The sequence below is a fragment of the Gymnoscopelus braueri genome (genome assembly GCF_963280865.1).
Source record: "Gymnoscopelus braueri genome assembly, chromosome: 1".
Lineage (NCBI taxonomy): Eukaryota > Metazoa > Chordata > Actinopteri > Myctophiformes > Myctophidae > Gymnoscopelus > Gymnoscopelus braueri.
Genome location: NC_137603.1, coordinates 28,019,996 through 28,164,174, shown reverse-complemented (window position 1 = coordinate 28,164,174; position 144,179 = coordinate 28,019,996). Strand labels below are relative to the sequence as shown.

The 144,179-nt window shown below is 41.6% G+C and overlaps 2 protein-coding genes across 3 annotated transcripts; one reads left to right on the top strand and one right to left on the bottom strand.

Moving 5' to 3' along the window:
* Nucleotides 1-26,799: 26,799 nt before the first annotated feature.
* Nucleotides 26,800-28,960, bottom strand: LOC308086391 (nuclear factor 7, ovary-like). The gene has a single exon (XM_080429911.1). It carries the CDS (start codon nt 28,753-28,755, stop codon nt 27,370-27,372), a length of 1,386 nt encoding a protein of 461 aa, XP_080286037.1. The 5' UTR covers nt 28,756-28,960; the 3' UTR covers nt 26,800-27,369.
* Nucleotides 28,961-48,534: 19,574 nt separating this feature from the next.
* Nucleotides 48,535-134,454, top strand: galnt18b (UDP-N-acetyl-alpha-D-galactosamine:polypeptide N-acetylgalactosaminyltransferase 18b). 2 transcript variants are annotated; one of them, XM_080429542.1, is made up of 11 exons: nt 48,535-49,023; nt 89,735-89,930; nt 90,784-90,950; nt 100,272-100,455; nt 102,349-102,546; nt 102,801-102,915; nt 119,486-119,671; nt 121,159-121,296; nt 125,755-125,850; nt 129,267-129,431; nt 133,531-134,454. In XM_080429542.1, the coding sequence occupies exons 1-11, from the start codon at nt 48,786-48,788 to the stop codon at nt 133,675-133,677; spliced, it is 1,830 nt and encodes a 609-aa protein (XP_080285668.1). In that variant the 5' UTR covers nt 48,535-48,785; the 3' UTR covers nt 133,678-134,454. The 2 variants fall into 2 exon arrangements, with proteins under 2 accessions (XP_080285668.1, XP_080285669.1); XM_080429543.1 differs by lacking the exon at nt 48,535-49,023 and adding an exon at nt 50,807-51,138.
* Nucleotides 134,455-144,179: the final 9,725 nt, after the last annotated feature.

Here is a 144,179-nt window from a genome sequence, read left to right as displayed (position 1 = left end):
AATCTGTCGTGAAGGCTCGTCGTAACATGTACGCACTGGGCTACAAGTGGGCGTGCCTTCAGATCAGGAAGCAGGCCGCGCTTTACCCAATCAAATGTAGTGGGCGGGATTCACCTGTCCGTCGATCTTTCCCCCTCGAAACAAACCCAAACTAATTTAACAATAGCGTCCGCGGAGCAGACAAAACCACGGAAAGATATTCACATTTTAACTTACTCTTTCATCATAGAAACAAGTGGGCTTATAACCAAAACGATCCATGTTCTCTGGGAGAAGTGGTGTTAGTGTTCCGTGTAGAAATATTGTTAGTGGGAATGAAAACATAGTGGCACCACCGGAAGTGAAAGCTGAAGGCAGACCAAAACCCCGGTTTCCTTTGCGCACGGGTGCTATGTCGCCATTGTCCCAGAGCCAGTGAGAGATAGTACAAACAGCAGAGGGCGCTGTTTTTCATTCCCACTGGCTCTGGGTTCCCAGATTGCTATCATTTAGACCAGGGTTCTTCAATGTTTTTCAGGCCAAGGACCCCTTGAGAGAGAGATAAAGCAACCCCCACTACATATTGTATAAAATTGTGTTGCAGAGTAAACTTTTTCATAGATTGCTATGCTGCTATGCTGATGCTAAAGCGGCACTATGCAACTTCTTTTTTAATGAATAAAATGTAATTTTGTCCAATCTGATGTTAATACAATATAACGTATACAATTGGGGTGGTTGTATTTTGTCTCCCTGCTCTTCTATTGTTCTTCTTAACTGATGTAATATTATAAAAATGTATTTGCTCTGATACTGTATTCAGTTCTCCCAATTCAAATTCATTTGGCTGTTTTGTAAAATGTTTGGTAGTAATTTTAACCCAATTAAAAATGTTGTTTGTTAAAGGAGGAGTTCACCCAAAAAATGACTTATTTTCTATCAATTGCACACCCTATGAAGCCTTGAATCCATGGATTCTTTTTTGTTTTTGTCGCATTCCTAAGCTAATAATTTGATTCCCGTCTCCTACCGGCTAATGTATCCGGTAGGAGACACAAAGTAGATTATTTGTGTCTCCTACCGGAAATACACACGGTCATCAAATTATTGTCTTAGGAATGCCACAAAAACTGAAATAAATCCATGAAATCAAGGCTTCATGGGGTGTGTAATTGATAGAAAATAAGTATTTTTTGGGGTGAACTCCTCCTTTAACTTCATAGTTTTATTGATAGGCCTATTTAATCTAAGTTTAAAACTGTCATCATTCTTGTAGTAGCTGGTTATGACAAAATTGTAAAAATAAATAAATAAAAATAACTCTATTCTACTCTAAAACTATTTGACAAAGAAATTGCATGGAGTCCTCAGACCTAACTGTTATGTATTACCTATAACTGACATTGCAGTATTGTGCAGTATATTACACTTAATATGAGTAATTATTCTTGCCAGTAGTTATTCCTGTTCAGGTGTGAGGTACTGTCTACATATCTACAGGGCGGTGCTACCAGCAGCTCTTTAATTAATGGGAAACGTTCGTATCAATCTGACTCACTGACTTTTCATCATAAATGCTGCTGTGGTTGTAGACATAAAACTGACCCCAATGAAAATTATGAAATGAAATATATTAATCTGCGTTTCCCATTACGCAGAGATTCTGTGTTTATATACTGTGTCTCCATGACGTCGCTTTGCAAGATGTCTGCAAAAAAAGCTAATTTGTACCATTTATTGAGTTATAAATATTGTTAATGTGCCGTGTCTGTGGAGCCAGAGTAGGACAGGAAGGAAAAAGGAGAGAGAAACTGCTGATAAAATGGAACACGCAGCCCAACAATAGATGCCTTGAATGCAATTAAGCAAAAATAATTTGAACTCTCTGTTATAGAAAAGAATGTCCTGCCTCAGAGGAGCCTTTCATTCATGCAGGGAGAAAGTACTTCAGTTGGGTGATAACAAAGCCTTTCTTTTCTTTTGCTGTCAGCTCCTAGCATCCAGCATTGCTCATAAACAAGAGAAATAACATATTGTATTTGCAATACAGTTTGTCAAAACAGCACAGTTATATAAACATTTTCCCTTTGGTCATAGCCTGCCATATTTCAGGATCGTGAAGCTGTCCACCTCAGTCTAAGCATCTTGCTCCTTCATGGCACAATTTTTGACCATTCAAATGCATTCACAAGAACACATTACACAATATTGCAAAACTTGGTGAGATTAAGTACTTGCAAATGTCAGCACTAATAGCTGTCAATAAATGAGGAATGAAAAGAAAAGAGAAGGAGGAGAAAACCCTTCATTTGGTAGATTTAGCTCTCAAGGAAAACTAGTAATATTTCACGAGAAATGGTCAATTACTGTAAGAAGCAATTGGCTCAGCCAGAATTTTATTTATTTTCACGGATGATAATTTGCTGAGTGATTGCTTTACCTTTGTCGGTAGCCTACTCTGAAGTCGCTCCATCGCATCTGTTGCCAAGCACAATTCACAACAATATCCCCTAGAATCTCCTCCATCAAGGTGGTGTTTTTCCACCCCTGGCCTGCCAAAGGCTGGAGAGATGGTGAGCTGCTGGACCATTATTTATACACATGGGAAACTGATGTTGAGTGTGAAAGAAAACTGGAAGACAATTTGTCACATAATAAAATTATTGCACTCGTCTCTACTGCTATACATACACATCTGAAGGGATTTAAATCCTTTGTATTGTCCATTCATCCTGTGAGAGGAAGACAAATCATAACATAATTGTCTCGTGGCTTAGAAATCCTTCTTTAACCCGCTTCTTCCTCTTCATGTACTGTACAGTATTGGTTGAATTTAACAGTGAAATTCCATAAAGGGTAATAGTTCTCAGCCATTTCTATATCTACTGGAAGGAGCAGGGGTCATTCGCAGAGAATACTCTAAATTGTGCACAAATAATTGCCAAAATAGATAGAATAAACATCTGTAACAATGAATCATGTGAGATATGCTAGTAAATAATGATGTAATACTTCATCTGGAAATTCTCTTTAAGCGTACTATTCTCAGAGTTCACGGTCAAATATGGAACAGCATGTTAGCCTTGCAATCATTGGGGATTCATGCCACAAGGATACTTCAGCAGGGCTGAAGCTTGCTGGCATAAGGGCTGGAATCCATTTTGATTGAAGGGGGCTATGCCTACTCATTACTTCGCCCACGCAGTAACTGGCAGTCCACAACCTTTCAGGCAGTTTTCCGTTTAAAAAGAATAACAGGTCCTTCACAAAGCAAAGGTAAATGCGTATCGTTTAACAGATGGTATGCAAATATTTTCCCAAGTCACAAGTAGGACTAATGTTTTATCCCAGTCCTGGGAAGCATCTCTGGGCCTGTTTACAATTTGTGCCGCAACCAAACATAAGACAGCTATAACCTCTACAAATGAATTGCTAATTACCCTGACTCCAACAGAAATGCCTCAATCTAATTATCAGCATAGCCCATTAGTTTCTTATACTTTCAGCTCATCTAGCTGATGTTTCTTCATGATCAAACTGCTGGAACATAAGATTTATATTCATGTTCAATGGAAATGGTAAATGCCGTTTTCATTGTCTAAATGTGTTCATGAGTCTTCTTCCTCTTCTTCCCATCGGGGTCCCCACGGCGGATCATCATTTTCCATCTGGTTCTGTTCTCTGCATCTTCCTCGATGACTCCTGCCACCTGCATGTCCTCTCTCACCGCATCCATAAACCTCCCCTTTGGCCTTCCTCTTCTCTTACTTGGTAGTTCCATCGTCAGCATCCTTCTCCCAATATACCCCTCCTCCCTCCTTTTTACATGCGTCCAAACTGTCTCAACCTCGCCTCTCAACACACACACACACATGCACACACACACACACACACACACCAACGCACGCACGCACGCATGCACGGCGCACACACACATTCAAAATATTTATTTATGTCCACATAAACAGAAGTACAAGAATGCCTTGTACAAAGGACATAAACACTGCCAGTGCAGCATAGACGGCAGAACATTGTTACATACAATATAGTTGACATACTTGCCAGACACAGCAGACATAAATCATGGATAAAGAAAACAACGCCTCCTCCAAATTGAGCGGCTTCTTATAATAGCTGATTCTGAGCAGTGCTTGGCCCTCCTTTTGGAGAGGCCGGCCATTTGTAAGTCCCTCACAACTAACTTTGCACATGCCCGAGGCTACCAAAGATAAACACACACACACACACACACACACACACACACACACACACACACACACACACACACACACACACACACACACACACACACACACACACACACACACACACACACACACACACACACACACACACACACACACACACACACACACACACACACACACACACACACACACACAAGCTCATTGGTTATATATAGAGCACATTTAACATTTATACACCGATATCTCGTCTCTCTCTGATTCAAGACCGCAGGTCTTGAGTGCAAGTATTCTCTGTTTAAATCAAACTTTACAGCTTTACCTGTACTTGTGGCACCCTCCAACTTCATTTTGCCCCCCAACTGGAATGCCTGGAGCTGCCATCAATTAATAGTTCTTGTTAGCCTCCCTACTGTGTGTAGCCTCAGGGTTTGTATCGATGTCTGCAGTCAGACCGACTGTGACTATTTTTGTAACCTACTCAACTGTGGATTCAGACAGCTCATTTTCTACATAATACAAGCATTCAAGTTACATTCACTACCACCCATCAAGAATTGCTTATTTACTGTAACATGATGTTTTATGATGAACCTAGGATTTTTCAGATGTGCCATAAAAATACCCTCACAATGAATGCAGGTATTTAACCACTTAAACCCTCCTATATCCTATGACCGGGGTCCCCCTATAGGGCTCTATACTCGGTGCACTACTTTTTTTCTCTCAACACCAAATCTCTATCTCAAACTATTTTCACCAAATGTTCTTCCCAAAATAGGGACACTAGGGTTCATGTTGTTAAAATGTTGTCAATGCCACATGAATCCTACAGAGGAGTTTCATATATGAGCATTACCTATACGCCAATGTGTAAAATGGAAACTAAAGCATTGATCCATAAGACCCCGTCCAAACCACTTTAATCTACCACAGTATGACATTCTGGTCATGTTTTAGTCATTAAATTAGAGGCAGCATTTCTTGAGCCCTAGCCATTGACACACTTCACTGTATCCTACGGGTCCACCTATTTCCAGGTCTCTGTGAGTGGGGGTGTGCAGGTGTGTTGGTGCATGAGGGCAGCAAGGTGTGAGTGCAGTCCAATAACCTTAGGATGGGCTTGTAGTGTGTATTCAAATCCACAACACATGCAGACATTCACTGCAAAGTTCAAAGGACCTCTTCTGCTTGGCTGGTCTTTAACCTATTCAATCCGGGAATGCCTCTGTGTCATTTCAAGATTTCTTTGGCTATTCAAAAATAGAAGATCTACAAGCTCATATGAGCTTGTAGATCTGCTATTTTTGAAAAATCGTGACAATTTTTGCAAATCTTTGAATATATATGTTTTTAAAGCGAACATTTGTAACTCAAATCTTTGTTTTTGGGGGGTCCCTGGAACAAAACATTTTGAGATGGGGGTCCGTGGCCAAATACATAATCTAAAAATATTTTCTAAATCCTAACTGTATGTTGCTATATCAGTGGTGGTGCTCCAACCTTTCCATGTGAAAAATCATATGTATTTGGCCGCGGACCCCCATCTCAAAATATGTTGTTCCAGGGACACCCAGAAGCACAGATCGGTGTAAAACATATATATAAATTCAAGAAAAAAAAATAGATCTACAAGCTCATAGCGCGGAAAATAAATTTTAAAATGCACAGATGCGTTCCCGGTCTTAATGGATTAATACTCCAGACTCTGGGGACTGAAGAGGAGGGGGTGTGGGGTGAGGGAGTAGCCAGGTAAATGAGACCGTGAAGGTCATGGAAGTTCAGGGCTGAACAAAACACTGCTCAGTCAAGACACTGGGTCCTGGCAGGCAGTACACAGACGGAACAGTCCTAGAGGAGTATCGGTGTGCACCGGAGTCCTGGTAATGTAAGACCGCGTAAGATGTAAGGTAATGAAAGATAGCAAAGTCAGTTTTGTTAGAGGAACAGCAGCAATGTGAGTTTTTGATAGCCTATGGATCGTGTCATTTGAGAGTAAAATGGCTTTCAATTTGAAACAATATTTATTCATTATCAGTGATGTAAATGTATGTTCACTCTCAAGTCTGAAACAGATCAAAACAGATAAATAATTCAATAGAAGTAAAGAAAAAAAAAAGAAAAAAAAACAAGAACAATAATACATGCTAAGATAATACAACGGTAACAGATAAAAGAAACAAAGAAAAATAAAAGCCAGAGCAGGCTAACTGAAAGCATGTTTGAATACGTGTAAGATTTGTAAAGGTACTGAGAGTTTCTGCCTCTCTGATATTGCCTGATAGGGCTTTCAAAAGCCGTAGGGCATGGAATATAAAAGCTGCCTCACTACTTCTCTTGATCAAATACACAGTGTCGTTCCCAAATATAATGACAAAATTATGCTGAACAGAAATCCAATATTTGACCTCACTGAGAGGAATATAACAAAAAATAAGGTTACAGTATATTCCTCTTAATGGAGTTGAACAATCAATTTACTTAGTGATATACTATGGGCTAAACATCACTATGGGAAATGCTGAGATGTACCTGAGGCAGGCGGCAGGAGATCATATTAAATATTCAGACCATTTAAAAAGCTTCCACGCTTTCTCTGCAGCTGCTTCTAGCTGTGGCTTGCATGACAGGATTACCATGTGACGACCCAGAATCTCAGCCACCACACACTTGTGTTTCTGATTGTTGAGGACATTTACATTTCTGCCTGATACATATCCTAGGAAAATCACAGTGCCTGCACATGCCCATGACTGTGTGCATAGATCAAGTGTGTTCATAGATGGCAGAGCAAAGAAGGTGATGAACTGTTGTCAATTGATAAAACTAGAAGTTCGGGCCGCTGCGCGGCCCTCACATCTAGCGTGACGCGTCGTACACTTCGCATCGCAGATCCACCTTACAGCCACCTCACAGTGTGAGCGAGAGTATTGCGTGAAAGTAGGGCAAAGTCGTTTATAATTGTGGGACATGGCAACACTGTGGTGAAAAGTAAGGCAAATTCGCTTATAATCAGAGGACATGGCAACACTGAGTGTCCTGTGCTCCTCTGTCTCTGTCCCTGTGTGTTTGTCCCCCTGTCTGTCCAATAAGGTTCGGTCCCACATAAAATTGCCTAGTTGGGTTCCACCTAGGGCCCAGGTAGAACCCACCTAAAGCCCACATGGGCAACCCAGTTGGGACCCACCTCGGTCCCACATATAATTTCCTAGGTGGGGCCCACCTAAGGCCCAGGTAGAACCCACGTATAGCCCACACGGGAAAGCCCAAGTGGGCCCATATAGTTCAGCCCACCTTGAAACCATATGGGTCCCATGTCAGCCCCACAGAAATTGCCAAATTGGGGCCCACCTAGGGCCCAGGTAGTACCCACTTAAAGCCCACATGGGCAAACCCAGTTAGGACCCACCTCAGTCCCACATAGAGTTGCCTAGTTGGGGCCCACCTAGTGCCCAGGTAGGACCCACCTATAGCCCACATGGGCAACCCAGTTAGGACCCACCTTGGTCCCACATAGAATTGCCTAGGTGGGACCCACCTAAGGCCCAGATAGAACCCACTTATATCCCACATGGGCATCCCAGTTGGGACCCAAGTGGATCCCGCTGACATTGCCGACATGGGGCCCATATGGTTTAGCCCACCTTGAAACCATATGGGACGCAATGGGCGTGCTGGCTGGGTAGGCTGGCGTGAAAGTGTATAATATTTAGAGAAATGGAAAGTTTCAAATAGGGAAGTAGTAGTAGAAGTAGTGAATTAGCAAACTGGAGATTTAGTGATTTAGACAGAATGTTTCCTTTAGCCTCATTGTGTGCTAATGCACGCAACTGTTAAGGCAGGTTTAATTTTTGTTGTCTCATAACATCCTTTGTCCGTAAACAACATAGGCGACCCGTCTGTGCCTTGACTTCACCCGGCCCCCCGCCCCTTTGCCTGCAGTGTGTGTGTCTCTCTCTCACACACACACACACACACACACACACACACACACACACAACACGGAGAAGTTCTACAGAGTTCGAATGAATTAATAAGATAATATAACAGCGTATCCGCGCGCCTGGTGTATCATTGATAATCACTTGGATCTAAACAAACGCGCTGTGCGCACCACGCATACGCTCGCTATGAAAAGTCTGGTGTAGATCGATCGGCCGTGTTGTGCCCCCCCCCCCACCCCCCGAGTATTTTTTTCTCTCCGTGTCTGTGTCTCTCTCTTTTGTAAATCGAATGCTAAAATTGCCATTTGAATGTAGTTTTAAAAAAAAGATATATATTTTTTAATGTAATTTTAATTTTATTATAGTATTATAAATTTTTTCCTGACCTACCAATGCGAAAACAAATGCTTTCATCATGTTTCCCCCTATAAACGTCACTTGAAAGTTACATTTTAGAAACTTTAATAGTTATCACAACAGCGAACGCTGAAAATCAGCTGTGCAGCCTGTGCTTCTCCTGTCTGTCTGTCTGTGCAGTCATTGCGCACAGCTGTGTGTTGTTCCTTCATCATCTCTCTCTCCCCCTCCCTCCCTCCCTCTCTCCCTCCCTCTCTCTCTCTCTCCCTCTTTCGCGCGCTCACACACACACACACACACACACACACACACACACACACACACACACACACACACACACACACACACACACACACACATACACACACACACACACACACACACACTCACACACACACACACACATGCTCTCCTTGTCTCTCTCTCTCCCCCTCTCTCTCTCTCCCTCCCTCCCTCCCTCTCTCTCTCCCTCCCTCTCTCTCCCTCCCTCTCTCTCTCTCTCTCTCTCTCCCTCTCTGTCTGTGCAGTCATAGCGCGCCTCTCTGTCTGTGCAGTCATTGCGCACAGCTGTGTGTCGTTCCTTCATCATCTCTCTCTCCCCCTCCCTCCCTCTCCCCCTCCCTCCCTCTCTCTCTCCCTCTTTCTCTCGCGCTCTCTCTCACACACACACACACACACATGCTCTCCTTGTCTCTCTCTCTCCCCCTCCCCCTCTCTCTCACCCCTCTCTCTCTCTCTCTCCCTCTCTGTCTGTGTCGCTGTCTTGCACGTCCCTCTTTCTCTCGCGCTCTCTCTCTCACCCCTCTCTCTCTCTCTCTCTCTCTCCCTCTCCGTGCTCACTATCTCGCAGATGATTGGCTGTTCAAAACGGAACACCCGGAAGTAAATTGCGAGCTGAAATATAGAGCACTTTATGATTATTATAAAAGGAGACACATGTGAAGGTGGAAAATAAAATAGAAGTCTTTATATACTTTTGCATGAGCGATTTTTGTAGCAAGTTGGGAGAGAAGTGGAGCAGTGCTTTGGCCGTGAGTAGTACCTAAGAGGTTGAGGTTCCAAAAGGGACACCTCTCTATTTGTGTTGTGAGATGTTGGCCACATAGTTTAATCTTCATGGGTGATTTTCCCTTTTCCAGAGAATTGCACTGTTAGATCTGTTAGAGGAATACAACATGCGCAGACCTAGAAAAAAAATACTTTTATTAAACATTTTGTTAATCGAGATACTTTGGATTTCACATCAGCTTTTTGAAAATCCCATCAAAGTTAAACCTTGATGTTATGAAAAAAAATTGTATTATTTGGCTGTGTCTGTTGAAATTCTGATTCACATCAATCTGGTTTGTTTAATGTTTTTCCCACTGACTGCACCATCCCCAAACCAGAAATTGGCGCATTATTGTGTCGTAGGGCTGGAAGATATAAGGAAAACATGTGATATACGATAACATTGTTGAATATTGCAATGATGATATGACTCGCAATGACAAATATTGAAGTGTACAGTTTAAATGTCTTTCTGCCTTGGGTTTGCTGCTAACATAGAACCCAGACAATGAAAAGCCTACTGCACACATTGAAAAGAATAAGAATAAATAATGGATTACTGTATATATCCATTCCAACAACATGGTTTTTACTCAAATCATTTGATTGGCAAATGGTTCAGCACCACCGCTGATGGACAGCGGTAGGTCACGCACTAGCACCTTTTTTTTTTTTTACAAAAGTGATGAAAGACCTGTTCTTATGGCCTATAGCTCAATGGAAATATCCAAGAGAGAAAAGTAGCATACAAAGCCGCCGCCTGAATCAGTCAATGTCATAACTTTACCAACCAACATTAGGTACAAAGTACCTTCATTATAGCAAACTACTTATACAAAGTAACTTGTAGTGTAGCTAGCTACTTATTTGAAAGAGACCTTTTAATGCAGCTCAGTTACTTTTTTATGAAGTGTAACTAGTTGCTTCTTGCTACATTGTAAAGTAGACAAGGTAATCCAACACTGCTAGTTAGACAACCCTTAGTACAAAAAGAGCAGCTATATTCATAAATTGAAGTCCCTAAACCAGGTCTTAACCACATGCACCCAAGCGTCCCTATTCTGGGGGGAACATTTGTTGAAAATAGCTGATCTGGCAGCTTGTAGATTATCTATTTTCTGCAAAGAGATTTGGTGTAGCGGGGAAAAGGAGGGTAACAGTATAGACCCTGTGGGGGACACCGGTCAGCTTACTGTTTAAGTAGTTGAGGTATCAAAGGCTATGACAGAACAAACTAGCAGGTCTGCAAAGCCACTGAAAGAAACTGTTGAAGAGGAAAGAGCCAAGCAGGAAAAACTGTGCAAACTAAGCATCCATGGGGAAGGGTCAAGACTAAAACTGCCAAATTTTGCTGTCAAGCCTTCTGAACAGTGCCAGACAATTTCATAGTCAACGAGACAGCTACCATTGACTGTGCCAACTGGCCACGGCTGCCATATTACAGAAGGGCAAATTGGTCATGGTTCCAAAGAGTGATAAAGCTTCATTCACCTACAGCAGCAGCATCCCTCCTCACTACCTCCTCACTAACCTACACAGGATCACTTATAGGTCAGCGGAATAAGTGACTCATCTGTAAAGAAACGCAATTCAGGCTATAAATATAAACAAGACTGACCTGAAATGTCATTTACAGCTTGGCTACCAATATAAAGGAAACAAGTGCATCTGTGTCTGTCTGCGTCCTTTTTGTGTGTGTGTGTGTGTGTGTGTGTGTGTGTGTGTGTGTGTGTGTGTGTGTGTGTGTGTGTGTGTGTGTGTGTGTGTGTGTGTGTGTGTGTGTGTGTGTGTGTGTGTGTGTGTGTGAGAGAGAAAGTAACAAGAAAGTGACGGCTAGTTGCAGCATCTGTTGTGGTTGTAAGAAATGTAAAATATATGTTGTATTTGTTTGTATTATAAGTGAGTGAGTGAGTGAGGATCAACATTATTGATCCTCACAGGGAAATTCTGGTGTCATAGCAGCAATAGAGAGAAACACAAGAGAGGTACAGATAAGAGTAGTAAGTAGTAAAAACCAAACCAAGTCAATACAAAATAAAATAGTTAAACTTCCAGTCTAAGTCCAGGTGTGCTGTAGGATTTTGAGACAACCACAGATTATTGCAATAGTACTGTACAACTATAAGCAAGGAAATATCCCTTTTTTGTTTCGTACATTGAATTTGCTCAAATAAAAAATGAAAATTAAATTCCATAAATAAATGTAAAGAATCATCTATAAGCTCTCAACGCATCACAGTGCAACGTATTGTGAGCTTGTAGATCGTCTATTTTCACTAGTTTGGGTCCCGAGCAGATGCCAAATTTCTCTTTTGGGTCTCGAGCAAAAAGGTTTGGGAACCACTGCTGATCCTGTATCAGTCAATCACTTTTTCATTTCATCTTTCAACATGTACTTTAAATCAAGGTATGATGAAATAATATGAATGATAGCAGCTGAAATTCATCCACGGCAGGTTTATGGTTTTCTGCTTTGTTTAGTTTTTTTTATCCGCAATTTAATATGGATATAATAAATGGTTCACTGTTTTCTGCTACCCTGCTGGAAGTGACAAGTTGATTTATGGGACATGGAGAAACGATAATGGATTAATTAGGTTCTGAAGATGTACGGTTCAAGGTCACTGTCCAGTGTTTCCAACTAACTGTAGTACACGGTCCTCCCGTAGAGTGGAACTATCCACGTAGTGTAATGCTATTACAACAACTGAGGAGAAGCAATCAGTGGGAACTAGGGCTGCACAATTCATCAAAATGAATAGAAAATCATGATTTTTATGCAATGCAATTATGTAGTCATGAAACTTTGACATTAATTCAAACAATGTATTTGGTCAGCTGTTGCTCCTTGCCTTCATCGCCTCATTATTACACAAGATGTAATATAACCAGAACAAAGTACAAACCTCTTACAAACCTCTCCCCAACCATCAGGCTCACAGAGGAACAATAAAATCGCTATATTGGCTATACACTATATTAAAATCACTATATTGGCTATGTAGTCATTACATAGCCTACAATTACACCACAGATATGGTACAATGACATTTTTAAATAAAAGTAGCATTTCTACTGCAACTTTCTCAGAAGCACTTTACAATGTGCATTTACTTCTGTGTGGAGTTTGCATGTTGTCCTAGGGTAGGTACCCTCACAAAAAACATGCAGTAATCCTGGTCTCTATACTGCCTCCTCCTGGTCAGCCGGGGCTCCTGATAGAGGGGAAAGGAACTGGTTGGAATAGCGTGTTCTGGTTGGAATAGGGGGGAAACTCCCCCCTGTCAGGTGATAAGCGGCCTGCTCACTCCTCATGTGTTGAAGGAAGCATGAGCGCAATTCGGGGCAGGGGGAGAGCAGCGCCCAGGATTCCAAAAATCGTAGGATGAAAATTTAGAATTACATTCACCCATTCACGCAGGCACACACACACACACACACACACACACACACACACACACACACACACACACACACACACACACACACACACACACACACCGATGGCGGAAGCAACTATGCAAGGCAACAACCTGCTCATCATCAGTTAGGGGTCAAGTGGATCTGCTCGGACCCTTCAACACAAAGCCAGAAGCTGGGGATCAAGAACCTTCCAATTTCAAGACAAGCTATATAATGCCAAAGACAATTATATATATATTATGACAACCAAAAATCCTCATTATCAATAATTAATAATTGTGATCATATTAAATGTATAATAAGATTATCAATCGATCAATCAATCAATCAAGCAAGCATGCAAGCCATATTTGCTCAGCCACAGTGGCATGCAGGAACAGATTAAGACTCATCTCACCCTGGGCCAAGTATCTTTTAGTCCGTCCATCTGCCATCCTTAGTGGGGCTTAAAACATAAGCTTTGGACTGATGACTTCAAACAAATCAAATGTAGCTCATCGTTAATGTATTCCTGAAAGAAGATTTTATTAGATATTATTTTAATACATTGAGGCCTCTTAGTGTTGAAAATGTATACATATCTTTTTGCTATCAGCTTCCTCTTCGTTGCAGTTATTTGCAGCAAACCCGTTGCCCCCCCTACATTAATTTGACAGCTATGCCGTTGGGAAATGAGAAATAAGGGCTGTTCAGCTCTGTTGCTCTTTCATTCTCTTTTCCCACTGGTGATCCTTCCACTCCCACCCGTTACCTCTCCAGGAGAACGGGCTAAGGAACCTGTCACCTGTTGTAATCAGCCACTGCCACAGTTAAAGAAGAATCTGGTGGCTGTGGAAATCCCAGTGACAATTTAGGACCTAGGAATACAGACTTCAGTGCGATGCTTCATCCCTCTCAACGAGCCATGATATCCCTCCTGCAGAGGCAATTAGCACCATGATCTTACGCAGCATGGATAGGAAAGTCTTCAGGGGGGCTGAGAGAGAGATGAGTGGGGTTTTAAATACATGTGACCTGTGCTGTCCAGTGTTTGTGCTACTGGAGATGCTCAGACTTTGTGCAACACGTCTGAGTGACCCAGCAGGGAGCTTTAAGGGAGAAGCTATTTAGCTGGCTCAGCATGTCTACCAAACAGCCACCATTACATCCCATTTGCAAACACAGGCACTTGGAATTGATGTTGTTGTGTCAGGGAGCCAATTTAGCTCGGCTGCAAAGTATGCCTCAAGGACAATACCATTTAGTTTGTCGACATGGATGTCTTTGCTATGGCTTTTCCGCAGCTGCATTTCTGTGATGTTTTTCTTTTTTTTCTCTCCATCAACTGTTCCGTGTGAATAATGAGCTATCAATTGCCCCGAGGACAAGCAGCTAAGAGAGGGGTGAATATTCATCAGAGGAAAGAGACAGAGTTGAAAATTACACTCTGCCATCTGTAACAGTGGGAGATGTTTATCAGAAGTGCCGTCCTTGATGAAAGGCGATCGTGTCAGCGTAAAACAGCCCTAATCAACAATGTTTCCAGGGTGTGATCCAGGATGTGGCCTCTACAAGACAGGTCTCTGCACAGGGAAACAAACTCATGTAGAGGACACCGCAGTGGAAAGGAGCCCCAGTAGCTGACAGGATAATTGAGAGTCCCTCTGTGGGCTGAAATGTGAACAAAATTACATTTCTGTTGTGATTTAGAATCCTCTGTTGTGATCCTGATCGCTCTCCGCTAGTCGGAGGTGCTGACTGCATGGTCATTCGATTGAATTACCCTTCTGCACGCAAGTGCGAGCTTGAGGAACAAGGTGACAGCAACACGGCAGTGTCATGACATGTTATAATGTTTATTAAGCACACAGAGCATAATTTTACTTTTGCAGAAGCTGCATTATTTTTTAAATATGATATATGATATGACTGATACACACTGTAGGCGAGATATGAACAGGAATAGATAGGATACATGATGTTCTAACAAGCAGATAACAGTTGTACTTTAACAGTTACATTTACGGTATCGATCACATGGCATCAGATACACATCTACAGTATATGCTTACACAACGTAACCACTAAAGCCCTACATACGTCATTATACGACAATAGCTAAAATAGACGATCTACAAGCTGTGTCTACAAGATGTGTCGCATCTGCTATTTTTTTTACAATTTTTCCAACATTTTGAGATAAAGAAAATGTTGCGAAAAGACTATGTACAGATACTGGGATGAGGGTCAAGCCTTGTACATATTACAACTATTTCTACCTGCATTTCTCAAGAAATGGGCAGACATGCTATCTCTCGCCTTGTGTGAGGAGGGGAGGTATATTTGTTATCTCAGCTGGTGTTTTACCTGCATAAAACAACTCAAAATCAAGGGGTCTTCCTGCAAACCAAATCTGATGTCCCATGTACTGTAGGAACAGTATTATTTTACCTTATACAGTAATATCTTGGATTGTCAAACCTTAGACCTTCACCTTCCAGTCCAGGCTTGAGTTGTCACTTGGATATGAAAGGACCTCTTTACTCTAATCATCCCAAGAATATATCTCTCCTCGGATCATTCCTACTTGAATCACTGATAGATACCCTATTCATTATTCAAATCACACTGTTACTGCCTTTAATTTACAACCCCCCTATGGCCTTCTATCACTACCTCTGATCCCACTCTAAAAACTCTATTCAACCCAATTACCTTTAAGAACAGAAACTAGAAAAAGTGCTCCTCTGAGTACAGGTCAGCAATGTTTGAAATTCACCAATCAGGATGGAATATGAAAAATCGGACTGATCACATAACTAGAGACCGTGTACCAATTTATGTGATGTTTAGACAAAATCTGTAGGAGCAAAATAAAATAAAAATTGTTGCAAAAATCAGCCTCCTGGTGGCACTATAAAAGGCCAATGTGAAAAATGCAGGGCAGAGGGTTTTCCTTGGCCTCTAGGGAGTGTGCGTGCAAAGTTTCACTTCGATCAGTCCAGTTATGGGTAAACAACCTGAATCTGCCAGCTGAAGTGCCACCATGAGGTTGATTTAAAAAAATGTAGGGTGGTATTTCTTCCTTGGCCTAGTGCCGGAGATTTGCTGATCACAGGCTGATCACAGACGGACACACAGATGGATGGACACACAGATGGACGGACACACAGATGGACGGACGGATGGACGGACGGACGGACGGACGGACGGACGGACGGACGGACGGACGGGATGCAAAACATAGTCAGCCGAGACAACAATAATTCACTTAAATGTCAAAAGCTTACTTCAGAAAACAGATTATGTAAATATATGTATTATTTTATCATCAAACTAGCAAAGAAAGGAAATCTCAAAGAATGCAAGAACTCGAGAGGCATAACCCTATACTCTCTGTAGTGGAAAGATACTTGGCAGGATTGATCGCATAAGAAATGGAATCGATTGCAGGCTGAGAAAGGAACAAGCAGGTTACAGAAAGGGTAGGGGAACAACAGAGCTAGTCTTCATACTGCGAAACATCATTGAACAGGTTAATGAGTGGCAAGCAACACTATAACTGAACTTTGTAGACTTCGAAAAGGCTTTCGACTCTGTCCATCACGAAAGCCTGTTGATGATTATGAAGAAGTACAGAGTCCCAGAGAAAATTGTGAGAATGGTTAAAACGTTTTATGGAGACTTCCAGTGTGCAGTAGAAAATCAAGGAGAAATATTTAAGTGTTTCAACATTAAAACCGGCATCAAACAAGGATGCAATATGTCAGGATTCTTGTTCTTGATTGTGATGGATTGGGTAACGAGAAGAACATTTAGACAGGGAGAGAATGCAATTAGATGGAAGCTGACGTCAAAACTCGACGACCTGGACTTTGCAGACGACATAGCGTTACTCTCCTCTACAAAACACCAATCATTATCAAGGATGATGAAAGGAACAGAGCCTGGTGACTTGCCAGACACTGGGGATCCATCTCATTTGGCATCATTTAGACAACTTAGAAATAAATTTATATATAATTTAGATTGTATTTAAATTGTTGTATTTTATTATTTTATGTTGATTTTTATCTTGTCACGTTTAGTGTGTTGGTGTTAAGACGTGGTCTGCGGCTAGCTACTGCTCCATCCTGTAGTACTGCCCAGTGAGACGTTCATCCCATTGACAGACAGACAGAAATGTAAGATACTCCACCCTGCCTTCAGCCATGCGTATATATTTATGTCATTTTAGGTATCAATTTAGGTGACATAATTATATTAAATAGGTTGGGGTTAAAAAGGATTGGAAAATCTTGAAGGTAAACATGCTCAATGGATTCACCTCAGAAGGACTAAATTTGAGAATTACAATGATACTCCAGCAGCTTAAGACATTATACTGTGGGGATGTCGTGTCAGAGGAAGCACTATGTTTACTTTTATTCTGGACGGTGAGAAGCTTACAGTCACAGCAGCATTCTCTGACTTTTCAACAATTAAGCCCCACAGCAACAGAAATGGCAGAGCAGCAGCTATAGATGTTAATGTATGCAAGCTGGTCTCTGTACCCTGATGAGGTCAGTGAGAGAATTCTTTCACCTACTCACCTACAGTAGCTCACAAGATAATTCAGGTCAAAGTAATAATTAAAAAGGTTCTCAGACTTGACATTTTTGGGCTGGAAGAGGAGCTGCCTGTGCATGTGTAATTGAGCTGCATGTGCAATTAAATGTTTTAAAGTTTCTTATTTTTACAGTGTATCCAACCATAATTGCTGTGTGAATAACTCTTAACTAGGCACTATTCATAAGACAATGACACAAAATTACAACATTCCCAGCTAAATTATTATCTTGTTTCAGAGCCTTTCAACAGCATTCAAGTTTGTATGTCAATTGCAGTATTATACTGTAGTAAGCGGTTACCTGTGATGTGACAATAAAACTGATTCTGATTCTTCTGATTCTAATGAATTGAAGATGTGTCATATTTTTATTAATCCTGATTTGAGGATGGAATCTAAATACAGTTTAAGCCTACACATCCCACATCTTACTGTCATGTCTTCTAAAGTAGGATTTTGCATGATTACAGTCAAAATGGGATGTAATGTACTGTACCAATGATGCTATAGTATATTCTTTAATAATAATAATAATAATAATAATAATAATAATAATAATAATAATAATAATAATAATAATAATAATAATTCCTCTGTAGACTCTCACCAGTGTGCTAAAGGTCTCTGACCTGAGCCACAAATAATATTTGGGTCTGGATTTTTTTATGTGTATATCTGGGGGTTGAGTCCACTGCCTTCCATTTACAGTGCAACAGAGAATATAAACATTAAGGAGGACAGTAAGAGCCAATAGCCATGAAATAGGTACAAGCCTATAACCCCAGTTTAAACTTAAACCCTTAATACTTTGTGGACCCGGGTCTCCCAAGGGGTCTAAACTTTACAATGGGAGTTCCACAGCTCTTCATGCCAAGTTCAGGCTGGTCCGGTCTCCGCATCTCATGGGGTGCAGGACTCGTAGGCATGAAGAAAGAAGGCACTGTAGCAAACTCGGATAATTGATTCCAATATGCACAGGGTTTAGGCAAATAAAACGTGACAATATTTCGATGTCACCCATATTTGCCTGCACCCTGTGAATAAAAGACTTCAATTGTCCAAGTTTGCTCAGGTGCCTTCTTTCTTTGGGTCTAAACTGTTCTTGGTACCCACCTTTTTTCCCTCTACAGCAAATCTCTTCATCGAAAATGGCCACTCCACAAGCTCACAACACGTTGCGACACTTTGTGACATGTTGCAAGCTTGTAGAGCTATTTTTGCGTTGTAGATCAGCCATTTTCCAGAATGTTCACCTATGACGTGCCCATAATAGAGACGCTAGGGTTCATAAATGGTTAAAAGATTAAACTACAGTAAGTAAGTCCAAACATGCCTGACTAGTTCCAGTAGTGTCATAAAGTATTTATAGTGTGACTTTAGCAGATGATAACACTTTTTTCACTGATACACCTACTCTAGTAAATGAGACAAATGATATACTGCAACAGCAAGGACTATTTAATGTTCTGTCAGTTACTTTAACACCTTTGTTAATGGATGATATGTTAGAACCTGACTAATGAAACAAAGACAGTTTAAGTTTGTGCAAATTGGCTTTAAAGACAGATAGCTGAGAATTGTTTTTGACATGGCTAGTGTTGAAGATGGTTGGTACATGTTTTCCTTTCAGTCAGTCTGTAGTGTGGGGTACTTGTCGTCGATGAAGTTTTCTTTCTTTGCTTCTCCAAACTGAGCCCTGTACAAAACAAAGTTCCCCAGGATGATCAATCTCTTTCATGTTTGATGTCCCTCTGAACATCTGGCCATGATTGTATACCGTGAAAAATCAGAACACCAGGTGGTCCCAAATTATGTGTCAGACACTGAATAAAAAGAATGGACAGCGTTACGCCCCTAGACTCTACAGACCGTAAATGAAGCCAATTGTTCAGCAATTTCAAATCCGCCATCTTTCAATAGCGCGTCATATCGCGTCATATCCTGCAGAATGAAATGGGAGAATGAATGCTATTGGTTGTGTAGCTTCTCAATCAAATCATCCCGCCCCTCCTAGAGCATAACCTTTATAGTCATAAATGGGACCATAGTTTACCAAAACGCATATCATGATGATTGAAAAGAGAATTTAAACTAGCGACCGGAAGCATATAGTATTTATGACCATTTTTATTAAGGTAAGAAAATCTAGTCTAAAGTTTGTAAAAAAAACTATCCTCTTGCGTTAAGATAAATTATTTCTGACACCAGCAGGGGTAAAACAGCGAAACTACAGGCCATTCATATGAACTGTCTCTTCCGTATTTGCCTCAATGTAAAACTTTCAAGCTGGGCCCTTGGTCAGACAAGGTTTATGCTGGAGACAGCCTCAGACAGGTAGTGGTTTGCAAACAAAAAAGGACACAGTACCCACAAAGCCTTACTGTGGTTTATGGGCTCAAGCTTATTTTCTTGTTTGAGAAGAAATTTGACCGTTTCATACTTTCATCATGATATATGGTTGACCAATGTAAAATGAAAAACCTGCTTAAATGCCTGGCATTTGGTGGTAGTTTGTCATCTTTTACTCAATATTGTAGTAACGTTAGGCACATTTTAATGAGGCATGGTTACATTCTGATCAAGCTGGTCACCAGTTTATTGTTATAGAACCTGGGGGAAAAAATGCATTATGCATGTGAGTTTCTCTAGACAGCAGAGACAGCTCTGCCAGTGGTGGTAGAGGTGAGTTGCTTACATTCCTTGAAGCAAACACAGCATTGTGACGAAAAGTTCAGAATCAGTTCACACTCACAATCTACACACTGATAGCACATGTCATATTGATGCAATACTAGATGGCCATGATAGATTACTGAAAAGTAACAATAGTATCTACAAAAACAAGCAAACAATCCAAAAGTAAATAAGCATGGCATAGTAGTGTGCCAGTGCTACAAATAAAAAGATATATACCGGTCCACCTTTTTTAAATTAATTAGAAGAATGCATTTCGACATGTTGTCTTTGTCAAAGGCTTGAATAATGAAACCCATCTCTCAAGATAGTTGTTCCCTTTGCATGGCAATATGTAAAAAGCCCTCATGTCAGAGATAAAACTTAATTTCACATCCTGTCACTTACACGAAAACATGAAAACAAGTGACAGTGACAAATTAGAGAGAGAGAGAGAGAGATGAGAGATCAGCAAATGCTGCACTACTGCTGCTAAAAGCCTTGTCTTTTTAACGGCTAAATCCATTCAGCAAATGATGCTCCTAGTAGAGGTGGGTGAATGAATGGCACAAAAATAAGCTTGCACACTTGTAATGCTGTTTGATGTGGCAATAAGGACTTGAATTATTCTCAGGGATTCTCAGGGCTTTAGCATATCCATGTCCACTTAATCTTTACAGACTGTACACAATAACAGCATAGAAAGTATATTCCCACTAGGCTGTTGTGTTATTATTCAGTCTCCATTTCCATACCAACACACCTGTCCCTTGTGGAATAATGGCTGAGATAGCAACAGCAGTCAGAAAATAGTGCAAATAGCGATGTGCTGGGCATTTTGCTGTTCTTTTACTATTATGATCTATTTCCTATAGTTTATGTAGTACAGTATCGAGATCTGTACATCTAACCACTTTCAAACTGGCATCCCTATTTTGGGACTCAGAACTCACATTTTAATCTCTCTATTCCGAGTATCTCACCCTATCTCTAAGGGAGATGCCAGCCACCCGTCTGAGAAAACTCATTTCGGCCGCTTGTACCCGCCAGGGACGCTGGAAGTGGGGTGCTCTCTTCCCCACCACCAGGGGTGCTGCAGCACCCCTGGTGGTGGGGAAGAGAAAGAAAAAAATTGGGGATTTTTTAAATTTTATTTTTTATTTTGTAAATTAAACAAATATATATAATTTTTAAAGTCTATATACACACTTATATATTAAAACAATGATGTATTTAACTTTGGGGAATAAAATATTTGTTGAAAAAGGTGAAAAAGAGTCCCCCGCCAAGCCCAGCCCCCCTTGGAATAAATGACTTCCAGCGCCCCTGGTACCCGCGACCTTATTCTTTCGGTCATGACCCACACTTCATGACCATCGGTGAGAGTAGGAACGAAGATTGCTCGGTAGACCAAGAGCTTTGCCTTCTAGCTCAGCTCTCTTTTCGTCACCACAGTGCAATACCGCTCCGTCCTCCCCTCATTTGTGAACAAGACCCCGAGATACTTAGAGCCGTGAAACATTGGCGGGTCTCCATCGCGCATTTCAGGTGCGCGAGCAGCGCATATAGTATATCTTGTGGGTATCTTGTGGAGTTTCAGCTACTATGCATCCCAGAAATATATAGCTTATAAGGCTTTGTAATTTGAAATTTGTAAGTAAATATGGTAACTCATTTAGATGTAGGCCTACGTAGGTTTATAGTTTCCCAAGGACTATAGCCGTTTCACTCATGATGCAATTTCTCTTTCATAACAGATACATACATGTGCCAGATAATCCCCACACCAAGAGAGTCAAAAAAGAAAAGACGTTGGATTGATGTACTTTATTTAGACATGAGAAACAGTACATGGAAGTACAATTCACAATACAAGGTTTCAGTCATTCAGTCGGACTTCACTGTATAGGCTACTATAGTTGCCTTTTCATAAATGATATATTTTTGTACTTAAGCTGTCGTGAAAGTTTATAATATTTAGAGAAATTTAAAGTTTCAAATACAAAAGTATTAGTAGTTCTGAAGGTTAGCAAACTGAACATTTAGACTGAATGTTTCCTGTATCCTCATCTTGCGCTAATGCACACAAGTGTTTCACCAGGTTTTATTTGTGTTGTTTCTCATAAGCGTACATCCGTTGTCCGTCAACAACACAGAAGTCTGTGGCTTGACTTCTGTGCGCTCACTGTGTTGAGCGCTCAGTGCGTTCTCCCCGCTTCGGGGCGAGGCTCCCCAAAGACCGTGCACTTACATAGATCGCCTCCCCTCCCCAGCATAGCTCTCCAGCCACAACCCTATATTTCTGCGCGACTAGCACAAACATTGTCGCATAGTTGATGACGTCTGTGTCCACAGGGGAAACACTATGTGCATGCCGCCACCTGTAGGATCGGGGGTATATATGCATGTGTTCTCTGGCGCGATTGGATCCTGGCCAATGTGAATGCAGGCCAGCATTCGAACTGGGAAACGTTTTCAATGAAAACGGATCCAGTGTGAAACCGCTCTTAAACTCCTTCACCTGAGGCAAAGCCTCATTCCCTACACGGACTGAACATGTATTCAAATGTATTTATTTCAGTTATCCTCCTTACGTGAAACTCTATTTAGTCCCCATTCCTACAACACTATATACTCAGGTTTACTTTTCTGTTCCTTTGATCAGTAAGGAAATTGGTAAACATGCCTTTATTTTCAAAGCTCCTTCAGACTGGAATAATTTACCGGCTAACATCAGATCCCAGTAACATTCCCAGTTTTTAGACATGCACTGTCTTGTTATTACTTATAAGTTGTATGTTTTTGTTATCGTTAAACCTGCCATCATACCAGCATGCCATCATCATACTATATGATTTAATTATTTTATTTTTGCACTGTATTGAACAGCGTTTTAAAATGTGTTCTATTACTGGATTTTATGTCATCCTAAGGCTGTGATATCTTTCTGTGATATTTTTCAAGATTCGACGGTTATTGTGTGTGTTTTTTGTTTTTGTTTTGTCCATGTAGGTATATACAGTATATATGATTTATTTTTGTCTACTCTGTATACATGTAACATGTATTGACATGTATTTATGTTGGGACCCCCTCGAAAACCAGATGGCACATCTCAAGGGCTTTATCCTAATAATGAAAACACACACACACACACACACACACACACACACACACACACACACACACACACACACACACACACACACACACACACACACACACACATTAAAGGCAAAACTTTAAAATATATATATATATATATATATATATATATATATATATATATATATATATTTACAGTTATTATGCTCGGGTTATGAATTATACTCATGGGATAAAATATAATATTTTATGCCATGAGCATAACTCTTTTTCTCATCTCTTACTATGACATAACTATGACTGTGAACTATGACATAGCGATGGCGAATGTTCCTTCTGTGTGTTATTATTGAATATGTCAGACGTGCATGTGTCAGTGAGCAGAATGCTGTTGTCCAGAGTGTGACCAATGGCCATAGAGCTGTAAAGGAATCACTGAACCGTACCAGTGGTCTGGCAGTTTTAGACCTTTGACTCAAGATTTACTTGACATTACTGCCAACTATTTGTTTGATTTTCACAGAAACCCATAGATTCTGTTTATTTCAGTACAGGATGAAAATCTACTTGCAGAAACTTGAAACTTGCTTGAAATGAGTAATCCAACTGTAAAAAGTTGGTCTGCATTTTTCTTTTCAAAGTTACTGTATGTTAGCATTGACTTTTAATGCATTTGAAAGCGATTAAAGTAGTTGAAAACAGCGGTAGTCTCTGGAGATAATATTGATTTACAAACAACATTATAATGTGTAAGGTTTTTAAGGCAGGTTTATCACCTGAAAGTTTTAATTAAAAAATCAAGGTTGGTATAGTTATGGTAATGGTATAAACATCACACAACAGTTGTGGTCCCTTAACCACATGAACCCCTACTTTCCCTACTCTGGGCATGTCAGATTGTCAACAATGACGAGTCTACCTTTAGAGATGAGATAAACTCACTGGCACTATGGTGCCAGCAGAACAACCTCGCCCTCAACGTCGACAAGACCAAGGAGCTGATCGTGGACTTCAGGAGGCCGTGGAGAGATCATGTGCCCATCCTCATCGATGGAGCTGCAGTGGAAAGGGTCAGTGAGTTCATTTTGAGTACATATCGAGGAGGAGCTCAAATGGGAGACAGCAGCGACTGTAGCCTACTGGCTTTGCCACCTGAAGAGTAGGACCCTGCATCCTCAGGCTGTACTACAACAGCTCAGATGAAGGCGTTCTATCAGGCTGTGTTACGGCCTGGTACGGAAACTGTACTGCCAGAGAAAAGAAAAACCTATACAGCGAGTGGTGCGGTCGGCAGAGCATATAATGAGCTCCGCTTGTACCCGTTCTCCAGGAACTGTACAAGAAGTGGTATGTGGTCAAAGCCCAGCTGCATCAGAATCAGAATCAGTATCAGGTTTATTGTCACATTACAGGTTTACAAGGTAAAAAAGTGGGTGAAATTCGTTTTAGTACATCGTTCCCATCGCAACGTTATTTCCATAGAAAGAAGAGGGGGAGGAAGAAGGGGGGGCAAGTGGGGAGGGAGATCAAACAAGAGAAGTTATCTACATATTTACACTAGTACCTGAGATAAGAAATATGACGAAGGTGCCTGAGCATAGCAGCAATGTATACATGATATACTTATGGACGTTAAGGTGCTTATGAACCAGATGTGCAAGCTCTCACGACATGTCGTGTTTCGGTGCGTGGTGAGCATGTAGATCAGCTATTTTCACTATTGACGTACAGCAAAGTATATCGTGTTTTAGTGGTTGAGAGAACAAAATTCTGAGCAGTTTAGTACCCTACTATTATGATGATTCTGTATCTTACAGTATTTTTAACAGCATGTCTGCATGGGGTTGGATATATAAACCTTGCAACCACAAGAAAAACAATTTAAAATTGTGTTAAAACTAAATTATTCAAAGCTACTCAATATATTAAAAGAGATTCGTTCCACAGCATTTGCTCAACTATTTGTCCTGTTTTACAGGGAGCATATTATTCTATTTGCCTTGGTGGGGAAAGGATGGCTGACAAGGAAATAAATAAATAAAACATTACTGTCACAAAATATATTTTTACAATTTAGGATGAAGTCAAATTAATTGGGTATACCATAGGAATGTTTTCTCGTAGAACACATAATTTCCTTTCAAAAGTAATTTAATCAAAATGGCACTTGCAGGATACTGCATGGTAACTACACTAACCCAGAGTATTTATAGGCAAATCTTCTGTCAAAGGCTGGTCTTATCAAGTCCTTCCTCTCTCCCTCTCTGTAAGCTCACCCCACACCCACCCTCTCTCCTTTTCCATCTATCTATGTGTTGTGGAGTGGTCTTCTGGAATAAAACAAATAGAAGACAGCTTAAGGACTTACTAGTGCACTTTTGTGCAACAGAGATAGCATTATTTGAATCTTTGCTGCCTGCAAAGAAAATGCCTGTTGTCTTTAGTTCCAGACTGCAAATGTATCATTATCATTATCATTATCATTATCATTATCATTATCATTATTATTATTATTATTATTATTACCCTTATTATTATTATTATTATTATTATTATTATTATTATTATTATTATTATTATTATTATTATTATTATTATTATTATTATTGTTGTTGTTGTAGAATCAGAATCAGAATCAGAATCATCTTTATTGTCGCATCACAGGTTTACAGGTGTAAAACAGTGAGTGAAATTCGTTTTTGTGCAAGCTCTTAGCTCTACAAAGAAAGAAGGGGGGGGTGCAAGGGAAGTATTAAAAAAAAGAAGGAACCAAAAAAGAGACAACATGAGCATGTACATGAGCATAGCAGGTACTGTTCATGACATATACAGTACATTAGTGCAAGAAGAGTATCAGTGCTTAGTACATGAGATGCAAGGTGCACTTGCAGAGTATCAGCAAGTGTCAATTTCAACCACATAGTCCACAAAAGGTTGCATTATTGGTATAATCCACAGGTAGGTGACGAAGGTCCATGAGAAAAGCAAAAGTCTAAAGTCCAAGGCGGTGGTCATGCCTTGGTCAACACTCTGAAGGAAGCTGTTCATAAGCAATTGAAGGATGATCTAACCAAATCGTTTCCAGCATGTTGCACTGTGAGAAAATAGAAGCAAGCCCTTTCCTTGATGGCCTATAGTGACCATGTTTAAAATAAATGTAGGAATATATTATATTAATCTGTCTATTATTGTAACTAGCAAAATGTTTAGAAGCATTTTCCGTAAAACCCTAATGGTCTCGGATATGTCATAAAAGCAAAGGTTAAAGCCTCAATCTGTGATTTTTTCACCTGGTTGGCAGTATGTCGAACAGCAGCAACAATATTACTAAAACATAATCAAGATTTATTTTACATATTGTGTTCATTGTTTAGGAAACAATGCTAGTGTGGGGAGGGCTCCTTTCACACTGTTTCATAAATCACATAATAAGACTTGGTCATACACATTCTTTCAGTGCGAGATTTTATTTTGCTTTAATCCATGCAGTGTCAACTGAACACTATAAACAATTGAGTTAAAACACAAAAAAGTATTTTGTCAAGTGACATTTCAAAAGGGCAATATGACATATAGAACCATAATTCCTCCAAGTAAGCTGTTCTAATATTTTATTATGGTGTTATCATTTTATTATCAGTGATTCAAGTGACTGCAGGGTTCATAGTCTACCTCAGCCCTTGTGGTTTCATAAAACTAATGTAATATTTAACATACTGACCTCTGCTAACCATCATATAACTATATAATATACTTTATAATGTCCTAAAGACATTTATCCAACGTGGTGATTCTATGTTAGGAAAGAGTAAAAAGTACAGTACAGTTAAGTACAAGAGTAAAAGTATTATAATAATAGTCTGATACATTTTATAGTGAAGTATCTTGATTCCTCAACATGATTACTACTGAGATAATTAAATTTCTACATGAATCCCCTAATATTAATTACCAGTACCTTTACAATCATTCAAATAATCTTGTTATTGTTGGCAGAGTTAGTACTTTTACTGACATTATTAATACATCATCATCATCATCATATTTAACTACGTGGTTCCAGAGTTACACTGATCTTCCATGGTAACATCCTCAGAGGGAGAGTATGCCTTGTGTTAATGAATGGAAAGAGTGTGTAAGTGAAAGTGTGTGTGAAGATGTGTATGTGTGTGTTAGTATCAGGATCAGAGAAGGACAGCGTTCCTTTGTTCCAGTCCAGCTGGACTCTGATCTTCTTGGGGTTCTGCTTCACTGAGAGAACAGTGGCTGACCCTGGGGTGTATGCTGTGTATTTACCTTCATATAAATATATAGTCCAGTATTGACCCCCACTCTTTCCCTTCCTCTGATAAGACTCTGCTAACACACCTACAAACCAGTGAGTACTGTCTCCAACCTCAACATCCCAGCTGTGAGTCCCAGAGTTAAATCCCTCAGAACCCAGGACACGGGGCTCTGGGTTGTCAGGAAGCTGCTGCTTTCCATATCTCACACTGGTCAGATCATCAGACAGGATGAGTCTTGGATGGGCAGTGTTGGGGTCCAGAATTACAGGAGTGTAGGAGACAATGTCCTTCATCTTCTCCCAGGCTCTGAAGGTCAGGTTCTTCAGGTGTTTGGCCTCGTCTATCAGTGCTCCTGAGACCGGCTGTGGGTCCTGCTGTGTGAACTGGACTCTTTCCACTGTGGTCTTGTAGTTCTGCAGGAATGAGATGTCTTCAGCTCTCAGATCCTCCTCTATGGCTCTGATTGTGTTTGAAAGACTTGATATCTCTCTGTTCAGATCCTCAAGCTTCTCCTTCATCACCTGACTCTTCTGCTGCTCTTCCTCCCCCAGTGCAGTGATCCTGGCCTCCTCTTCCTTTTGTAGAAACTGATGAAGCTTCTTAAACTGTTCCTTCATCTGCATCTCTGTGTGCCGGGCCCGGACCTTAATGTGTTCTGCTGTTTGGTCACAGTTTGTTTTAACTTTATTAAAGACCTCCAGTTTCTCCTGTAAAGGCTTCAGTAATTTCTGGACTTCCTCCTTGTGATCCAGTGCGGCTTCATCGATGGGTCTGAAACAGTGGTTGATGTGTTTTTTTGAATCTCGACACACAAAACACGCTGGCTGTTGACATTCCAGACAGAACAGTTTGAGTTTCTCATCAGCATGCAAACTGCAGAGAACCTCAGACCCTGTTGAAGCTCTCTGATGCCTCTGCTGTATGAAGGCCTCACACAGGTTCTTCAGGGCCAGGTTTCTGGGTGGATCCATTGAATGTCTGTCCTTACAAACTGGACATTCCTTTATTACCTTCTCTCTCCACCATTCCTGCAGACAGGCTTTACAGAAGCTGTGGCTACAGGACAGGAGAACAGGATCTTTAAATATGTCATGACACACCGGACAGGAAAAATCCTCTTCTGAGAAAGACAACTTTGATGCCATTTTGTCCCTGAATGAAACAGTCAGTGGTGGTAACACTCCCTCCTCTAGAATGTTCCCTGTAGTTTACTTTCACTTTGAATCGTGGTCAAAAAGTCTATTGAGCTGACAGAGTCAGCATCAGGTTCCAGTGGTCTGGGTCAGTATTCCCTCCTGTAGCTGTGGAAAGACAGTCTGTCTTCCTCACTGGAAGTTGTGTGTTTGAAGGGAAATCGTCTGTCTCTCTGTGTGTGTCGACAGTGAGGAGTGTGCTGCAAGTTTCTGTTTCCTGCTTTCTGTGTGCTGAGTCTGATAGGGGCGGAGCTTTGACACACTGCAGAAGTGTTGCAAAGTTCACACACACACACACACACACACACACACACACACACACACACACACACACACACACACACACACACACACACACACACACACACACACACACACACACACACATTGAATTGTTTGAATGAGATGTGTCAAAGTCTTTTATTTATTATATTTAGTGTAGACAGGGAACAATAGAGAGAATGGGATAAAAGGTTTTTCCTTTGTTTTTGTTTTTTTTCATAGCAGCCATGTCACTGCATGCCATAAACAGCTGTCTACTGTTGGAAAACCGTTTTCAAACTTGGTGGCCAAGCCACACCAATGGGCAATCTCATTCTCTACAACAGTGGTTCTCAAACCTTTTCATGTCATGGACCCCCAAATTGATATGTATTTGGTTGTGGACCCCCATCTGAAAAGCTTTTGTGCCAGGGACCCCCAGAAGAGAAGATTTTTTTTAAAATTAAAAATGATTCAAACATTTAAAAAAATAGCAGATATGCAAGCTTGCGTGTGAGCTGAAAACCAACATATAAATGGATAAAGTGGTTGAGATTGTTGTGATGCTATGCTAACTATTTAGCTGGGGACCCCCTGGAACCCCCCTAAGGACCCCAGGGGGTCCCCGGATCCCACTTTGAGAACCAATGCTCTACACACACCTGTTTCCTATCCTATAATACAATTGTCTACTGGGCCGACCACAGCCATGTCACTCTGACTCAGACATAACCATAAGCCCCAACCTCTTGTTCAGTAAAACAACGGCACGTTAAAAGTGGTAAAAATGTATGTGTATTTATATGGCAGTGGTTCTCAAAGTGGGGTCCAGGGACCCCCAGTGGTCCTTGAAGGGGTTCCATGGGGTCCCCAGCAAAAATGTTTTAACCACTTTAACCCCATACTGTACATCAGCTATTTGAAATCAACACAATGTGTCACAGATCTGTTATAAAAAATAAAATAAAAAAGCTTGAAATGTTTATTTTTATTTTGAATATTTGTTTAACATTTTAATAACACAGATCTTCTATGGGGTTCCTGGCACAAAATGCATTGTCAGATGGGGTCTGTGGACAAAAAAATAATTAATTTGGGGGTTCTCGAAGTTTGAGAACACTGTTTTGGGGTATAGAATTTGCCTATTGGGAAATGAGTGGACAGATATAATAAACTTTTTGCATAGTTAAATATGTTGATATATTAATGTGTGGTTGTCACACCTGGACTTGTCTCATGGTACCCCAGTGTGCCTCGACACCATTTGAGAACCACTGCTGTAGACAACACTAAAGTGACATTTTGAATACCCAAATAACTTAAATACCTTATAAGGCCAATTCACACCGCCAGTGCATCACAGCAACTGGAAGCGTTGCACTGCCACGTGCTGAAGGGAGAACACACATTGAAAAGATAGAACGCCCCTGTCTGTCCGTCCGTCCGTGGGTCTGTCTGTCCGTCTGTCTGTGACCAGCTAATCTCCAGCACCCTGGTCTTGCCCTGACGAAGGCGTCTGCATTTTCTTTTCTTTCTTTCTTCTCCCCCAACTGAGAGTCAAAATTTTCAGATCCCATTAAAATTGGCAAAGACTGCCTTCCAAAGGGTTAGGCCCTGGGTAGTCGACCCGACCTGGCGTAGACCTGTGCTCCGAGGAGCACACTTTTCTAGGCTAGCTGTATCTCGTTTTTTCTGGTCATTACTCCAACATTTCACACACAAACATGTATGACCGTGACAAATATATCTGAATCAATGATCTGGGTTGAATGTGACACATCAGAAACAATAACAAACATATACTACTATACATTTTAACAACCTATATGTTTACTGGCAGTTGGAAAGGATTCAATCCCCTATTTTTGGGCTGTTAAACCGCCCCTATAAGTGAGATTTGGAAAAATGTACATTTTCCTGCGCTGTGATCTGGGCCCAGGAAATATGTACAATTATCCTGCGCTGTGATTGGCCAATCACAGTCTATTCAGGACTGTGATTGGCCAGTGTCACATGACACATGTGCATAGCCCTATATAAGCAACCATAACTTGAAAAAAAACAAATATAGTTTTTTTTCAAGTTATGGTTTCGTCCATCATAAAGAGTGTTTCAATAAATGTATTTATCTTTTGTACATGATTGGTTGACTCCATTCAGTATTGTGATTAGCTAGCAAGACACCGCCCACTTCACACAGGGTGTGATTTTTAGTTTTATTTTGTCTTTGGGGGGCTTTCCCATGTTTAAAAAAAACCCTGCATATATGTGCTAATTTGGGTGGAAACCTTTTATAACATGATTTATTCACAAATTCATGTTACTAGAAGCGGGGCCGAGCGTCTAGCCCGCGCCCACGCCCACTTGGCAGCGCATATAAGTGGCGTAGCGTCATGAGGGCCAGTGGGGCCGCGGCTCGGTCAGTGAAGACCCTGTAGCGCGGATGATATGTGGCATAGAGGGGCAGATTTGAAATCTCCAGAGGAAACATCCGTGGGCTACCATTGGTTCAGCGATGTGTGCGGTCGCCCTGCGGCCCCTCCTCCTCCACCAATGTGCAGTATTGAGAGCCCTGACGTCACAACATTTGGAGCGATGGGCACTGCACTCTGGTTGGTTAGGGTACACCTAGGGCCCAGCCCAGGTAGAACCCACTTAAAGCCTGCATGGGCAAACCCAGTTAGGACCCGCCTCGGTCCCACATAAACGTGGCTAGTTGGGGCCCACCTAAGGGCCAGGTAGAAGCTACTTATAGCCCGCATGGGCATCTCAGTTAAGACCCACCTCGGCCCCACATAGAATTGCCTCGGTGGGGCCCACCTAAGGCCCAGGTAGAACACACGTATGTCCCACAAGGGCATCCCAATTGGGACTGAAGTGGATCCCGCTGACATTGCCGACATGGGGTCCATATGGTTTAGCCCACCTTGAAACCATATGGGAACTACGCTGGCGTGCTGGCTGGAATGCAAACGCTGCATCATACCTGTAGTGTGTAGTTTGATGTTGTGTGTGTAACAGACATACCTGCAGTGTGTATATCAATGTCCATATGAAAGTCAATGCCCAGCAGTGTCTTTTGTTTCTCCAGCAGAGTTTCAAGTGTCTCTATCTCTCTCTGGAAGAGGTTGCACATGAACTCTGCAGCCGCACTGAGGCGCTCCAACACAAACACTCTGACATTAAGCTGCTTCACACAACAAACATCAGCACCACGCTGCTGTTTGTCCAAAAGACACAATATCTCCTCTCCCACCGACGTCATGTGTTCATTTATCGACAGCCGTACAGACTCCATTTGACACATTTTACCTCGTTTATCCAGCTCTCACTGACTCTCCCCTAATACAGTGGTTCTCAACCTGTCGGTGGGGACCCCCCACAGGCCAATGTTAAAATAGTAGCACTTGTTCCTCAACATAGTGTGAATGTGCGTCCAAAGTTGACCGCAATCGGACGCTGCATTCATGATTTGCGGCATTTTGTTCTAAACGGGCCACTCCTGCAAACTTTAGATGTGAATCTTAGCCAATCGGGATGGAATATGAAAAACTAAACAGATCCGTCTTGATCACATGACTATAGAGATCATGTGTACCGATTTGCGTGAAATTTAGATAAAATCAGAAGGAGTAATGTAAAGAAATATGTTTTACATAAGTCGGCCTCCTGGTGGCGCTATAAAAGGTAGATGTGAAAAATGCAGGGCAAAGGTTTTTCCTTGACCTCTAGAGAGTGCACATACAAAGTTTTACACAGATTGGTGCAGTTATAGGTAAAAACACAAATCGGGCTGTTATAGCGCCACCATGAGGCTGATTAGAAAAATCTCAAGTGGAATTTCTTCCTCGGCATAGTGGGAATGTGGGTGCAAAGTTGCACGGAAAGTGCATGCTGTGTTCATAATTTGAGGCATTTTGGTCAAAACGTCCTGCAAACTTTGGAAGCCATTTTTAGCCAATCAGGATGGAATATGAAAAATCTGAAAGACCCGTTTTGTTTAATGACTGAGATACTGTGTACCGATTTGCGTGATGTTTGGACAAAATATCTAGGAGTTCTGTGAAAAAAAAGCGGCCTCCTGGTGGCGCTATAACAGGGCCATGTGAAAAAAATGGGGCAGAGGTTCTGAATTGGCATCCAGGGAGTGTGCAAGTTTCGCTGCGATCAAGCCAACGATGCGGGAGATTAGCTATCCACAGACGGACGGACGGACAGGGGGTAAAACATACTCTCGCGCCATGCCTTTCGGCCTGGCGGTGTCATGGTCCCTGCCTGTGTCCTGTGTGTGTCTATGTGTTTGTCTGTCTGTCTGTGTTTGGGCATGTGTGGGCGTAGGCTTCCTGGCTTCCCAGATTGACGCACCTGGCTCTGGTCATCTCATCTCACGCACCTGCCTGCCATCTGCTCATCAACCTCCACTCTATAAGAACCCTGGTCTTCTGCCGGCGCGCTGCCAGATCGTTTTCTCAGTCTCCGTGCGGTAACGCTTCTAGCCAGTTATTTCTGTGTATTATGAGTGCATTCTAGCTTCCTAGCATTCTAGCATTCTAGCACTCTAGCTCTACTGAGTCCTTGTTTTTGCTCCCAGTGTTTTTGGTTTTTGACTCACTCCTGTTTTCCTCTTCTTCAGTTGCCAGCCTGCTTGCCTGCCTACCTGCTCACCTGTTGCCTTCACCTCAGCCTGCCTACCACCTTCACTCCAGACGACAACACCTTCCTCTTTGTTCAATAAAAACCCTTGGACTATCTTTAAGTGTCGTGTCTGCATTTGGGTCTGCCAGTTTTGTAAATCGTGACAGAACGATCTGGCCAGAATGGACCCAGCAGACTTCGACAAAATTAAGGATGCTGTAGGCATCCAGGGACAGCGTCTGGGAAATCACCAACAACTTCTTCAGACTCTGCTGGACGAGGTGACTAAGATTACCACTCAACTGGCTATCATCAGCGCTGCACCTCCGCAGCCTCCACAACCAGAGCCACCTCAACCACTTGGAGTTGCCCCTCCCACAGCACTGGTTGTCCGAGCAGCTGAGCCTCGTATTCCCCCTCCTGCGAAGTATTCCGGCAACGCGAACACCTGCCGTGAGTTCCTAACCCAAGTTCAGCTCACCTTCAATGCTCAGCCCTCCCAGTTTGGCGAAGAGGCGGCCAAAATAGCCTTTATTGCCAATCTTCTGGAGGGCCCCCCCCTCGGTTACTTCAACGCACTGCATGAGCAGGGTTCCCCCGCGGTTCAGTCTTTCGCCCTTTTTGCCGCCGAGCTCAAGCGGATCTACGACCATCCCATTCGTGGACCTCAGGCCGGTCAGCAGCTTTTGAGACTCCGACAAGGCAGACGTTCTGTGAGAGAGTTCGCCAGCGAGTTCCGTTCCCTCGCCGTCGAGTCCGGTTGGAATGACCAGGCGCTGCTCGCCGCTTTCCAGAGTGGGCTCAACCGGGTCATTGGCAGAGAGATCGCACTGAGGAAGGAGCACCTTTCCCTAGACGAGGCTATTATCACCGCCATCAAGATCTCTGACCAGATGGCCCAGTGGCAAGCGGAACCCTTTCCCCCCAGGTCCACAGCTTCCTCAGTTGGGGGTGACAGAGGATTTCTGCCAGAGGAACCCAGACGGCCCGTACTTCAAGCCTTGTCCCCCGGTCCCCCAGGTGATGAGCCCATGCAACTTGGTCGCCTCTCCTCTGACGAGCGCCTTCGGCGGATTCAGTCGAGGTTGTGCATCTACTGCGGGCAACAGGGCCATTTCCGTGTCTCCTGCCCCTTGCGACCAAAAGAGGAGGCTCACCAGTAGCAGTGGGGGTTCTGGTGAGTCCAGCAGTCTCTTCCCCTGATTCCCGGTGTCGTATGCAGTTTTCTGCCACTCTTCGGTGGCACTCTCAGTCCTTGTCGTTGCTTGCCCTGGTTGATTCGGGGGCGGATGAAAACTTTATTGACTCAACTGTTGCCTCCCAGGCAGGCATATCTCTCGAGCCTCTACCCTCGCCCCTGCGAGCCAATGCCCTCACTGGTCGCCTTCTTGCTCAAGTATCCCATCGCACTGTGCTTGTTCATCTCATTGTTTCTGGTAACCACCATGAACACATCCAGTTCCATGTCATATCCTCACCTCTTGCGCCCATTGTCCTTGGCCAACCCTGGTTAAGGCTCCACAACCCCCATATTGACTGGGCTGCAGGTAAGGTAGTGGGCTGGAGCTCCTACTGCCTCTCTACTTGTCTGCGCTCTGCCCGCTCTCCATCTGAGGGCACCAGCTCCCCAGCCATCTATGAGCCTCCCGATCTGTCAAGAGTTCCTACTGTTTACCATGACCTCGGAGAGGTATTCAGCAAACAGCGTGCTCTGTCACTCCCACCTCACCGGCCCTATGACTGTGCCATCCACCTGATGTCTGGAGCCCCACTCCCTTCTAGTCGACTGTACAACGTGTCTCGTCCTGAGAGAGAGAGCATGGAGAGGTACATTCATGAATCCCTGGCAGCTGGCCTCATCCGCCCTTCATCCTCCCCGGTGGGGGCCGGGTTCTTCTTTGTGGGTAAGAAGGATGGATCTCTCTGTCCCTGCATTGATTATCGTGGATTAAATGATGTCACTATTCACAACAAGTATCCATTACCGCTAATTTCCTCTGCTTTTGAGCCCCTTCAGGGAGCTACTATTTTCTCCAAGCTAGATCTACGTAATGCTTATCATTTAATTCGCATCAAGGCTGGAGATGAATGGAAAACTGCTTTTAAGACCCCCCTTGGACATTTTGAATATTTTGTCATGCCCTTTGGGTTAACTAATGCACCAGCCGTGTTCCAAGCCCTTGTTAATGATGTCCTCCGTGATCTGCTAAATCGCTGTGTGTTTGTTTACCTAGACGACATCCTGATCTTTTCCCGCAACAAAGAGGAGCACGTTGAGCATGTCAGGCAGGTGCTTCAGCGTCTCCTGGAGAACAGACTCTACTGCAAGGCTGAGAAGTGTGAGTTCCATGTCACCTCCACTACATTCCTTGGGTTCATCATTGAGAGTGGCCGGATGAAAGCAGACCCTGCGAAGGTGCGAGCAGTGGAGGAATGGCCTCAACCCACTACATTGAAGGATCTTCAGCGTTTTTTGGGTTTCGCCAACTTCTACCGCCGTTTTATCAGAAACTACAGCCGTGTAGCCGCACCCCTTACCAAGCTGACGTCTACGTCCATTCGCTTTGCATGGACTGCAGAGGCTGAAGCTGCCTTCAAGGAGTTGAAGAGGCGTTTCACCGAGGCCCCTATCCTCATTCAACCCGATGCTTTGCGTCAGTTCACTGTGGAGGTTGACGCCTCAGACTCCGGGGTGGGGGCCGTCCTGTCCCAGCGTTCAGCCGATGACCAAAGACTCCATCCCTGTGCGTTCTTCTCCTACCGCCTGGACCCTGCTGAGCGCAACTACGACGTGGGGAATCGGGAACTGCTCACAGTCAAGATGGCTTTGGAGGAGTGGAGACATTGGCTAGAGGGGGCAGAACACCCATTCATTGTATGGACAGATCACAAGAACCTCGCCTACATTCAGTCTGCCAAGCGACTCAACTCCCGCCAAGCCCGTTGGGCGCTGTTCTTTGGCCGGTTCCGGTTCACCTTAACCTACCGTCCAGGCTCCCGCAATGTCAAACCTGATTCCCTGTCACGGCAATACTCCCCTGAGGTTTCCTCCAGTCCCGAGCCCATCCTTCCCTCGTCCTGTGTGGTGGCAGCAGTGACGTGGGAGATTGAGTCGCTGGTTCGTAGGGCTCAGCAGGATCAACCAGACCCAGGTATTGGACCTGCTAACCGACTTTTTGTGCCTGATTCTGTCCGCTCTGAGGTCCTCCTCTGGGCTCACACGTCTCGCTTTGCATGCCACCCGGGAATCAGCCGCACCCTGTCCCTCCTCAAGCGGCACTTCTGGTGGCCTACCATGACCGCCGATACACGTACCTTTGTTTCTGCCTGCACTGCTTGTGCTCGAGGAAAGTCATCTAACCAGCCGCCTGCTGGTCTGCTCCGTCCCTTGCCAGTCCCTAGTCGCCCCTGGTCCCACTTGGCCCTGGACTTTGTTACTGGGCTCCCTCTGTCCCAAGGTAATACAGTAATACTCACCATTGTGGACAGATTTTCAAAAGCAGTTCATTTCGTGGCTCTCCCCAAGCTACCCACAGCCCTTGAGACAGCTGACCTAATGGTGCACCATGTGTTCCGGCTCCATGGTATACCCGTGGACATCGTCTCCGACAGAGGACCCCAGTTCATCTCCCAGGTGTGGAAGGCCTTCTGTCGTGCCCTTGGGGCCTCTGTAAGCTTGTCGTCTGGTTACCATCCTCAGACAAACGGGCAAACAGAACGGGCCAACCAGGATCTGGAGGTGGCCCTCCGGTGTGTCGCTGCCAAGAATCCCTCTTCCTGGAGCACCCACCTGGTGTGGATTGAATATGCCCACAATTCCCTGCCTTGCACTGCCACAGGTGTATCACCGTTTGAGGGTTCCCTGGGTTACCAACCGCCACTGTTTCCTGCTGAAGAGGCCGACATTGCTGTTCCTTCAGTCCAGAATCACCTGCGGCGTTGTCGAAAGGTGTGGAAGGATGTGCGGGCCGCCCTGCTCGGCTCAGTGGACCGTAATCGGCGCTTTGCTGACCGCCATCGAACTCCAGCACCTCTGTACCAGCCAGGCCAACGTGTGTGGCTGTCCTCCAAGGACCTCCCCTTGAAGACTGACTCCAGGAAGCTCTCGCCCCGTTTTGTTGGTCCTTATGAGATCCTCTCCATCGTCAACCCTACTGCGGTCAAGCTCAAGTTACCCCCTCACCTGAAGATCCATCCCACCTTCCACGTCTCCCGGCTGAAGCCAGTTGTGACCAGCCCACTTTCTCCTCCAGATGTGGCCCCCCCGCCCCCCCGCGTCATTGATGACCACCCAGCCTACACCGTCCGGCGGCTGCTGGACGTACGTCGCCGGGGTAAGGGGTTCTAGTACCTTGTGGATTGGGCAGGTTACGGTCCTGAGGAGCGATGCTGGGTGCCGCGTCGCTTCATACTGGATCCGTCCCTCATCTCGGATTTCCGCCGTGGACACCCTGACAAGCCTGGTGGATCGCCTGGGGGCGTTCCTTAAGGGGGGGGCACTGTCATGGTCCCTGCCTGTGTCCTGTGTGTGTCTATGTGTTTGTCTGTCTGTCTGTGTTTGGGCATGTGTGGGCGTAGGCTTCCTGGCTTCCCAGATTGACGCACCTGGCTCTGGTCATCTCATCTCACGCACCTGCCTGCCATCTGCTCATCAACCTCCACTCTATAAGAACCCTGGTCTTCTGCCGGCGCGCTGCCAGATCGTTTTCTCAGTCTCCGTGCGGTAACGCTTCTAGCCAGTTATTTCTGTGTATTATGAGTGCATTCTAGCTTCCTAGCATTCTAGCATTCTAGCACTCTAGCTCTACTGAGTCCTTGTTTTTGCTCCCAGTGTTTTTGGTTTTTGACTCACTCCTGTTTTCCTCTTCTTCAGTTGCCAGCCTGCTTGCCTGCCTACCTGCTCACCTGTTGCCTTCACCTCAGCCTGCCTACCACCTTCACTCCAGACGACAACACCTTCCTCTTTGTTCAATAAAAACCCTTGGACTATCTTTAAGTGTCGTGTCTGCATTTGGGTCTGCCAGTTTTGTAAATCGTGACAGGCGGAGACAATAAAAAAACGAAAGTAAAGGAAAAGACCATTACTGCAACAAAAGTAGTCAACAAACTAAACTATACTATAAAACATATTGTCAAATAATAATATAAGAAAGAGGCAACATGTTGAAAATAGCCGATCTACAAGCTTACAACGACAACGCCTCTCAACGTGAGGCGTTGTGAGCTTGTAGATCTGCTATTTTCACAATATTGACTTGTGGAACGGAGTCAAACAAAATGGGGGGGGTCCCCAGTTCAAATATGATAATTTTGGGGGTGAGCGGCCTGAAAAGGTTGAGAACCACTGCCCTAATCGGACCGAAATTATCTGAAATTACTACATTACCATAATGCAGCCTAAACGTGCGTTGCACGGGGCGGTCCTGCCATTACATTAGTTACTGGAGTTGCTGTGGAGCTACACAGTTCTCCACAAGACACACAAGCCCACAACATACACCATCTACAATGGACTAACTGAGCAGCAATAATAACATTCACCACACGAACGTGCATTGTTGACAAAGTGATTGCACAGCCGCTGCAGGCATGACAACCACGTTAGCGTTAGCTACATGCCAACTATCACAGCGCCCTGTCCGTCGTTGCTGCGACTGACTGTGATGGCTACAGCAAGCTCTCTGCGATCCCACTGTCTGGAAACTGCTCTTAGCATGACACGACCAATGAGAGTGAGCGCTTTCGTTGTTGCTAAGATACGGTGTATGGCACATGGCGTCTCTGCCCCATAGCTTGTAGATCTCTCACACATGATTGGCGTAGCCTGCGTTGCCAGGTCTGCCTTTTGTATAAGCGATTTTGGGCTTATTTGGGGCTTATTTGGGGCTCGTTTGCATAGACCACAGCAGCGCTTGTTTCTTGCCCGTTTCACGGATGTGGCAACGAAGGTGCTGAGTTTTTGTCGCAGATGATGATGATTGGCTGTTAAAAGAACCCTCCGGAAGTAAATTGCGAGCTGGCGAAGTGATTTGCATAAGTATTGGGGCATAATACGTTTGGTATTAATTGTACATCCTGCAAGTACAGTAACGGTATGGGAGGCAGGTATGCTGGGAGGCAGAATATTGAGGATTTTTTGTGAAAAGTTTGGAGTTAGTTGGGCCATGGGTCTGCTTGGATACCCTCCACATGCAATCATGTGGACTCCATGAGTTTGCTTGTCAATTATTGTGGGAGGATAGCTTAGTATTGAATGCACAATAACATGGTATGTTTATACATATTTTGTAGAGAAAGGTCCCAAGGAATCTGGAATACTGGCAGGGATTTGAAATTTAATATCTTTGTTCCGCGCTAATATTATCACATCTCTGGCCACCCATCTAACAGGTCAGCAGAATGTGGTATAGACCAAAATACCGTAAAAAAAAAAAAAAAAAAAAAACATTGCATGCTTCTTTCCTTTATTCGTTTCCAATGGAAAATATAAATCATGTTGTGTTAGGAACACAGAAATATTTATTTTTTTGTAAAAGTCCGCCACACAGCCAAACTGTTTTCAATAGTCCCATAGCACCAGCAGTAACTTCACCCATGAATATATTTAGGTCTTCTGATTTCAGAGAGGAGGAGATAGCTCTCAACCGCCTGTGATTGGGTACAGCCCAAAAAATATATAAAAAAACTTAGGATACTATAAATTATGTACTATACCAGATATAAGGCAGCTGTCCACAAAAGTAATTACATCTCTTCTGGGAACCTGGGAACCCCACTGCCCAGAAGAGATAAATAACTTTCCCACAAAGTTTTACGAAAATCCGCCCATCCATTTCTAAGTCATTTTGTTCACATTCACACAGACCTGAGCTTTAGGCCATTGTCTAAATTATTTAGATCATTATCTGTCTTGAGTGAGTTTCAGCATGGTTTTCTTATTCCTATTTAACCACTTCCCACAGCACTTGATAAAACTGTAAATCCCCCAAATATCTTGAATTGGGATTGGTGTCACATGTTTTTCACTGGCATAAGGATAATCGTATCTTTCAAACTGATCGATTGATCGATTGATTGATTGATTGATCGATCGATTGATTGATTGATTGATCGATTGGTCGATTGGTCGATCGATCGATCGATTGATTGATTGATTGATTGATTGATTGATTGATTGATTGATTGATTGATTGATTGATTGATTGATTGATTGATTGATTGATTGATTGATTGATTGATTGATTGATTGATTGATTGATTGATTGATTGATTGATTGATTGATCGATTGATCGATCGATTGATCGATTGATCGATCGTCAATCGATTGATTGAGATCCTGCTTCAAGGACTTGACAGTAACAGTAAAATTCTTCTTTATTCTTCTGCCTCTGCAGTAAGGTCAGCCTGGTCAAAGTACAGCAACCAGGGATGCTGTTATTCACTGTCTTGTTCAAGGACTCTAGGCAGACATTTGAGCTCAAGGGGGTTGAATGTAGGGTTTTTAATTTATTCAATAAGAATCTCTCTCATGGTAGTTCCCATGGTTTTTATTAATACCATGGGAAGTGTAGCTCTAAGCGCAAAGTCAATAAGGAAGATCGCTCATGCTTTCATGTTAGCAGCACTTGGCCATTAGTCTGCGTCACTTCCGTTTTCCCACGCTGTCAAAATCCTTTCATTCACAATTCTAAGCATGAGCACCACCTACCAATCGAACTCTACAACCAATCTACAGCCAGCCAATCAGCGATTGGGCTCCGTTCTATCAAATATCACTGCATGTAAACCTGTCCGTCCGTCCGTCCGTCCGCGCGCGCGTGCGTGCGCGTGCTTAGATTATTATTACGTGCCTAGATTATCCATAATCTAGGCACGTTAAATGCTAATGGAGTCTAATCGCCAAAATCTGCACCTTTTCTAAATAAACATTTTGCTTGTATCAATTTGGTGTGATCTCTCCTTTAATTGAAATTCCGTTTCAGCTTCATCCAGCTGATGGCTTACTGCATAGGTACTAAGGGGTGGAGCTCTTAGGGGTTAAGTGTCTCGCTTGGTGGGCTGGGAGGTGATCCAGTGACCTTCTGATTAAGGCTTCTCTACCTACTAAGCTCCTCCAGCACAGTCTCCCTTCCTGGCAAAGTGATTAGAATATTGTGATAGTGATTTAAGAGACCATACAGTACAATGGAAAATATTTTAACAGTATTTTGGGTGTGGAATTTCATCAAAATCTTCCATTCAAATGTCCATGAACTGAAAACAACAGCAAAGTTCTAGGAAAGGGTTTGCACAATAGATCCAAAACTTCTTTCAAACATTCACTTTGTGCATTCATTTCAACAGTATCAAAGCCGACCTATAAATACAGCTGCCCTTCAGGTGTAATAGATACAGCCCTGGGGAGTGTGCGGTTGGTTGATTAATGGTTCCTGTCTATATCACTAGGGAACTTAGCAATGTCTCTGTCTTCCAGACATCACAAGTGATGATTGCACGATAACCCCTCCTACGTTGTAATTAATCAGTGTAGAAAAGGAAGATTCGATGGCAACCAACCGTGACATCTGATTGGCTGGGTGGGTCATTCAATGAATGATGTGCTCCTTGTAATGTTTGATTTATACTTGTGCTGATGTTGCGATGAGACGTGCTGTGAACTTGTAGATCTGCTATTTTTGGTGCGGGATACAAAGTGCAACCAAGTATTAATCAGGCTTAAGAACCAGAAAAGAAAAATCTGCAATTCCCTTTTCACCTTTCATATATTGTTGTAGGAGGCCTCTATAGAAGAAATGTAAGTGTTTAATTTACAAGTTTTTATTTACGTTATTAATATTCTAATATTTTGATAAATTCTCCACATTCAATGGCATTGCAAAGGTAAACAATAAGAATCATTAACTATGTAAATGTGAACTTGAAAAAGAAAATTTTATATTTATTTATTTAAAAATAGCAAAATTGTATAAATTATTGTATATGTGTTGTATATTATTATTATCATTAGTATTATTATTATTGCTGCTACAAGAACCAGAACAAAATATTTTGTACTCTTGTGTACCGGTACACAAGAGATGTTGTAATAGGCTTATTACAACCGGCATTTTGAAATGCATATTTCCATAAGGGGATCTTCGGATAATCTACTGTATCTATGATTGAGGACAAGCCAAATTTCTCCTGTCATTTTCTCTTTGCATGAAATGAAAAAAGAAAAGAAAGAAAAGAAACCTTTATGAGCAAGTTTACTACAGCCGAAAAGGAAAACCTGTAATAGATTGTGTTTGCATTATTCTTGACAAGGTTGACAGGAAACCATTACAATCATTTGAAGGATTTGCACCGCTGGACATAATCATCCGGGGAACCACAGATTGGTCAAAGCCTATAGAGAATTCTATCTGTTCAATATTTTCTATCAGAGAAAATAATAATACAACGAAGAGTGCTTGCTGCTTGAAAGGCATACAGTAGGTCAACTCTATTAAAAGAAAAACAAATGTTTTTGTTTGTTTGTTTTTTAAGCAGCAGCGACCAAACCTACACCACTACATCAGAAGGATCTATAAAATTGTTTTAAAAAAAAAAGAAAAACACGATGAAAGATATGTGTGACAAATTAAAGGAAATTGGAAAAGAGGGTTCGTTATTTGGGCATGGGTGGCAGGGGCTTCAGTCACAAAGACTACTCAACTGGCTAGTGATTCAATAAGAACCGTTACCAAAGTGACATCTGCATTTTGATCTGTGGGAAAGGCATCAGTAAATAGGATGAAATTGTGGTTGAATGCACACAATTTGATTGTGATGCTCATGTATTACTGCAATGTCTAAGGAAAAACAGAAGAACAACTCATTCTCAGGTGACTGAGAATGCCATTGCTCAATGTGATCAGATTGTGTCAGCAAGAACAAACTATCGACAACTACAACATAGAGAGAGGGGATGTTATTGTATCCCTCCCTGCACATTTGAGAGTAAAAAGGCATAAAAAGCATAGGCACTGGTCTACAAAGATGTGGAAACAGGTTAAATGTTCAGATGAGTCATCCTTCACCATATTCTCCACAAGTGGGAAAATGCATGTGTAGTGTAGACCATTGGTTCTCAAAGTGGGGTCCGGGGACCCCCAGGGGTCCTTTGGGAGGTTCCAGGGGGTCCCCAGCAAAATGTGTTAATATAGCATCACAATCATTTTGACCACTTTAACCTTTTATACTTCGGCTATTCCAAAATAGCAGATATACAAGCTCACAGCGCGGCACCGAGTGCCACGCTGTGAGCTTGTAGATTTTTGTAGAATCTTAATGAATTTTTTTTTTATTATTATTTTTTTTTTAAGCATGCATTTTAACACAAATCTTTGCTTCTGGGGGTCCCTGGCACAACATATTTTCAGATGGGGGTCCGCGGCCAAATATATATCAATTTGGGGGTCCCTGGCATGACAAAGTTTGAGAAGCACTGGTGTAGACCAAGGGAAAGGTACAGGCCTGAATGTTTGACCCTTACAGTGAGGGTGTGTGGTGGCTCTGTTATACTCATGGGGGGGCATTTTCCTGGTATGGTTTGTGCCCACTTGTCCCTTATAGAGGAAATATCACACACACACACACACACACACACACACACACACACACACACACACACACACACACACACACACACACACACACACACACACACACACACACACACTCACACTCACACACACACTGTGTATATCTAATTTAGATATTAGATATTTTGATCATAGTGATTGTTGAATCAATACTCTAACATCCTACAGTACAAACCCTGTGTACTGCCATTCAGTGGAATCTCAAGGAATAGCTGACAGCATAATGTTACAGGAGTCATCGAGCAATATTGATTTTCACTGACTAAATGAAATATGCATTTTCTAGACATCCAAGTAACCTTACACTAAAAGCATTCTCTCCCTGTAAATCATAAAGACAACCTGCACACTATGCATGTCTGTTAGCCAAGACGAATGGTGCAGGACGCTCTTTCATTGATCATTTGAGGAACCAGCCTCATTCTCCCATGAATGACTTCTGCTGAGGACATACTGTAGGGCAGAGGACAAGACCAGAGGTTGTTTGTTAGTAACTCTAGATTATGAGGAAATTGATTAATTCAGTAAAAGTCACACATCCTTCCTGACAAAAGTAATGTGAACTAATTATTGATGCCCTAACATTGGTTTAATGTAGTTAGATAGGTTTGCATCTATTGCATAATAGACAATCTCATGTTGTCAATTCCGTTTACAGATTTTGTCTTTGCTAATCAAGCTCACAACTGGCTGGCCGGAAAAAGAAGGGAGATTCGACAGCTTTTTTTCTCTGAAGAGGCAGTCGGATACTGTTGATATACAGAGACTGTGTGTGTGTGTGTGTGTGTGTGTGTGTGTGTGTGTGTGTGTCTGTGTGTGTGTGTGTGTGTGTGTGTGTGTGTGTGTGTGTGTGTGTGTGTGTGTGTGTGTGTGTGTGTGTGTGTGTGTGTGTGTGTGTGTGTGTGTGTGTGTGTGTGTGTGTGTGTGTGTGTGTGTGTGTGACAGAGAGAGAGAGAGAGAGAGAGTGTGTGTGTTGTTTTTCCCATACTAAAATAGACTTGCTGTATTTAATAGTATGGAGAAAGGTTCTGTCATAATCCCATTGATTTATGATTTCCTTTGTCATTGGATATAATAGAATTGTAACACCATCAACCTTTCATCTCACGCAGGGAAATTTAATGACCAAGGCTATTAGAGCAATCGCCTAACGCAGATGACATTGAAAAATGACCCTACATTGAAAATTGGTTGCATTACCTTTTTGTTGTTTCAGATTGTTCTAACAGATGGAACCATACCGCATAATGAACTACGGTAACAAATTGCAAACACATTATGAAATGACTTCTATAGAGATTTGAACACGGAATACTGTACCATTCCCATATAGGTACAATCAAAAGCTGATCAGATGCAACTTAAGATATTGAGAGCAGATGTTCAATCAGCTACAAATAGAAAATTAAGTATTGTGAGCACAGCTACAAAAACAGACAAAATTCAGAGACTTTTCAACACCAAGACTTTATTTTCAGCAGATAGGAAAATTAGCTGTTTTATGCCATATAATTGAGTCTTCACTCTGCCTCGTATTTAGAGGGCTAGGGAATAACATGAATTGGGACCAAAGACATTCATAAAAGGCCTTTGCTCTGTTGATGCAGATACTAATTTACCAAATTAAATAAGATTATACAACTTGAAACTCAATAGCCATCTCATAAAAGCAAAGGGGATCTACAGGGGCAATTAATATGAAGTGACCTTGTGCCTCAAAACTGAGTGTAAGTATGAAAGAGCATTCTGAGCAGTACAAATTGGATTAAATTAACATCTGGTCTCCAATGGTATTATAAACCTGAAAAATCTACTACTTAAAGAAAGACAGAAAGAAAGAAAGAAAGAAAGAAAGAAAGAAAGAAAGAAAGAAAGAAAGAAAGAAAGGCAGATCCACACAATAATAGGCCTACATGCATTTGTGCTACATCCCTTAGGATGCAACTCAAAAGATTGAGGGCCCTATTTTCGCCGGTGCCTTACCCGTTGGCATTACCCGCTACCCGTGAATTATGCACAAGGGAGCTGGCACTGTCCCTAAACGGTATCTTGCGGCCGCTGTACCTGCTATTCATTATGCCGACTCCGTTATTTGCGCCTGGAGGTGTGCCCGTGAGCGTGTTGTTGCGCTAAAATTGCTATCTTGCCCACACGCGTTTGGGAAAGCGCACAGCGAATTCTAAAACCACCCGCTGTGCCAAATTTGTTTGGTAGAGCGTGTCTGCAATGGACATGTCTGTAGTTGGCAGGGCACACAACAGTCGAGGTCTCCCTCTCTCCTAATTCTCAAAGAATCTCCGTGATTCTAATTTTCCTATAATCAGCAGAAGTGAGAGTGTCAATTCCTAAATTCCTTGTGTCAATTGTGTTTATGATAGTATATTCAAAGAAGACAATTTGTGCTGCACGCGATGCCATGCTCTCCGAATTACACACTTCAGTTGTATTCATCCATTGCGCAGGAAATAATGAATGGATTACAATAATATAACATTCTTTATAATCAGTAACATGTAGGTGATACTCATGTCTATCAAATATGGTTTTATTGAAAGGCAATCAAAGGCTAGAGCGTATGAAGCAAACGTCGGGTGTATGTTGTCCAACATTATCGGCGCCCCAGTGCAGCAGCAGAGTTCATGTCGGAATTGAAAGTGATTGTGAATGTGATGTTATTGTGTCTCTGCAAAGTTAAAGGCCGAGAACATATATTGTGACCTATTAGGTCGTGTAGGTAATGGCATATACAGTAACATGACATGAGATAAGCCTTTCTAACACATCTTCTAAAATGAATCTGTTCAGTAGCCAATAGGACTGTCAGCGTCTCTGGTATCCATGGTGAGAAGGATAACATTTTGTCCCACGAGCATCTTCTGTTTCACAAAATGACTAGATCTTATGGATTGTATAGCTACCCACCACACCTTGCAATGAAGTCCCATTGTCTCTATCTTGTGGCTTACTTAAGTATTACATCATCATCAGGTAGCATAGTCCTATAGTCTTGTACTCTTTCCATTAGTTCCACAACCCAAAGCTTATCAACGTTATACAAAATGTAATTGGCCTATTTTTGGATGAAAACAAACTAAAATAAACAAAGAAACAAAACAACAATAAAAGCAATCAGATTTGGTGAACAGATTTCTTTTCAAAGACAAATGTATAATTTTAAGCCAGGGTATAAGTAACATTATTAATCATTTTTATTCATTATAGTATTAGTTGGTATTTTAATCACCTGAGGATATGGGACTCTTAGTAGAACCACCCACCTTGTCAGTGAATCAATGCGCAAGTGAATGCATACAGTTACAAGCTCCAGCAGAGCAGAAGAATACTAAAACGCTCGCCCCAAAACACAGTCTCCCCGGGGCAAATCCGGCAACCTCGGAACGGTTGCCACCTGGTATTCCTAAACGTAACTTCAGTAAACTATGCCTAAATCTAGCCCTGGTCCAGAGCGTTAGTGAGCTCTCTCTAACGCCCTGCCAGGCGCGCTGCTCTGGTCGTAGACCGAAAATTCCACTACCGTGCAAGGTCAACGTCTTAAGTAAAAATAAACAAAACTACTTACTTGGGAAGCCTCTCAGGAGACAGGACCCCACACACTTTTTGGGGCAGAAAATAAAATATGTCCGCCAGACGGAAATATAAGTAGGCCTACTCCACTGCACCCTCGACAGATCTGGTCAATATAAATGACCATTGACCAGATCTGTAGAGGGCAACACAAAACAGCCTTTGTTTCGGTGAGTAGCGAAGTAGTTTTGTTTATTTTGACTAAAGACGGAGACCTCGTGTAACCTCAGTGTAATTTTCGGTCTATGAGCAGAGCAGCGTGCCTGGCAGGGCAATAGAGAGAACTCACTGACAATCTGGACCAGGGCCTAAACCCTAAACCTAACCTTATCCTATAAACGTATAATTTGGTAAACTATGCCTAAACCTAACCATATTCCTAAAAGTAACCTCAGTAAAACGGTGCCAAAGCGAAACCTTATTCTTAAACGTAACATCAATAAAACTATGCCTAACCTTATTTCTAACCTCTTATCCTCAGTAAAAAAAAATACTATATAAGAACCGCTGGGGGCCGCGAAAGAAATGGGGGCGAGCGTGTTTTGGGGCGAGACTTCCGGCTACCGAGCCGAATGCATAGCGCTTGGCGTGTTTCCTTCATCCTCACATTGAGCTGGAGCAGGACAGCGGCTCATTGCAATGGAGCGAAACAGGCAGCGCGACTTACCTGTAGATATTTGACACATTCGCAAACAGTCAAACCGACACCATTTGACATCGATCGAAGACTGGGGACTGCAGAGCTGTGTGATCGCAGGAATTATCGACTCTCCTACAGTAACTACATTCCAGTTTTTTTTTGTGGGTGATTCATTGTCGCCTTGTCCTCTGGTTAAACGGAATATTGCTGTACTGTATGGAGGGATGAGATCGGCATGGCTTGCACCAGAAGAACTAAAACTTTGGTGTCCACATGCGTGATCCTGAGTGGCATGACTAATATCGTGTGTCTGCTGTACGTAGGATGGGTCACTAATTACATCGCGAATGTGTACATCAAAGTCCCTTTGCCGATGCCTGAGAAAAAGTTAGAGAGTGACAAGAAGGGCGACACGCTCCGGATCATTGAGAGGCTGGACCGACTGGAGAATGTGGTCAACCAGCACATACAAGGTAAGGTCATCATTTTAGCACTGTTTAGCTGCCATAAGGATACAATACATATACACACCTTGTCGTGACCTGGTCACAGTTGATCCTTTCAGGCACTTGCACTTTTTGGCTGCGAATTTTTCAATTGCAAGAAGTGGTACTATAGGGGTGTAGTGTAGGCTATTGTTTGGCCAGTGACCAAAGTGACCATTTAAGGACTTTTAAGACCTTTTTAAATAGCTAAAAAACGAAAAGATAAAGAAAAAAGACTGCAAAAAGACATTACTGAATCAAAAGTAATCAACACAATATACTATAAAAAAAACTGGTCAAACATTGGCGTTGTGAGCTTGTAGATCTGCTATTTTCACAATGTTTATCTGTGGAACAGAGTCAAACTAAATTGAATGCCTCAACTCCTACAATTCCAAGTGCTTGTCTGGGTGGGGGTCCCCAGTTCAAATATGATTATATTGGGGGGGTTGTGACCTGAAAAGGTTGAGAGTCACTGCTGTAGGCTACTGTACTGTACTGTAGTAACTGTGTACTGTACTCTGTCTGTAGTTACTGTACTGTAGTAACTGTATTGTGCTGTCTGTAGTTAATGTTCTGTACTGTACTGTACTGTACTGTACTGTACTGTACTGTACTGTACTGTACTGTACTGTACTGTAAGGTGCGTTGAGTGGCTCGATTTAGAAAGTCCTGGAACTGCTTTGACTCTCTGAGGGGGTGCTTGCTTAGCTTGTCTAGGGGATATGTTTAGAGGACAATGAAAACAGAACATATCCATCCATCTCTAGCCAGCATCCTGGCACATTATCCCACTAACCAGTGTTGCTCTTTTGGAATTTCTAGCCTTGGATCAAGACTATCATAGATGTATTTTATCGATTTTGACATTTGAATATGATACGAAAGTAAAAGTCAGACTTGATAAAAATACATCTATGATAGTCTTGATCCAGGGCTATTGTCTCTCTAACTTTGTTATAGTGGTTATACAGAAATCAGAATACCCGTTTCTGAAATATGCGCTGCAAAGCTTTGTAGTTCACTCGAGGCTGTCTCTCTACTGCACTCTGACTCTAAATACATAAATCTGAATATTTTTGGGCTACTACGGTACAAATATTCTTTGTGCTGGCAGTGAAGCTCTTAAAGGTTAGAACATCTCATTGCATATTTCTTTATTTCTTTTCAGACACTTTCAATACCAGGACAGCTTGAAAAGATACACTAAGGCAGCTCTTTTGGTTGCAAACACCTCACTGGTGGTACATTAAAATTTAAAACCCATCATGTTTCGTCCAGCACTGGCCTGTGACAGGTTTTAGGGCTTCATATGTCATATTACAATGTCAGCTGTTTGAGAATGGTGTAATTAATGGAACTATATGTACTGTCTGGTTATTCCCTTTGTTCTTTTACTCCTCTGCGAATAGTCTCCTTTCACTTTGATCGGTACCTTGCTCTTGAGGATGTCTGGAATTCTCTTCCCTCAGGCCTTTCCATCACCTATAGCATACAGTTACTTGGTAACACGAGCGCTCACAGCTTTATTTATTTTTTATTTTTTGCCATTATCAGAGCTGTTCTTGTCATCACAAGGGTTCTCATTGTGTGAGTGTTCCAATCTGAAATGGCACTGGGCACCTACAGAAGTTACATGCAGACAGAAACATACTCATGCTGTTTTGAGCAACAAGGCTGTGTGCTAAGCCTGAGTAAACATTCCAGCTGGAGCCAGCTCTGAATTTCACTGTTTGGCATCAAGAGGCTTCTAGTGTGGACGGAACTCTGTCAAGGTGCCACCGCCATTGCTGCTTCACCTTCAAAAGACATGTTTGAACTGTATTTGTTTGAAAATGTGGGATTAGATCTCCTTTAAAGCTTAGGATGAAAAGTACACAACGGTAATATATGTAACTGGAACAGATAAAGTAGTATTTCACACATGAATTATTCTTAAAGAACACATTCTTCTGACTTGGCAGATTAATTTTTTAGGGTGAGGTTTTCTTTATTTTGAAAGGATAGCTGAAAAAGGAAAGGATACACAACATAGGTCTCCTGCAGGAACGAAACAAGGAACCTTGTAAACACGGTTGGCTATTGAGTCAGCTACAAATAGTGGTAGGAGAGGTATTTGTAGTATCAGTTTAACTTTACAAAATGTAATATTTGTTGTAACCCTACATAACAGAATGAATCACCTTCAAGGAATTTTAAGGAGTGCTGTTGGTGATTAGTACGTCAGGAGAATCTAACTGGCAAACTTTCTTCTAAAGTATATTGTGTGCGTCTTGACTTAGTGGGTACAATTGTTCTTTGGGTGTATAATGCTCTTTAATCACACTAGACTGTCAAAATGGAGCAGTTTGATATGAGTCTGCCTTCATTAGAGTCTATACTGTAAGTGAGGATAAATGACATTGAGAATTGGTGTCAACAGCTGACTTGGATGTCTCTAAAAATAACATCCCCTCCTTTTTCATCTTGTTGCTACAGTAGCATTACAAGAAAGTCTTGTGGTCAAGGGGAAATGTTATCATTTTGTCCATGAGAAATCAATGCAGGAAAAGGAAAATATTTTGCTTGCTCTTTTGCTCTTCAGTTAATCGACGTAATCCATTTAATTGATTAAAAAAAAACTATTTTAATAAAATAATCTATTTATAAAAATAGCAGATCTACAAGCATTCAACACGTTACATCATAACATATAATATAATGCTTAAGAGGTTAATATATTAAGAAAATAATAATTAGAAAAAAAAGCTCCAAGATTATTAAATTAATCAAAAAAGTAATCAATAGAAGGATTGCTAAGAAAATAATTGATCCTTGCAGCCCTACTCTTCACTAATGTACTGTATTCTGGCTTCCAGGGTTTCCATAGACAGCGCAGTAATGCATGTAGCCACATACTGTATATGCACTGCCAACAGAGTTATTGGACTTGATGCCTCATGTACATGAATTACCAGTGGGCATTACTGTACAGTGTGGAATGAAACATTTACTGCAGCTGGCTCACCATGGACAGTCAGAGAAATGTCTCTGGTGTCAACTAGGTACTTAAGGGATAAGACAAAAATATTCTTTCTTTTAACTATTTCATGAAGCTCTGGCTTATCCTTAATTTATAGTACTTCGTTGTACGGCGGATCGCAATGGTGAGCTTGTAGATCTGCTATTAGTATTTTCCTACGAGCGGCACCATCATGACAAAGTACAAAATCAAATCAGGCGTTTACAGATTTCTGTCTTTCAGAGTGGAAAGCTGATCTAGCAGCAGCTCAAACGCCTGATGAACAGTTTCTTGTATCAGGTGTAGGCCTAGTCAATGAATGAAAATCTGTTGGAAAGCAGACAAGTTCACACACGCCCACCGTGAGGGCTGTTTCTGCACTCTCTGGTTTGCCAAAGACTGTGCTGAAAACAACTAGCTCAGAGTAAAGTTTATAAAAGAGATACATACAGTACACCAATCATACCTCACTCGACAACAGCCTGAAATTGTCTGGACTATATATTTTCTACATTTTCTATTTAATGTATATTCTGTATCCTCCAAAGTATACATTCTTGATAGTATTTTCATGATAATATTTTGAGTTGATGTGTGTTAGGAAATCGTTCAGAGATCATCTTCGAGTTGAAAATGAAAGGTGCTGCTGGTACCTTGACTTGGTCTGATGTTCTCTAAGGCTAGAATAATATGACTCAATGGCCAAGACGCCAGTTGTTCATTACAACAGCTAATTTAGCAGATTGTAATGACAAGTCACAAGATGGCCTCAAGCATATTGAACTACCAAATCAATGGAAACGCTTGCTAAATCATTAGTGAGTGTTTGCCTTTGAAGCTGAGGTCCTGTCAGCTTCGAGAGCAATCACTCAAAATTATTTTGTGATTTCAAGTTTTTGTCATTCAGCCGATGCTGTTATCCAGTAAAACTTACAGAGGAGTTGAGGAGTAAGACAGTAACGGGAAGTGACTTACGGAAGTTATACTCATGCTCCTATAGTTTGTTTAAAATATGTAGTGCAATGGAAAGTAAAGCAAAGGCTTCCTTTGATCCAGTTTTAAATGGAGTCAATATGGCTGTTGTTTATTAAAGGATTTAAATTACTTCCTTTCCAACTGTTCCAACATGTCCCTTCAATAAGATTTTGAAGGCTGTAATATTGTCTTTGCAATATCAGTCATATTATGGCAGAAATTGAAATATTTTGCATTGAATAGCTGCACTCTTAATAGAAATAATTGGCGAATCAAAGAGAGAAATCTGTATTCAGGGCTGATTCATTACATTACACAGGCACCACTTTCTGTCTAAAGGTGATTGCGCAGTTTCGATCTGTCTTGTACCACCTTTGCCATAAAATATCTGGTTGGAGTTAATTACTTCAGCAGATTGGAGATCGGCTGAAGGACCCACAGAAATGATGTTATTGTAATAAGGTAGAAACCATGTAGAAGTGTATCTGTATCTGTAAAACACAGATACGCACACACGCACACGCACACACACACACACACACACACACACACACACACACACACACACACACACACACACACACACACACACACACACACACACACACACACACACACACACACACAGACACAGCAGACACGCATGCACGCACGCACGCACACACAGACACACACAGACACAGCAGACACACACGCACACACTCACGCACGCATGCACGCATGCACGCATGCTCGCACACGCATGCTCGCACACACACACACACACACACACACACACACACACACACACACACACACACACACACACACACACACAGACACACACAGTGTTAATGTAAGCCTGGGTGTGTAACTGTTGTATATTCATCATGAACCACCCTCAATAGAATTACTCTAAGCATGAACCATGTCAGCACTTGCAATTTGCAGCTTGTATAACATTTAAAAAGTATGAAATGTAAGAAAAAATAATAGCCAAAGCATTTATTAACTCGGAACAAATCAAATAATCATTGAATGGCTGGCACACAAATGCACTGGAGAATATTTGGTAATGAAAACAATTAATTACTCTCACTCCAGAGGGCAAAAACATGTTGAGGATCTGAATAAATTAGGCTACATGTTTAATATTTAATAAATAAGTGTTTCTCTATTCAAAGGTTGTCTGCGATCATTTTGAATAAACAGTACATGTCTAGTAAAATGTGTTATTTTTGCGGAAACTGCTCTGTATTCACATGAAATATAGACCAATATACCCCTATAGATTACCCATTTTCATCTGTTCCTAAATCCGACTGTGACTGCGCTAGGTATGAGACGATATGAAAATTACATGTCACAATTATTGTGGCCAAAAATAATTGCGATTAACAATATTATCATGATAATCAAAATATGCTTAAAACTCTGAAAATGGCACTTTTGTTAACCACTTGCACCCCAGCATCCATATTCTAGGGGGGAAATCTGCCAAAAATAGCTGACGCGTTGTCAAGTGAAAAAAGAGCGTACCAAGTGTGCTCTTTACATATCCGTTTGAGTGTTAAGTGGTACCAAATATGCAACTCGGCAAAAGCGAATTGATCCCTGTATATGATGGAGGACAATTTCACGATCAATAAAAATCTCCTCGATATGATTATTGTGAGCGATTTCATCACGATGAACGATGAGCTTTTATCGTCACATCTTCAGATTGTATGCTTTTCACAGTACAGATATACTAAATTATTTCCATACTCTAGAGAAATTCTAGGAGCTCAAAGATATTTAGAAAAATATTTTGTATAAAATACATTTTGAATTTCAGACTGCTTAACTCTTAAAGTCTTTAAACAGATTCTGCCAGTGTTTCTTCACATTTGGTTCCACCACAGATGTAAATGTATCTTTGTCAAAGCGAGGATAAGGAAAAAAGAGGGAAAAAATACACAGCAAAAAGGCAAATTACATGGAGGAAATATGCAGTGGGAGACTAGTCTGACGACAAGTATGTCTAATGCTATTCAGGGGTCATAACGAAACTCCCCATGGTTAAAAAAGAAACTGCAGTACAAATTGAGGTCACCCTACTGTCAATGTCTGTATTCCCAAATGCATGTGGAAATATAGCCCCGACAAAAGATCTACAGTGGTCGAAACATATATGCTCTTTTAAAGATCTAGGCTTTATAATAAATGCTTTTCATTTCTCTTTATCCTGCATGTGGAGAATGTTTCGAGCGTATGCATTTAGTTAAGAAACCTGTGTTGGCAGCTGGTAGCTGGCATTGGCCAGCCTAATTATCGATCCACGTCACCAGTCGCACACACTTAGCCAGTGGGGCAGCTTATTTAACACAGAGGCAAACTTATCAGGACCGTGCCGCTCACTCTGTGTTAGTACTGCAGTGGAATGCACTACTGCCTGCATTGAATGCAGTTTTTTCACCCAGCTGCCAGCCTGCCACCTGCTTGGAGCCGCTCTTATGCATGGGAGGTGTGGCGTGTTCGCTTCACACAGCAGATTTATAGGACACAAAGCTACTGTATATGTGGAGGAAGAACATGAAAGCAGATGCAAAAAGAAAGCACTGTCATGGTATTCTTCTAATTCAATGACGTATTTAATTAAGTGAATAGCATTTTGACTGAAACAAGGCAGAAAATGAAAAATATTGATTTCGAAAAAGGAAAGCTTTTGAAGTCCTAAGCAGAACTGTCTGTCTAAAAGATAAATGGCTCTGGCTTAGAGTATCTCTCTTGATTGAATCATCTGTTACCACATACGTCTTGATTTATATTAATCCAGGGATTTGATCCTGCTGTAGATGTCAGGGACTTGCTCTGTTGGAGACTGACTTTGAGACAGAAAGGAACTAACACGGCGGCCTTATGATATTCATCATCATTAACCCTAATTAAGATGTTCCATCATAATGTATGGTTTCTTCTCACATTCTGCTCCCAGTGGTTATTTATTATTTATCCATTGCTGCGTATAAATTATCACTCAGGCATTCGTTTGTTGCCCGAGGTAGGCCAACTAGGCTGAGCCGCAGCTGCCGACCGATTTAGCCGGGTCCAAGGTTGGTTGCCGAGGGCAAAAACGAATGCCCGGGCGATCATTTGTTTATCAAATATCCATAGCCTTATTTTAGTAACAGTTATTAACAGTTATCAGCCCATGGGATGATTATAGATAATAATATATATTACATAATAGTTACCACCCTCTGTGTCCTCTGTTCCCCTCACCCAGGAAATATAAAAGGCTGGGTACTGTCATAAAATCACAGAGAAGTGAACTGCTTAAGGATTAGATATAGAAGTTATACTTCACGTAAATCCCATTCAGGTGCAGTACAGTATGTGGATTGACTTAATAATGCTGTGGCCCTCAGACATTCATGGTAAAATAAAAAATTGTAAAATGTCACAGTTTAAGTGTTCTTGAACTATATAAGTGATTTATCAGTATCTCGCTCACTTAATCTCTTCCTCCCTTGCTCATCTCATAGTAATACCCCTCTCTCTCTCTCTGTCACGCGCACGCGCACGCGCACGCACACACACACACACACACACACACACACACACACACACACACACACACACACACACACACACACACACACACACACACACACACACACACACACACACACACACACAGACCCACACACGCACGCATACACACTTATGTAAGCCATAGCTGTATTGAGCTGTTAATTACAGACAAGCCACTTTTAAGTTTCTCCTATACTTTGAGCTTGACATACTACTAATTAGACACAATAGGACATAATTGCTTATTAATCAAAAGGAGTGGAGAGTGAATCTGTAAGGAGTTATGAGTAAACTCAGGCAAAGTCCTGGAACTTGACAATGTAGCACTGTACTGCAGTCTCCCATGCATGCTGGTGAGCAGGGAACTGTGTAGGTTATTATTTTACACCCGCTGGATGGTAAAATACTAACTTCACTTATCACCCTGTCTATTTTAATTATTCTTCCGGAAACTTAAGTCCATTATGGTCGCAAAGTAAGACTCCTGCTGTTAGTTGTTGTTGCACAGCTCCATACACCTGTAGGCAAGGAGATCCTTCAGACAACCAGCTAACTCAGTTGTATGTTATATTTACCGTAATTTTCGCACTATAAGCCGCACCTGAATATAAGCCGCAGCAGCTAAATTGAATGATTTGTACATATATAAGCCGCACTGGACTATAAGCCGCGGGTGTAAAATCCATAGATTTAGGAGGTCCCCTAGTGGCCGTTAGCTGTAAAAATCCATAGATAAGCCGCACCGTTATATAAGCCGCAGGGTCGAAAAATGGGAAAAAAGTCGCGGCTTATAGTCCGAAATTTACAGTACATATTTTCATTTCTTACCATAACTTTGTAAATTAAAAGAAACATCATCATTTTTACATTGCATATGATGATAGTTATCTGATAGTTGTCTGTGGATAGGCACCTTAGATAATAAGTAGAAAATAGAAGCTACTCACAGTCTTCTGTGTTCATTTATTTATTTATTTGCTTTTCTCCCCAATTTAGGTGGTATGCCAATTAATTCCTCCCCACACCTATTTGTGTGTTGTCACTGCTGTTGTATCCTACTGGCTCACCTGCCAGTAATGAGGAGCCCCCACTGGGAGAGGATGTAGAAGAGCCATAGAGATCCCAACACTCCCTCCTAACAGGTGCCGCCCCAGCCCGTAGGACTACGTGCAATGACAAATATCACCCTCCCTGCCCGGCTTCCCTCCCCCCCAAACACGGGCCGATTGTGTTCGTCTAGACGATCGACAAAGCCGGATGCACCACTGAGCCTCCGCAGTGGTGGGTGGGCACTTTATCACTGAGCCACCCGAGCACTACAGTGTTCAGTGTTGATTTAACTCAGACAGGCATTTGATCAAGACTCACAGGGCCCTTCTTTTAGCGTGAGTAACATGATTTACAGTCTATAGATCAGATTTAGATCAGATCTGTTTTAAAGAGGTATTACTGAGGAGAAAAAGCTTACAGTATTTTAAATACAAACAAAGAATCTTAAAAATGCATTGACCCTGTTCATAATCCATCCAAAGCATACATGGGCAACTGGCGGCCCGGGGGCCACATGCGGCCCCCACCTTCACTTGATGCGGCCCGCAGGTTAATATTGGAATACTGATTTCAGATGTTTCAATTCCAAACAATCAAACATGACACGCTTTAATTACTTCAGTCTATATTGACTAGTATTAAAATTATATTGTCTTTTTTATGGCCAAGTTATTTGTATTTAAGTTCATAAAGTTAACATAAGTCCAATAAATGCATTTGAAATGAAATAAAAATGATACTTTTCAGGATTCTAATAAAAGAATAGCAACAAAAAAATAGCAGATCTACAAGTTCAAAACTTATCGCTATGTTTGCTACTTTTGTGACATAGAATGGCGAAGTACGCCATTCATTTACGAAAAAACTTAAAATACGGAGATAAGAGGTTTCTGTTCAGTATATGCAATGTGGCCCTCTGGAGTGAGTGTGGACATATAGTGGCTCTCTCCATCATCAAAGTTGCCCACCCCTGATCCAAAGTGTATAAATGTAACCAAAAGAGGCCCGTAAGGGTCTTGGTTACATTTGTAGTACACTATCAGAGTTACAAATTAATTCAGAATGACACATTTGAATGGATGGATGATTTTACTGATTGTTGGGCTGGCATTTCTAAAGGATTATATGATGCTTGCATGAATATATGGTTTTACATGGGAATATTCTTTGAATTTGCAGAACATCTTTTGGGAAATAACATTCTGGGAGGGTTTTATGTGCACAGGCAACATAAACTCATTTCATGAGTAAATTGTGGTCATCTATCTTTTTTTCACTCAGGTCATGGACAGATAAAAAAAATTGCTCTGCTGTGTCTCCCACTGCCTCATAGACTAATTGAAAATACAGGTCTATGTTGTAGAGATATCCACAATTACGACACACACTATGAAGGTGGGATAGTTTATAGATATTTGGAAAAATATGTTTATATTTTTGAGACAAGTATGTACAGTACAGTCTAATATTATGACTCACCCATGTTTTTCCACACATCATGTGAAGTCAATAAATAATTGTGTTAAATATGTAACATTTATAAGGCGCACGCACGCACACACACACACACACACACACACACACACACACACACACACACACACACACACACACACACACACACACACACACACACACACACACACACACACACACACACACACACACACACACACACACACACACACATACATAGGTACAGTATAGGTTCATTTACCCAAGTTCTATGAAATAATGTACAAGTTTCTACTGAGTCTATTATTCCACATTCAATTACTTCAAAGCATTTTCCACATTTTGATTACATTGCATCTGCATCACACACTCGTATTTTGGTCATACTATAGAAGAAAGTACGGTAAGCCTAAACCACTCTACCAGCCCCTCTGGTCTCTCTCTCTCTCTCTCTCTCTCTCTCTCTCTCTCTCTCTCTCTCTCTCTCTCTCTCAACTACCCCATCCTCGTTGCAAGTGAAAGCCATCAAATATTCACAGCTGCCTTTAGAATGCAAATGCTAAGCATAAAAATAGATCTGATCGGTTTTAAAGAGGTAATGCTGTTGTTACACATTCTCCCAAATGGTGATACTCAAAATTCTGTTTGTATTTGCACTGCAATGCCTCCAATGGGCTGTGCAGAAAGCAGAACAATAGCAGCATGGTTCCAATGCTTTATCTGTTATCCACTGGAGCCTGCTAAAGGTGCTTAACGTTTATTTGCTGCAGTGGAAGATGGTAAGCACAATTTCTGACTGTATGTGTGGGCATTACTCTGACCCCAATTCTTCTAGATACAAGCTCGCACTGTTCTGTACACATTATTTCTCCGGTCAGTGCATTATTTCCCTATAATCACACCTTGAAAAAACTTCATGAGTAACAGAAAGTTATCTTAGTGTTTTTTGTTGTAGTTCGAGTTTTTACAAAAATTTGAAGGTTGTAAATTAGAGCATACAAAAGGATAGATTTGAGTAACAAGTGATAGATTTGAGTAACAATACACAGTATTTTCAATTTAATTAACTTTTAAAGTGAAAAGAAAACTTGATTATTAGAGAAAAGTCCAAGTATTATCATAGTGTGACTCTTAAGAATGGCTTTTTTGTTCATTCTTAAACGATTTTTACCCTGTACAACCATATGCTTTGCTACATGTATGCTACAACCAGTTTTCGAGGAACAGAACAAAGACTGATGTCTCTTACTGAAAAGGTCTGAAACTGTGTTTCCCAGGTCCATTTTCACAATAGTTTAATGCATTTGGAAAGCTCTTGCATGCTCTGACAAAACACGATAGGGGGATATTGCCAGCTTGGTACAGAGGGCAGTGGCTGCCATCAGCAACCAACCAGCGCCCATTCTCTGCCTGGCCTTAGGTGCTAACAAACCGACTCAGATGAAAAACTCCCCGTCATACGCTTTGCTGGGGCATCTGCAGAGTGATGATAAGGACCGGGCTTTCATTTTCTCCCCACTCAGCAGATGGTTTTAAGCTAATTATAACTGTCATTGTAGTCTAAATTTCGGAACTATATAACAATTTGGTTCAGAGACTATGGATTTCTCAACAGAAGTTGTAGCTTGTGATACCAGTGCTGTAACTCATAACGTAAAACAAAAGGTATTTTGTCTTTGTAAAATGTAAAAAGTAAGATCAACTTCTAGCTTACTCAAAAGTACTGAGAACCAGACCAGCCCTACATTGTAAATGCATACATGGTGTAAATCTAGCAAGCCCTACCTGTTCTTATGAATCATTCACAGGTTAAAATCATGTGAAAAACACCTCATCATAGGCGCATTGGACTTCGGTGGATGGTGTTGTTTTCTGTGTTGAAAACTTTCTTGCTGCCTTCTGGGCAGAACATTTGCAATTGGTTGTTTGGTTGATTTGTGGTGGGTTTATAGAGGCAGCTAGCCAAATGTCCACGTGCTTATACCAAGCCGGAAGCTTTTTCTTTTTCTTTTTTTCATCATTTTTCAACACGTTCTCTGATGGCTGACTGAACAGTGCCCTACAGTATGTGGTTTTCAAGAAATGTGAAGTGTTGAATACATTCATCTCAATTTGAATAACAGAATACACGAATGTAAGAGATAAACTGTAACATAATTATCTGAAAAACTGTGTGTTATTCCTGGCCTTACCCACGTGATTTATTTGCTGGCAGGCTTTTTCCACCATGTCCCATCAGCCTTATTATCCAAGTCTTATTGGTCTCTAGAGCTTGCGTTTTCACCCTTAGTGAGGAGTTTGGAGGTGAAATAACAGCCACCTGGTCTTGCATTCAGAGGCTCTTAGTATTCATGTCTCTACGTACAGTATAATGAGTATATACTGTAGCAGGCCAGTTCATACTGGCATCTGGCCTGATAAACCAATTTGTATACTGTATATATATATATACTATATATATGTGTGTGTGTGTGTGTGTGTGTGTGTGTGTGTGTGTGTGTGTGTGTGTGTGTGTGTGTGTGTGTGTGTGTGTGTGTGTGTGTGTGTGTGTGTGTGTGTGTGTGTGTGTGTGTGTGTAGATACTGTAGATAGATAGATAGATACTTTATTTGTCCTTGCGGAAATTCATTTTGTGCCAAGCAGCCATCAGGATACAAAAAAACACAAACACATAAGTTAACATACTTACAAAATACATACAACTAGACAAGGCCACCAGTCATGGTTCAAGAGGCATCACGCGTGTGTGTGTGTGTGTGTGTGTGTGTGTGTGTGTGTGTGTGTGTGTGTGTGTGTGTGTGTGTGTGTGTGTGTGTGTGTGTGTGTGTGTGTGTGTGTGTGTGTATGTGTGTGTGTGTGTGTGTGTGTGTGTGTGTGTGTGTGTGTGTGTGTGTGCGTGAGGGGGTGTGTGCGTGTGTGTGTGTGTGTGTGTGTGTGTGTGTGTGTGTGTGTGTGTGTGTGTGTGTGTGTGTGTGTGTGTGTGTGTGTGTGGGTGGGTGGGTGGATGGGTACATAATGTGGGGATGGAGTTGGCTGAGAACCCAAATAATCTCAAATGTTCACGATGCATGGAGCTTCTTATATTCTGAACTCACTCGAATTATCGACAAGCATGCTCCCTTCAAAACCATTAAGGTAAAGGGTAACCACCTTCCATGGATCACAACTGAGCTAACAAGTACTTTCAGGCAGAGGGACAAGGCATGGGCTTTATACCGTAAGACAAAGGATCCTGCAAACTGGGAAAAATACAGACAGTTAAGAAATAAAAGTAAAATAATGACTATGAATGCAAAATCGAACTATTATACAGAATATCTTAATCATGATTTCAAAAATCCTAAACAATTCTGGAAAAAAATAAAAACAATAACTAATTCATCTGATAAAAATGCTCACTGCAATCAATTAAAAGTTAATAACACCTTAATACATAATCCTCTTTTAGTAGCGCAAGCTTTTAACAATCACTTCTCTTCAGTCTGTACTCCCACAATGCACGATCCTTATGTTATCTTTAATAGTGCACCACCTTGCCATAGCTCCTTCTCCTTCATGAAAATCTCACCTGTTGATGTTCTTAAAGCCATTAATGATCTCAAAGTGTGTAGTGGCCCTGGCTTAGATGGTATAGAAAGCACATTTCTTAAACTAGCTCCACACATCCTTATGTACCCTCTCTGTGATCTTTTTAATCTGTCTCTATCAACTCATGAAATACCATCGATCTGGAAGTGTTCACGAATTACTCCTCTGCACAAAGCGGGCAATGCACTTGATCCCAATAATTACATACAGACCAATCTCAATTATCTGTTCCATAGCAAAAAAAATCGAAAAACTAATTTACAACCAATTGTCTAAATATCTTAGCAACAATAATATTTTATCACCTTTTCAATCTGGTTTTCGCTCCAATCATTCTACAACTACTGCTCTATTAAAATTAACAAACGATATTTTTTCTGCATCTGGTAATAATAATCTGACAGGCTCAATTTTTATTGATTTAACAAAAGCATTTGATCTGGTCGACCACTACCTTCTATTAGACAAACTGTACTCTATTGGTCTCTCACGCAATGCCCTACTTTGGTTCAATTCCTATCTTCACAACAGAAAACAGTGTGTTGTTATACAGGACAATAAATCTGGTTTAGCAGTGCAGGAACGAGGTGTACCGCAAGGTTCAACCTTAGGCCCACTCTTGTTTTCTATTTTTATCAATGATCTCCCCTCAATTTTTTTGGGTTGTAATGTGCAACTCTATGCAGATGACACAGTAATATATACATCACAAACTACCATATCACAAATCCAGTCAACATTACAATCAAATTTCAATCATCTAGAATTATGGCTCTCGGCAAATAAATTACTCATCAACAAAACAAAAACAAACACTATGCTTTTTGGAACTAAACAGAATCTTATAAAAACCATAAATCAATCGTATAATATCACTTGTCTTGACGGTACGCAACTGCATAGAGTTGATCACATTAAATATCTGGGCCTATGGCTTGATTCTGAACTTACATTCAAATGTCACATTGACAACATTGTTAGAAAAATAGATTTTAGTACTGGTGTTCTCTACCGGAACAGAAAATGTTTTACACTTACAGTTAGAAAAAAACTTGCACTTCAACTCATACTTCCTATTATGGATTATGCTGATGTAGTCTATCAGACTGCATCTAAAAATAACCTTCTTCCACTTAATACAATATACAACCGTTTATGTAGATTTGTTCTTGGCTGTCCTTATATGACTCATCATTGTACCATGTATGAAAACCTTAACTTACCATCTCCCACAGTAAGACGACAGCAGCACTGGTTACAGTTCGTTTTTAAATGTATCTACTTTAATTACCCACAGTATCTCAAACAGTATATGAATAATTTTACCTCTAGACACCAACTGAGACATTGTGCACAAGTTTACTTTGATGTTCCACGTGTATTTAATTCGGTTTCCAAAAAATCCTTTAGGTTTAAAGCTCCTTCTGACTGGAACAACCTACCTGTTCATATTCGGTCAATATCATCTCCTCAATTGTTTAAAACTGCGCTGTCCTCTCACCTTGAGACTACCTGCTCATGTTTTCACTAATTATCAGTAACAGATCTATGACACAATAATTCATTCATGTACTGTATGTGCTTTGTGTATTGTTGTTGTGTTATTGTTGTATGTTTTGTCTTGTTTTCCCCCCTTGATTGATGTTGTTTTGTCCTGTTTATTTATGTTTTGTTTTGTTCTGTTTCCTAAATGTATTAGTATGTACTCTGTAACTGCGGAGCCCCTTGAAAACGAGATGGTTCATCTCAAGGGGTTAGTCCGAATAAAGAATTTCAATATATATAGAACAAGAAAGGACCGAGCTACTGGTGAGACTTGAATTTGATGGTATGCAGCCACACTGTGAACCATTGAGGTTCACTATTTTCTGTTGTGATTCCTCTTGCACCTGGATAAACTCCAATGTGTCCTTAGCCGTAAGTGGATCCTTTTAACAGCAGCTATTTGACAGGAAACCACTGGTGAAGGTAATAACATGAATTGTGTGTGTTTCATTTAGGTGTTTCTATGTTTCAGCATGCAGCACAGTGAGGGCTCGGCCACATGTAAGCATCTGAAGGGAAGTAGCCAGCGCATGCCGAGTAAAAGGTGTAAAAGGCGGCAATTATCAATGTTGTCTTGCGGATTGTGGGCAGTGGCAGTTTTCTGGTGTATAGTTTGTTTGACTTATGTTGGAGTGGTTGGACTGCTGAAAGAAAACTACAGGCAAAAGTCCTGCAAAGTGGGGGTCAACAACTTGCTTCTTCTTTCCTATTGGTTGATGTCTGGTCAAAGTTCACCAATGTTGAGCTCCTTGCTTCAGAGGCGTTGAATGTGACGTGTCAACTTGCCGCAACCAGACGTTGGTTCCACCCCTTTGCTCGCATGGGTCTATCTTTATGTTGTATTCATTTTTATCTTGATCTTATAAGTCTTAATATTTCATGTTTATGGATATTTTCACAAAGTTTTACAGCAGGAGATATGAAATAAACATAAGCCTATGCTATTACGCAGTCATCCATTGTTTCCGATCTGACTGGCGTACTGTATGTATCTCCTCACTGCTCTCTGGCAGTCAAGCGTCTGAAAAGGCATGGCTGCTTTGACTAGGAGGAAGGATCTGTTTTAGATTTAGCTGCAATATTTCCACTACAGCAGATGATCAAAGGCATCTTGATACACGTTCAATGGCAGTCCTAAAATTACGAAAGTGTAAGTGTAATATTAACGGTATAGCTATAATATAATGGTATAATTTGGTGTAGAGTGAAAAAAGTGATCCAAGTACAGAGCCAACTCCGGTTAATTTCATTAATACCAGGTGTTCTTTTAAATACATAATTAATTATGTGCTCATTTGCATTTTGAATGTCAGTATACGGTCATGACTCATGGCTTGCATCAGTCGCGAAGAGTGTCGCCCACCCTTGCATCTCTTACTGTACTCTAACTCTAACTGTTATCACCCTAGGGCTTATATGGCTTATCACCCTCTTCGTCTTTTTATCACTAGCCTCACCTAGGGCCAATAAAAGCCATGGTTATGTGATAAAATAGTGCAGATTAAAACAGCCCTGATGCAGAAAATGTATTTCAGAGGAGAAATCCTTATGGGAAAAAAATCCTTATGGAAAAATGACACTTGAAGCATACTCCTATTTTCACATCCATGTGGCCCCGGGCGATATCGAAACTAGTTTTTAATCCTCTAGACATAATTTAACAAGTGCTGCTTTTTTATACATTTATTGCAGCACCTTTCCGTGTAGACCTTATGATGCATGAAAGACCACCTACAGCACAGTATACTGTTACTGTACAGTTGTTAACTACATCTTGGTTGTATATGAGGCATGGTGAGTCTCCACAATGCAGCAGTTTGTCCATTCTACCGATTGACTTCTAAATGAAAGAAAACTAATTAGCAAAATGCAGGCAAAAGGCTACTCCATAATGTCATGTAGGCTACTGTAATGAGAGGAGACATGAGCTGCCGTGGTTTGGTTTATGTCATGGCCGAAAAATACAAGATGTCCTGAATGATCTCATGGTCACAACATCGTCATCATATTTTTAGGGGCCATGGACCCTCTTTGCATCTCTACACTTTTGTTATTATTCTTCCGCCGTTTTACGCATAACGCCCCCCAAATGGAGGCGCTATAGCAATTTCTTGAAAATGCAAACTTAAAACAGTCATAAGTCATGCCTCGTTTGGCCGACAGCCATGAAACTTCCTTACACATGTGCCTTGATTCATGATGAATCATCTATCACTTTGACCAGTAAGCTTCGCTCTTAGATTTTCCGCCATATTGAGCAGTTTGAAAAACAATTAAACCCAGGATTTTTGAGCAATTTGCGCGAAACTGTGTCACCTCTGTGTGCTCCTTTTTCACCAGTTCAGGTGTGTGTATCGAATGGCTTAGATCGGCTACTTTCACTAGTTTTGGTACCGAGGAGACGTCACATTTCTCTATTGGTAAATGGTTTGTGAACCACTGACCTTGGTGTTAGTGAAACAGGAGCTTGGTTCATGACAGAAGGCAAGATGAAGCCTTAGCTCAATCAGTAGTGTGGCAGCCCGTGAGTCCAAAGGTTGAGGGTTCGATTCCTGTCTATGGCCATGGGTGTGTCATTATTGTATAACTGTACCTCTGTACTTTTTGCAAACTTTTAATAAAGTATTAATAATAAAAAATAAACAATTAAATCAGGATCTCATCAAGAATCAAGAGGATTTTATTTGTCACTCACTCATGTGGATACAAGGCGAGCAGCAAAATGTTGTGTGGCATGTTCCACAAACTGCGCTAATGTCAGGGCCGGATACAGAAATTATTAACTGGGGGGGGCATTAATAAATGCTGGGGGGGCGCGCGGCGCCGAAAAAACCCAAACCCCCCAAATGCGTAGGAAAATATGCATTTTGGCACAGTTAGACCTATAAAAAAATTTGTTGCCTTTTGTCTGACCTCTACCCTGAAACCTGCCTGGCTTGGTTGAACCTGCCAGGGGTATGACCCTCACCCCTGCCAGTATAGACCCCAGGGTCTATAAAATAAAAATAATAATAAAAATAATACAAATATATATATATATATTTTGTTTTACCCCAATTTTGATTGGGTGGGCAGGATGCACGTTTGGGTGGGCACTGCCCACCCCTGCCCCCCCCTAGAACCGGCCCTGGCTAATGTAATAATAATGTCAATGTGAATGATATTAATTTGAGATCTAAGCAAGAACCAACAAACAGCCATTTACTTTATAGGATGAAACTCAGATTCAGACTGACTTAAAGTGATTTCTCAATATCTTCAATCCAGCAGCTGCTAATGTACAGCAAAAACATTAAAGGAAATGCACCATGCCTGATTCATAAATCAAACAGATACTGATCAGCTGTGATCTTTGGTGCAAAAGATATAAATGTTATGTTTGGCCATGCAATGTGTGTTACTTTTTCATTAGGGGTGACACAGTCAAAATCTGAACATACAGCATGAGAGCTCATTTAGCAGACATACACAGTAAAACAAGTGTTAATCAATCCATTTGTAACTCAGAGAATACAGTACAAATGTAACCAAATGAACCCTTAAGGGTTCATCAAATTAACTCTCTTTTACAGTGTGCTGGACATTGATTCCAGATTTCCATGTCAATTTGTCCATGTCAATTTAAACTGGTAAAACATCCAGTTATAAATCAAGATGTTCCCCTCCTGAAAAATTCATATCAATCCCCACACCAGCTGAACAACTGATGCTGCGATGAAAGGTCTCTTTCTCTGTCCCTGTCACCCAAATTCATAAGACAATGTTTTATATGCCATGTGGAGTCCACAAATAACACAAAAGGCTCGCACACTGACAGAATGAGTTAATATATATTTTTGTAATTACAAAGTAAAAAAAAGGTGACATAGTGAAAAGGGACACAGGGAGTGGATGTTTCGGTCCTCAGACCATCATCATATATATGCCATGTGAACATTGTTTTATGATGAAGTGGGTGAGGAAAAAACAAGAACTGAGCAGCCTTTTAAATGCTACATGGTGACTGGATGTCATGTTGAAAATGCATTTCATGTTGTAATGTTGCCAGCACTACCTCCTGCAAATAGGACAACAGTGATTGATTTGGCACGTAATGTCAGAATCAGGTATTCACTCAGGCAATATGATAAGTAATATTAACTCATGCCAGTCAGTCAACAGAAAATATCTGTTTGTTTGGCCTCTGATGCTAGATAAATCCTGAAAGTAATTTTCCGGTGGCAATTTTATCTGGTGCTACTTTATATTGAATTGGCTTGTGCCAGTTGGCCAGGGAAATAAAAAAGTTCAGCATAGAACCTACAGTTCTTTTTTACTGAGAATTATTGTTCAAATAACTCTTGTCCGTATCATAATTATGTCTACAATTGCCTGCTACATGACACCTGCACCCATATCAGCATACAGTACTTACAACTCCCAGGCACAGAGTCCTCTGCCTCAGTGTGTTTTACGTAAAACCCTCTGTTCAAGGCCTTATATTTATAATACCATTTTAATAGATGCCTAACATATAATAGTATAATCTCTCAAGAACAGATTCTGCACTGCGTTGGAATCTGTCGGGGAGGTTCGTCATAACGTGTGCGCATTGGCTACAAGTGGGCGTGCCTTCAGATCAGGAAGCAGGCCGCGCTTTACCCAATCAAATGTAGTGGGCGGGATTCACATGTCCGTCGATCTTTCCCCCTCGAAACAAACCCAAACTAATTTAACAATAGCGTCCGCGGAGCAGACAAAACCACGGAAAGATATTCACATTTTAACTTACTCTTTCATCATAGAAACAAGTGGGCTTATAACCAAAACGATCCATGTTCTCTGGGAGAAGTGGTGTTAGTGTTCCGTGTAGAAATATTGTTAGTGGGAATGAAAACATAGTGGCACCCACCGGAAGTGAAAGCTGAAGGCAGACCTAAACCCCGGTTTCCTTGCGCACTGGTGTTACGTTTTCTTCCGCCCAGAGCCAACAGACATAGAACAAACAGCAGAGGTCGCTGTTTTTCATTTTCAGTTGGATCTGGGTTCCCAGATTGATAATAGTATGACACATTGTTACACAGCCTGTATGACTTAGCTCAAGCTATGCCATTACTGTACTTTCCTATGCCCCTAAGAAATAATGTCTAATCACTCTCAGTCTAGCCTCGGAAACCCAGGCTTTTTTTTTTGTTACAAAAGAAAAAAAGCCTGGGGGAGCGATGTAGGAACGATGGTCTTGGACCTTGTTATCTCCTAACCAATCAGAGTGCAGAGGGGCGTCGCTCTAAATTTGGTGACGTCAGCGTGCTCCGTGCACAGGCCGAGGGGGGAGGGGAGGGGAGGCGGGGACATAGATTGGTGAAGCAATAGGAAGCCACGCACAAATCCAGGCGGCTGTGTTTGGGTCCGCCCTTCAAGACCATGGATTGAGCTCGTAGCCTCAGGCTACTCTCAGTCTAGCCTAGTGCTGAGTGGTGAACTGAGATTTGGGTTATTTTTGCGACAATAACAATAACTGAGCGACATTAGTTCAATTATATACACACATTTCAGTTGTCAGTCATATTTAATGTTCTTTCTGAAAGTTGTAGTTGTAGTATCCAGATCAGAGAATGAGGCATGCTGCTTACACCGAAAGTAGTTTACTACTATAGTCTTGTTTTTGACACTGAAACAATAGGGCACTGTGCACGATAGGAGGATGCATCCTAGATTAAGTGAAGATGATAAACTGTAACCAACACTAAATCTGAGGAGCACTTTTTTTAATGTATTGTGTGATATGCTGTATCTCTTCAAAACAATCTAATGATATGGATCTCACAATCCACATGGGAACGGTGTGTCTCCAGAAAGTGTGACCACAGATTTCATATTGCCAGCCTATGACTTTCAGGCATGCATCCCAAACACACTGTAGAGAAAAATAACACAACTAAAAGTGGGAAAGTATGGGAAATTCTTTTCAATAACCAAAACAACTTATCTTTATAAATATGGAATATGGATTGCTGATTTCCATTAAATTAAATTAATCAAGGAACCTTTTGTAACATTGATATTAATATTATGACACTCTCATATTCTTTGTAAACATATGCTTACAATAAGTAGTTCTGTCTCTTCATTTGGCACAGATCAGATTCACATTACTGTATGTATCATTAGTACATTAGTATTTAGTCAATGTTTTTGTTCATTTCATACTAATACAAGAGACTTTGGTGTTCTAACCAGGCCAAGGGCAAAACCTGAAGCCTGCGAACCTGTAGACAATGTTTAATGACACCAATATTGAATAGATTTTCAGAGTGATTTTCAGTGCCAACACGCAATTGGCCTCTGCACAGTACGATGGATGTATTTTGCAATGTTTTAATTCAATTCTCCCACCTGTTCACTTGCCTTGGGCGGCTTCTGTTCATTTAGCCACTGTGAAGTGAACTCTGTGGTTTTGATATTATCCTGCAGTGGTGAGAATTGTCCAATTCCTGTCTGTACCATAGGCTCCAGCTTTGCCAGAAAACAACCCTCAAGGAGAAATCATGTGTAGAGCACAGCACACAGAGGAGACTTCCAAGATGAAAAGAGACAGAGAGCTTTTATTCAAAATCACATGCCCGTTGCTCAGGCAATCAGATGTGAGCGTGCAGGTTCTAGGAGGTGTACCTCGACTGACTGGGGTCTCATTATTCTGCTATGTTCAAACGTGAGCATAGGAAACATTGCAAATGACTGAAATGGTTTGAATTGACTTTGTGTGAGTAAGGACTGCTGTATTTCCAAGATACCTGGCTTCTGTTGTTCAAAAGGAGCTAAAATATTTCAATGTGTTTCCTAATATGGTATCATTATCCAACATGAATTTGAATTAACTTGAACAGGGATTTCTGAAATAGGCCTATAGCGCAACATGTTTGGTCCGAGAAATAGAAGAACGGGAACATCTTTGAAAATCTAAGTCACGTCCTGTAGGGCAGATGTGAGTTTAATGAGAAGAGATGAACAGAAGGTGGAGAGATAGACTGTGGGAAGTAAACATGACCCTTTGTCCAAATTCTGCCACTGCGTATCCCCTCTTAGGAATGAACAATGAAGGAGAGACAGAACCCCGAGACACACCCCTTACCCTCTTACAAGAGGGAAATGTCAGAAGAGACGTGCCAGCGACTGATGTGTTCTAACGAGAGAATTTGCCGCTCTTCCAAAGTCAGCCAGGCTCATCACATTCTACTGAGTGGGAAGAACACAGAACACTGTCTCCCACCTGATAAACTTAACTGATTGACTATGTAACGCAGTTCCTGTTTAACCACCTTATACTTTGTCGTATAACAAAATAGTGAAAAATAGCCAATCTACAAGCTAACAACTGAACACTGAATGGTTCACAGTGTTGCTCAAAGCTTCCTTGCATCAGTCACTTGCCCTGAAATAGAAAGTTTGACTAAACACATGTACGTTAATGTTACTTGACATTTTATTCAACAACACAGTCAGGGCAATTATGGCTAGCCCTGGAGACCCAAACAGTGTTTGAAACCATTTGACAGTAAACTTACGTGTGGGTCCTGAAGCTATATCCTTCCACTAGCAAATCCCCCTGTAAGTGCCACTCCACTGAAAAATCAATTTCTGAAGCGATGGTCTTATCCATGTTGAACTGTGCAGTTGCCGAATGTCCACATACAGTACAATCTCACTTTAAAAGTGCCCCCCCTCCTCACTGAGGATATTCAAAGTCCTGTTTGATATGGATGTTCCAAAAAAATTGCCTCGTTTCGTGCTCCTGCTTATTTTACTGTTTGAATGATTTTCACCTCTAAAGTAGCCAGCAACTTGAAGTATCACAGAGACAAATTACTGGACATAAGAGATTTGTCGATTGCTTTGGATCAGTACAGTGAGTTTTTCACACTGGGACCCCCTGCTCTCGCCAAATGCGGAAGATCCATACACCGCAGCGGCCCTACCACGGAGGTGTCGCAACAGGCCAGGAAGAATACCTGGGGTACTGGTGAGGCTGGGGCGGTGTGCCAACCATCCCCAGTTTCCTTCCCAGTATCCTACTAGCCAGCGTACAATTCTTGGACAAGCTGTGGTAGTTGAGAACAAGGATCTCATTCCAGCGGGAAACAGGGTACTGTAACATAATCGGCCTCACAGAGACTTGGTTGTCGGAGGAGATACCAGACCACGCCATTTGTACCCCCTGGGTTCTCCATGTTCGCATAGACGGGTCGAGAGAACTCTCTGGGAAAGGAGAGGGAGGGGGTGTATGTTTCATGGTCAACAGTGCTTGTTGTGATCCTAGGAACGTGCATTCCCCCTGGGACAGCTCCGGGACAGCTTGTTCCACCAGGCAACCAGCTTATGAACAATAGACACTACCGGTCTGTTGCCTGTCTGCCTGTAACCCACACACACTCAGAGGCAGCTGTGCACACACAATCACACACAAAAAGGTAAACAACCACAAACACATTTGCACATTTATGAAGGTAAGCCCTACATACACAGGCCCCTGACACTGTGTATGTATACACAGTATGTATACACAGTATATTTGTGATTGTACACACACACACACACACACACACACACACACACACACACACACACACACACACACACACACACACACACACACACACACACACACACACACACACACACACACACACACACACACACACACTGCTGTGTGTGTTGGTAATATATTTAATATTAAAATGACAAAATATATATTAATAAATGTATAGGGCAGGGTGAGTCACCAGAACCAAGGACGGGTGTTTTTGATTAATCTAACATGTTAAAAATGGAGTTTGAAGTTATAATGGGTTCGTATAGGAAGGGGGCGTGTCTGATAAAATGAATATCAAATATCTAAATACTGAATCAAGCAACTTAAAAACTGTCTGGGGGGCTCACAAAAGCCTGAGTAGATAAAATGACCCAAAATGATTTTTAAAGTGAAATATCCCTTTAACTAATGCTTAATAGAGTATTGTTAACAAGCCCAGTAGATCTGCTATTTTTGTTCTGTGCAACATGCAGCGTATGGTGGAGCACATAGCCTAGGGCCTAGGCTATTCTTGAGAATCTTCACCTGTAACAACATGCCCAAAATAGGGATGCCAAGGTAAATATGGTTAAGCAATAATAAGCATGACATTTTAACCTCTAACTGTTTAGTGGCTATTCACCTGTGGTTGTACTTGGAGTCACAAGTAAATCAATATTTTCAAATCAACATATTAGCCTAATGTTTTATTACTTAACTTTGTATATCAAGAGTGCACATTTGTATTTATTTTTTAAGTTGCCAAATTGAGCACGTCCATTATTTAATAGGTGTAATTGTTTTAGAAAACATAATAATAATACAGTATGTCATGTCATGTCTGGTCAGAAATGGGAAAATTAAACCTGAACCTTTGATGCCATGTCATGTACAATGATCTTGAGAAGCTCTGCTGTGACGACTTAAAGAACATATTCTAAAGATAGTTTTGAACACTTTGACGTTTTCTTCTGCTGCTGCTGCAGTGATATTAATCATGCAGTCTGCCCAAAACAGCAGTCTCTCATAAAACTTTAATGGGGACGATGACAGCTGTTTTGATAAATTATTGGCTACATCAAAATCTTGTTCTAATTGTCCTCAGCTGTTGCCAAAACTAATTTACACTGAGCTCTTCAAACATTTCAACTACAACGCACAGTTAGAGCTTTTGGTTCCACACTCATTAGTTTGGATGTGACATGACACGTTTATGACAATAAACTAACTTAAGAGTCAGGTTGCATTTTCAGGCATATCAGATGAAAAATCATGATTTTGTTTAGTAGTGGTAGTTTATTGTGCTCTGCATATCTCCAAAGCATTCATATAGAGTTGTACTACTCAAATCTGTTTTTCAGACTAGCACTCACGTGTTTAACGCAGGACACGTAACTCAGACGCGGAGTGATGCAACACATGAACAGCAATCAGAGCCTCACTAAATATGCAGCATAATAAATAATGCAGGTATGCAGGGATATTCAGTTATCAAAACAAGCACCCCATCGTAACTTGACAACAGGGTGGCTCCTTTCAATAAGGACGTGACTCGCTTGTTCATGTCTCGTCCATGACCCCAGGAACGGGAGAGCTGCTTGAAGCAAAAGTTGAGAAGTGGCCCAACTCTTGTAATGCAAGTTTGGGTCCAAAACATGAACGAGTAAAACGGGCTCGGCCAATGGGCTTGACTCACGACCTTGCACATGGAGGTAGTTCATGACATATAGACCGCATAAAGGACACTAATGCACATGCTTATGAACCCATAATGTTATCAAACCCTGCCGGTTGAGAGAGAAACCTCCAGGGGGGTTGGGGGGAATATGCGCTGGGTGAGCAAGTTTTCTGAAAAACCTATGTTGCTATCAGTGGTGCTCAAGACTTTTTCATGTCAAGGACCCCCAAAATTATATGTATTTGGCCACAGACCCCCCCATCTCAAAACATTTATTTTGTTCCAGGGACCCCCAGAAGCAAAGATTTGAGTAAAACATTTTAGCTTTACAAAATATATATTTTAAGAGATTTGCACGCATTTTCTATGAGCTATGAGCTTGTATATCTGCTATTTTTTAATAGCCTAAGTATAAAATAATGGATAAAGTGGTTAAAATCTAAAATGACACAGATGCTTTGCCGGTTTTAATGGGTTAAAGATGCAATAGATTAGATGGAATCAGCCTCTTAAAACGCCTCTGTTGGATAATATAAGGGTTGTTGTTCCCTATGTCTACAAGGCAGAAATCATGTTGTTTGCAACATTATAAAAATGCCTGCCTCCAAGCATCTCTTTAGGGGGGAAAAACAGAAGCACACATGAATAACGGTGGCCGTCAGCTTTTTTCATTTCAGTTTATCTTTTTGAAAAACGAATCAGAATAAACTTTATTGTCACATCACAGGTTTACAACGTGTGTAAAGAAGTGGGTGAAAGCGTTTTTTGTTCTTTTCGGAAAGAGAAAATAAAAGAAAAGGGGGGGACAGGGGGAGCTAGGAGAAAAAGAAAAATCACACCCAGTGTGAAGTGGGCGGTGTGGTCACAGTGGTCATCACAGTGATGGAAGAAGTGATGGAAGAAGTGATGGAAGAAGTGATGGAAGAAACCATAACTTAAAAAAAACAAATTTATGGTTTTTTTTAAGCTATGGTTTCTTATATAGGGCTATGCACATGTGTCATGTTTCCCTAGCCAATCACAGTCCTGAATAGACTGTGATTGGCCAATCACGGTGCAGGGTTAGGGGGGTACATTTGTGGCCAATCACAGCGCAGGATTTGGTGTGCAAATATCCAAACCTCACATATAGGGGCGGTTTCACCGCCCAAAAATCAAACAGACATACATTTAGCATATCCAGCTAGTACAGTATACATGATGTTAGACATGAGGTGCAAGAACATACTGTAGCAAAGGTATATACATGAAATTAAGGTGCAAAGAGAGCATTAGCACATTGTCAGGTTCAACCACATTATGTCCACAAATGGCGGTACAATACACATGTTAAATCGGGATCCACGTAGAAATGTCAAGTCCATGACCAGCCTGGTGACAGGCTCACAGGTCTCAAGTAGCGGTAACAAAAGAAAGCAATGATCACAAATGCTGAAAATCCTTGAAACATACTGTACAGACTTAATATAAAGCCGCCAAGAAATTGTACAACTGTTTGTAGAACTCAGTCCTGAATGCACTCTGATGGCTGCTATCATAGGCCTCTTTAAAACTGATTTAGGTAAATAATGAAATAAAGGAGACATTTGCTTACCTTTTAGCTCCTCGAGCTAATGCTTATTCGGAGGGTAGTGTACAGGTAAAACATCTACTGTATCACAACACAATATAGCAGAGATTTACCCCCAGGGTGTCAGAAAGAATAATGACTTGTTTTTATAAATGCTGGGTATTTACCATTCCAAATGCACAAGGAGATGGAAACAGAAGAGATAACATCACTGTACATGGTGGGGCAGTCTTATCACTGTGAACTGAAGAATATGAGCAAGTTAGATGAAACTGCCCACCCGAAAGGCTTCAGGCCCTGATCATGTTTCCAACCTACATTGCATTTGTCGAAATTGGATATTGTTAAATGGTCGGTTGTGCTCTGAAAAAGTCCATTTGGTTCCTGCAGTTTCACAGTAGCTTGCAGTCCCAGAGCATTTCTCTCTGCTGGATCTTTGTACAACAATTTTTCTTACAACGAATAATAATAATAATTATTGTTATTATTATTATTATTATTATGAATGTATTAATGTATTTATTTATTAATTAAATGTTTTAAGTTGATCATTTTCCATGAGCAACCTGGTCATACTGTGAAGTATAAATTAGGCTTATCTCCCAGTGATCAGTTATTGGGGTTAACCACTTGAACCCTCTATTCTTAGTAAAACAGAGTTAGAACTGCTTTTTGCCACAAAAAAAAAGCCTCTGAGCTTGTAGATCTGCTATTCTTGTCGAATGTTCCCAGCAGAATAGGAATGCTGGTGTTCAAGTTGTTAATGTAAAAGAGCACCTAAATTCTGCTGCAGGGTGCACACAGTAAACTCCTGTGTTAATTTCACCTCTTGTAACTTAGAGAGTGTGTAAAATATTGCCAACAAAGTCTGCCACACTGCATACACATATCACTCAATGCACTCTGCTGTGGCACTAACACTCGGTTATGTATACTTACAGTTGATATCATGCACACAATCATGACTCAATACCTGCTGCTTTATATTGCTATGCTTTTCTTTAACCATGCATATGTTTTTATACACGCTGTTATTTGATGTGATTTATTTTGCTAGGAATGTTTTCCACATGTTTCACCTATACTCTGGAATAATCTTCACATCAAGATAAGCCCCACCATTGAGATTTTTAAATCCAAACTGAAGACCCACCTTTTTACACTTGCTATTAACATAGTTTGAGGTCATTGTTTGTTACTGCTTTGTTGTCTCTGCCAGGCCGAAAGGCATGGCGAGAGAGTATGTTTTACCCTCCGTCCGTCCGTCCGTGTGTCCGTCCGTGTGTGTGTGTGTGTGTGTCCGTCTGTCACCAGCTAATCTCCGCCACCGTTGGCTTGATCGCAGCGAAACTGTGCAAACACACTCCCTGGATGCCAATTCCGAACTTCTGCCCCAAATGTTTCACATGGGCCTTTTATAGCTGCACCAGGAGGCCGATTTGTGCAAAACATATTTTTTGACAGTACTCCTACAGATTTTGTCCAAATCTTTCAGATTTTTCATATTCAATCCTGATTGGCTAAAAATGGCTTCCAAAGTTTGCAGGAGTGCTCCATTTTCAACAAAATGCCTCAAATCATGAACACAGCATGCAATTTCGGTGAAAATTTGCACGCATATTTCCACTATGCCGAGGAAGAAATACCACTTGAAAATGTTCAAATCAGCCTCATGGTGGCGCTATAACAGGCCGATTCATGTTTTTACCTATAACTGCACCGATCTGTGTAAAACTTTGTATGCGCACTCCCTAGAGGTCAAGGAAAAACCTTTGCCCTGCATTTTTCCCATCTGCCTTTTATAGCGCCACCAGGAGGCAGACTTATGTAAAACACATTTCTCTATATTACTCCTTCCGTTTTTATCCAAATTTCACGCAAATCGGTACACATGATCTCCATAGTCATGTGATCAAGACGGATGTGTTTGATTTTTCATATTCCATCCTCATTGGCTAAGATTGACATCTAAAGTTTGCAGTAGTGGCTTGTTTTGAACAAAATTCCGCAAATCATGAACGCACCGTCCGATTGCGGTCAAACTTTGCACGCACATTCACACTATGTTGAGGAACAAATGCCACCCTTTTAACATTGGCCTGTTATAGCGCCACCAGCAGGTCTAATTTAGCACAAAAAAAAATTGCACAAAATGCCTCAAACCATGAATGCAGTGTCCGATTGCCGTGCAAGGCCTAAGAACAAATGGTACCCTTTAAACATTGGCCTATTATAGCGCCACCAGGAGGCCACAATAACCTACCTGACCTGGCGGAGACCTGTGCTCCGAGGAGCACTTTTTCTAGTTTTTATTTGTTTTTGTTCTGTTATTGTTGCTACTGCTTTTATATGCCTTTACTTTGCTTTGTAAATAGACTAAGGTCTATTTGTTCTTGCTATTTGTTTGGAAAGCACTTTGGGTCAGCTGCTGTTGTTTTTAAATGTGCTATATAAATAAATTTGACTTGACTTGACTTGACATGCACAAAATGCGTTTTTGCACTCCGTATATAGCCATTATCATTGCAATTCTTTTTAATTATGCACCTTATGTTTAATGGACTTTGACTGTATCTTTCTGTTATTTGACATGTTCTGTGTTCTCTATCCTCTCTTATTCTAACCATTTCAACACTTCTTGTGATTGCAATGTTGAGAGCTTGCACTTTTTTTTTGTTGCAACTTTAATCGTGTGATTGAGATGGAGTTGATTCTGATTCTGATATAGTGAAATGTAACCCCTACGTCTACATTTGGTTACATTTGTACACACAGAGTCAAATGAACACTGAGGATTTTACTATGCAGTTACAGTTACCACGCACCAGCAGTGTTTGCCTGTTATAAGTCCAACTGGTATCTTTCAGCCTCAGCCTCTCTCTACCGGTGAACAGACATTCCTAACAGACTCTCCCCTGCTGTGCACACAATAGGAGCACGCTTTCTGCTGCACTACGCCAGGCTTAGCTTCTGCTTACACACACGCACGCACACGCACGCACGCACGCACGCACGCACGCACGCACGCACGCACGCACGCACGCACGCACGCACGCACGCACGCACGCACGCACGCACGCACGCACGCACGCACGCACGCACGCACGCACGCACGCACGCACACACACACACACACACACACACACACACACACACACACACACACACACACACACACACCTCTCTCTCTGTCTCTCCCTCCCTCTCCCCCTGTCTCTCTCTCATTGCCTTGGGCATTTTACTGTGGTTAACTTGAGGCTTGTCGTCAGCTTTGCTGACTCTATGCATCCTCAGTGGGGTTGGTGTTTTAAACTAGTCCTAGTCCCCCAACGACCAACAGTGTGTGTGATCTGGCTATACTTGTGCTACCTGAGGACAATGTTATCAGCATTCACCATGCCTCCTGTAAAAGCAGGGTGGTTCACAACAGACAGTTGTGCTAACTAGAGAGGTGGTTTCTTTCTATGATTGATATTTCTATCGTGCCTGTCAACGATAAAATGCTCATCGGGGGCAGTTAGGCATTCAGTGTCTCGCTCACGGACACTTCAACAAGCAGCCAGAAGGAGCCAGGGATCAAACCTTACGATTACAAGACGGCCGCTCTACCTCCAGTCCTGATCCACTCCTGAGGTCTGTGAGGCGTGTAGTTGAATAGGTCTTCAGGTTCCCTTTATGTTTTTAAAGCAGCTTCCTTTGGGACAATGCACTCCGCTTGCACTGGTTGCCTAGGTTATCCTATCAACAAAACACTAACCCAGGACCCCACCCACCGCTTTGGAGTTTTACTGCAGGGGAAATTGCCTACGAAGGCCTAATTAATCAGCAGCACAAGCGTGGAATAAATGAGCCTTCAAGCACATTCGCTGGGATTGAAGCACTTTTAGAACTGTTTATCCTCCGCTTAGTCCAATCACTGGGTTCTCTTATCAGGACCTAAGATGCACTCGCTCTGCTTCGGGACACTGGAAGTTTAAAGGTTCTGTGTTCAATTAGTTTAAGAGTTTAACCACTTAAGCCCTATTTTACTTGATACTTGATACTGTGAGCTTCAGCTATTTAAGCTGATCTACCAACTCATGTGTCGTATCATGTCACGTTGTAAAATTGTTTGTAGATCAGCTATTTTAGCAATTTTTAAAAAAGAAAAAAGGGACACTTTTTGAAAATGTTCACCTACTAGGCCAATGCCCATTGGGAATGATGCCGGTTGGAAATGCATGCCCCTCGGTTACGCAATACCTGTTGTACCTATAGTCAGTGTGTGTGTGCAGTTAACCCCACTTAAACCCCAGCATCTGTATTGTGGGGAAAAAAAAGAAAGAAAAAAAAATACACTAGTGTAGAGCCCTGAGGGACTCCGGTCAACCATATGGGGTTTAAGTGGTTGGGCCCTATTGTATCTTGTGCCCTGGACGCATTACCCACTATCTGGGGATTTAGCATTGCGCAAGGGGCATTCCCACGGCCGTGTCTCTATCTTGCGGCACCAGCCTTATCCCTAAACACCTGCACTACCCGTTACATTATGCATATGTGTGGTTTGGGTGTTACATTAATAAAACCAATCAGCGTGTCAGGTGCCATTGCCTTTAAGAGCAGGCTGTCCAGTGCTATCGTACACTCTCTCCCTCTCTGCCCATGGACGAGGCAGTCCAACATTGATTGCCTTGGAATAAAATAATATTTGATACACAGAATTATCACTCACACATTGCTGGTTATAGAGAACTTTAAATTACAGCATTCGCTTGAGTTCTGGATTAATTAAACTGAATGGTCTGGTGTGGTTATAGCCAATTACATTTTATTTGTCTTAGATAAGCTTAACTGGCGACTGCTGATAAAAACACAACTTATTGACACAAGGAATTTACAGTCACACTTTTGAGGATCACAGTAAAATTGTAATGACATTCACAATCACTTCATTCAGAAGTGCCGGTGATCAGCTCTGCAGCCGCATTGAGGCACCTATGTAATGTCGGACACATCCCGATGTTTGGATCATAAGCTGATTAAGCTCTAGCCTTTGATTGCCTTTGAATAAAACCATGCTGTATTTGATACATGTAAGTATCACCCACATGTGTTACTGATTATAGAGAATGTTATATTATTGCAATCCGTTCTTTATTTCCTGCACAATGGATGAATCAAACTGAAGTGTGTGGTTTGGAGCGTATGCCTCTGCGCAGCAAAAATCATTGTCTTTTGAATAGACTAAAATCTTAAGTAAACACAATTGACATGAGGAATTGACACTCACTTTTTATTATAGAAAATTGATTATAGGAAAATTAGAGATTTGTTGAGAATTAGGAGTGAGGTAGACGTCTGAATGTTGTGTGACTCTTGCGTAGGCTATTGAAGAGAGAGGAAAAAACACTCCATGACCATACTTCTAGGCAAGAAGACACTGACACACCAATTTTCGACAACCGCCGGTCCAACTGACTTCCCAATTGGTCAGACGGTCACCGGACAGTCACACATGTACGGGGTGGGACGATATGGGTACCTCACGATACGATATATATCACGATATTAGGCCCACCATAACAATATATATCACGATATTCGACGATGTTCGATATATTGCGATATATGGCGTTGGAACAACAGATGTTCAGGAGGCGGGGATACACACCTTTACTCCGCCCCCTTTACCAATCTACCTGGCGCTATTTATACACATCAGAACTACCCAGAAACCCCTTACTCGCTTTTCGTACTTCGTACTCAAGCTCGTAATTTCTGCATTTTGATCATGAGTTCACCGTCACTCGAACTATTCGCGTCCGACGACGACAACATCAGCGGGATCATCCCGAGGAGCCCGACGCCCATCACCAGGGGACGTCAGCCCTCCTTGATCTCGCCCAGTCAGCCCACCATCCCGTCCACTCAACCCAGCACTTCCCGCAGTACCAGAAGCAACTTACCTTCTAACCAGTCCCGCCGTTCCATCTCCCCCAGCGCCTCAGTTTCTTCAGCCTTTTCCAGGCGATCCAGCTTCTCCCTCCGGTCCACCATCGCTTCATCGCCCGGTCAGTCCACTCCAGCAAGGTCAGATCGGTCCCGTGCATCCACACACCATCGCCCGCAGCCCCGTGAACGGGAGCGGGGCCGACAACCCGCAAGAACCTCAGACCACCAACACCGTAGAGCAGCTCGGAGATCCCCGCCGGCTATCCCAGCTACGCTGCCGCGCCAGCGTCCCAGCGTCTCCAACCGCTCGCCTCGCGGTTCTTCCAACCCAAGCGCCCATACTCCGCCACCCGACATCAAGGACTGGACCACGGTGGGACTCCAGAAGCAGCTCCGTGCTCGCGGAATCGCTTTCCCCCGTTCCACCAACAAAGCAGGACTCTTCCAGCTGTTCACTGCAACACTGCCAGCTACAACAACAACACCGGGGCCTCCGTCGAGCCAGGCGCCGCCCGATGACGTCACGCGCCGCGTCTCCCGGTTCAGCGCGGCGATCCCTGATGACGTCACCCACCGCACCGGATCCCTCAGGGCTGGCCAAGCAGCGCCTGCACAGAACACCGCCTCCACAAGCCAGCCTGCAGCAGCCATATCCTTTATTCCGCTCAATACTACTACCAACACTACTCCTCCTTCCGGCATTTTACCTGTCAATGTCAACCCTGTGCCTGCCCCCCACCCATTAATGTCTCTTCTGTCTCTGTTATCATCCCTTGTCCAGCAGGCTGCACTTTCACCCCCCCCCACACAACCATCCCTACATCCAACCCAGTTTTCTTCTGTTTCTTCTGCCACTCAAAACCCAAGCATTGCCGTGGCCACACCTGGCACCAGCGCTTCCCAGGCACCGCCTGTCTTCTTCTTCCCTCCTTCGTATGCCACCCTGCCAAATCCGGTTGCCACAACCAGCGGTGGCATCGCTCCTCTTCCCCCCCCTGTTCTTTCCTGTCTTCCCCTCAATACCCCCTCCCCCCATCCACCCCCCCCCTTTTCTCTCTCCACAGCCCTACCAGTTGACCCACCGGCCAACGCGCTGTCCAGGAACCCCCAACCAATCCCACCTGCCCTCCGCAACCAGATCCTTCAGGGCAACCATGTCGACCTGGCTTCCCTCCTCCGCCCCTCCGACAGCAACACCGAGCCACGGTTCCTGGACTGCGGCGGCATCCAGATACAACTCCGCAACTCCACCCCTACCCGTTCCGCTCCACTCACCGTTGCGGAGTTCTGCCTGGCTTTCGGCATCTACAGAGACGTGATCTGCTCCGTCTTCCCAGCCCGGCGACAGGAGCTGGACGACTACATGGCGGTGGTACTCGATCTAGCCATCCGGTTCGGAGGAATCCTCTTCCAGGAGTACCACCGCCAGTTCTCCTCCACAGCCGCTGCCAGGCTCCAGCAGTGGAACCTGGGCACCTACTGGGGTCGCCTAGACCTCGAGTTGTATTGCCGGCTCTCCGCAGGCAGGGTGGCAGAAACCTGCTCACTATGCGGCAACTCCGCCCACCCCGCCAGCTTGTGCGCGTTCGCAGCTCCCAGCCCCACCCCGGCTCCAGCCACTGTGGCCTTCCAGCCCCCAACTCCCTTTCCCTCCCCAGCTCCCCCTTGCCATCCCCCCACCCCCTCACCCATCTACCCAGCCAACAACCGAACCACCGACCGGCGTGGGCGCCCCGTTTTGTTCTGCGGCAAGAGCATGGTTTGTAATAATTTCAACGACTTAGGTTGCTCAGCCAGCTCGTGCAAGCTGCTCCATGTCTGCAGCCACTGCGGCGGAGCCCACGCCCGGGCCTCATGCCCCCAGAACCCCCCCAAACCCCCTAGCCCTAGCTAATTGTCCTCCACACCCCCCCCTTTTCTAGTCCTGCCACACGGTTATAACACCACCACGCTACTCTGCTCCCCAGCCCAGACCAGTTTTCACGTGTTTTTATGGGGCTTACCAATTCAGACCAGCCATAATCTTTTAGTTTAGTTGTTGCTCTCATCGTCTCTCTTTGGGGGTAACAGTCCATGCGTGCCGTGCCGACTACGCTAACAGCCGTCCAAGCCGCCATGCCGACCACGCTAACGACCTCCTCCCCAAAGACTCCAGGGTCTGCGACCCTCCCCGGAACCCCTTTCATTCCCTCCATTATTCCATTATTCTATGTATCCAATATTCAATAAATACCCTAAACTTTCCATAAAGGTGTGTTTCTTTGCCTAGTGAAATGGCGTTGGAACAACAGATGTTCAGGAGGCGGGGATACACACCTTTACTCCGCCCCCTTTACCAATCTACCTGGCGCTATTTATACACATCAGAACTACCCAGAAACCCCTTACTCGCTTTTCGTACTTCGTACTCAAGCTCGTAATTTCTGCATCCCTCCACCACCCCTTTCACCTCCACAGGTTGTGCTTTCCACTACTCCTTTCTGTTCTCTGTCTCTCTCCGCCTCCCTCCATCCTTTCTTTTCCTTTCCCTTTCTCAGGTTCCCGCTGGGGGTAACAGTCCATGCGTGCCGTGCCGACTACGCTAACAGCCGTCCAAGCCGCCATGCCGACCACGCTAACGACCTCCTCCCCAAAGACTCCAGGGTCTGCGACCCTCCCCGGAACCCCTTTCATTCCCTCCATTATTCCATTATTCTATGTATCCAATATTCAATAAATACCCTAAACTTTCCATAAAGGTGTGTTTCTTTGCCTAGTGAACACGATATTAGATATATATTGCAAGAAATTTCACCAACGATATATCACGATATCTGAAAATATCGATATATTGCATGAAAATTCACCAACGATATATCACGATAGTCCTTGTATTCAATTCATAAACACATAAAATTGCACCAAACAGTTCAAAATCATCATTACACAAATACAGAGTAGGAAAAACAACGTATCACAAACTAAAAAAAATAAAATTAAAAAAAATGTATATCGATATTTTTCGGCAGGATATCGATTATTTATCGCGGGAGAAAGTATCGCGATATATCGATATATCGTCCCACCCCTAGCAGACAGACAGAAATTCCATGAATTCATAGATAACATATTTTATTTATAAAACATTTTACATTCTCAATCTCAATCTCAGAGTGCTACAGGGTTTAAAAGCATAGCATAAAAAGAGCATAGGCAATCAAACAATTACATGGGACCCAACTATGCTAAACTAAACGGTCAAATTAAAACTAGGTAAAAACAGGGCAAAGACAAAAAAAGAAAAAGGCCCAAGAAAAAATTAAGAAAACGCTTGGTTGAAAAGGAAGTTTTTTTTTAGATAGATATTATGTGCCCAAAATAACAGCTAGCACTTTAGTGAACATTCTATTCTGACCTTATATGTTGTATGCAGTATATACAGCAGGTATGCGGGTGTGTTATTCTTTCATTGTCTCCGCCAGGCCGAAAGGCATGGCAAGAGAGTATGTTTTGCACCCTGTCCGTCCGTCCGTCCTTCTGTCTGTGACCAGCTAATCTCCGGCACCGTTGGCCCGGTCACTGCGAAACTGTACACACTCCACGCAAAAGAGGCCGGAGAGGAGGTGTACGACAGCGGCTACTGAGAAGAGGCAGTTGACCTCCCCTGCCATATGATTCTGAGTAACACATGGTCACTCAGGAATAATAGTACTGTGAGTCCTGTATCATGCTTTTCACCAAGACTTGGTTACAGATCCCTGACTGTTGTGTTGGTCCTGACTCCTCACACATCCACTCTGACAGAATCGAGCTGTCAGGGAAAAGCAAAGACTCAGCTTGTACCTAAATGACAAGTGGTGCCGACAGACAGCACACAGTCTGAGAGAAAATCTATAATCCTCCTGATGTGGAACTGTTACTGTATGTGCGAGTCTCAGGCCTTTTTCCCTACAGTACCTCAAGAGTTTGGTATTAACCTCATATGACAGGCTAGAGATTTACCCTAAATCCATCAACAATGTCTTTACGCAAATTGTCATTGTCAACAAGTCCAGATGGTAGCTCTGCTTTTCTATGAAAAACATGTGCAGATGGGTTTTTGGTTTGATGTAGTAATCAGATGCAGTGTTTTGCTCCCGGATATATCTTTGTCTCTTTTACAACTACACCCTGATTTTCATTTGAAATGTATACATAAAACGTGCTATTATGTATTTGGCAACTCAACGTTATGCAAAGATGAGTAGAATTCAGAGCATCCACAGTAAGACTCAGGCGCAAAGGACACAGCATTTCAACACAGAGACAGCAATGCCACTGACAAGATGGCCGCTAGCAATAGTGCCTCAACTGCTATGACTGAAACAACACTTCTGATGCTGGTGTATGAACTTGGGAAGCTAAAGAAAATAATGTATAGCTTACTGGAGTGCTGCAGATACTGTAGCTGTAGAGTGTGCAGCTACAGATTGCACCGGGAAGCCATGCCATTATTAGACTCTGGCCCTACTATGCAACGGGAAATCCTGTGAATATTCTACAATAGGACACCTCAGATCTTGCCACACATTTGTTAGATTTAGCTATGTCTCCTAAGGGTAAAAAGCAGGCGAACTGGAGATTCATCTCTGGAATATTGGCTTCAAATGAATTCTGAAAATTCATCTCTGAAAAGATTTCATTTTTTATACAAACCAATAAATCAAACTCAGTTTCCCCCTCCTGGGAAACTTTTAAAGCAGTATTGCAAGGAGAGATTATTTAATAAAATGCCAGGGTGTTGAAGCAAGGAAAGCAAGGACAACAAGAGTTGATGGATGCGAATCCTCATGTGGACAGACAGTAGGCTACTCTACCTCCCCAAGCCCTGTGCTCTAAATAGAGAGATTAAAACTTCAAACTGAGTTTAATATCCTTTCCACCACCAACAAGGCAGAATATATTTTAAGGCGTACAAAAGGTACTTATTATGAATTTCGTGACAAAGCCAGCCGGCTACTTGCATTACAGTTACAGCAAAGCTGCTGGATATTTTAGGATTATCTTCTTTCTTTCAATCTTTCTTTCTTTCTTTTTTCTACTTTATCCAGTTCCCAAACTTTTCTTATTCCATTCCCGCCCCTTCCTCCACATTCTGTGTGTTTTCACATCACATTGAAACAACAGCTTTATGCTAGATCTACTCTGTTCTACTCCTGCACTGTAAGATCAGTGTCAGCTTAACGTGATGTTTAACTTTGGTGGAACCTTGGGTTGTATAGCTACCTCAGCATGATATTTAAGTCCAAATAATATTGATCATCTTTATCTATCGCTTCTGTGCTCTGTGGTTGAAGAACCAGAATGTATACAGATTAGTTGTCCTGGTACTTACACTTACACGCCACTGTTTAACGTAGCGTGACCTCACAGGAGCTGCTCATATTATTGCTCAGGTTGGTGACATCAAAAACCACCATTAGAGTTCAGAGAGTGAGGACATCTGGGGATGCATGAGTTATCTTGTCTTATCTTATCTTATTGTACCTTATATCGTACCTTATCTTATCATTGTCTCTTGAGCTTGAGCTTGATACTGTAGACTAACACAATACTCCTAACAAATTTGTTGTGCACTACATGCCCAAATAAATATGGGCTGTGATAGTGGGAGCATGCACACACGCACACACACATGCACACACACCCACCCATGCACGCACGCACGCACACGCAAGCACGCACGCACACGAACACACACACACACACACACACACACACACACACACACACACACACACACACACACACACACACACACACACACACACACACACACACACACACACACACACACACACATCTGTACCCCCACACACTATATAGAGATATCCAAGGGGTATTATTCGTGTTTTGTGATTGATCTAATAATGTCCTGAAATTACATGAAAAAAGGTTTGTAGTCTGACGGTGATGTTGACTAACACTGCTTTGATCAGCAAGTCTGGCTATCAAATGATAAGTCAAAGCTGATGTCCTTGTGTGTACTGTGGTATTTTAATTAGGGCTCACACAGAGATTAGCCTACATACACGCGCAAAATTGTTCCTGCGGTGCCACAGTGTTCTGCTGTTCAAAAATATCACGTTGAAATACATACAGTATACAGTGTACATACTGTAACAGCTTTATTCTATATCTGCTCTATTCTACTCCTTGCACTGTAAGACATCAGTGTGTCAGCTTAACTTGATGTTGAACTTTGGTGGAACCTTGGGTTGTATAGCTACCTCAGCATGATATTTACATGTAAGTCCAAATAATGTCGATCATCATTATCTGTCGCTTCTGTGCTCTGTGGTTGAAGAACCAGAATGTATACAGTATATATAGTCCTTGTACTCACATCTGGGAAAGTGAAAGAGGTGTATATTATATTGTCGATGATGGGAGTTCTCTAGTGGCATAGAAATTGATAGGTTGTGTGCGCCACACCACCTTCAGAAGAAGGAATTAAAAAATGTGTGTGTGTTGGGGGGTTTCCAGGTTTTCATAGATTGTTAGAATTTGTTTGCATCCGTTTATGTACTGAAAGTGTCATTTTGATACCTATTTATTCACCATACAGTGAAAGTAAATGAAACCGCTACTTCCACTTCCTTGATCACAGAGAACAGAAGAGATAGATAAGATAAGATAAGAGCTTTATTGATCCCGCGAGGGAAATGCAGACACGAAAGGCGGCACAGCAGATACAGTTACAGGGCAAGAAAAGCACTGTCGATACAGCAGGGTAGAAGACATCACACTAAAAAGAAACATCAATAATTAAAAAAATATGCAACAATATACACACTAATATACACCCTCAACAGCGCTTGCATTGATAGAGAGGACTGACAATATTTTGACTTACAGTATTTCATGTCTGGACCATACAACCCAAGGTACCATGGTTCAACATTGTTTTAAACTACAAATGTGAATGGTGATCTTTTGTGGTCATGTAGGGTGGACAAAACTAACTGCACTTTGAGTACTCTATTAGAGAATGTGTAATTTGCTGTGTTCTATGTTTTCTTCATTCTAACAGTTAAAATGCAGCCTAGGACTGTGGTCAGTGTCCCTCATTCATTTTTAACTCATGGCCACTGAAACAAAAAAAGGCTCACCTGCTATTTAGGCAGATTTTCTTTGCCAGTTTATGTTTTATTTAGAGGAGACACAAGAGTCGTGACACAAGAAACTGAGAGTAGACATAGAGAAAGACGTGCAGCACAGGTCTGTGACTGGAATCCAACCAGGGATTTTGCTGTGACCGCTTTTCACTGCAGCCATTTGACAGGTAAACGCAGCTGCCAGCAGGAAGTCAGTTATGCTGGCACACAGCAAACACCTAAATGAAACACACCCACAATTAGGTTATTACTTTCAGCTGTGTTTACCTGTCAAAACCGCTGTGCAAATGTTCTATGGAACATTTCATAGCATAGAGCACATAAATCAAATGTACTAACTATAAATTTTATTAGCTGCAGCTGTGTTTACCCTGTTGAACCTTCCTTGACACATCTGTGAAAAGGGTCCATTATGGGCTCATTGCACCACCAGATTCAGCTACCAGCATGCTCCTCACCTGCAAACATACGCACATGCTGACACATGCTGTGACACCAAAGAATGATCTTATCAGACTGCTTTGCTTGATTGGTCACTGGCAACTTCCTTATTTTGCAGAGAATAAGAAAATAATATTCAGCACAGAGATGTTATGTTAGAAATATGTGTAATGTGTTTCACATTCCATGATATGTTGGTATTTTTGTCTTCTTGCACCTCCTACAGAGACTCCAGGGAGGGAAGAAAATGTTCAGATGGACACGTCATTCTCTGATTCGTCACTGTTTGCCCACTGGGGCCAGGAGTTGGGCCCGGAAAACCGAAGGATAGCGTTGAAGTTGTTCCAGTACTATGGTTATAATAGCTACCTTAGTGACCGTCTGTCCTTAGACAGGACCATCGCAGACCTCAGGCCTGATGGGTAAGATAACACACAGCATACAGGCAGATTGCTGCAAAAAACAACAACATTTTAATTCATTTTTGGAGCAGCACTTATCCCTGTGCGCTTCTCACTGTATAAGTATGTAGATCAATGAAATCAAGTTAATTGATTGATTGAATTTATTTGACAAATTCACAATTTTTTATCATACAGTATACTGTACATCAAGATATTACAAAAAATATATATCTCATCTTATAGTGTAGTATCATTAGTAGTGTCCACTCAAATACAAATTAAATAAAAATACAAAGGAAATCTATTAAAATACAAATAAATATACAAATTCATTAAAAAAAAAAAGTCATCACATTCAAATGCTTCACATGCCATTTTACTCCACTTCCCCTTTTTTCCCCCTTAAAGCTATTCAAGGTATGCAGATTTTAAAACATTTGGGATTTCATTACACCCCCACCTGTGTAAAGAAATGTGTTAAAACACACTAGCTCTCGTATTATGGCCATGAGAGTCTTATCATTCTGAAAATACCCAGACAATTAATGCGGTTATAAACCCTATCAAATAATACCATAATACATTTTAAATGCAAAATCGGACTAAATGGATTTTCACCCTATTTTTTCACTGATGCTTTCCCACCCAATGTACCTTAAACTATATTTTATATAAGTTTTTCTTCCAGAGATATTTAGCTCTATTTGCCATGTATTGCAAGTAAATTATTTACTCAAACTCTAAGTGCTATGAGCCATGTAAGTCTCCCAAGACAGAAAATCTATAATTTGACCGCTATTCGAGAAATAAAGCCTGATTTATCTCCACTTCGCTATGATATAATTTCCAAATTATTTATCTGTCCCCACAGATGCAGGAACATTACATATCCTTCAAATCTCCCTCAAGTGAGCATTGTTTTCATCTTTGTGAACGAGGCCTTGTCTGTCATCCTGCGGTCTATTCACTCCGCCATGAACAGAACACCTTCTCATCTTCTCAAAGAGATCGTCCTTGTAGATGACAACAGCAACAATGGTAAGAAATAAGCAACTACCATAAGTGGAATTAATCACTCCAACCCTATATTCACTAGTAAGAGACCACCAGTGGCGTAACGGAGGGGTAGCAAGTGATGCGGTGCGGGGGGGGGGGCACCAGCAGGGGGGGCCCCACCTGCGCTGATACAAATATTTTTACAGCAAAAACATTTTTAAAAAGTTAATTTATGTTGGTCAAATAGAACCGAATTAGACCCGAATTAGACCCGCGCGTGCATGTACGTGAAACTCCCGCAGGGAGGCCCCTCGATTCTGCGTTACACCACTGGAGACCACACCTGTACTTAAGTTTAACGATTTATTGAAATGAAATGAGATGAACGTGGAACGGGATGAGGAACCCAAGGTGGGGCGACACTGGGCTTATTGGGGAGTCGTCTCGGGAGCTAACGGCCATCGTTGCGCTACTCGGGGAGCGGTCGGTTGTCTAGGCTCCATCACTGTCCCCCCTGGATTCCTAGAGAAGTAGAGACAGAAGGGAGAAGAGGGAGAATCGAGGGGGAAAGAGGAGGTTGGGGTGGAGGAGGACGAACTTGAAAGCAATGAAAGGCAGAAAGAGACGATCTACAAGAAGTACTCACAACCCAGGTTTGGTCTGTTGTGGAGCACGAACAATAGTTGAGAGATCGCAGGTGTATATGTACTGTGGTGATTGCAACAAGGATTGGCTGAGGTGAGTGGAGGCAGGTGTAGTGGATAGGGGTGATTATGAATGGGGAGTGGCTAATGAATGAAGGTAGGTGTGGTAGACAGGGAAGCGATAAAGGACGGGGAGTGGCTGTGATAAGCAGAGGGTGATCTCCACTCCTGAACCTACGTTACACGGCGTAGTCGCTCAGGGGAAAACACAGATTTCCCCCAGCTGGTATAGACGGAGGAATGTGGGGTTTTCAAACTCATATGCTGTAAAAGTATACCAATTTAAAAGCAGGCGTCATGGCTTGCCAGATCACAGGCACAGAACCTTGTTACCACTCGACAAGGAATGCTACATTAGCAAATTAAACAAGAGTCCGATTGGAATGTTGTCCTGACTGGACAGAGGATCCAACACAACACAATGGCCCGAGGTTAACGGATTTAATCGCCTGGTAAGAGACACTATTACATTTTCTATAGATATGATCAATTAAACTTATAATATCAAAAAGCAAAAGCCATTCATTCATCAATGATGTTTATAGAACACGTTTTAGTGAATTCCAAGTACAGGAGACATCGACGCCATTACAGTTTGGAAACGCAGTCAACATGCAGTGATTTACACACAAAACAAGCCAAACCCTAGACTATCCTCGTTTAAAAACCTACAGAAAACACAATTGTTAATCTGGCAATGAACACGGAGCTAAAGCAGTGTGTAAATCCTGCATGATATTAAATGACGCACTTCGCCAAATGGTAATGGCGTCGGTATACCGTTCACAAAACAGTCTCTAAACTGTACTTCAAATTCACTATAAACATTATTGATGACTTAATGGCTGTTGGGTTTTGATATTATGGTAAGTTTAATTAATCATATCTTGTAATAGTGTCTCTACCAGGCGATTAAACACTGTGCATATGTAAACATGTTTGGTAACAAAGAGAGAGACGGGAGGTAACTAGAAGACTCGCCCCAAAACACGCTCGCCCCCATTTCTTTCACCGACCAGCGGTTCTTGTATTCTTGTATTTGTTTTACAGAGGATGAGGTTTGAAATAAGTTCAGGGTTAGGCATAGTTTTACTGAGGTTCAGTTTAGTAATAAGGTTATGTTTTGGCACCGTTTTACTGAGGTTACGTTTAGGAATAAGGTTATGTTTAGGCATAGTTTTACTGAGGTTACGTTTAGGAATACCAGGTGAATCCCGGCGGGTTTGCCCCGGGGCGACTGTGTTTTGGGGCGAGTGTTTTGGTATTCAGACGGAGATGGAAAGAGGGAAACAGATCTCCGATCTCAGTGGTGCTTGTGCTGAAACTTGACTCATGCAATAAGATATAAAGATAATCTGATAAACCACATGAACCCCAGTATACGTATTCTGGGGGGAATATAAACCAAACATTGCCAATCTAGCTCACAGTTACAACGCGTCGCGTTCCGACGCGCTGTGAGCTCATAGATTGGCAATGTTTGGTCTTTTTAGTCACATATATCTTAATAATAAGTCAACTTTTCCGAGGGCGAGTGGATGATTGTGTTCCAGCTGTCCTTCTGTTGGATCTTTCTTAGCTGACAATGTTTCTATCGTCCATAAATTAGCTCTGAAAGTGATCCAAACGATCGTGTATGATGTAACTCTATGAGGCAGATCGTTCTGTTTTCCCCCCGAGACAAAATCGAAAGGGCGTTCCTGGGCGTTCCCGTCTATCTCCGTGTGTATCTATACAACTACATTAATGTTCGTAGTTGACTAGGTCTGCTCCTTTTTTCCATCAACACTAGCCGATCTACAAGCTCACAATGCGTCACTTTGCAATGTGTTGTGAGCTTGTAGATCTGCTATTTTTGCCGATTGTTCGCCTCAGAAGAGGGACACTTGGGTTTGTGTGGTTAAAATGAGCAACTATTACAGAGTATACATGTAGGACTGAATGTGTATTCTCTAATAGAGTGTTGTATAGTAGGTGGTCCTTGGTATAGCTCACATCTCATTCTGCTCCGAGCATATGGCACACTATAGACTAGTGGGATTTGTCATGGTGGATGATGCGCTGTTAGCCTTCAGCCTATATAGTGTCTGAGTGGTAATCTCACGTTCTTAATAATTACTCCTCTGCTCTTTGTCTACTTCCTTTCCACGGTCTACTATAAGTCTTTCATGTTATTAATTAGCGGTTGTGCTCATTGGATTTAATACTGTAGAAGAAAAATACCAATTAGTGGGACAGACAGACAGTGAATCTGCCTCGAGGTAGACGAGCATTCAGGAAGGTAATGAAGTGTTTGCACATATCTTGTCTGCATTCATGATCCCTAATGATTACAGCCCATTTGACAGGGCGTAGCCTAAACAACGCAGAGTCTAGAAGACATCCGGCTTAATGCTCTGAACATTGGATTGCTGTGCTTTGTTAACTCAGTGCTATGCTATTAATGAGGAAATGGTTGGCTTCCAGTTCGTAATAATGGCTACTGCCACCCCTGCTGGTACACTGAGGACGGATGATAGAGTTGAAGTCAGCTGTGAAAAGTAGCCTACAGTAGAGTTAGAGTAAGACTTAAAATACCTTTTCATGGCAGCAAGCCATGAAAAGCCATGAAAATGCAACAAGGCTGTGTCATTTTTGAGGCAAAGCACTGTAGACTGTGGTTCTGTAACAAGGAAACTGGAAGTTAGAGGTGAACCAACATAAATAAATGAGGGCTTGCAGAATAGTTTTATCATGAAAAATATCCGTTACGAAATAATCTATACAAACAATACAGTATATGTATCATTATCTCTCAAATCCCGCAACTGAAAGGAATCCTGTTACATGGCTGTGTAAGCTCAGTGAGCTGTAAGAACAGCCCTCCTCCCCCTCATGCCGCTATTGTCTTACAGTGCCATATTACCCAGAAGGCTGAGACGTGATCCCGTATCTAAAGTTACCATGCATTGTTGTCCCGTGTATATTTTTGCTCTCTTGCTGTCGCTGTTTTGCTTTGCCTGTTTGTCTTACTGCTTGTGTATGCTACTCGTGTTGTTGTATTGCCTGATGTAGTAGATAGTCTGCCCGATGCTTGTGTGCTAGACTGTATATGATTTATGTAATGCTTGTTGTCATGATGTAGCAATGCTTGGAAATGTTTAGATGTGTGCTGCTGTCTTTTAAACTTTTTATTTAAACTTTCATTTATTTTAGCTCTTATCCCTTCCCTCAAGAGCCTTCGATTCTTTTCAGGCTGCCAGTTCTTAATGACTTGCCTGGTTAAACAAAGGTTAAAAAAAAGAAAAAAGGAAGGGGGGAAAGAAATCATTCAAAAAGTGAGTGGAGGAAAATGCTAAAAGGTTACTCCCTCGCCTCCAAGCTCAAGTGGATGATCACATCCCACAATGTCTCCGATTGTTATCACATCATTGTAAGGCAGAGAGAAGCCCCTTTTAGCTGCTTCGGGGACGCAAGTCACGCTTTGACATTTTGCTAATGACACTTCAACCTGTTTGCCTCAGCACTGTCAGATGCCTTCTGGTAGGAATCTCTCTTTATCGTCATTACCATGATTGGACATCTTATCTATGCTAAGGACTGTGAGCCACTGGTCTGGTTCAGAGGTTGTTTAAGGCATCCTCCCATGCGGCTAACGTCCCAGACATCCGACGGGTTATAATAGTCATCTGCCACTGCCAGAGTTCACCCCCCCAAAAGGACATTAGCATGCATGAGACAATGTAACCACCAGGGGAGAGAAGGGCAAATTGACCTAGCTGATTCCTCCATAACCCATTAAGACCGGGAAAGCATCTGTCATTTTAGATTTAACCACTTTAACCACTATCTTGTACTTTGGTTATTCAAAAATAGCAGATATACAAGCTCATTGCGCAGCACAGAGTGCCGTGCCATGAGCTTGTAGATCTGCAATTTTTTGAAAAATCATGAACATTTCTGCAAATCTTTGAATATATATATTTTTTAATTTTTGAAATTTGTAACTCAAAAGACAAAATGTCCTAACAGTTGTTTTTTTTTAACGTATGTTGCTATATCAGTGGTGCTCCATGTCAAGGACCCCCAAAATGTATTTGGCCGCAGACCCCCATCTCAAAATATGTTGTTCCAGGAACCCCCATATTCAAACAAATTTTCCTCAACTTTAAGAAAATAGCAGATCTGCTAATATCTGCTATTTTTTAATAGCAAAAGAAATCTTAAAATGACACAGATCCGCGTTCCCGGTCTTAATGGGTTAATTGGAGGATGTCTCTCGAGCAGTGACATGCATGACTGTTTGGCTGTGACAGAGCAGGGGCACATGTGTTAGACAGACTGCCGCACGATTTCATAATTTCATAACTCAAGTGAACGGAAAAGTTGTGTGTGTAAAGCTCGAGTTGTGCTTTGGAGACAATGAAAATGTGGACGTTCCTCCTTTACTTGTAGAAACAAACTGTGTCATTCCTCAGTTGAACCTGTGTCTCACTCATGCTGCACATCTGCAGGAGGCACATCTGTCGGGGGGGAGGGGGGGGGGGCGTTCTGACAATCAGACTCATGAGTATAGAGGAGATAATAATAGAGGAAGCCCAGATCACAGCTGCATTGAACACTGCAGCGTGCGCACATTGTCATTTAACAATAAGGAATGATATATCCACACTGCTGTCCCACCCCACCCACTGCCTCTGGATTATAAGATTTGCAGCTATAACAGATGCTAGAAAGGAGTCAAAGGACCTGTTTTGAATTTAGAAACGCTTAATGATACATCATCGGCCATGCACAAAATGGATCTCCATGTGTGCATTGAGTCACATACAGTACCATGCCTCATATTACACAAATATGTTATTGATTGTAGTACACAGTGAAATTCTTGTGACTAGTAACTTAGCATCCAGTATTCTGTTGTTTCATTTTAGCTCTTATTTCATGTTGTATATTAATATTTATGAAGGGTAGCAGGATTATCACTCACCCTCCCTACTTTGTCACTTTTTGCCACACATAAATATAAGAATGCTCCTTGTTTGTTCCTTGAATCCAATGTATTGCATTCCAAAGCCTATTAAAGCCTATTAAATTCCAACTGAGCATCGACTGGATGTAAGTCATAAAAGATTGATGTTCTTGGTCATCAGGCTTTAGGGGTAATGAAGCTGTTACTCAATGTGCTTTATTATGATTTCGTTATGAAACATTACACTTCATCATTCTTACTTCCAGTTTTCACACTTCTGAATATTGTAATTATCGACACTGTTGTATGCATCCATTTGAAACTAAATTATACATGAATGGCTAGAAGTGGTGAAACTGGCATCCGTACGACAGGCAAGTCCTCCTGTACATGGAGATAAGAGATTTTAGTTTTTTGTGTGAAACATCCGTCTGCTCTAAACATCTCGTCTGATCAATCTTTGTAGAGAAGGGGAAAAAAACATTTGTACTTGTTACCCTGTTCCTAGTGGATTGATGAAGGACACTCATCGCCCAAGGATAAGCTTGGTCAAACAGAGGAAATAGAACAAATCAAAGAGTGTGTGTGTGTGTGTGTGTGTGTGTGTGTGTGTGTGTGTGTGTGTGTGTGTGTGTGTGTGTGTGTGTGTGTGTGTGTGTGTGTGTGTGTGTGTGTGTGTGTGTGTGTGTGTGTGTGTCTGTGTGTGCGTGCGTGCGTGCGTGCGTGCGTGCACTGGCTTAAGGCTGCAATTGCAATATGTATCTCCAAACAGAATATACCGTTATTCTTTAACATGAATGACTATTGTACATACAATACTACAATTCTATATTCAATCATTCATAATGAGATTCTGATTATCACCCTGTTGTATTGTTATATTCTGCATATTCAAATATATTCTGTCTCTGCAAACACAAGCCATTAAGTAACACATATATGTAATAGAAAAATATGAAGAGATCAAAGGGCCAAATGTTGTCCAACCTCAAATATCTCAGTCATATTGTGTTTTAGTAATCTTGTGGGAGATGACAATCAGTGCTTATGTTACAGACGAGAGAGATAAATAATGCTTATTATGCTAACAATTTACTTAAGCCACAGGTGAGGGTTAGCCTAATAACCATAAAGATTATTTAGATTATTAAAACTGCTGTCGACATTGTCTCCTCTATCGAGCGCGAAGGGTTGAACACACAAGACACTTAAAGACACATAAAACAATAAACACATAGGCGATCTAAAAGCTTCTTAAAGCTTCACTGAACGTCCGTGCTCCACTGTCTATTTCAGGGTTTCTCAAAGTGGGTGCCGTGACGCAAACCAGGGATGACGCAGAATACTTTTCTATATTAATATTTGGAATTGATCAATATCACTTCAGTTTAACCACTTTGTACTTAACTCTTTAACTGCCAGAGTAAATGGTGTAATAGTGTCAACCCACTGCCAGCGAAAACGAGCGATTTTACTGTACCTTTCAAAAATCATGGAATATTTGTTGTGATCACCGTCCTCACCGCGATCACCTCATTACACGCACAGGGGTCTCACAGAATCGTGGGGATTTTTTTTTCCCGGTAATCCATTCCATAGTTATGGCCAGTTAAAAGTGGCCATAAGTGGCCTTTTCTCTGCCAAAAGCAGAGAAAAGGGGACTTTTATAAATAACACTACACGAAACCAGCTTCATTTTGTTGTGATCACGTGATTGCTGCGGAACAGTGCCCACCCCGGTAAATAAAAGGTTATTTATCGGGGTGACCTGAGTCAAATTAGTTTTAGAACCAGTGGTCTATTTCACACCGTGTCCGTCCAATACTTCCATCCGACACTTCCGTGTCGAATCGACACTTCCGTGTTTCATCGAATCATGTCCGAGCAGAAACTGTCTCAACGCTTTGAAGGTTCATGTCTCAATCACTCGTAGATCAGGTGAATTATATTGGAAATGTCAAACCAGTAGTCCACCGGACAGAACCTAATAAAACCTAATAAAAAAAAACCTTAATATCCTAATAAACAATGTTACAGTCTAATATAATGTAATTCTCGGACGGTAACACAATTATGATTTACCAAAACAAACTCAAATATAATGAACCATGTAGTAATATAACTGTATTTAATCAATAATAACATAATAGTGTTAGCCATAAGAGGGCAGTTTGTAAATGGTGTCATGAAGAGTCTATAAGAATGTCTATTATGAGAGTGTCTAATGGCTCATACTCCACTCTGTTAATAATCCATCATCGCTGTGTCATAAGTAAAATGTTACTAGATATTTGCTGTGTTTTGCTGACTTTTCGGGATTTTGCTGTTTCTGTATGGTGGGCTTTGTGAGAAGTGATTGATGGGCTGTCAGATATAAATAAGCATGTGTCTGGTAGGGGTGTTCAGATCCATTTACCACATCGCTCAGAAAGGGAAAGCAGAGTAAAAGGTGTTTTATAAAAGGGTGATGGTGATGAAACACGTCGTGACGCATGAAATCTCCCACACAGCTTCATCATGTAAATACCACAGAATAGTGTTGTTGTGTAATGGTGGTTTTGTGAAGCACCTGCTTTTGCTGACATTTTGTACGTGACTCTGAATTTCAGTGTGTAAAACTATAACTATGCTCCTCGAAATGAATGGCACCTCGACGCTTCCATTATGGACATCTGTCTTCTAAGATGTGGTGATTCACTGAGACGTATTGAAAATTCATTGAAATTATGCTGCAAAAGACCAAGGCAACTCCAAGCATCGCTATAAAGATGCAATGTTTTAATAACTTAAAGAAATATATTCAGCTAATACATTTTTACTATGCAACAGTGATGAAGCATGCAATATACTGTTCCTCAGCCAATTCACGGCAGAAGTGCCTCCGTATTGGCCAGGCTCCAAAGAAAACAATTGCCAGTGTTGCGAGCCGAGGGTGGGATGCCGGCAAGCGGATTGTGTGGGATTGTCGCTGCATGAGCGACTCCTACTGGATGGTGGTCATGCTGCTTGTTCTGCGGGGAGGGGGACCTGGGGGAAATGGCGTGAACCTCCCTGCATGTTATGTGTACACTCTCCTGGTGACATTCCTTGCCGTCAGGTGAAAAGAAGCCGTTGACGACTCCATCCATGTGTAGGCACATGGAGGCATGTGGTTGTCTACTTCCCCCCCAAAAACCAACAGTGGGGCTTGGCAGCGACAGGGACCAAAGTACGTGTGGCAGGAACTGGCAATTACTAAGAAAATAAAAGCAAGTGGACTTTCTTCATTCCTTTACTTGCCCTCGTGTTTTTGAACATAAGTAGGGGCTGAGTCGTCATTATTGCAATATCCCCTTATGTACAGTAAGACCCATGGAATGCTGGAAAGCTGACTCAAGCTGCTTCCTGTTTGGTCCAGCGATCAAAGCATTGGACCATGAGTACTTTGACCTCCTAGCTGCAGTAATATAATAATAATAATAGTTATAGCAGTAGCAGTCGAAGCACCTCAGGAGGAAGAAGGAGGTCTTGTGGGGGGAAAGAGCGCTTCTAAGCAGCTATTTCTCACTTACTCACCTATTCCTCTCACGAGGAATCTTGAAAAACGGGCTAATGTTTCATGAACAGTATAAGTAATGTGTGTGTGTGTGTGTGTGTGTGTGTGTGTGTGTGTGTGTGTGTGTGTGTGTGCGTGTGCGTGTGCGTGTGCGTGTGTGCTTTTGTGTGCAGATGAGCTGAAGGAGAAGCTGCAGGACTTTATTTCAGAAACTAATAACCAGCGTCCAGGTTTTATTAAGATAGTGCGTCATTCCAAGCAGGAAGGCCTGATCCGCTCCCGGGTGAGTGGGTGGAGGGCTGCCACCGCTCCAGTTGTTGCCCTGTTTGATGCCCATGTAGAGTTCAACGTAGGCTGGTGAGTCACTCACAACACATCCACGCTCTGCTGCATTGGCTTAGCACTTACATTCTCCACACTGTTCTGTAAAGACGGTACTTGTTCTAGAGATGTGACCCCACTTCACCCACACTATCTCTCCGTGTGTGCTCACTTTCATTGTAAAGATCACGAACTGCAAATACCGATTTATTTCTCTCTCAACCAACCACACACACACACACACACACACACACACCCACACCCACACACACACACACACACACACACACACACACACACACAAGCTGATAGCTTTCATTCTGCTACATTTTAAATAGATATATTTGACTTTTGACTCCACTACATTGCTAGGAAGGGACCGAAACGTACAAAAATATGCTGTGAATTAACCACTTTAGCCCTATTTCAAATATAGTGAAAATAGCAGATCAACAAGCTCAGAGTGACGTGTTGTGAGCTTGTAGATCAAAAATATTCACTGTTTTTGAAACATTTTGACAATTTCAGAAAATGTTCTTTGTAATTTGCACTTTTGAATACTTGAGTACCGTATACACTTTGTCCACCACACACAAACACACACACACACACACACAGGGGTATTATTAGGCATAGGTAGGTGGTTGCCTAAGGTGCCACCTACAGGGGGAACGCCGATTGGGCACGATCAGGCGCCAATTAGGCAATTCAAAATGATCTGTTTTAAGGGCAATTCAATCTATATGTATGTTTTTATTATTATAACATTCTATCAAATAACACGTACATTAAGACCTATTCCTTTGTTGTGAATGAGAAAATGACAAGAGACAGTGGAGATCAAATTTAAGGTGGAGACATTGCATTTGCGTGCACTCTACATTAGTGTGTTAGCCCCTACATATCTTTCCCTGGAGTACAATCATTATTCTGCCAGACTTCTCTTACTTTACCAGATAATTGTGCACTCAACAGGCTGACCCAAATCTGTCAGGGGAATTTGAACAACATTCGAAACTCTGCTTTTATTCAGCTGATGTGGAATTAAATCTCTGTTGCACAAATAGCATCACCTGGTATTCTTGTACCTAGGATCACATGTAATCTGGTCCAATTAAAATGCACCTTTGATTGTGACAGTAATGAGCACAAATCAATGTAGATCCGGGCTTGAGCTTTTTGTAGCTGTTTCTCTTACATTTATTTGGCAGCAGCCTTGTAATCACATATAATATCTACTTGCTGTGTGTAGTAGCACTTGCTATGCATAACATGTGTATAACGCATTATACACATACTTATAAGGTATTGTAATCTGATCATAATCCTTTATAATCATATTTATAAGAGCTTATAAATAATCATAATTCTTTATAACCATAACACATTATAAAGCTTATTATAATGACTAATAAGTTCAAGTATAAATGCATTGTAGTATGCTTATAAGACATGATGATTACAGTTATAAATATTCATAACAACGTATAATGCAATCATAACACATTATACAACATGTTATAATGACTTATAATCTGAAGTATTATAATTATTATAATATAATAAAATAATATGACTTCATAATTGCTACCAAAATGTCCACCGTGGACAGCTCTGAAAAGGGGCTTTGATTTCATCTGCCAATCATGCCATCGTATGGTGAATGTGCAGACTTCCACAAAAAGAATAACACTTCTAGCACCCGTTTTCCCCTTTGAAAGTAATTTGATTTAAATGTGTTTTCATTTCTCTCACTAATCTGAGACTATACTGCAAACATTTCTGTTTTATTTTAATGCACAATACATTAAGCCATTTGAAATGCATTGATTTTGTGCTCCAGTGCATTTACATTACAAACGTGTTCACAAAGGTAATGGAGATAAATGCATCATATCATACTGAATACTCTTAAATGTCTGTTTGAAGGGCTGAACCAATTCTCCTGAGGATTAAAGAGGACAGGACGCGCATAATCTCCCCATCATTTGATAACATCAAATATGACACATTTGAGATTGAAGAGTATCCACTGTCTGCCCAGGGCTTTGATTGGGAGCTGTGGTGCCGCTACCTCAATCCACCCAAATCCTGGTGGCACAAGAGCAACAACAGCGCTCCCATCAGGTAAGCATCACAAAAACTTGATATAATCTTTATTTAGTTGTGGTAGGGTTTTGAAATCCAAGCTCTTTGGGGAAATAATCAAATGCCAGTCTTCCTATCTTGGTCCAAATTCTTTCACATCCGACTGGCAGTAGATTTCTTTTCCCTCTGCACCCTGCTCTCACTATACAATGGGCACTTTGTCTTGCTAATATTACATGTACAGCGAGCAATACCAAATTGATTGTCCATTTTCATCCTCTTTGATCCTCCAGGAGCCCTGCCCTGATTGGTTGCTTTGTGGTGGATAGGCTGTACTTTGAGGAGATTGGTCTGCTGGATGAAGGCATGGAAGTCTACGGGGGAGAGAATGTGGAGCTGGGTGTCAGGGTGAGTAATGGTGTCACTCCCTCTGGCCACAGGCCATCGTTCATTCAGGTAATGGCCAGAAGGTGCATTCACAGTTCACACTGGACGCAACGTTTTCATTAAAGCTATATTTGCCCCCCCCACACACACTGGCTGTTGCTCTGTTCACTTCGGGTTGAGCTAAAAAATGTTCAACTTGCGCGTGATTGCATCACGTCGGGTGTAAATGTGGAATATTGCATCGTAAAAACATCTTGTGTCTTTACAGTGACTTCTTAATTGCGTCACATCTGGTGTGAATGCCCCTTTAGAATTAACTATGATAATTTGACACTTAGAATACTGTTGTTGGCAGCAAAGCCACCAAGAGTTGGGAGTCACTTTCTCCTTTTATGTAACACGTAACTTGACTTACTGTCGAGGTGCCCTTTGGCTCCAAGGAATCTTATGTTTTAATTGCAGCACATTATCACGGTGTATTACAGATCATTACTTACATTGTTCCTATAACTATACTAGATGTAAGCCTTGCTAGCTAGAGGGTGGGGATCTAAGGATCAAACCACTCAAGTCACGTGGGGTGTAAGGAGCCCCCTCTAGAGGCCACTACAATATTGAGTAACAGCATGGCCTATTTCTTGACAAAAGTCTTTGTCCTAAGAAGAGGGTTCGACGTTGTTATAGCGACCAGCTATGTTGAGGGGGTACCATCTGCAGTGGATGTACCTGTTACCAACAGAGACTACCTAGAGTCAATTAGAGTCAAGTCGGGTTGAGTCAGTACCGTGCAGTGGAAAAGTGCCATTACCTAGCACATTGAGTGCATTGTGTCCCCTGAGAAATGTGTCAGGTACGTCGCACACACCATGTGCCAGTAGCCACTTCTCCAGCTCTCCAAAACTTTGCATTCGGAATAGAGCACTTCATTTGTAGGCCTGCATTAGCTTTGGCTGGTCTGTGTGACCTCGGCTCAGGAGCGACATGATGAGCAGATGGGCTAGAGAGGGGACAGGCCCTCCCATGGGATAGCTAATGATCACTCTGTTACAATACATCTGCTGTATATACAGCCTCAACAATACAGTTATTAACGGCTACAAAAACATCCAGAGGCTAGGGGAGAATAGCCACCCCCGGCCCCCACCCCTCCTCAGTCAACACTCACTATATCAGTCTGCGAGAAGGAAAGGGCGAGGGGCTTGCAACAGGGCTCCAAATGTGGAAATATCCATCCTCGCTAATGACAGCGATGTAATCATCAGTAACTCTTTAGGAAAGAGGGGAGATTACGCTCATAAGTCATTTCGGTCCAGAAATGACAATGCTTTTAGGATTTCAGTTCCTGATAATAGCCACACTGATTGCTTTTCTGGTGAAAACATTGATGATTTTATCACACACTAAATAAATCATTGTCCTCGCCTAGCCCTGTGAATGAACAGTTTGACGATTCCTGTCGTCTGTTTTCTCCAGACCTCAGTATAAAGTTCAGATCTCAGTGTTGCCCCCATGCTGGTTACTGGCGTGGACTAGCAGTCGTATAGGAAATGGCCTTTAGTTGGGGGGGAAGGGGAGTGTTAATGTGCTGTGGAGTCCAGTATTGGATCTGGCTGTGAGGCATGATGAAACAGAGGGGGACACACACTGAGCTGACAACTGCAACACTGGAAGCGAGAGAGAGACCCCTGGGACCAGATTAGCAGTGCTGCAGACTGCCTGCCTCCCTGCAGCATACTGGTCATGTCTCAAGACCACCTGCCTGGACACCCTCTGGCTGAAACCACAGCGGCGTAGAGAATCTCAGCGTTCTCACTCAAGGCCAACACAGGGCAGTGCTGATGTTTATCAAAGCCTGCAGTCAGACTTAGGAATGCAAAGTGGATTCGACAAAGGGCAGAGAAAGAATAACATTATTATGGTGCATAATATCACCTGCAAACGTGGAGCCGTGCAAGTGACACTTTATCAGTGGTTCTCAAACTTTTTCATGTCAAGGACCCCCAACCCACATTTTTCTTTGTATTCTTTACGCCAAATTATAACAAAATTCAAGGTTGTCTGTGCCAGCACTTCAAATTGCAGCATGCATTACTAATTGAGAGATACACGTTGTTCAAATGTCAAATGATAAATTCATACAATTTACTGGGATGTGGTTGTGCTCCTGATGAACATTTCACTATTTTTCAGTATTTCATACATTGTGTTGTTAAATAGTATCTCAGTCAAAGTCATAGTAAACTTGCCATAAATGAACAAATAAATTATGAATGACTAGATTATTTTTGTTGGTCCGATACATATATATGCAGGCACAGTAGTATACGTAGATTAAATATGTGATTCATGCAGAAGTAAGTAGCCTTGGGAACCAAGGAACCAACACCTGTTGTCCACAGGTGAGAAACATATCTCCTGTTTTCTTAGCATGAGGCAGCTTGATGTACAGTACAACCCCTCAGGACATGATGCCAGTCCAGCCCTTGATGCTAAGTGCCAAGCAGGGAGGCATTGGATACCATTTTTATAGTCTTTTGGTGTGACCCTGCCTGGGATTGAACCCCGTCCTCCCAGTCTCAGGGTGGACACTATAACCACAAAGCCACTGAGCTGGCTAGTTCAGTTTATGGTTCATTTCGAAATAGTGAGTTTATCATGTTTTTGGTTGCTTTGAACAGATTGACAGATGTCAAGAACCCTAGGCTCCCACTTATTTGGGGGAAATGTGTTTTGAGTCCATATAGTAGAATATGAATCTATATGAGCTGAGGGAAATGCAGCAGGCTTTCACTCTACTTGTATTCACCTGAAAAGACCTTGAACCAAATTGATTCTCTATCAGAGCTGATAGAACACCCAGAGTAGAAACACGCACACACACACACGCACGCACGCACGCACGCACGCACGCACGCACGCACGCACGCACGCACGCACGCACGCACGCACGCACGCACGCACGCACGCACGCACGCACGCACGCACGCACGCACGCACGCACGCACGCACACACACACACACACACACACACACACACACACACACACACACACACACACACACACACACACACACCACTTCAAGTCTGTTTGGAGAAGGCTGTATTTTACGCCTGAAGGCAGTAACATGCACACAAACGGTTTCAGTTCTTCTTGAATACTTTTACACCATGTATAAACAAGGTTATCCAGAGAGAATCTATCACTATTTCCTAACTGCGATGAGATTTTACTGTAATTTCAAGATTAAATTGATAGCTTCCATTAAACTGATGCATTACAGCCCCATTTTAACCTCTGGAAGACTTAGTAGCAAAATTGGCACTGATTGCTTGCTTTAGATAGATAGATAGACCTTTATTGATCCTGAGGGAAATTCGGTTAGACTCTAGCTCATTACAACTGATAATGCTTCAAATGGCCCATTCAGCTATTTATCCCACCTTACATCAATAAGTACATTAACCACTTAAGCCCTACTGTTTATACTTCATCATACGACAACTAGCGAAAATAGCCGAGCTTGTAGATCTACTATTTTGTTTTTTTATAAAGAAATTAAAATTTGAGAGACAAAATTTACGTTTTGGAAGGAATTGCCCAAAATAGGGACACCAGGGTTAATGTGGTTAATGTGGAGATTGAATAGTGAAGTCCATGTAACATGTAACTATATACTGTAACTATGAAATACTGTACAGATGGAGTTGTGGATGGTGCATGGCTCTAAATTCTACTTCCATCGCTATACCATCATACAAATACATTATTCACCTATTTCTATATGTTTCAGATAAAATTACCTCTCTCAGATAGATTTGATGCTGTAATCAACTGTTGGTTCAATCAAGAACTGCAATGTTTTCTGACAGGAATCTCTCTTATTTATAACACTAGCATGAACTGTGTCCCTCTCAAGCTCAACTCTGGCAACAGAAAGGGGAGGGGGTGGCCCACTTGACTACCCCATCGCTCATGGTTTCCCTCAAATACGCACATATAAAATAAATGATTAACTGAACACAAACCAATGACATCAATCACAAACAACACATAAATACCCCCAACGCATTCCCATGGCGAACGATAAGACCAGAACACAATAATTGAAAAATAATTAGACGCGCCCTGAGGCATGCTGGGAAGTCTCCCCTCAGCCACTAACAGCTGGGGAAGCTACACAGACCCCACCAGAGGGGTATTACTGTCCCAGTAACCCCTTGTACCCCAGCTGAGTGTGTGGGCAGACAAATCCTTTGCTCCCCATGATCAGAGGCTTTCCTGTCCCTGGGGAAGGGACGTCTGGTGTAGAGAGGCTCTCTGCCTCCACCTGGTCCTCTTCTGTGCTGGCTAGGGCTCGGTAAGGTGCCAAGCTGGTCCTGATGTACAGTATGACCACCTTATGGTCCCCTACCAGCTGCACCCTGTAGACCACATCAGACAACTTGACCAGTACAGTACATGGGCCAGCTTTGGTGAGACCACTTTCTATCGGGAGGGGTCAATCACCCAAAATAAAGTCCTCTCCCCTACATCAAGACTCATAAGCCTGTTTCTGGCGGCCCCCAGCTTCAACAAGAACTCCCCGGGTCAGTTTGTGTGCATCACTTAGTTTCTCTTATAGCTGAGAAAAGTAATCCAGCCCAGCCTCCCCCCTTAGTTCTGGCTCAAGTGCTGGCCCAAACACAAAGTCCACCGGAGTCCACTCCATAGTTCTCTTCCAGACAGGAGAGTCATATGGGATTCAACTCGTAGACTCCTGCATTGCCGTTCTGTATGCCCACAGGACCAGGCGCAAGTGGAGGTCCCAATATAATGGATGGCACAGGCTCCTACAGTAATCTCTTCTTTGCTCCTCTCCATGTGGTGGAAAGTTGTTCCCTGGCTTCATCCTCGAAGGCTGGCCAGCCAAATTGATGTTTCAGAGCACCCATAGTGTAGCAGATGACAGCCATATTTAGGGAGAATTGTTCAAATGGTGATACAAGTGTGAAATTTGGTACAAATTTAGACAAAATTGATTGAAACCTTTATTTATTCTCGAAAAGAGCATTGAGGTTTACCCTCATTTGCAATGCTGACAAGATTACATACACAAAAATCAACAATTAAGGCACATACAACAAAATAAACCATAACAGAACATTTGTAAGTTAAAAACAATTACATGTTGAGGTACAACAATTGTATTTGATAATGAAATTAAAGGTGCCTTTATCAATGTTGAGTCGACAACAGCTATAATTATTTTTAAACTGTGCATAGTACTCGACAATGAAAATAGGCTAAATGGAAACTGCTGTTGGTTCACTCATAGATGGTCTCCTGGGGTGGGCAGCACTAAACAATAAAACGCTATCCAACGAAATTCTTCTGAGGCGTGCCATTGCAGAAGTACTTAGCCTAAGGTAAACAAATTACATGTCTCAGTCATAACAAGTCTTGTATCTTCTTATTTCCACGTTGCTAACTTCGGTACGGTTACAACTTAGACTGGCATACAGTGTGTTGTTGTTACTTGGAAATAAAGAACTTTGATCTAAGAACCTATGCTGTCATCAGACCAAACCCTTTGCTGGCATTCAGTGAAAATTTTCCCCGCCAATGCTTTCCCTGTGGGAGATTGTGTATTGATTCATCAGGTGTGCAACGATTAGTCTAATTAGTGTCTCTGGTCAGGTGTGACTGCTTAAATCATCCATTAGAATACAAACCCTATACATGGCTTTCATCCTAGACTTCTTGAGGTTTAGTCAACTTTAACGGCAGCTTTTTTTTTTTGCTGTTATGGTGAGTCAGCAGTCATGGTCATCATATAGAGAGGACACAAAGCTGTCTGCTCTAATGATTGCTTCCATCATGAAAGCGAATGCGAAAAGGAAAATTGTGTCCCCTGGCATGATGCTAATTTCAATGCAGTCCCTTCTAGTGGTGCATTTTAATGATCCTTTCACCTAAATTAAAAAGTGTTTTTGCTTTTTTATTTTTTTATTATTATTATTATCATAAATGTTTTGTTTCATCCCATAAAAGCACTCGCAAGAGCTCCACTTTAAAGAGAAGTAGATAGCTACGTAGTTTTATCATCCACTGAGGCTGCATTGATGGGCTACTCCGTATTTGTCTTTTGAGCCGAAGTCTCTGTTCTGACATAAATAATGGATCTGTGTTTGTTCCTATCCAATCATTGTATATTTATATCAATCAAGGAAGGTAGCTGTACCCTGGAAACTCAAACAAAAGCAGCTGAAATATGTGATTCAATCACTATACCAAAATAGATAAGAAAAGAAAGAGAGAGAGAGAGAGAGAGAGAGAGAGAGAGAGAGAGAGAGAGAGAGAGAGAGAGGAGAGAGTGACGGAAGTTCAGAAACTTTTTCAAAGAAATATCACCCTCATAAGATTTATCTTCCGTAGCCCTATCGAAGGCTTTGTACTCAGTGAAACTCTTTCCTGAGCTCAATTCATTTCTTCAGGCTATTGCCTGCAGAGATTTTAAATGCTTTCTCACCCATCTCTGGCAGAGCTCTGCTAAGTTCAATACTTTTTTAAGCTGGAATGATTCATTGAGACATTATGCCAATACACAGGGTGTGATGCAGCTATCCCTTATGTCATTTGGAATTAGTCTCCTATGTAAAAACCCAAGTTTTGCTTAATCAGAGGAAGAAGGAGAGAGTGGCTGTTTCATTGTTATGAACACGTGCAATTACCACTGTTTTGTTTGTTTAGTCCCATGGAACCAGCTCTCAACACTGATCATCAAACCAACCAACCATGCCTTTATTTACCCAACAACAACACAAACTAACCTTGACATTATCTCATCTAAAGCAATGGTTCTCAACCTTTTCAGGCCGCAACCCCCAAAAATAACCATTTGAACTGGGGACCTCCCACCTTGACAAGCACTTGGGAATAGTAGAAGTTGAGACATTACATTTAGTTTGACTCGGTTCCACAGCCGATCAGCCGATCTGCGCTGTGAGGCGTTAGCTTGTAGATCGGTTATTTTCAAAATATTTGAGTCTTGCTTATTATAAAAGACCAAATACTCGACTGGTTGTTTAGACCTGACCCAAGACCCGCTGTGATGGTATCCAAGCAGGAATTAAACCGATATGCCCCTTGGTGGTAGAGGGAGAAGGAGAATCAGTGGGGACGAATATGTGGGACATGATTATGTGGGTTGTAAGGCCAGCTAGAGGTACGTAGTTGATGTCTCTGAGTATCGCCGATGGACCTGGGTTGTAAGGCCAGATACCATTGCTGGTACATGGTAAGCTCCTGCTGAGAGGTTGGAGGATCAGCTGGGGGTCATCCTGGGATCTGATCCAACTCTGAGATTCCCTTGCCTTTATATCGTTGGCTACGGTGCGTGTGTCATCCTGGTGATGTCATATCCATATATGGAGTCCCAATATGCCCAAAGATGGATGCCGTGATGTCGGGACTTAGATATGTCAGTTTGATCCATGTATGGAATACCAAGCATTCAGTGACGTGGCATTCAGTGACGTGGTCGGACCTAGTATCGTGTAACTATAGCGACCTATCCAATGAACCTGTATGATTTGAAAGTTTTTATAGTATAGTTTGTAGGTCACTTTACTGTCATCTGGAGACCCTCCCAAAATCATGTGGGGACCCCCCTGGGGGTTGAGAACCATCCAAAAAAACAATCCACATAACTACTCAGACGGCTGACCCCGCTGACTTCAAATGGCTCCGCCTTCATGACATGTAAATTTAACAGTGAAGTTGGTAAGTTTACATGACATGCAAACCCACCCAACCATAGCTGGGTGGGTAGAGGCCATCTGGTAGTCATAAGGTCACTGGTTCACTCTCCCTGAGCAAGACACTCAACCCCTAATTGCTCCTGGTGTGACATATTAATGGAACCATCCCACTGCTCCTAATAGTTAGGATGGGTTCAATTCTGAGGACAAATTTCACTTATGTGCAAAAGTACAGTGACAAATCCCCCCCCCCCCCAAATAAATAAATAAAATAAATAAATAATAATACATTCAAAAGAAAAATAAATCAATCAGTCAATCAGTCAATCAATCAATCAATCAATCAATCAATCAATAAAATAAAATCCACAAAAACACACAAAAAACAACAACCATGCATGTATTGAACCAATACATTTGACAATGTAAAGTGTTGTTAGTTAAACATGTATAACTAATTTCTGCAATCCTGGCTAAGCATGCATGAACTCCTCATGATGCTCCATTTCCATTCTTTTGACCTCAGCGGGTGTCCTGCCTCTTCCATTATGCTAATGTCAATGCACGCCTTTGCTCTGCTGCATTTTAATTATCTTCTCCTAAAAAGTAAACGGTGTCCTGCAGGTTTAGTCTCCCATTTGCTTTTGTTTTTGTCCATTTCAAGTGTAGGTGTTTGAAATCGATTTGTAGAGACTTTGACTTGAAAGAAAAACCACAAGTTACTATTCTTCATGAGAGAGGTGAAACATATCAATGTTTTCTGTAATGTACAATTAAAGGTTATTTTTGTGTTTGTTTTTCAAAATCATTTATTCACGTAACTTGTTGTTTTTTTTACTGGTAAAGGAGACAGAGATATGTATATCCACAAAAGGTCTGTGTTCCACGCTTACATTGCTGTGAGTTTAGAAGGATAGCTTTGTTTTGACAATTTTCTGTTAAAACATTTATGGGACCATTTGAAATAGGGCTCATAAAGTTAAGACTGAACATCTGTGAGATTCAGATGCAGAGGTCAATTCAGAGAGAGGCATGCTTTATCCAATTAGAACATTTAAAAAAAATGCTAAATAGCCCATAGATATTTTCACTATTGTTGCGCCATTCTATTAATATAGAATGACCCCGCTGACTTCAAATGCCTCCGTCCTCATGACATGTAAATTTACCAACAGTAAAGTTGGAAAGTTTACATGACATGCAAACCCAGCCAACCATAGCTTAAAGTAATACTTGGTAACTTTTTCAAAAAAGCTAACGTTACATTTTATATCTTTTGTGAGTGGCAAATGTTTCATGAGTTTCACCCCCAAAAGCCTTTTATAAACATATTTTCTATTGAAAGTGGACAGGGGCGTCTTTCCCGCGAAAATGACGTCATCCAGCCGGAAAACGGAAACGGAAATGCACCGGTTTCCTGTTTGTTCCGGAACTACTGCGCTAGTAACAAAAAATCATTTCACGTTGTTTTTATGGCATTATAGGATTTGAAGATGGAAACACAACAGCAAAAGAAAACACAGCTCACCGTAACTAAAGCTCCACTGGCTAAGAGAAACGATCCGCAGATAGTATAAAACAACAAAAAGAACGCTTTTTGAAGCGCTTCCGCCTTCCGGTGAAAACAAATGGAATTCTGGGTAATGCAGGAATCCGCTAAAGACCTGCAATCACGGTAGTGACCAGAAAAGATTGCTAAAAATCGTTATTTTGGGACTTGCACAGTACCCCTTTAACCACTTATAGTCTTAAGTGGTTAAGCTGCACTGACATACAGCGTGCGTGCGTGCGTGCGTGCGTGCGTGCGTGCGTGCGTGCGTGCGTGCGTGCGTGCGTGCGTGCGTGCGTGCGTGCGTGTGAGAGAGAGTGGTAGGGGGTTAGATATTGTCTTGAATCGTACAGTACCTGGCCTCCAATATGAGTTAATTTAGGATTCTCAGTAATTGGCACAGAGTTTCTGCATGTGGGATGGGCCAGGTATTCTCTTTTCTTGGCAGAGAGCAAGTGCAAAATATAGTCTTCATGCCAGATGCCAGCTCAGCCTTAAATCTGTGCTCTGGGCAGCAGTGGAAGAAGCAATAGTATTGACTGAGTGTTGCCTCACCAAAAGCTCAGTGCTTTGATGTGATTGGTTTATCATTCGTAAATACCACAGAGATTTGGAATGAATGCATTGGGAAATAATGAGTTATTTCTAAACCAGTTGGCCTATGGGAAGACAGGAAAGGATGCGCTGCAGGCTAGGAGATCTTCTAAAGCAGTGCACAAAGATGAAAGCAGAAAAGTTTTGATTCACAGAAATTTCCAGTAAATCACAGTGAATCACAAGCATACTGCTTATTAAAAAAGGTTGTTCCTTCATATACATATTATATACTGTAATAGTTGTGTTATCTCTGAGATTCAAAACAATGACGATCATTTCTAGTGCCAATTCAACCACTCCAACAATGCAAACCTCAGTGTGACTAGTTGTCTCCGCCAGGCCGAAGGCATGGCGAGAGAGTATGTTTTACCCCTTGTCCGTCCGTCCGTCCGTGTGTGTGTGTGTCCGTCTGTCACCAGCTAATCTCCGGCACCGTTGGCCAGGTCGCTCCGAAACTGTGCACACACACTCCTTGGATGCCAATTCAGAACCTCTGCCCCAAATATTTCACATGGGCCTGTTATAGCGCCACCAGGAGGCCGATTTGTGCAAAACCCATTTTTTTATATTACTCCTACAAATTTTACAAAAAAACGTCATGCAAATCGGTACACAGTATCACTATAGTCATGTGATCAACACGGATCTGTCCGATTTCCCATATTCCATCCTCATTGCCTAAGGTTGGCTTCCAAAGTTTGCAGGATTGGTCCGTTTTGAACAAAAAGCCTCAAAGTATACACACAGCTTGGGATTTCCGTGAAATTTCACACGCACATTCCCACTAGGCCGAGGAAGAAATGCCACCCTTCTCACATTGGCCTGTTATAGCGCCACCAGCAGGTCTAATTTAGCAAAACACATTTTTGGAACAAAATGCCTCAAATCATGAATGCAGTGTCAATGCAAGAATAAATGGCACGGTTGGCACCCTTTTCACATTGGCCTATTATAGCGCCACCAGGAGGCCAGAATAACGTACCTGACCTGGCGGAGACCTGTGCTCCGAGGAGCACTTTTTCTAGTTATTTATAATACGACCCTAAATGTCTTTACACATTATACAAAATATAGTATTTCGCATCAAAACTATTCATATAGTTTATGCCTCATTCGTAAAGTTGATGCCTTTATTCGGGGTAAATGTGTACACGTTATCCCTGTGCAATATTTGCATTCTGTGTGGATGTACTCGTGGCACAAACAACATTTTGAAAAAAATACATTTTGGTGTGAATTAATTGCACACAAAAAACACCCCAAGGTGTGTAATGACCTTTACACACAGCAATGCTTGAGCCCACATGAGACAATGCTCTTTACCCGCTGTAGATGTTGGATAGCTCCTGTTTTTCCAACTCTAATTAATACACAATGGGGACATTCAAAAATCAAAGGTATATCAGATATTGTGTGTGTGTGCATGTGTGCGTGTGCGTGTGCATGTGCATGTGTGTGTGTGCGTGTGTGTGTGTGTGTGTGTGTGTGTGTGTGTGTGTGTGTGTGTGTGTGTGTGTGTGTGTGTGTGTGTGTGTGTGTGTGTGTGTGTGTGTGTGTGTGTGTGTGTGTGTGTGTGTCTGTGTGTGTGTGTGTAGTTGTTTGTTTTATTTTCCTTTGCTGGACAGAATTTATTAAAGACCTCATTATGTGGCTTTCCATGGGCCCTTACAGGCACTAATCCTTGCAGTGGCTTTGGATACAGTACACAGTAAACTCCTGAGTGTTAGTAACTGGACCCTTTCAGGTCCATTTGTACACTCTCAGGGTTATGTATGACTTGGGATTTTACAGTGCAGTCAGTGCCATTAAAAGGGTTGTCTCTTGAGACAGTCATTACCGCACCACTGATATCTCACATCCCTTATCTGAAACCTCACACTCAGTGTCAGCAGTGGTGTAGTAACTACGTACATTTACTTAAGTACAATTTAAAGGTTTCTTTTACTTTACTTGGGTTTTTCCATTTCTTGATATTTTTATTACGCCACTACATCTCAGAGGCAAATGTTGTACTTTTTACTCAACTACAATTATTATTATTATTTTTATTTAGAGTAGCCAATTTATTTTTAACCCTCTTTTGCTCCCCAATTTAGTCGTTATGCCAACTAATTCCTCCCCACGCACATTTCTGTGTAGTCACTGCTGCTGTATCCTACTGACTCACCTGCCAGTGAGGAGCCCCCACCGGGAGGACTACTCCTCCCGCCCAACACTCCCTGCTGACAAGTGCCGCCCCAGCCTGTAGGAGTACAAGCCTGTAGGAGTACGTGCAATGACCAATATCACCCTCCCCACCCGGCTTCCCTCCCTTAACAAGGGCCAATTGTGTTCGCATAGACGCCAGACAAAGCCGGATGCACCACGGTGGATTTGAACCCACAACCTCCGTGGTGGTGGGCAGGGACTTTACCATGACAATTATTTTTTGACAGCTTTAGTTACTAGTTTCTTAGTTACTAGTTTTTTTATGTCTACTTTTACTTGAAAGAGAAGAGGTTCTACTCTGTCTGCTGGACTTCATCTCTGGCTAGTGGCTACCTTTAAAGGAGAGATCCGGCCATTTTAAGTGTTATCTTTGATGTGTCGCTAATCACTCACCAACATTGAAAGGGACGTTGAGTTATTCCAGAGAGTCCCCTGTCGTCCAGTCTGGCGACCCCCTCCGTTGGCATAATGGGAGCCTGTGTAAGACGCCAGGTTCTGTGAGAGAAACAAGCAACCAGCGTCATCTCGTTCTGCACGAACGGTAGCTCGTGCGCGACATTCAGCACATGTTTGAGTATCATGAGACTCCACGATGAGTGGTAGAAAAAAAAAGAAACATCGGTTATAATAGACGATTTTCACTCTTACACAGGCTCCCATTATGCCAACGGAGGGGGTCGCCAGACTGGACGACAGGGGACTCTCTGGAATAACTCAACGTCCCTTTCAATGTTGGTGAGTGATTAGCGACACATCAAAGATAACACTTAAAATGGCCGGATCTCTCCTTTAACAGCCTGTGTCACTGAATAAATGTGTTTTGTCACGTTTGAGACACAGACAACCAATGTCGGGGGTCACACATTTATTAATGACGCAGTATGGTTACTTTCGTGATCAACAAATATAATCGATTATCTTTCCGTTGGGTAACATTATTACAGTTACTATGTGAAGTTAGGATGGACGCGTTGTGAGCCAAAGTACAATATTTGAAAGTTATAAGTATCCAAAAATGGTACAGATACTCAAACAATTTACTTAAGTATAGGCCTAGTACTCAAGTAAATAATGTACTTTGTTATTATCCATCACTACCGGGAGATACTGTGGAAAGTGCTGCCGAAGTATGGGATGAGGAGGGGCCTACAGAGGGCCATCTCTGTATGCTCAAAGCGAGAACTGTGTCTGTTATCTTGGCACGGCAGTAAGTCAGACTCATTCTCCAAGGGGGTTGTCCTCTGCCAGGGCTCTGCATTGTCACCTATCCTGTTTGTGATATTCATGGACAGGATTTCGAGGCACAGTCGTGGAGGAGAGGATTTACAGTTCGGTGGGCTGAGGATTGCTTTTCACAGATGATGTGGTCCTGATGGCATCATTGGCCCGTGACCTCCAGCTCCTACTACATCGGTTCACAGCCGAGTGTGAAGCGGCTGGTATGAGGATCAGCAGCTCTAAATCTTAGGCCATGGTTGGTAGCAGGAATCCATACACCAGATGAAGGAGTCCCAAGTAGCTCAGGGTCTTGTTCACGAGTGAGGGGTAGATCAGCTGGAGAATCGGAGCAGCAGGAGCGGTATCACATTCACTGCACCGCACCATTGTGACGAAAAGAGAGCTGAGCCAGAAGGCAAAGCTCTAGATGTGTCTTCGTGCCTACTCACAACTATGGTCATGAAATGTGGGTCATGACCGAAAGAACGTGGATAGGCAGGCCTGCATGGTATATGTATCTCCCTTAAGCTCATTCATTCGGGAGAGACTCGGAGTAGAGCTGCTGCCCCTTTGTGTAGAAAGGAGCCAGTTGAGGTGGTTCGGGCATCTAGTAAGGATGCCTGCTGGTCACCTCCCTATGGAGGTTTTCCTGGTATGCCCAGCCCTAAGGAGGCCACGGGGCGGACTAAGGACCAGGTGGAGGATTACATCTGCTGGCCTGGTAACGCCTTGGGATCCGCAGCCAGAGCTGGTGGATGTAGCCAAGGAAAGGGAAGTCTGAGATTTAAAGCTGGAGCAGGTGTGCTTCCTCTGTGTGCCTTCCTTGGCTGTGGGTGCTCAGCTAACAAAATACCCACAATAATGAAAGCGGAAAAAAGTTTACGGGTTTAGGCGGGTTTCTGAACAGTTCACAGTCCTCCTCTGAGACACAGGCCGAATAGACGAAAATGGTACCACATGATAATGAGATAGAAGATAGTTGAAATGGTCCTTTAAGCCCTAAAAAATACTTTATTTTCTATCAATTACTCACCTCGAGAAGCATTGAATTCATGGAGATTTTTTGTTTGTGTCGCCTTCACAGTGAATGAAGAATCCAAAAACAAAGAGAATACTTGATGAACTGGAAGAAAAATAGGGGTTCATGATTAACAACTGCACAACTATACGCACACCGAACCTAGTATTGAACATCTGCTTATGAACTCCAACACAGCTCTCATAGTATAATCCCAAGTGTATCGTATCCTCATTACTTCACAACTTTGAATATGTATATTTATATTGAATATTTATATTTGTATTGAATATTTTACTTTTTAAATCACTTGTAGTGCAAACCTTCTCATGCACAAGCAAGGAATGCGCCTGGCATTTTGGGTTCAACACAAGCTGAGTTCACATGCACAGGCGTGTGCGTTGAACCTGGAAGTAATTTAAACTATCAATATACTTGACAACGGAGTTACAACTAAGTTATTGGTTTCTTCCACTGCATAATAGGTTATTTTTTTCCTTTTTTTTCTTTGCATTTTAGGTGTATTTTTGCCTGTTAGTGGAACTCTACTTTGAGCACCTGATTACAGTTTATCCCACAGATGCCCAGATGAATTCAGATGAGACCGGGAATTGATCTCACTGTCATGTTCATGGAACCATTCCTGCACAACTCTAGCTGTGTGGAATGATGCAAAAAGAAAAACTCCATTCACAGTTGGTTACGCTGCTGAAAGGAAGGAATGCACCTGGACTGCCAATGATATTAAGATATTCAAACATTTCTCATACCTTGATCAAGGGGCCTTATGTGTCCCATAAAAAACACATTCCATTTCATCATATCACCAGTGCCAGCTTGCTGCGTTGACATGTGTTATGATGAGTGCATGTGTTTGAGATTTTCTGCAAACCATGGTTCTCCCATCAGCAGGGCTGGAAATATATCTTACCTGCTTGCCAATGGTGAGATACAACAAATGAACAAATGAGGACAAAAAAGGTTTATTAGCCTGTCTGTAGCGAATAAAGTGTTTGGGTTCAGTGTGGTAGCTCTTGATTTTCCATGTCCAATTAGGCTCAACCAGGACCTTCAAAATCAAGGGTGTTTTGTACAATTATGTTTTATTGCTTTTCTCTGCTGGCCAGACATCATACGTATGTGGCATTTCATAGGCTCTTATAGACACAGAGCTTGGTCCAACCAGCAAATAGCTGTCTGTGGCCATATGTCCTTGTTATTATTGTATGTTCATTGGTGCTGTTGGATTGTTTAATGTACTATCATTATTATTATGGGCAGTTAAGGGAGTATCCCCTAATTACAATGTTAAATAATAATAAATTAATACAATTTCATAATTTCTTCGATTTATTTAATTTTTCTGGTTGAACTCATGTTTGAGGACATGCAGTTCTTTTGTTATTATCATCATATTCATATTAGATAGTTACTTTGTGGTTACTGAAATCTGGACAGAATAAAAAAATGGCATATAAGACTGAATTCTGCTCTGAATTAACTTGATAGGCAATATGAAACTGGGCTCATACTGCAGGATTTCTTGTCCTGATGTTGCCTTCATTGGCTGTACCAGATATTCTGATATTTGCAGAAACATCCTAAAGACTGTATGATTGTGATGTTTAGTCAGCACTGCGGCTGTTGTAGTGGGAGCACTGAGGTCAAGGTGTCCACCTCAGCATCCCTCAACCAGTTTCTGAGTCTTCTGGGATGCCCCAATTATCTCAAAACTGTTTGAACTACTCAGCATTTTTGAGGATGGCATATTGAAAATAAAGCCAGGGAGAACTTGGCACTTTTTTTCTGTCAATAAAAAAATACATAAACAAATTGAGCTGGAAGAAAGTTGATAAAAGCATTGCCATTGATTTTTTTTAATAGATATTTTTTTCGTTGAAGGAGAATAAAGATGATGACATTTAGCAGTAAACAAAACAGTTCTCCATCTTTCTTTTTTAAACAAAAAATCCCCACATTGAAAATTGATGAAAGCATTGACATTGAAAGTTGATGAAATCATTGACATTGAAACTTCATAAAAGGAATAAATATTAAGGAATGTTTTGTGTAATGCCCCCATTGCCTTGCCGCTAAATGTGAACTGTGAAACTGAAACTGTGAAATGTGAAATGTGAAAGAATTTCTGAGCAGTATAAAAAAAATCTGTTAAGATCAAGGGATCACATGGTTCTTTTTTCTTTTAACTTTTTTACCCTTAACCATCTCTTTTGATGTTCATCTCTATTTGAAAGGCTAGGTGTGGCAGTGTGGGGGCAGTGTTGAGGTCCTGCCCTGTGCCAGGGTCGCTCATATAGAGCGTGCCCATAAACCTTACACAGACGACCTAACTTCTCACGTGCGGCGGAATGCCCTAAGAGTTGCTGAAGTCTGGATGGATGAGTTCAAAAGCCATGTTTACATGGCCTGGAACATACCTCTGGAGGTGAGTGGTGTAGCCTTACATCAGGACATTGCTTTCTTACCAAGTAGCTACTGTAGATCAGATAAGATACTGTAGATAAGTAGAAAAAACGTGGCAGTGATAAGAAGCTACACCCAGAGGTACTTATCAATATACGGTACATGAAACTTAAAACTGAAAATGTATTTGACCCTGCTCTCAGAAAATATACAGTATGTTCTATTCAAATTATCCACATTGCTTTGCATATGCGTCTAATTTTGTTGTTGGCAGGATTAAGAGCAACCAGATGTCTTCCATTCAATCAGAACATTTATTATTTTTGCTTCATTTGATTTATGAATATCAATAAATTATTACTTTGTGGAATAACTTTAATTCAACTTTTATGAAGTTGTTGCATCAGCCTTATGAGAGTAGTTATTAAGCAGCTCATAAGTAGATGATTAAAACAATAAAGTTCACTCTTGCTGTAATTTACAGGGGCCCATGAGAGGTGAAATAACTAAAACACAGTGATAGCTCCAACAATTCACAATTCTAGAGTTGTCTGCCAGAGTATTGCCCTGTTTCATTACATAACTGAATGATATTATTGTTACTCGCTGTGTTTATATAGACTGAGATTCTATTTTTACAGCAAGAATGATAAAAAGGTTATTATCCCACTGTAATCTGGGCATATGGGTATTGTTATGAGAGATATTGGATTACTTTGCACCGGTAAAAATAAACAACGAGAGTAACTAATCTCATGTTAAATATTGCATTTGGCAAAGGCTTACTGTTCCTTTGTTTATTTCCATGTTCTGCATAATATCTGTCAATATGTAAATTCTTGCTACTGTATGAATGGATGAGCACATACATCTAAGTCCTTTTGTCAATAATAAGGCATTCTTTGTCTGTTCTCAAAAAGGATAGGATTTTGCTCCAGCTTTAGTTACAGGAATTCACTGTTTTAACATCAGCCCCTTTTATTTAAAAGCATAGCTGTTGCTTTTTTGTTCAATAAACAATAATTAGTCACTTAATAGTACTGCAGTTCCTCTAAATTTGCCACTTTGTCTTTTGACACCAAAACTATCAGGTAAAATTTCGCATTCACATTCGCAAGAGCAAGCAGCAATTAAAATAATTTCAAAATGAATGCAAGTAAACAAGTAAGGTCAGACTGCAACAGAAGGCTGCTCCGGAGCGTCACGTTGGCTGTGTGAAGAGCGAGAGCCAGTGACAGATGGTGTTAAAGTCAGGTCAGGGAAAAAGCCTGTTAAGGGTTAGCTACGTGCTAACGGTACACAATACACAATGTGCAAGACACTGTGTAAATGGTTGCACAGTATTCTTCAATGGCTTGTGCTATCACAAGGAAAGCTTGTTGTGGCTTATCGGATTCCTTTCTCCACAAACCACAGTTAATCTGATTTCTGTACTGTGTGTGTGTGTGTGTGTGTGTGTGTGTGTGTGTGTGTGTGTGTGTGCGTGTGCGTGTGCGTGTGCGCGTGCAGGACTCAGGGATAGATATTGGAGATGTGTCTGACAGGAAGGCACTGAGGAAGAGGCTGCATTGTAAGACGTTCCGGTGGTACCTGGTGAACATCTACCCTGAGATGAGGATGTACACTGACACCATTGCATATGGAGTCGTAAGTATGGCTGTCACAATCATGACATTTTACTAAATAATTGCGATTAACGATCCAATTGTGTTTTTTGGCATTGAACATTGGAACATCATGAATAATAAAGTACGTTTCTGTTTGGCTTTTAGGCTCCGTAAAACAAAAGTTTCCCAGGGCAGATATGGCAAATTACTTAAAGTAATACTAGGTAACTTTTTCAACAAAACTAAAGTTAAATTGTATATCTTTTGTGAGTGGCAAATGTTTCACAACACCCACTCCATGAATTTCACCCCCGAAAGCCTTTTCTATTATAATTTTTATTGAAAAGGTGGCTCGGTGAGCCTTTCCCGCGAAAATGACGTCACCCGGCCGGAAAACGGAAAAGGAAATGGTTTCCTGTTTGGCCAGGAACTACCGCACCGGTTTCCTGTTTGGCCAGGAACTACCATGCTAATAACAAAAGGGAAACTCACGCTGATTTTAAGAGATTGTATGATTTGAACATCGAAAAACAACAGAAAAAGAAAACACAGCTCACGGTAACTAAAGCTCCACTGGCTAAGAGAAACGATCCATAGATCGTATAAAACAATTAAAAGAACGCTTTTTGAAACGCTTCCGTCTTCCGGTGAAAACAAATGGAATTCTGGGTAACAGAGGAATAAACTAACGGCCTGCAGTGACGGTAATGACCAGCAGAGGCTGCTAAAAATCGTTATTTGTGGACCTGCACTGTATAACTTTAAATACGGTGCACAAAGAAATGTCATATTTAACTCCCTGGCGTCTGCCATTTTGTTTTAAAATACAAACTATGACTATCATTTTTCGTCAGGGCTGTTATGGCCGACTTTAATGGTTTAATAACTATACTTTCAAATAAAATAACAGAAATGAACAGATCTGCAATACCACTAGAGCCGATGATTGGGTTTTTTAATGGAGAGGTGATGCAGGCAGCATAGAAAAGTTGCTCTGGCCGGCCCTTCCAGCACCCAATTTTAACATAATTGCGTTTAGGTGATAATGATGATGTAATAATTGTGACAGGTCTAGTCATAAGCTAACCCTTCACCATTAATCGCTTTCAACCTGGCGTCCCTATATTTTGGCCATGTCATCATGTCAAACATTTTCAACAGTAGTGAAATTGTGATTCGACACGTTGGAAGCCTGTAGATGGTCTACTTTTGCTATTCATCGTATGCTGAAGTATACTGTATAGGACTTAAGTGAATAATTCATCTCAGCAGCAGGCAGAGAAGGGCCAAACCATATGAAAATTGTTATCATCACTGTGTTTCTCTTATTTGATTTTATTGTTCTGATGGCTGCTGTTACAGTAGGAATATTTTAGATAATTTTACAGAAGGATGCTCTCCGAGGGCATTTCGGGCTCTTGGTGTATTCAATCTGTTCCCTCTCTCTGTAAGATGCTTGAGTGCCGGTATGCTAATGCTTGACAAAATATGAAAACATTTTTAAAAAGATTGCAGCTGTGACTCTGGCATCAGACAGAACACCTGCCACTGGTTATACATAAGTCTGCCCTTGCGATAAGTTGGAGTGCACTCGAAAAATGTGTGAATATGACTTGAATACAAAATAAAAACACTCCACCTATATTACAAAATATAATACAAAATATAATGATATATTATATAATATGTTATAATACTAGTAGGAGTAAGTAATAAATTATGAGTTAATAAAGTGTAAAACCTAGTGTGGTTGAGTGACCATATAGGGTATTATACAATTTAGAATTGCACCTTCCCTGGGATCGAGGACATGCACAACATAGAGGTTAAAATTGCACCTTCCGTGGTTATTGAGGTAGGATTCTGTATGTCTATATGTTGCAGCCAACAAAAATATATATACAGAAGAATTATGGATTAATAAATTAGCGACTGAAGATATACATACATTCATGCAGCATAAGGATAAATAAGTTAAATAAGGTAGTACACAGTGCAAATAGCAGTCAGTATTATATGGTAAACTATAGCAGTTCTGCTCTATACAATGTCAATCTACGAGCGCACAATTTATGCAAGGAAGCTGTGCAAGATAATGTAGTGTACACATTGTTCTTGGAATTGCTCCTTTGTGTATATATAGTATTGTTTGTCAGCACTACGTCTGATAAGACTTACTGTATATAGCGCCCCGTCTCAAAGGGTGTGCAACTAAATAGGTTAGAAAAGATACAGTAGGCTGAAGAGAGAAGCTTTTAATTTGTTTCACAAAAACAGGACACATCAGCAGCATATACAATTTGCTGCTTCATGTTATTCCCAAACAATTTTATATCTACATTGTGCCTGTATATACACAGCCAAACAAACCACGGCTCAGCCTCACTGCTCCGCTCTCCTCATTTTATGCTTGGTTTCCTCCTATAAATCTAGAAAGGGTTGTTGCGATGAGAAAATGGGTCAGCCTTATTAAAATTATTTCTCAGACTTTGTTGTCCTCATTACTCTGTTTGTTAGGCATTGCCAATCATCATGTTAGGGCTTGCCAATCATGGCAGTCCTTGACCTCATTGCACAGCAGTAGAATGGCAGCCATGTTCAGCAAAGGATTACAGAATAGACTGGAAAACTGATGAATGGTACATATTAGACTGGAAAACTGATCAATGGTACACATTAGGCCGAAAAACTGATCATTATGCTGGTCGGTCTTTTTGGAATTGAGGTTAGATGGTTGGTTGGTTTAGTTAAAAAAGATAAGATAAATGTTTATTGATCCCCATGGCAAAGTTCAGATGTCGTAGCAGCAGTGAGCATGAAACACAGGATAGGTACAGATAAGAGTAGAGAGAGATATTTTCTTAGAGTCTGGCACTATATATCTGCGCTTGGTCTGACTGAATTAACATATGTATATTATATCAATAAATATACTGTAAGTACAATATATAACCAGGGAACATATGCATGAATATAAATCTATCTCCTATGAAAGGATATACTGTACAGAGGCTATCAACAGTGAATATGAGACAGTATTATATGTACAGTATCATTATGTCTACAGTCCATAAATAGGAAATGTATAACTGAATATAAATCATGGTTGAGTAATGTACAACACAGTAGTCCATGTGCTAGTGTGCCAGGGTGGTCTGGGGTGAGAGGGGTTGTCTCTGGATTCTTTGGCTTGGAGTCCTGGTGGTCTCTCAATAGACAAAGATGGAGAGCCCTTCCGTCCACGTGAGTAACCTAGGGAGAGAGAGAGAGGGTGGAGAGAGAGAGAAACACACACACACACACACACAGATAGAGAGAGGGAGAGAGAGAGAGAGAAGGGTGAAGGAGAGATGCAAACTTTTAACTTGCGAGGAGTTCTGAGAAATGGGACTTATCAAAAATGGATAGCTGAGATACTCATGTATGCATAAGTAACAAGCAGGAACAGGTGTCTGCTGTCAATTGTTGTCTAATAAAACTATTAATACTGATGGCAACAGCCACGTGATGTCTGCTCCCCAAATGTTACCTTGGTGCCTGTTGTCTAAGATGATTTCCTCATTTTGAAGAGTTGAAAAGGGCACATGGTTTACGGAGTCCCTCTATCTTTAGAGGATGTGATACTGGAAAGGGAATTAACAATTAACTGATTTTAACCATCTATTAACATTTCATATAAGATGATGTCTGGCAACATATTGGATGTCTACTACTTGTTTGTCTTATGTGATGTCTTGTGTTGTGTCATGAAAGAAATTATAAAATGTAAGTGGAAAAAAAAACAATAATAAAAACTAATTTAGCGTTCAATAACGGAATATTCAGCGGTCAAGTAGTCCTTAATTCTGATTTAATAATCTTCCATGCTTTTAAATTTATGTACTTCAAGATGACTCTGTAGCTCACACCAAAATGAGGATGCTAAAACATTAAAAGCACTTTCACCAAAGACAGTAAGTACGAGTTCGAGGAATAACGTACATAAATTGTCCATGGGATTGAAAGGTTAAAAACACTAATAGGTCTAGGAGTCAGTGGAGAACATAAATAAGAAGGCAGCACAAAATGGCCTTATAAAGAAAAATGTACTGTTACACTATACGATTTTACAAGGAGGGACCAACCGACTTTCTGATATAAACTGCCGTGCAGAAATCTGAACTTGCGATAAATCGTAATGCAGCATGATATACAGAATTTGCATGTGTTTGCATGCATACACAGTCTCATTTCAATGTGGACACCACAGATGCATTTTAAAGTGACACTTAAGATGAAACCTGTATAAATCTGCATATGCAGACAAGTGACACACAACCGTCCTCTCTGATGCGTGTGTGTGTGTGTGTGTGTGTGTGTGTGTGTGTGTGTGCGTGTGCGTGTGCGTGTGCGTGTGCGTGTGCGTGTGCGTGTGCGTGTGTGCGTGTGCGTGCGTGCGTGTGCGTGCGTGTGTGTGTGTGTGTGTGTGTGTGTGTGTGTACGTGCGGTTGTCCTTCAGCTGAAGAATTCTCTGAAGAATGACCTGTGTCTAGACCAGGGACCAGACACTGACAACGTTCCCATCCTGTATCTCTGTCATGGGATGACACCCCAGGTCAGAACACCCCTTCGTCATCTCAAAGCCATGTCACTGCCTCCAATGTCATCCAATATTAATACATCACTCCTTTGTTTGCTTCCAAGTCTTTTCTACACAGGGAAATGTTCCACTGTGTTGCATTCTACTTTGATATACTGTATGCGTGTCTACTTTGTGATTTGATTACCCTAAGACCTGCATTGAATATAAAAGCAGGGGTCTCTGTTAATAGCAACAATCCTCATTTTAAAGTTTTGCCCATTTAATTAGATTAAATATGCTTAAACCCATTTAAACCGGGAACCCCAATTGGTTGTTATACCTTTCAATCCGGGAACTCATTTTTGTAGCATTGCTATATATATAGCAAGCAACATATATATGTTTTTTTCATTAAAATCTGACGTTTTTTTGAAAACCTAGGTCAGGATTTAGAAGCCGATTTTAGAACCACTTTCAACCTGGTGTCCCTAATTTGGCCATTATAGGCAACATCTTTGAAAATAGCAGATCTACAAGCTCACAACTCAGTGCAACGCATTGTGAACTAGTTTCACTACTCGTCATACAAGGAAGTGTACAGGGCTTAAGAAGTTAAAGGAATAGTTCACCCATAAATCTCAATTTTGTCACTGTGGACACACCCTTGTGGCTTCATTGCTTCAGAACTCTTTTTGGAACTCTTATCAATGGCCCAGGTTGCCATTGCTTTCTGTTGTTTTGGAGAAAGTTGCTACAAAGTTTTGCTGGCAAACTCCTTGTGTGCTGTATGGACATAGAAACTCTATTTATCTTTCAGCTGTCACAGGGGTGAGTCGATAACGACAGAATTCCTTTACAAAAGAAAAAAGTCAATTCCTGCACACACTTTTGACCTCTGCATTGATTTATTTAAAAAAAAAGAAGGCAGCCGTTTCGCTCACAAACACCTTTCTCAAGACGACGGAATTGGATCTTTCAGGGATTTGGTTCCATGCAACACAAAGGAGACAAAGCGTGTGTGTGTGTGTGTGTGTGTGTGTGTGTGTGTGTGTGTGTGTGTGTGTGTGTGTGTGTGTGTGTGTGTGTGTGTGTGTGTGTGTGTGTGTGTGTGCGCGCGCGTTCTATTATTTAATAGAACAAAGTGCCCTATTTGTTTTCCACCTTTTAGTTTTCAACGTATTTTTTTTATTGAAGATAGTCCATTTCTTATTGATTTTCAGTGAATAGAATGCATTGCATTTCTGTAAATGGTATGCAAAGCTTTTCTTTATTCAGTGTACTTCACTTGCACTTAAATCCATAATTGGAAAAGGTCTACGTTAACGTGATAAACATGAGCTGCTGATTCTGGGGGCTCAGTGGAGTTGATAACAAGACGTATCCCCCTACACTCTATCTGGGTCATGCTGACAGATTGATCTCGGCTTACTGTAGATCATTATGTGTCACTGTCATCACACATTCACGCTGTTTTAAAAAGCAGAATTCTGGGTTTTTACCTTTGGGGACATTGATTTCAAAGCAATTGTTGTATTATTTCCAATTAAACCACTTTCCTCAGTTATTGGCACACCTTATATGTTGTTTACTTTCTCTTGCCGTTGCTTCCTTTAAACTCTTATTGATCCCTAGATCCTATTATGCCTGAGGAGATTGGTTTCTTCTATAGCCTTGCTCTGACAGGTGTAAAGTGGTCCAATCGTATATAGTGAGACAAAAAGCTTACAGTCACATTATCTGGCAGAGATGCTTCATACTCATTGCACCTGCATTGATGTTTATGCCACCGTGCAAATTAAAACTGGAGAGACATCTGTAATAAGAACCTCAAATAAGCTGTAAAAGCTTGCAGACACTGGCCTTGTCGGAACACTTCACACATTCAAACAAACCCAAATGATCGATGCAAGTCTGCATCATATCCTGAAAACTAGAAAATATAATTGCCTTGTGAATCTTCTCTAAGAATATCAAAGAATGAAAGAAAATGAACTGTTTTTGTGTTTTTAACGGTTTCTCGGCTCTCTCTCTTTTCTAGAGCTTGTAGATCAGCTTTTCACTATTTGTGCACGACACCTATTTTTGCGCGACCTATGACAAAGTATATAGTAGGGCTTAAGTTGTTAATCAATTCGTTTCTATATTAAAAAAATAAAATAAATGCACTTCTTGATTACTTGATTAATCGAAAAAGTATCGATCGTCACTAAAACAATTATTGATAGTTGCAACCCTAGTTAAGTGTATAATCACACTTCTAATCCCCCAACCCACAATCGACTGGTCATCTAGCCCTCCAGCTGATACTTTGCTTCCAAAGTATCATTATTTTTTTCATATTAGCATTATGGACAAGACATATACTGTACAAGCATTAGAATCTGAATACACCTGAACCTGACTAACTCACACATACCTCAAAACACGCTGATTCTGTTCCTTCCACACACATTTTCCTGTCTTTTGTTCCTTCAAGTGATCATCAGGGTTTGTTGTCTAATGACGCACAGAAGTGCCCTTGGAAAAAGCAAATATTAATGATTACACCACAGTGAGCAATTAGCAACTTCCTGTTGACTGGTCAATTTAGATCCACCATTCATAAATAAATAATGAGCTGTTTACTGTACTTCATATCCTGCCGTTGCCTGTGCAGTTCAATCCCGATAGCTGAATAAATTGGCTTACTATGTGTCAAGGCCATCTCAAGAATATCAAAACCCCAAAAGCAACCCGTTGGTTTCTCAGACCATATGTAATGCCGCTGCCAAAATACAGACAAATAATAAAAAAATACATCAAATCCATTCAAACAACCCACCACCAGTCAGTTCATTCATTTCCCATAGCTCTGCATAAAACACCAGGGCCATTACTAAATGTCACCTTCTGGTGGGATGGATTTGCCGCACAATGCAGCAGTGTTAATTTCGTCGTCTAAAACTATGACTTAAAATGTTTGTCGACTACCTTTTTTCACTGACGAAAACTAAATAAAAACTAAGCTGTGATGACTAAAACTAAGACTATATATATTGACAATTTCGTCAACAAATAAAAACTTGACAAAAATGTTAGGGAGGGACTAGTGGAGGGAGATACAGTAGAACTAAAAGACAATTAATGTTATGTTTGGTTGCGCTCGGGTGTTGCGCTCAGAAAATAGCAGATCTACGAGCTTGTAGATCGACTATTTTCAGCATGCAACCAAGTGTAAAATCAGCCATTACGACGCCATCAAGACCTGCCAAAATACATTTTTGTCAACAAAAATCAACTGTTGATTTAGTCGAATAAAATAGTCGACTAAAACTAGACTAAAACTAAATATTTTTAGAAGACTAAAATATGACTAGAAAAATTTATTCAAAAGGCTGTGACTAAAACTAAATAAAAAAATTGCTGTCAAAAGGAACACTGCAGTACTGGATGTTCTTCTGTGGTTCCAGAATGTGTACTACACCAGTACTCAGCATTTACACATCGGGGTCCTCAGTCCTACCATAGACGATGATGACAACAAGTGCCTGGTGGACGTCAATAGCCGACCACGTCTTATTGAGTGCAGCTACGCCGCAGCCAAAAGGATGAAGCTTCACTGGCTCTTCACTCAGGTGAGAAACCATACTGACCAAGAGAAGCACACAACACAACCCCATACCATTGACCATTGCCACATGGTGGCCATTTTTACCTGTGCTCGAAGAGCGCCTGAGTCTACAAACAGGCGGTTACTACGTCCTCCGCAGTAACCGCCCTCCGCTCCCCTCATTCACACTGCAACAGTTGCAGACAGTGCAAGTTGCACTGCTGCCTCAGGCAACACAGTTAGCCTAAATGCTAGCGTGCTTCATTAGACCTAGTTTGGCTATTAAGTTATTATTGGCCATGTTCACACTGACTTCAATCTTCGCTATTGTTGGGAAGACCCGTGTGGTGTCTAAAAATGTTGCCACCACTTATATAAAAAACATTATTAGCGTTTACCGACGCATATTCAATGTTGCCAGGTTTGGCGAGAAACAAGCAATCCAAAAAACAAGTAATCAGGTCTATGAAAACAATCACACACACACACACACAGAGCACCTGGTAGAATATGACTTTTGTCATTTTGTTCTTGTTTTCTTACCTCATACTCGGGGCGTTTGGAAACCCCATCCCGACGGGGTATACAGAAAACACAAGGTCACAGTTTTAGAGTCGTTATTTGCAACCATAAAATGTGGTCATTTGCAAATGAGGCTGTAAGGACAACTGTGCCTGACTGGCTGCTTGACCTGGCTGAGCTTCCCTCATTAAAAGGGCTGACATGGGGCACACAAACTGAAAGGGACTCTCATGGGTCAAAGAGTTCTCCACATTCCTGCAAACCCACAAAATGAAGAGTAAATAAATCATAACGATTCTCTCTTGTTATTAGGAGACAAGCCTCCGTTGTCATTGGTTGCGATTTTACCATAGCAACAGCCACAGCACAAAACTGTGAGGTTGGAGACTTCGCTTTGATTTGCTCACTGTTTGTTAGGAAAGGCAAATACAATACTGTCAGCCATATAAATGTCACGCTAGTCAATTAGATTGAACCTATTGGAGCTTACAGTATATTGCTATTTAACAGCTCATTTGTGGTGGTATATTACATTCCACTGTACATTGTTATTTCAGTCATGTAATAGGCCACTGCTTAACTGTGTATGTGTTTTAAGACTGTGGTTGTACTACAGAATACCCCAAGTGTGAAAGGTTTTGTTTGCTTGATATTTTATGTATCATATTTTAAAAGTGTGGCAGTCTAAATGGTTACTTGACGTAGTATTTTATAATTTAACAAGTGAAGGGTGGGACATTTAACCACACTGGACTACGGGCTCAATTATTCATGGCATGTCTGCAACATTTCTGAAACGCTCTTCTCTCAAATGGAAACCGCATAATTGTACAACTCTGGCATTCATTAGGGACACAGAAGTGCACATATAGAATAAACACTCAAATAAGCCAGATAAACTGCCATCACTCCCTGGTTACATTTGCAGGCAACATTTGGTTTCCTTTTGTCCATATAGTTGCAGAATTCCACATACTGATATTCCATGATAACACTTTTGAGGGGCCATACAGACCCAAAATTATGTTTTCTATTATTAGATAGAAAAGAAACGATCGGATGAAAATAATGGAAGACCAAGTGGAGCTGGTTCTAAATGGTCTGCATGGCCAGTGGCCACCCCTCCTATTACCTCCTAGTCTCTTCTGACTCATCTGACTCCCAAGCTGAGGAATGACCTCCCTCCTTTAGGTCAGGACTGCAGAGTGACTACCTATTCTCCATTGATAACCCTCCTCTTCAGACTCCACCTCATTTCCAGCTTTTCTCCACCACCCTAACACGGGCACAATCCAATCATCCAACCGTCCCTCTTACCCTGTCGTCCACTTACTTACTGTACTTGCCACCGGCTATATGCTAGATATTGTCGCTGTCGGGTGGAAACCTTCAATGTCTCATACTGTTACTTTACAGGAAATATAAAAAATAACCTGTGTTCCAATGGATCCAGTGTAGTTATTATTTAGTCACAAGCTTGTGTTAATACTTTTCATTGCTACAATATTTATCAAACCCACACACAGGCTTAACCACATTCATCCTGGTGTCCCTCTTTTAGGTCGTTATAGGTGAACATTTTTTGAAAGACGACGCAAACAAAGTATAAAATAGGACATTCATTTATGAAAAAAAGTTAATACAAGGTATCTCACGACAGCAACGATATGTTATTTACTTGTTCATAGTTGCTTTGTCGCACCTGTGCTGTTGACAAAATGTTGACAAGACACTCTGGAAAAGAGCATCTGCTGAACGTCATCCTGAATCAGGCTCTACTACTGTATGTGACTTCCCTTGGTACCGTTCTAATCTGTTTTTTCTGACTGTATGTTGCACTCACATTATTGGACAGAGCATTGCAGATTTATACTAGGTTCTCCACATAGTATTGACTATTGGTGGCTTATTGCCCTAAGTTTACTTGTCTTTTGCAAATTAAAGAAAAAAATAATCCTGCTCCATTTTGCCAGAAGAAGCTGGAATGTTTGTTTGTCTGCCTTTGTGCTCTCTCAATTTAGACTCTACCAGGATTTTCATGTCCTATTAAGTTTGTCACTCATCAACCGCGGGACATTGTTTTCATCTTAAATTATGTATTCTGTTCTTCCCTCCACAGGCTCTGGATGTCAGTACAAATCAAACCGTTTTTTCATTTTCATTCCGTTTCTTCATTCTGTCCCAGGTGTTACATTCTGAATCTTCTAGTTAGTATGTGATTTCAAATGATATGTGTTATCATAATGGCCACTATTTAAAAAAGATCCCACCATTGCTACAGCAGAGACTGCAGGCATATTCACCTCTTCTCTCTGAGAGGTTGTTGTATAGATTACTGCAGATGACCACTCACTTGTTTAGTTGTCTGCTGTAGTTTCAGTCTCTAGTTGGCTGCAGACCAGTTGTGGGCAAAGTGCTCAGCCCCCAGTACTTGAGTCAAAGAATAGATACTCCTGGTCAAATATTACTCAACCACAAGTCAAATTTGCGCAGTCAAATTTGTACTCAAGTTAAAATACTGGAGTACTTTTGTCTACTCACTCTGTCTCTCAGAGGAGGGCTTTGGGCAGTTAACCCACCTACCAGTGACATCATCGATGGGGAATTGAAGGAAAGTTAGCATGCTATAATAGAAGCCATTGTTCTCGTCGTTAATAAAGAATAAAATAAAAAGTTTTAAATCTTGTTTGAAATGACCAAACCCGCCGATGATGTCACTGGTGGCGGGTTTGTGAACTGCCCATAGCCCTCCTCTGAGACACAGACCAAGTACACAAAAATGGTACCATATTATAATGAGCATTAGTGAGTACCAAATATATGAAGACAGATTGAAAATGGGTGAAGTCGTCCTTTAAGTATTAAAAAGTACCTGATTTTACAGGTACAAATGTAAGTATAGAAAAAGTAAATTTTCTTTTTGATATCAGTGCATTGCTCTATTGAAATGTGAAATATGGAGATTCACAGTTTCTGCTCGACAGCAACGATATGTGTGGGGAGGAGTACATGTTGTTTATCTTCTTCCTTTTTGATGCAATCTGTGCAGCCAATCTCAGAATCTTGGCTTCCTACAGCGAGGGTGTCTCTGCAGTGGCAAATAGATTGTTGTGGTTTGTTTTCCTGGAGATTAGCACGTCGATGCTATCAGGTAGACCTTTTAACAAAGTCACTGTGGAGAATCAACCTAAAGGTCACTGAGCTTTGGGTTCTTGTTAACCACATTTACCATGGCGTCCTTATTTTGGGCATGTCGTTATAGGTAAACATTCTTAAAAAATAGCATAGTCCTATAATACCTGTACTTTAACCTATTTTATTTTCTTATTTTTGTATTTTATTGTATTTCATTATAGTCCACTATTATCATTATCTTGTTGTGTATTGTATTGTTGTTAGCACAGTCTTGCAGCATGCACAACACAACAGTTTGTACCTGTATGAGTGAGTGACAAATAAGCTCCTTGATTCTTGATTCTCGCGACTCACATCCCTATATCCGTTCACAATGGTACGGATTTGAAGAAGACGACACAAAGCATTGTCTGGGAGAGCCACATTATAATTTGATCCATCCATGATTACTTTTTGTCTTCTTTCAGGGAGGATCCATTCAGAACAAGAAGTCAAAGCGATGCCTCGAGCTGGTGGTGAACACTGACAGCGAGTTTGGATACCAGCTGGCTCTCCAGAAATGCACTGGACAGAATTGGTCTATCACTAATACACTGCTCAGCAGTTCACTATGATGGAGCCTTGCAATGTACACTGGATAGCACACTGGACCAGAGTCAGCAGCTGAGGTGTGTGTGTGTGTGTGTGTGTGTGTGTGTGTGTGTGTGTGTGTGTGTGTGTGTGTGTGTGTGTGTGTGTGTGTGTGTGTGTGTGTGTGTGTGTGTGTGTGTGTGTGTGTGTGTGTGTGTGTGTGTGTGCGCGCGTGCGTGTGCGTGTGTGCGTGCGTGTGTGTGCATTCGTGTTTTGAGAGTGTGAGCTTGTGCGTGTGTGTGTGTGTGTGTGTGTGTGCCTGGCATATTTATGTGTGTAAAGAGAAGCGAGAGGAGTGTGAGAGGGAAACTAAACAGTGCATGGTTGAAGTCATTTTTAGCACCATGATGTCTTCTGATAATACGTTGACATCACATAATAAATGTTAAACATTTTGTTTTGCCTACAGGATGAGCACAGTCATCGCTGGCTGTTAAATTGCATTGCCAGATTTGACAATGCCGTATATTTAGTATATTTTGTGATAAGTATAGTCCGTTTTTTGGTTGACTTGAAAGTTGTATTGGGTCCAATAGGTTTGTTTTTGTACTTTGTTCACAGTGGCTACTATGTAGCAAACGTTATGAGCTGTTTCCTGCTGTAATCATTTTCATTCTAGTGTCTCAGGTTTGTAGTTTATTATGCGATTGAGTTGTACAGTTTTGAGAAAATGCCAACCCATTAGTATCTAAAAATAATGGATAATTTTCTAAATGTAAATATTCCAGATATTTATTATAAATAAAAGTCAAATAACTGATGGAGATGAGAGGATTGAAGTGTCTTTCTATTTATGTGTGTAGGTTTACGTATGTTTTTGTTTTGTTTTCTTAAAAAGCTGAAATGATCCATATCTTGAGTCCACTACTAATCGATTTTTTACAGGAATTCATGCACATTCACTCATACGCATACACACACGCACATGCTCGGCACGCGCACACACACACACACACACACACACACACACACACACACACAGATACATGTGCATGTGTGCAGAAGACTATGCACATAAGCACATTCACACACACTGAGTTAGAGTGAAGGTAGAGATTCATAAACATGACGTATTATTGAGTTTGTAACATAAAAGTTATACTTTATATACTACATCTTGCACTGAAATGCTTGGTACTGTAGCATGTTCAAATTGCTGTGCAATAGACAAGGAATGGAAAACAAAACAAAAAGAGATAATACAGTAAAATGGTAAATGGTGCATTTATATAGCGCTTCTATCCGAAGCGCTTTACATTGATTGTGCCATTAACCCATTCACACACACATTCATACACCGATGGCGGCGGAAACCATGCAAGGCACCAACCTGCTCATCGGGAGCAATTAGGGGTTCAGCGTCTTGCTCAAGGACGCTTCGACACTAACTCTAGGGGAGCGCCCCAGCCCGGGATCAAACTGGGAACCCTGCGGTTTACCAGTTCACTCTACCCGGCCACTCTACCCCTGAGCCACCGCCGCCCCGTCCCTCCTAAAAATGCAGGAGGACTTGCTTGATACATACTGTAGTCCCCAAGTGGTGCAAACAAAGGGAAAACTAAGGAATTACATCTTCAGCTGAAAAAATATTTTATGGATTTATAATTTGAGCATCGGCAACCAACCAGGCCAACGCCTATCAACTCTTAAACACATGAACCCTAGCATGAATCCTAACCCATAGCCAAGTAGGCGACCATTTGCCAAAAATGCACCAACATTCACCGAAAATAGCTGATCTACAACTTTGTAGAGTGGCTGTTGTCGGCAAAGAGATTTGGTGTAGAAGGAAAAAAAGACCCCTGGGGGACCCCAGTCAACAAAGTACAGTGTACAGGGTCTAAGTGGTTAAGTGTTCATCAGGATCTTATTTCTGTTGTAACTGCTGTATGTACCAAGGGAGAAAGGGAGTGGCACAGTGACATGTTGAAAACAGACCGCGCTACAGTCTGTTTTCGATCTGTCAGTCCTCATTATCATTCACATACTGTACAAGCAGGCCCAGGCAAACCATGCCATTAAATATACATAGGAAACCCACTTCCATTCTTAGGCCTGCACGTCAACACATCTTAATATATGAAATATGGATATTTATGTCTGCACACATTTTTTACCGATTCTTTTACATTAGACTTGACATTTACAAAGAGATTCATATTAAAAAATATATATATATATCATATTCACAGTAGCCATATTACATTGTAAATTATGAAAACACAAATTCCAAATTCATGCCAAATTAGAAGGGCAGGGTTGACCTCCATCTCCGATTACTTGCTGGTCAGAGTTATCACAGTTTTGCACCCGGGACCATTTATTCCTGCTTTATTGTCTCCGCCAGGCCGAAAAGCATGGCGAGAGAGTATGTTTTACCCCCTGTCTGTCCGTCCGTCCGTGTGTCCGTCCGTCCGTGTGTCCATCTGTCTGTGAACAGCTAATCTCCGGCACCGTTGGCCCGGTCGCTGCGAAACTGTGCACACACACTCCCTGGATGCCAATTCAGAACCTCTGCTTTTTTTACATGGCCCTGTTATAGCCCCACCAAGAGGCCGATTTGTGCGAAACCCATTTTTTGATATTACTCAGATTTTATCCAAACATCACGCCAACATAGTCATGTGATCAACACGGATCTGTCTGATTTTTCATATTCCATCCTGATTGGCTAAGGTTGGCTTCCAAAGTTGGCAGGATTGGTCCGTTTTGAACTAAATGCCTGAAATCATGAACGCAGCTTGCGATTTCTGTGAAATTTCACACGCACATTCCCACTAGGCCGAGGAAGAAATGCCACATGGAAAGTTTCAAATCAGCCTCATGGTGGCGCTATAAAAGGCTGATTTGCGTTTTTTGGGCGGTGTAGCCGCCCCTATAAGTGGGGTTGGGACACCTCATTAGCTGTATTGTGATTGGCTCATTAGTACACCCCTAGCTGTACTGTGATTGGCTGACTCTATTGGCTGACTCTATTCAGCACTGTGATTGGCTAGCGAGACACATGATGACATTAATAACCTATAAATAGGATTATGCACTTCAAAAAATATTTTCTTTTTTTTAAGTGAGCTTCCATCACTATGATGACCACTGTGATGACCACACCGCCCACTTCACACTGGGTGTGATTTTTAACTATAACTGCACCGATCTGCGTGAAATTTTGCACACATACTCCCTAGAGGCCAAGGAAAAACATCTGCCCTACATTTTTCTCATTAGCCTTTTATAGCGCCACCAGGAGGCCTTTTTTATATTACTCCTACAAATTTTGTCCAAACATCATGCAAATCAGTGCACATTATCTCTATAGTCAAGTGATCAAGATGGTTCCGTCCGATTTTTTATATTCCGTCCTGATTGGTGAATTCCGAACATTTCTGGCCCACAATAACCTACCTGACCTGGCGGAGACCTGTGCTTCGAGGAGCACTTTTTCTATAGTTTTAATTTTTATGTTCAATTCAGTTTGTTTACAGTGTGAGTTTGCTTGCTTCAGTTTCAAGCTGTTTAGAAATGTTAAGTTTTAGACTAGTTTAGTTTATTAGTTTCAGTATTAGTTTTAGGTTGTTTTTTCTTGTTATAATATGGGGGGTATGTGTCAGAGGCAAGAGTTAAGAAGTTCAGAATAGCCATTACAATTCAAACACAACACTTTGTGAATGCAATTGACTCACAGTCAATGGTAGACATCAAAGTCTTAATAAACATAGAGTAGCTACCAATACACCCCATGCTTGTCTTTGGTTGTAAGTTTGATAGCTTGACAGTAACGACTATAGTTTTTATATTTATATTTTCCTTCATCAGTTACAGCCCCTTAATGCATTTCAATGGGATTTTAGGGGGGTTGTGAGATCAAAGACCCACTGTATAATTTGACAGTTATTTTCTCAGGAGTTTGGCATTCAACTTATAGCCATGCAGCCTCTTTCTTCCTCTTTACATTTGCCTATAATGTTATATTTTCACCCCATTTTGCTTGTCTGTCTGTAACCAACACACCTCAAAAAGTAATGGTTGGATTGTTATTAAATTAGCTGTGCACATCCATGCTCCCAAGAAACCTCTTGATAAAGGCGACTCTGTGACCTTTCCTCTAGTGGAACCATTAGGCCAGACTTTCAAATGAGCGTTGGTGCCCCCAAGTTGGTGGAGACAATCTACTGAGTGCATTCTTGTTTCATACCGGTATGTTCCTTTTTATACATGTATATTATAATATTATATAATATGCATATTGTTTGCCATGATTTTGTGTTGTTCCTGATTGGTTCTCTTTTGGTGTAAAGAAGTTCTCATTACTGTGAAAAGTGCAATGTAATTTAAAGGTACTGTAAGTGATTTATTTTGGCTTTTGTTAAAAGGTTAAAGCTCTATATTCTGATAGTATTCATAGAATGTTTGTTCAGGAGTCTCCCAGTCTCTCCAGCTCTTTAGTAAACAGAAAATACATTTTCAAGTGGGACACAAAGTTCTATAGTGTTCCAGTTCCGAATTTGTCTGCTCATTGTTTTGTTTTATCACTTCCAATTTCACTTCTACACATTTATCTTGTATACTGTATGAGATCTGTCTCCTGATAGGAGGAAATTGGTATCCCAACCTGAAGATTTTGAAATATTTCAATAAAGAGCCTGAGAGATGGGGAGACCCCTGTTACTGAATAAACACTCTAGCAATGATTACTATCAGAACATAGAGCTACAGTGTTTAACACTTATTTTAACAAAGAAAAATCACTTACCTTTAATAATAAAAAAAAATCATAATAATAATAATTATTATTATTTTTATTTATCTTTAATTTTGTATTAGTCGTTGTTGGCCTTATAGCAACCTACCGTTATTTGGAGTTTTCTTTTTTCTTTTTTTCATTGCCATGTTTGTCTCGTGCCTGTGTTAGCCGGTCCCATGACGATCAATAATTGAGGAGTCTGCCTCTCGGGAGAAAGGCAATGAGAGAAACATTAACATGCATTGTCACATTATTCTCTGTGCCCGACACCGGGGAGACAGAACTGAGCGGATGGAGATGTGCTCTTGGCAGAAAGAAATAAGCTCGGTGGGATGGAGGGAGTCAGGAGAGTTTTGAAAACCATATGGCTAGAATAAGCAGCTCGTCAGAAGTGCAGAATCTCTGAACGGATCCTTGGATCCTGTGAGGACGGGCTGTCTGTTCGCTCGCTCGCTCTGCTGCTGCAGGTGTGCGGAGCAGAGAAAGCAGAGCTAACACTGGAAGACACAAGCTGGGAATAGCCTTGGCATACACAGTAAAATACTGAGTGTTACTTTATCTCAGAGAGTGTACAAATGTAACCAAATGGACCCCCACGGGTCTATTCGGTTACATTCCTACACTCTCTGACTACAGGGAATAATATTAGGCCCACACACAAGTAAATCCTGATTGTTCCTTTAACTCAAGATAGTGTACAAATGTAACCAAATGTATGCAGGTCCCTTTGGTTACATTTGTATGCTCTCTGGGCTGAATTAACACTCAGGATTTTAGGCTACTGTGTAGAGAGAGAAATTTGTCTTTTGAAAATGAAATCTAAAAAACTGTACCAAAGATGAAGCTTTTCTTCACTGATTCCGTTTGGCAACTCAATAGAGATGTAGAGAACAATTTACAGTAATGGGAAAACAGATTTTGTAGAACAATAGTAAAACAACATGTGTATGTGGGTGTGAAATATATGTTCACTGCACTGTGAAACACTCAATTTGTGGTTAAATGTCACGTTTAATTATTTTCTCAGAGCGTATCAAAGCAATGCTCTGGTCTCAAATACTTGCTGGTGTTGCCATAGTCACAAGTCCTACGCTGCATATTTTCAGATACCTCCAGCCAGGCATCACGCCATATAGGTGAACATGAATCTAATCTCCCCTACACCCAAAATTACCTTTTAAAAGCACATTCGAATGCCATGGCATGCACTGTATGAAAAGGGGAATGTATTAGAAATATCTCATATTTCCTTACATGCGATGTGATCTATGTGTCAACTAAATGAATAAAATATTAAAATTATACGGTGGAGAGAGATTTCCGATTATATTGTATCTTTTTTTGGGCCTACTTTTGTTCGTTTAAGACAAAATCGTAATAGATAGACTTTCAACCATAACGAAAAATTGGATCTGCTTTGACTTATAACCACTGACATCGTCTGTCTTCCCCTGATTGATGCATAAGCTTATTTGTTTCTATCTGCAGCTGGTGAGAGTATTGAAGCTGGATATTACACATTTCTGTGTCTGTCACACACCTACACCATCAACATCAGAGACAGATACACAGTCAACTCCATAGTGTTAATTTAACTCTGAAGAGTGTACAAATGGAACACTATCTATGTGTGTGTGTCTGTCTGTCTGTCTGTCTGTGTGTCTGTCTGTCTGTCTGTCTGTCTGTCTGTCTGTCTGTCTGTCTGTCTGTCTGTCTGTCTGTCTGTCTGTCTGTCTGTCTGTCTGTCTGTCTGTCTGTCTGTCTGTCTGTCTGTCTGTCTGTCTGTCTGTCTGTCTGTCTGTCTAGGTAGGAAACTAAGGATCTAATAAGTCAGAAGAAGCCATCAACTAAACCCTAGTGTTAATTGGTGTCACCATGTGCCTTACACCTCAGGTAGAAGGTGTGAGCCTGTCGACTACGACTCAGCACTAGCCTTCACATTCCATTATGAAATAAGGCACTAGTTTTGCCCTCTACCATACATACATACACACACACACACGCATGCACGCACACGCACACACACACACACACACACACACACTTACACTCTGCTGTGTAGTAGCATTACGCCTCACCCAGGAACACAAAACCAACATGCTTTACTCATACACACACAAGTATATTTGTACAGTGCACAGTGGCTCAAGGCAAGCCAAATGACTAATCCTCCGTCAACCCATGCTCTGTATTCATTCAGAGTCTACTCCAATGGATCCACGGCTGTGTTCTAATTAAATTTGGGCTGTCAATTTACGGCCTGCCTCTAGAACCATTTCTGCTTCCGTTACACTTTGCTAAAGCTATTGAATGGTGCCTGTGAGACCTCTTACTGACCAGCATAAGAGCCACTTATTGAATCTGTGTGCCATCCAGTCTCAGACTTAAAGGACCAGGGCAGTGTAATTTTGACATCTCGTTATTACCAGAGATATAACAAACTCAATTAGCATTCATGTCGAAAAGTTGAGGGAAAACCTCACACTCATGCACACTTGTGAAAACTGTGTGACTTTTACTTTGACTAAAATTACAGTATGGTACTCCAAGCCAAAGGTCGTTCATGCTTTCATTTCGTCACGCTTAGATTACTGCAATTCCCTGTACTCTGGGCTCAGTAAAAAGGCTACCGTCTTCAACTGGTGTAAAATTCTGCCACTACTGTATATTATACCAATTATAAGATAGGCGACCATATTACACCCATCCTAGCTTCTCTTCACTGGTTGCCGCTGAGTTTCAGAATTGATTTCAAAATTTTACTGATGTCTTTTAAATGCAAGGCCAGGCTCCAGTTACATTTTATATTATGTTGAACCCGTATGAGCTTCAGTGGAGTCTTAGATCCTCAGATACAGTAGGGCTCCAACTGAGGTTGCTCCTAAAACTTGCTTCATCACCTGGGGTGATGGGGTTTCGCGGTACGGGCACCTGGGCTCTGGAACGGCCTACCTAAGGATTTAAGGCTACTAGCAAACTCAGTGTCATCTTTTATATAACTTCTGAAAAACGACTTTTATATCAAGGCCTTTAAATAGTTTTTATTGTCTCTTTTATCCATGTTTATTTCCATATACCTTTACATGTGTGTCTTAATTGTCTCTGCCCGCCCAGAACGGCCATGGGCAGGAATCATGTTTTCACATCTGTCACATCTGTTTGTCTGTCTGTCTGTCTGTCTGTCTGTGAGCTGCTAATCTCGGGCATCGCTGGACCGATCGGAGTGAAACTTTACACACACACTCCCAGTAGGCCAAGGAAGAACCTCCAATTGACCTCATGGTGGTGCTATAACAGGCCATTTTACGTTTTGGCCTATAACTCTTGACCCGTAGGTTATACAAAACAATGATTCCTTGAATCATGACGCAACGCTCCAAATAGTCCAGGCCTATATGGATAGCGCAAGTGCGATGAGGAAGAGCTGGTTGTGGTTATTTTACTTTAATATAAGTTTATTGTCACCTCACAAGTTTACAGGTGTAAAATAGTGGGTGCAAATGCTTTTCTGTACAAGCTCCAACAATTAGCAGTTACAGAACAACAATATGAAGTAGACAGGTTTGTGCGTGCCTACAAATGAGGCAGATTATCACAGTCTCTTTTGCAAGTGAGAGACATCACTTAACAGCAGATATCAAACATGTAAGTATATCCATATTCATATACATAAAATGATAATGTCTGTGTTACAGCCTGTCGCCAAGACTGATAGTTGACTGGTAGAAACTGTTCCATAGTCTAGTAGTCCTATGACTTTTGAAGCATAGGCAGTGGTGGAAAAATTACTCCACATTATTACTTAAGTTTCAAACGTTGCAGTATCAATACTGCAACGTACAAATACTTCAAGTAAAAGTCTGGTAATCAAAATGTGCTTGAGTAAAAGCACAAAAGTATTGGTATCAAAAGTTCTTAAAGTACCAAAAGTAGAAAGTACTCATTATGCAGAATGTCCCATTTCACAAGTTTTCAAATGTATAAAACTAGAGGTCCGGGCGCCCTACGGGCGCCCGGCCCCCTAGCCGCGCACAGGGCTCTAGTGAGGGCTCGCTTATTTTGGGGTTACAAAATTACAAAAGTAGTTTAATGTAATAATCCATATCTTTCAATAAATAAGTGTTTTAATGCCGTCTGTGGTCGATTCTGTCGGAAGTTCCCAATGGGCGGTAGTGACGGGTAGTGACGGGGCGCATCCGGTGGAAACCGGAATTACACTAAATGTAAACAGGAAGTAAACGAGGGTGAAAAAATGGCGTTCGGCCACAGACGGCATTAAAACACTTATTTATTGAAAGATATGGATTATTACATTAAACTACTACCCCGTAGAGCCAGTTAACATTTGGGGCTTGGGGGTAAGCACCTTTATTTTCACATTTGTACATGTTTGGAGTGTCTACGGGGCATAGTGCAGAAAGTCCAGGTCTCCATGGGGCGTGAACCCTACAACTCTCGTAGATTGAAGACGTCAGAATCATAAATACGTCTACGAGGGTTGTATATACAGCTATGTATGTATGGTGCGTGTGTGTTTGTGTGTAGCTCAAGGCTGTTAGCGTTAGCTCCCCGTAGGTCACCCACAGTAAGGCTGAAATGCTCTTCCCCAGACTTAGATGGAGGCTCTAAAGGCGTGAATGTACTTGCATTAAGTGGCGTGTGACAACACACAGTTGATGCACGGTTTTTACTCGACAGACACGGGCGCGAGGCTGTCGTGTAGTAGGCTGGCGGCGTTTTCAATGGCGGGCGCCTCGTTTTCGCTCGACTCTTGTCGGCTGCACTCGGCTTGGTACGGTTGCCAGGACCAGGCACGGCCGGCCGACCGAGGCACAGGCGAGGCACAGGTTGCGCATGCGCACGATTCCCAATTGTAAGATAGGATGTATATAAATATTTTGCAAATAGCAGATATACAAGCTCACAATGTGTCACATCTCCATGCAGTGTGAGCTTGTACCTCAAAATTGTACTTAAAGGTTTAATGACATTCACTTTTACACCACATTCAAAGTCTTTGTCCTGGTCCTTCAAAAGTGTACAAAAAGTTTTAAGTGAAAATTCCATTCCAGTGATCAATGGCAGGTGTTTTTCTCTCACATTTCTAAAGCCTTTTCAACTGCAATGAAAAAAGAAATCTTTGCCTGCGGGTGTCGCTGGTGAGGGATTTTGCCTGTCAATCATCGCCTCTGCTCCGCCCCCCCCAAAGGAAAGGATAGGGGAGGGGAGGGGCGAGGAGGAGAGTGGGCGGGATTATTCGACAGTGACCTCACTGTCGAAGGGCCAAGCTCAGATTACTTTTCAGCCTAATTATTCAGAAAACCCCAGACCACAGAAAATCCACTGAATGTTTTAAGTTCAGGTTTTTTGGGTGTAATTGAGGTCATAAAACCCCAAATAAAACATTGAAAATAAAAAAAGTGAAAATGAATGTCATGATACCTTTAAGTACAGTACTTAGTAAATGTACCTATTTACTTTACACAACTGAACATAGGTATCGCTTGCCTAGCGTGTCTGGCGGCAGTGATGTGGTCAGATAGTGGGTTAGAGAGCTTTGGAACCAAGAATGCAAGAATGTCATATATTTTTTGTGGTATATATATATTTGTGGTCTATTCTTATTATACCTGAGTGCGACTATTGTCTTGTTGAATCTTTGTGTCACTGCATCAAACAAATCAATGACTGGATACGGCCAAATTGTCTCCAACTAATCAGAGATGAGACCGAGATAATTGTCTT

Excerpts from the sequence above, each read along its gene's own strand:
- galnt18b (XM_080429542.1), top strand. The coding sequence starts at position 48,786 with ATGGCTTGCACCAGAAGAACTAAAACTTTGGTGTCCACATGCGTGATC. Across the intron at positions 102,916-119,485 it reads ATGTGGAGCTGGGTGTCAGG|GTGTGGCAGTGTGGGGGCAG; the intron begins GTGAGTAATGGT and ends TTGAAAGGCTAG. Across the intron at positions 119,672-121,158 it reads CCTGGAACATACCTCTGGAG|GACTCAGGGATAGATATTGG; the intron begins GTGAGTGGTGTA and ends GTGCGCGTGCAG.
- LOC308086391 (XM_080429911.1), bottom strand. The coding sequence starts at position 28,755 with ATGGCATCAAAGTTGTCTTTCTCAGAAGAGGATTTTTCCTGTCCGGTG.